The sequence below is a fragment of the Vicugna pacos genome, unplaced genomic scaffold (genome assembly GCF_048564905.1).
Source record: "Vicugna pacos unplaced genomic scaffold, VicPac4 SAC-SAT, whole genome shotgun sequence".
In the NCBI taxonomy this organism is placed as follows: Eukaryota; Metazoa; Chordata; class Mammalia; order Artiodactyla; family Camelidae; genus Vicugna; species Vicugna pacos.
In genome coordinates this window covers 16,396,550-16,540,728 of record NW_027328721.1, presented here as the reverse complement: position 1 = coordinate 16,540,728, position 144,179 = coordinate 16,396,550, and the positions used below count along the sequence as shown (strand labels likewise).

The window sequence follows — 144,179 nt, the reverse complement described above, 5'->3', positions numbered from 1 at the left end:
TTAACTAGAGGCCCTCAGAGCATTTTGATGAATCTTAAAACATGAAGTTGGGTAAAAACAAGAAGAAAAATAAAATGTCATTGTATTATCATTTCTCAATCCCATTTATGCATGTAAACAATGAAGATATGCGAAAAAAATACATTATACTTAAAAGGATACATAATATTCAACATATGTGTGTAGACACATATATTCAATTATTCATGCCCAAAGCATTAGAATATCTCTGTTGGGGGAACTGGGGATATTGAAAGCATGTAGAAAGTAGAATTGGGAAATATGTACTTAATTCTTGTACTACAAGTCTGCAATAGTGAGAGGAAAAACAAAAATACAGCTATTCTAACCTAATGGGTAAAACTTAAATCTTAACCTGTGATACACTGGTTTTATACTTTACCTCCTACAATCCCTTTTCACAATCAAACTATTATTTATATAACAAATAAATGTTAATTTCCTGGATGCTGATGCCCAATATATTGGGTATGTTTTCCTATAATATCAAGATAATAAAGAAACCTAATTCATTGTGCTGTTTTAAAGATTACATGATTTAATATGGGAAAATATTTAGAACAATGTTTGAGACATATTAAAAGCTCAGCAAAATTGCCTTCTTGAAATTTTTGATTGTTTATATATATATATAAACAAAATTTTAAAATAAATAAAAATATATATATACTATACTATGTACAGTATTTAGAATAAATGATATTGCAATGTTATTTCATCATTATTAAGTGATTAGAAATCTGCATTCAGTATTGTTTCACTTACTTCTAAAGCTTACTGATAGTCTCAATTTTGAACTTGGTCTTTGAAAAATTTAAGAGTCTTATAGTTAAATATGACTATATACATAATATATTTAATATATGAAATATTTGTAAATAAATGTATATATACTCATTTAAATAAAACTGTAACTGATTAGATCACAGCAGAAAACCTTAAAGAGACCTGGATTATTTTGAATGCTAATTTCCACATTCACACATCCTCAGAAATTTTGCTTTATTTCTGTGCATTCTGTGATATTTTGGGCATTTTTCTCCTCTGTGAGTCACTTTCACCATTAAGACAGCTTATCTGATGAGTAAAATATACATAGGAGTTCCTAAAATCCCTATGCTACTCCAACCAGTCCAATATTCTATTGTTCTCAAGGAGTTAGACAATGCTTCTTTCCTTGCTGCCTTAGCTAAGTGTTCTCAATGTCGTGTGACCTGGATTAGATTTTGTGGTCATCTCAGAACTGAATTCTGTGGCTAGGAGAATGGGAGTCCTTCACGGAGTTTAAGATTAATCATTCCCATCAAACTCAAGGAGAGAGTGGAATGGGAATGCCATTTCACAAAAGAAAAGCTGAGTGCTCTAGTTAGAATTCTAGGGAGTGAGTCTTAAGTAAAGTACCAACAAATAGAACCTTTAAAATGAATACACAATAGTTCTATACATTCCCTCTAGAGCCTTTTTCTTCTTTTTTTTTATTATAAAGGATTATTCAAGATGTGTATCTCCATTTAATCTGTTTTCCTCATGTTTTTAAAGACTTTCCCAATATATCTAAGTTCTTGGCTTCTCCTTATGACAACATTTCAGATATTGACAAATCCATTGGTTTCATTTTTTAAATATTGTTTGTGGAGTATTTAGAGGCTCTGCTGTAACAGGCAAAAAAAAAAAAGAAGAAGAAGCACATATATTTTCCTGATAAAACATCTGTGCTACAAAGATATTCAATGTTGTATTTCTTTGTTATTCTTTAGCTTTAGACAAACAAAACCAAGTGCATATAGTTTGATGAAGTCTAACTGAAATTATCATGGTCAAGCTAAAGGATATAGGTTGGTTGCATCACCTAACTACATATTCAGTTTTCCCTACAGTGTAAGCATAAAATCACTGATGCTGACACTCAGAAATGGCCTATCAACATGATGCTGGACATGTGCCTGGTAAGGGAACCAGGAAAATTTCAGAGGATGTACTATGCTTTTCTTTAGAGGCATGCAATATATTTGAGGATGCTTTCAGAGAATGTGTATAAAGAAAGAAATGAGTGTAGGGCTTTTCTCTCTCACCTATAGGTGTCAGATTGCAGAAAAAACACAAGCAAAAAACCTCACATTTGGGGGATTGGAAGATTGTTTAGATAAAATAAAATATAACAACATAAATAACCATAATAAATTTATCTCTGACCACTGAATGGCAAGGATTATAGTTTATCCAGGAAACTTGGATTTTTTTCATGATTAGTCTAAGCTGCAAGTGAATATTTTACTTGATGTTGCAACATGTAACATGAAAATCACTAAATCAGGTTGTTTTGCTCCTTTCACAAAGTATTTAATAAATAAAGAAGGTACAAAAATTAGAGGAGCATATCTCAGTACTGCAAATTTTGCTGTTTAAAAATAAAAGTTAGAATATATTAAGGTACAGATTTTAAGCTTTAGGACATAGATTATAAAATTCAAGAGTTAGATACAAACCTTCTACATCCCAGAAACAATATTGTAAGGCAATAAAGTCCATCAGGAAATTTTCTAGAGAATCAAGCACAACAGGCCAGTACATATTGTTAGATTTCAAATAACAGAAGACTCCAACACAATTTGCATTTAACTGTATGTATATTATTTGTATACAAGACATTTAGAGACAGGATATCTTGAAACGTTATTTGTTGACATGCAGTGACATCAACAAAGACCCAGTTCTTCTCATCTTTCTTCTTTGCCATCCTGAGGGTGTTTGATTTGTCCAGCCCTCAGATGAGGCTAATGGCTGATGTACAGGAAGGAAGTTGCTGCATACTGATGTAGCCTAGGTGGGTAAATTCATCCTGCAGTAAAAATGTCTTTTTCTGAAGACAAAGTCATTGAATTTATCTACAACAAAGTCCACAAGCTGGGATTAATAGCCCAGTGGCCTGCATTATCAAAAACTCATGAAAATAGTCCCATAGTGCCTTGCACAGCCAAATAAGCACATGGAAGACCGGCTAGACTAAGAATTTCAATGAGATTTGTGTCCTGAATGGGTGAATTTTTTTTCTGCACCCAGCAGGGATTCCTACAGAATTGAGAATTTTCTTAATAAATCTGAATAAGAATAATAATCTTTCTCATCTAGTGTGATATTGGAGGTCATGAATTTGGTCATTCTTTGATTCCTATGTGTTCAATTCTGCTTTACAAATTTTTTGGTTGGCAAATTTTTGAAGCTGGCTTTACTTGTTTTTGTCTGGGAGTAATTTTTTAAATGTCAAATCTGTAAGAAAATTTTAATCTATTTTGCTGATACAAAATTTTTCTTATTTTCTATGTCTTGATGATTTCATTAGAAATGTAGAAGACTAAGCCTGTGGGTAGGAAAACCCATCTGATTTCAATATGTTTTACTCTTTACATGATACTACGTGAAGGTTTTATTTTATGCATATGGACATTAATACATTAAAAATATTTTTCATCAATATGAATATTTTGATCAACTGTTTTATCTTAAATTACTTTATAGAAAAAAATGAACTGTCATTGATGGTAGTTCTATAGGGTATGTAATTATTGCTATTCATATAATTCATTAGGAGGAAAAGATAACAAATTATTTTAATGAGTCCCCAGACATAGATTTGATTCAATCTACAAACTCATGTATGTTTTTGTGATATATTCAAATTAAATTGTCACTATCTGATATTCTCAGAATTGTTCTTTCTTGTAAAGTAATAAATATAGCACATAGATCAAAACAACTTCTTTACTCAAGTGTTATAGCACTTCCAGGAAATTATTAACACTTCCGGCAAACCTTCTACTTATGATTTTAAAAAACAATATTATTATTTTCCATTCAATATGGTAAACTCAGACATCACTGTATGATGATGTGCAGTAGAACCATGAAAAGCCACTTATCTAAAGAATCTTATTTAAAATATTTCATAATTATTTTATCCAAACAATTGCAGCTATCACTACATAAATGTACAAATGTTTAAAATAGTAAACTCTAGAGTAAACTGCGTGGACTGGAATTCTGGCTCAGGCATATTCTGGATATAATCAAGTAACTTATGGCCTTTATGTGTTAATTTCCTTATCTGTAAAACTAAGGATTAAAATAGTACTTTCCAAATGAGTGATTATGGTTATTGACATTACAATACAGATAAAATGCTCATTGAAGGCATATTATTTTAATTATTAAATACATTTTCTTACCTTGAGTGTATGAATATATATGAAACATAGGATATATATTTGGTCTTTGCTGCCAATTTCTGACACAGAGCTTCTAAATCTCTTGTAACTTCCTGGATGATGAGAATATCTCTTGTTCTAATGAGTAAACTCTTGGTGGCTTTTGGATAGCTTCAGCATCAGAGCTGGTCACCAGAAAGACCAAGCCATTACCAGAAGTTTGGAACTTTCAGCCTCATCCCCTGTTCTCCAGGGAGGAGAGATAGGCCAAAAATTGAGTTAATAATCAATCATTTCTACCTGTATCTCAGCACCTCCCTGTGTCTCAGGGCTGACAGCTTTTCCTTTTCTATGTGAAAAGAAGTGTTTCCTATGTTCTGTGCATTCTCTGAAAGGCATAGAAGGGCTCCTTGTTTCCTTTTTTCTGGACCACTCCTTGTCATCTACTTCTAAGCAAAGATCACTCATGCTATTTAAACTTGAAAAGATTCAGTGCTACTATATTTAAGGTGTTAATAAGAAAGAAAAAAGAGACAAAGATGGAGAGGACAAAAGAGAAATAAGCAAAGAGAAGAAAAGGAAGGAAAGGAAAGGAAGGAAGAAAGAATGATATAGGGAAAATGATAGGCAACAAAAATAACATTTAACATTGTTTTGTTAGCTAAACTATAGAATATAGGATGCAACAGAAACATCAGAATTCTTTGATATGACCCATTAACATCAGATGAGAAAACTGAAGAACTGCTGTGCTTGGTATCCTTGAGTTCATTCATCAGTGCTTATTTAGTGCTAATAAAAGTCAGGCTTTGGTCTAGATGCTAGAACACAGCAGTAAATAAAAGAAAGTCCCTATTCTGGGGATCTTCTTAGCAGAATTAAGATTCTTGTTCTGATTTCCCAATTCCCAAATACTCTGCCTACCTCATTACACCCATGCCCTAGTGAAAGTGACCTCAATGATGGCATGAACCTGGTGTGTATTTTTGGAAGAAGTGGCTACGTTTAGCATTTTAACATGCTAAGAATCTCTGGTCATAAATATAATTATTTAAAACACCAAATTATTAATTAGAAAATTATTTCCATAAAATGTATTCTACTGAATGTGTGCTGGCCTCACTAAAAAATGAATAAGTGACTTGTGGTTGGTAGATAAAAGCAGCAAAGGGATCATTCTTAGAAAGTTACATTATTCTTTGTTTATGTTTCCAGTCTTTTAGTGTGCCAGTTATTCTGGCAAACAAACAAGCAGCCCTTAAATACTGTTACAACACAGAAATCATGCTTAGGAAAAGATAAAGGCTATATTAGAGAGGATTTTAAAATACTTGGAAATATTGCACATGCAAAACAGATAGAGGAGTTGCAGAAAATGCTACATTTTTACTTGTGTTGATTGGCATAGGTAGGGGAATGTAAATTGCTTGGGGTCCATCAAAACACGGCAAGTGACTCAAAGATGCCCCAAGTGACATTGTACAAGCTAGACAATTTGTCACTAGAAACCTCTTTTCATTTTTGAGTGTGTCTTTGTTTGGAATCACATTGTTGATTTGTCACATTTTATAGTGCATTTAGTATGCATTTATGTAAAAAATAAACATTATTCTGCAAAAAATGTTTTCTGAGTATAGATTAAAAAAATGTTTAAGAGCTTTGTAGCAGGAAAGCATAAACTGAACAGTCCTATGTCAGGAAGGTCTACAACCTTCTCCTGCTTTTACCTTCTTTTCTTCCTTATCAGAGTCTCTGTCTTTTCTTTTCACTTTTCACCCCCATGGGGAAATGTCTGTCTCTTTATCAAGGTCAGATTTAAATGTCAGCACATTGTGAGGCTGGTCTCACCTCCAGTTCTGTCTTTCTTTTGTTAATCTCCTCATTTTCTGCAATTCTGAATCGTTCACATTTACTTCCTTTATAGTAGTTTAGAAAAATCAGTCCTGCAGTGTTGATAGGATTAGAGTAATGAGATGAGGAGGCAGGAACACTATTTAAGAGTCTGATTGCATAATCCAAGTAAGAATTGATGCTGACCTGATATAAAGTAATGTGGTGGAGATGAACAGAAAACAATAAGAAAGGTATTAGGTAATATAAAATAAAAATGTGAAATTAAACAAAGTAAAGCACAAAACCAAAAAACAAAATAAAGGCAAAAACAGAAAACCAGATGAAATAAACTAACAAAAAAACCTTGATTCATCAGACTAAAGAAAAACAGTAGAATAATTTGGGTGAATATATAATATATCATCTGAATCAGGAAACAGTTTAGGGTGAAAAGGAACACTATTGATAATTAAATCAAACAAGAAGCTTCTAACTAGAGCAGGGTTGTGAAAACCTGGGCATCTGGTCACCCTGAGGATAATGGAATCATTGCTGAATTATACATTGAAATGTATTTAAATCCTAATCTTAATTAATCACTACTTTTCTGGGAAAATTTTTCAAAATTAGCTAAATGATTTGAGGGTTAGTTTTATCTTGCCAAAATTGGTCTAGATGTACTGAAGAACGGTGGGTGAAAAGGACTAAATCTAAGCATCTAGCTATATTTCTAAGATTGTATGAAAACAAAGAGGATAAAAGCTCTCCTTCCTCTCCCTTCCTTCCCCACCCATCCTCCAACTCCTGAACACAGATAAGCAAACCAGACCTCCTCTGAAGAAGCCAGGTGCTCACCATGATCACATTGTCAAACCATGGGAAGATGTTACTCCTTGCTAACCACATTCTTGAATCAAATGATTAAGTTCCAAAGCTTCAACATCGTGTTTTTACTGATGCTTTCAAAATGTGTATCTCCAATCTCAATATCTCCAATGAATGGAAGACAATATATTTTATGGGGTACTCAACTCAAATTTTTGAAAACTAGCATGTATTTTACACTTAAAAGATATCCAATTCAGATACTAGATTTTCATCAATTACTTGATCTGTATTTGGATTTTATAAAATTTGCAGTTCAGAAAGTAGAGTCACAACCTAAGTTGATCCAAATACAAGGAAAATTTTTCAGTGAGTTGAGTAGCAGCTTTAAATTTAAGTTTAACTTCAGTAGATTAAATAAAATGTAAAATTTTGTCTCTGCTAAGCACCAGAGGCTACCACACAAAACAATGTAGGAAAAACAGGTGTCTCAAAGTTACAGATTCACAAATTGCATGTTTACCCTACCCTCAAATCTGCTTCTCTCCTAGGCTTCCCGACTACAGTACCTGGCACTGTCATTTACCAGTGGGCTAAGGTCAAAAAACTTGAAGTCAGACAACTCTAGGCTATTTCCACCCCTCATATTCAGTGTCCAGGAAATTGTAATATAAATGTAAAAAAAAAAAAACTGACCACCATTCACCACCTCTGCTGTTAAAGCTCAAATATTTATTGATTCTTCTTCTTTCACTTTTAGTGCCTATATGCTATTTCCCAGGCTAACTAATCCTTTTCATCTGAATGTGCTACTTAGTTGCTCAGAGTTCCTCAAAATATTTTCATTACTCATAAAAAACATACTGCAATCAAAAGTCTGACATGATCTGGTCAATTTTCGCTCTGTTGACTCATCCGCCATCTGCAGATCATCCAAGGTGTTTTCCTGATTATGCCCTGACCACAGGAAGCACATCCCACAGTAAGGCTTTACCTTTGCAGACCGCTTTGAAGTTATTTCTCATCTAGTTACTTGGCTAACTCCCTTATCTTCTCATTGAGGCTCTCCTATTTTTTTATTTTATTTCATTTTTTTAATTGAAGTATAGTCAGTTACAATGTATCAGTTTCTGGTGTACAGCATCATGTCCCAGTCATACATATATACATACCTATATTCATTTTCATATTCTTTTCCATTAAAGGTTATTCCAAAATATTGAATATAGTTCCTTGTGCTATATAAAAGAAATCTGTTTTTAATCTATTTCTATATGTAATTGTTGCCATATGCAAATCTCAAACTTCCAAATTTATCCCTTCCTAAACCATTTCCCCCAGTAATCATAAGATTGTTTACTATGTCTGAAAATCTGTGTCTGTTTTGTAGATGAGTCCATTAGTGCCCTCTTTTTCCTTTTTCTTTTCTTTTCTCTCTCTTTTTTTTAGATTCCTCATATGAGTAATATCATATGATATTTTTCTTTCTCTTTCTGGCTTACTTCACTTAGAATGACAATCTCCAGATCCACCCATGTTGCTGAAAATGGTATTGTTTTATTCTTTTTTTTTTAATCAGTGAGTGGCATTCAATTGTATAAATATACCACAACTTCTTTATCCAGTCATCTATCAATGGACATTTAGGTTGCTTCCTTGTCTTGTCTGTTGTATATATTGCTGCTATGAACATTGGGGTGCATGCCTCTATTTCATTAAATAAAAACTCTCTCACCTTTCAAACATTCATTCTATTTTCTCTTAACAAGTTAAACTCTAATTTGTTTTCAGAACTCTTCTTACATGGAGAACTGTCACAGCATAGTGGTTAAGAGTACAGATTTTTTGGAGCCATATTTTCTGGGTTTTACTTTTTAGTAGTTATGTGACCTTGAGCAATTTTACCTTACCACTCTGTGCTCTGGTTTCCATAACCCTAAAAATGAGGCTAATAATAGTACCTTGATAGTGATAATGTTACTTTATCTAAGGGGCTTAAAACAGGGCCTGGCACATGGAAAATACCCAATGTTAAGTTATATATTTATTTGTTATTATTTATTTCTCACATTAGAGTGAAAGATACATGAGAAGGGGCAATTTGTCAGTTTATTTACACAATCTTCCTAGATCCTAGAAAAAATGCCTGGCCTATACATGAATAGAAAGGCCAGAGTTAAATAATATACATACAGATGCAAGAAGACATCAACAAATAATAATAATTAAATAAGATAATGCCCAGAAGAAGTATTCAAACAGGGAATTGGGAGAAGAGAGGATTAAAAAGAAAATCTATCTGTACTGTTTTGAATTAAATTAAATTGTTCTTTTAGTTTCACTGTTTTGTTAGCTCATTTCTGCATCCATCCTTCATTTAATACTTTACATAGGTAAGGCTAACTTGCCTTGGCTTATCAACAGGGAAAATTATGTGACACCCAAGATGCTCCATTTGAAAGCATGCCATGTAATGCAATTAAGAGAGGACCATGTCAGTAAATAGGAACCTGGATTCATTTCTTGACTATACCACCACAAGGGATTGATACTGCTTTGTGTCTCTCATCTTAGTTTTCTCATGAATGGAACTGGATTAAGTAGTTACTATTCACCTTCTAGCTTTCTAATTTATTGCATTTTTGTGGTATGCTCTGACTTTTTCCTGAATGTGTTCTATCTTTGTCCTCTTTCTGTCCTCAATTGGCACCAGTAGAAGGCATCAAAGTAATTTTAATATCATGGTAAACAGAGCATAATTGCAAAAATAAACATAAGGCACAAAATTTTATGCTATATATGTGTACTCACTGATAGTTGAATGTTATGCTATTTGGATTAGCATGGGTAATCATTTCTTATCTTGCCCAACCAAATATGGTAATATGAATTGTTAATTGATTGCATAAAGCACATGAAAATGAAGCAGTAAAAGTAAGTAAAATAGAGAAAAGAAGGGTACCAGATAAAATTACAAATGGACAAAATGAGGGCAAGCAGATTCTATAGCCATCATAATTTATATATTTCCTATGGCTTCAAATTCTTTCTTGTTTCACAAATTAACCAAAACTGCTTTCTAGTGGAATAAGAGAATGGAGAAAATCAACAAATATGTGTAATCCTGAATCTGATTTCCAAATGGGCATCTGAATCAGTGAGGATGTGTTGTCTTCAAGTTGTAGAAAATCTGAATAATTTTGGCTTCTACTGTAGGCACTTGTATGCTTTCCTTTAATAGAGATTTTAGAAAAAGAGAATCTCACAGAGCGTGCTCCAGTGATGGAATGATGGAATCCTTTTCAAGCATTCTGCTGAGTATTCTGGCTACTCCTCCATTCATCAGATGGTGCTGGGGTTTCAGTATCACATCCTCAGTTAACAACATCTGAAAGCAGCAAGGAAGGAGTGTGTAGAGGAGATCTTTCTTACTACTCTCCCTTTTCATCAGGAAGAAATAATGTTCCCTGAAACACCAAGTATTTTCTCTTATGTTCTCTTTGAAGACAATCTCCAGCAAACTAAGCCAATTGGGCTGAATATTGGTCATTCCCTGAGTTTAAGGTGCCATCTGAAAACGCTGATATCCTTATTAAGTTTATTTGTGGTTTTTAACAGATAAGTGGGAAGGAAAGACAGACTGTTGGGTCAAAGTGTGTTTGTTTATTTGTAGTTGTTCTTCCTTTTCACATGTCCTTTAATAGGTAATAGTTCTAAACAAGGTCTATATTATTTTGGGCCTTGTATAAGATTGTTCTTCATTTCTTTAACTTTTATTTTAATATGATTTGCCCCTCAGGCTGAGTATCCCCACCGCCTTCCCAGGAGCAGGAGGTGAAAACATGGAGCCCTTTTTTGGAGTTTTGCTGTAGGATTTTGTATAAGTAAAGTTGATAAACCCACATGGGAACATTTCTGGACCTACTATGTGGTGGTGCACTTAATGCTTTTTAGATTTTTAAGTATCACAACTGCTGACTTCCATTGATCTTCACAAAATGAAAAATAGAAATAAGTTGTGAACAAATCACTCATAAACTCTTTAGCCACAGTTGAATCAATCATTTCCTTGTGATTGCATTTTGGGAAGAGGGTTACAAATAAAGCAAAGTCCCTACTGGGAGAGTTTCAACCACCAAAACAACCAAACAAGTGTTAGATATGACACTGTCTTCTTAAAAAGGAGCCCTTAACATTGGCTAGTATATGAATTTTGTGTGTTAGTGTGTGAGTGTATGTGTGTCTGCATGTGTGTGTATGGACTAAATTATTAAATATCAGGGCTGCTGTAAATTCTTAGGATTAACTTTATTATTAGGAATAAAGAAGGGAAAAACATTTGCCATAATTTTTTGTGTCTTTTATTATAGTATTTTAATAATTTGTCAGAAAACTAAATACCTATATATTTTTATTAATTATATAATTTGTTGTAACTCATAAACAGTAACTATATAATTTATTAAAATAATATTTATAATAACTTATTAGAACATTTTAAGGTGCTCAAATGTTTTATTATTTTGATATAAAACAGAAATTTATGAGAAATTATCGTTAAATATATTAAAAAATCAAATAAGGATAAAAATTAAAAATAAATTCTTAAATGCTAAGTAGTACACAAATTTCATGTTGTCATGGTAACCTAAATATCAGAGATCAACTGGAGTGTCAGACAGAATGGGAGACAGCTTTAATACATTTGTTTTAGAATTTTTGCCTCATGTAGCAATGTTTTATGCATTTAACTGCAATTTCATTCATATATTATCATCTAATGAGTAATATAAATGACTGTCAATGAACCAAATATGTTACTGTAGAAAATATATTTTTAAAAGACGTAAAATCAAAGCTAATATTGTACAAGTACCATAAATGCAGACTTTCTTCTCGTCACACATTAATTAAAATGTTATTAAAATTCTCTCAGTACAATGATTTTCAAACAGAATAACATATATTCAGCTCTTAAAATCATCTTTATATGAGTGTCCTGTTTTCCTGTGGAGTTTCAAGTTAAGTGACCATTTCTTCCCCTTTTGCTGTTGTCAATCATGCACATATTCAAAACATAGAGCTTACACAGTCATTGTCAAATGAAGAGCCAATCCGAAGGAAAACAAAGAAAAATAATTATCGCGGACATCCTTTGAAAGAAGAATCTAAATAGCCAAAACTAATGCCAAGTAAATGCAAGGGGTTTTTTATTATTTTTTTCTCTATCTCATTACTGCTGTGTTTCCTCTGATAGCAAAATTCTTTTCAAAACTGCTATATAATTTTAGTTATATTGAAAAGTCTCCAATTGATTCTAAATACATGAGAATTTAAATCAACCTATCTGAGACAAGCCTTTGTGGGCAGGAAAATGGACATTTCTGCCTCAAGGTCTTGAGGGTTTTTACGAGTGACAAGATGACAAATGCTAAGGTCATTGTCCTGGATGAGCATATCAGTGATTTGATATATGACAATCTGTTTTGAACAACTCGTTTGGGATATTGAGATTGAATGCTATTGCACCTATGTGATTGAAATTTTATTAAATTTTATTCTCCACCCCCCATATTCACAATCAAATAACAGGGGAAATATTAAATCAGTGGTTATAGATTATTTCATTATGTTTCATTGATGGATTTCAGAAAAACACATAATCCTGATATTTATCACAATTAAGTCTCGATAAATACTCTATCCTTGTCACACTTTAGGGAAAAAAATATCAAAGTATTGTGAGAGAAGTTCTTAGTGTTTATGAATACTAGCTTTACAATTGGTAGCCTCCACACCAGTGTTTGTGTTTTAGTGTCAGTCTAGCAGTTGTACGTTCTTAAATAATGTCCTAGGATTTAAATTTCCTAATGTCCAAAATTACTAATTTTTTGGCTTCAATCTCCAAATATGTACTGATGCAGCTCTCATCTTTATTTCCGGATTAAAGAATCTTTGCATTCATCTTAATTTAATGTTGTTAAAATAAAAAGCACGGTGAGTTTTTAGATTTACCAAATTCTCTGTAACTCACAGTTTAAATTTTAGTGGGTCATTTTAGGGTAAAGAATAAGAGACTTTGTTCCATTATAAAGAATATGTTATCAACCATTTAAAATAATAGAAAAATTTTAGTCTTTTCTCTTTAGAGCTTGAACTGAATGTAGGCATTAAGAAATAAAGAAATTGTGGTAACAATAGAAGTTACACATAGAAAAGTAAAGAAAATGATCACTTTTAATTCCTTATTTTAGTGACTTTGATAATGATAATAACATCAAACTATAGTATAAAAGTCTAGATGTTCTAATAATTTAATGTATTTTGTCCTTTTAAGCCTCCCTGATAATTCCATGAGCTAGATTTCATTATTAATCTAATTTTACAATCAAGAAAACAGAAGTAAAGAATTTAAGTTACTTGTGCAAGATCACACTACTTATAAATGACAAACTTACTATTAGAGCCAAAGGAGACCCGACTTTTTACACTAGGTTGATACTTCTTTCTCATAAATTTCAGTCTTCTTTGGTGTCCAAACATCACAAATTTCTCCCTGCTTCTTCTTAGTCTATCCATTGCTTTTATCCTGCTACCTTTTGAATATATATGAACCAGAGTTAAGTTCTAAGATTTTATATTCTCACCTTGTACCTAGGTAACTTGTTAATGTAACTAGAGTAATTTACTTCACAAGGCAGCAATCTTTTGGAGATTAAGACATTTTTACTCCATATTATTCAGTGGCTGCTGGAGGCATCTTGCCAATGATATTAAATCTTAAATGCAATTGAGCTCTGCAGTCATCACATAAGCTAATACAGGCAGACTTCCAAGTTTTCATGCTGTTGGGTGTAAGCCTACTGGGAACCATGTGATAGCTCTGCCCTGCTTTCCATCAAGTAGAATCTCATACAAATCAAACCCTTCTGGCATTACATCCAAGAAAATTTGAAAAGATTTGTATGCAAACATCCTTCCCTTTAATGCATCAAGCTTGTAAATATCTGGTGAACATGTTTGATGGCAAGCTGTTTTCCAAGGCAGGGCAAAGTTCTTCCATGAGGAAAATTCATTTTTCAAAAAAAAAAAAAACATAAAGCAATAAAAAAGATCAACTTATATCACCTTTAACAAATGGAACTAGGGGACTTAAGATTTTTCCTGAATGTTTTTCCTATGATGAATGTGGTTAAATTGTATGTCACATATCTAAGGACAAAATGATGAGTTTTCATTCTTTGATTTACTAAGGCCTCTCATCTACTGCTCTCCAACACACACTCCACTTTCCCCTTCATAGGACAGTAGGGAAGAGAGTTCTGGATTTAGAAATAAGAGATCATGGAATAATAGTCCTATTTAAAAAAAAGATCAACAATCGCTTAGGCTCCTACATATGGATATGTGTAATGCAGTCTTTCTTATATGCATATTGTGTTTTAAAAATAAGATACCACGTGAATAGTTCACACATAAAAAAGGAAGTCCTCTATATAAGTTTACAAATATATATAATGGATATTTTGTATGTTTGCTTGTGGATGTGTGGATGTGAAACTAAGTAAATGTATTCATATATACACATACATATATACACATATACATATATATATTTATATACACACATATACATATATATATATTCAGTGCTGTTCCAGAAGGTAGATTATTACCTACATTTTTCAGACATACTGGAGGTACAAATACACTAATAAACATTTTTCAAAGACATTAATCCATGCATAAAGTCTCTATCAGTTATCTATTTGCTTAGTTTCATCATTTATATTATAGTGGGCCTCATGATGTTAGATATGAATGCAATATGGCCCATTATGTCAGGCCCCAGGTTGTTAAACACTCCCAGTGAGCTGGTAAACTTTTCAGAAAATTGCATTGTCATGATACTTGTCAACCACAAGCAAATATTAAGAACTTACTTCTTCATTGTGCATTGCTAATTGCAGGATAATTAGTTGAAGGCTTTTGTGACTTACAGAAGCAAAGTCCGTGATCTCTCTGGTATCATAGACACAGTTACATAACAGCCTTAGGAAACAGAGATAGGAAATGTTAATTAAAAATGAATATTTGGATAAGTACTAGAACAATATAAAACAGACATCCAGGAAGCTTTTCATATAGAAACACCAGAGAAGAATGCCATAGAGGTTTGAAAGATTTGGGAAAATATTGGTAAAGTGAGCTGGGAATTAGACATATATTTTTAAAGGAGGAAGGGATATTGATTTGGAATTGGATCAAACATCTACCTTCTTTATGTGATTTAAAGGACTTTTCAAACACTTCTTCTTCAATGATTTGTTGAACTTAACAACCACAAAACTAGTTTTCACTAATTCCTGTTAATCCACTGAAGAACTTCATTCTAACTCAACTATCCACATATATATGAGTTTTAAGTTGTTATTAGCTTGTACTAGCAACCATCACCCATAGCTAAATAAATAATTGTACAACTATTTAGATGTCACAATTTACAATATTTTCACTCTTACATTTGAACCTCAATATAATGTGAGTTAAGGAGGACATGGTATATGTTTTTTCAATTTTGCAGATGAGAAAAATGAACATGGCATCTTGAATCAGATATACTCGATTTCAAATTCTGGCTTTGTAACTTATGATCAATTTGCATTTCCATGCATTCTTCAGTATTTTTTAAATAAAATGTTTTGAACAGTTAAATTAAATAGGCGCAGTAAAGCTGTTAGTACAGTCTAACAGATTAAGAAATGGTAGTTATTTTATTTTAAATTTAAAGCTAACATTTTCTCACTCTGTCAAGTTGAATGCTAAATCTCAATCATTCAGGTATTTTAGAATTTTTGTATACTAGACAGTGTATTCATAAATATTCATGATATTTAACTTTTAAACCCTGAGCTGTATGTTTTGGCACATATTCTATTCCCTATGTAATGACAAAGATATGCGAGTCCCTGTCATTAAGTGGAGTTAGGTGAGGCAGAAAGGAGAAATGACACTGATAAATAATTCCAGGCCATTTCTGTGAACCACAGATGTTTACATCAAGCTGATTAATATTTTCATAGTTCACAATAGATTAATTTATTGTGGGTTGCCACCTCCAGCTCTTTTATAAATCAAATTTTTAAAATTGTATTTAATAAATCACTTTCGTTTTCTAAAAATATGTAAAAAATTTAGCTGTCATATTAACATATATTGTGAGTCCACAAAGGAAGATTTTTTGAACTCTAACTCCCATAATACAGAAAGAGATTTCATATATTGAAATACAGACAGCCTTTGAAAACATTTGTACATCATTATTAGATAATAAGTTTAAGGCAGATGTCATGTTTCCATCTTTATCAATCTGATCAAGTTTGTCCAAATATTGGTCAAAAGAGGAATCTGAGTCTATAATCTTATTCCAGTCTCCTGCCCTGACAAAGGTTTAGTTAATTTCTTTAGAGGCTTCTGTTGGAGGTACATATTTCTTGTTAACAATCTTCTTTTGTCTCTCTGTATATTCTCTTCTCTCACATTTTAAGATTATAGTTTTCATATTATCTTTAAAAATATGAGCAGATTATTCAGAATGATTTTGTAATCAACTAAGTTAATTATTCATTCCTGACCCTAACTAGAAGCACATCTATAAACTAAAAATGCTGTTAAATAATTGATTTCCTTTCTTGTTTTAAGCGACTTGTTCAAACTGTGATTGTTAATTTTGCTGGAAATTTCAATTTAATCTCCTCTAAGATAGTATGCAGTTATTTTACTAGTTTCTTCTCTCCCCATCATAAATTTTTAAAACAATTTTCTAAATGTATTATTGATGAACTTTACCTACCTATCTATCTATCCCTTCCCTTCCTCAGGATTTAACTCATTTCTCATCTTCACACTTCTGCTTATTTGTTGTGGACTGAATTGTGTCTTTCTAAAATTCATATGATGTCATATGATGTCCTAACCCCCAATGTAATTGTGGCCATACATAGGACATTTATGAGGTAATTAGTTAAATTAAGTCATTAGGGTAGGACCCTAATCCCACAGGACTTCTGTCTTTATCAAAAGAGAAAAAGATACCGGGTCTCTCTCCATGTACATACAAAAAAGGGGACATATGAAGACACAGAGAGCAGATCATCATCTACAAGGCAGAAAGAGAGGTCTCCCAGAGACCAACGTTTTGGCAACTAGATATCAGACTGCCAACCTCCAGAATGGTATGGAAATAAGTGTGCCTGTTGTTTAAGCCACCCAACATGTGGTATCTTGTTATAGCAGCCTAAGCAGGCTCATCCTAAACCACTAATTTCTACCGCCCTTTCAGATTTCTGTGTAAATATCACCTTTTCCAAAGCCCTTTCTATCACATCCATTTTCATCACACCACATTATTAGACTTGCTGCATTTTGATATGTTCTTGCTCATACTGTTTTGGATTTCTGTCATCTGTGACTGATTTAGAAGCTTCTTAAGTTTAGAGACTGTTTCCCACCAATTAGACATCTTTAAGACCTATCACAGGGAGTGGTGAATGTTAGGCTACAAGAAATGTTTGTTGAAGTGCATTTTTGGAGACATATCAGTACCTGGAAGGCTAGCTACCATAAAGATGTCAAACAATTGTACATGTTCAATTTAACTTGAATTGAAATTCTAAAGACCTTTTTTATGTGGTTCTTCCCTGCAGTGAAGTAAAATATCTACCAATGAGATTATTAATTATATTATGCTATATCAACTCAATAGACATTTAAGTGGCCTCTAAAAGTAATGATTATGAACTCTGTGTAGCATTGTGGAAACATTATAATAAAATGTATGTGAATTGCATGTAACATAATAGAAACATTATAATAAAAAGGAAAAGACAAGAGGTGAAATTGCTCATGAACTATGATTCCAAGTGTTAACAGATAGAAACATGAGAATATTTAGAGAATAATAGTTATAACATGGTGTCAATATGAATATTTTCTCCATTTTCCAAATTTCTGTGTTATTTTCTATTTTCACCATTAAAATATTAAGTTTACTTAAAAAATCAAGGAAACATGTGAGTAGCATAGATAATATGTATTAGAAGAATATGTGTTAAAAAGGTGAGTCTGTTAGCATGGCAGCTGGACTCGTGGGCATGGGCAACCTGGATGGGGTTAAATCTCATATTTAATGCTTACTAGCTTGATGATCTTGAAGAAGTGATTTGCATGGTATGAGACTTCATCTCCTTGTCCTTTGAATGAGAAATGATATTAACATAATGCCCACCAAAGAACTAAGACTGCTGGAGTATCAGGAGTGCTCTTAAATGCCAGCTAATAATTTCCAATACAGTGTAAACTCTGTGAGGCTAAGGACCTGTGAATTCACTACTATAGATTAGTGCCTGGCATTTGGTAATTTTATAATACAACTTTATTTATAGATAAATGAATAAAAGGGTGAATGTAATGAAGCTAATAGAAAAGACTTCATAGAAAGTCTAGGATTTTTGAAGAAAGAAGAGCAGGACTTTATATACATATACGTGCATATCTATCTATAATTACATTATATGCCTGATGTCTAAGCAGATAACTAAATAAACATTTTCTGCTTCCTTAATAGAATTAATCCAATTTCCCTTTAAGTTCTTTCCTGAGTAAAATAGATACTTTTTTCAGAAACTGCTTTAACCCATACCTTGTGGTAATTTACTGTGTCTCTGTTCAGAATGATTTCCTTGTGGTAGGTTAGCTCAGGTTCTAGTAGAATCAGCCATGGTAAATATGTAAAATATAATTACTGTAAGAAAGATGAATAACATTGGTAAGATCATTTAATATTTTTGGAAGAGAAAAAAAGCAGAAACTGCCCAAAGCTTAGAATGCCCCTAGGAAAAAGCTGCATTCCCTGCTTTCAAAATCCTTCTTGCTACTTCTGCTCAGTGACGGCACTGAAATTCACTGATCCCTCTGCACACAGTTTTCTTTTTTCAATCTCAGGTCATATCACATTTACAGTTTACTTTCTTAAAAACATCTGGAGTGCAACCAGTGTATTGATTATCTCTCATATTTAAATTGAAAAATATAATGGACTTGGAAGGGAGTAAACCAAGTGGTGGGCAGTTTTCTCTATCACTTTTTCTGTGTGTAGCACAGCAGATATATCTAAACATTTTCAGGATAAAAGGAGATTCGAGTGAGCCACTCAGTGATGTCATAATAAACTTCCTTCCCACACACACATAGGAGTGTAACGCTGACTTAGACATGTTCCAGGAGATATATCACTCACCCATTCTTTAGGAAACAATTATGAATGGAGTAAGTCAGAGTGTGTCTCCTTGTCCCCTCTCCAGCCCTTATTTATATATTCATACATCTATTGATTCAAAAGGTTAGTCATTCAAATATATATACTATGTATTCATCACACATTTTCTCTATACTAAAGGGCTGTGGAATTTTTGCATTCCAAGAACTTACATTCTAACTGGGAGAGAGACACTCTAAATGAAAGAAAATAAGTAAAGTAATTTCAGAATGCAAAAAATAAAAAAAAGTAAAGAAGAAATAAGGGGGAGAGGTATAGAGTGAGGAAGTTTTCATGGCTACTTTAGAGCTAGCATTCTGAATGGCTTCTCTTAGGGAGTTACAGTTCAAGCTGGGGTGTGACAAATGGACACTCAGCCACAACAGGATATTGGGAGAAGAGAGTGTCAGGCTTAATTTCCAAAGAGGATAGTGGCTTGAGGTTTCTAAAGAATTGAAGAAGGAAAGGAAGGAAGGAAGAGGGGGAGAGAGAGAGAAAGAGAGAAAAAGAGGAGAAAATGTTAGTGGGATTGAAGGAAACAATGACAAGTTTTATGGGGTGGATGTGAAGGAATAATATGGGCTCAATTTGGCCATGAAAAAGTCTTAGGTTTTCTGCTAATTGCAATTGATCTTCAGTGGAGCATTTTCTCTAAGGCAGTGATATTATCTATTAGATAATTTCTAAAAGGTTTTACACACACATACATACACACACACACACACACACACACTACTCCAACATCTTGTGTCTTATGAAAAAGTTGTCTAGACACAGAGATAGGACACCAGGTACTTAAAGAAGTCAGAGAAATGTATCCAAAGGAATCAATGTGAGAACTGAATTGTGAAAGCTTTGAGTTCCAGTCCAGATGAACCAGAGGAAAAAAGCATTTTTTAAGTATTTAAGTATTGGTGAATCAACTGTACACTAACATTTTTAAACTCTTGATTTTGTCAAAAAACAAATATAAACAAGATGCAACTGAAATTTTTTGACATCCCTGAAGTTTTAAACAATCTAGACATATTTGCTTAAAGTTTGAGTAAAGGTTGGGAGGTTGACTTCTCAAGTATCTGCATATATTTTATTTACTTCAAATATAAAAATTTCTTGTATACCAGAAACAGAATAAAAAGTGGTTCCTCAAAAATATGTTGGTGTATATTTGTAAAATATCTACCCTTTATTGGACTATTACACTGTTCTGTACATATTTTAATTTTTCAAGAATTCAGATTTGAGGGGTAGGGTAGAGTTCAGTGGTAGAGTGCATGCCTAGCATGCACGAGGTCCTATGTTCAATCCCGGACCTCCATTAAACAAACAATCCAAAAAAACATACCAAATTACCTTGGCCCCTACTCACCTCAAGAAAAGATTGCACTTAAAAAAAGAAATTCAAAATTTACATTGACACTAACAGGGAACTATTATCATGTTCAATTTCCTGTTGAAGAAAATGAGTTTCAGGGAGGCTTCCCCAGCTCATTTCAGATGGCAAATGTCGGGGTAGGACTAGACCTGAGCTCAAGTCCATCGAATTATTCTGCTGTCCCACACAGTTTAAACCATGGCTACTTTCAAAGCATGCTTGAGTATTCAGCAATAGAATGTGGGTTTTCCTTTACTGTGTGGCTTACTCTGAAAACAATAAAAGCACATAAAACTATGAAAAAGAGGAAAGAAAACATATACTTTTTTTGTTATTTTTTAAACTACTCTATATCATTCTCCTCCTCATCCTCTTTTCTACTGTCCTTTCTTACTTAATGGCTTCAATCTTTCTTATATCCCTTCTTCATGTCCTTTTTCCTACTGTGCTTTATTTCTTTGTGGCATAAGCCTTTATTCTTAGATCTACAGTCTTAGAGTACATTTGTAATATATCTTAACTTTTTAAGAGAAAAATATGTAATATATATATGATCATAGAATAGCAAACTTTATAGGGCTCCTAAATCTATAATTTTATATGAATATTTCGGTCATTTTTAAGCTTATAAGCAAAATCTCCATGTGAAGAGTATGTTTGCAAATACACAGACACCAAATATAAAATCATATAATTTAGAATTTTTATATATTAAAAGCTACAGAAATAAGCCATAAGCAAAGTGCTTATAATTGTTGGCATGGCAGAGAGAAAGTTATGTAGTTTACATAGCCTCGGAGCATCTGTTATCTGAATAAGAACTGAAAACACTCTTTAAAAGATCCTGGGCACATTAATGGAATCATGATTTCCCCTAAAAGTGAATAAACCTATAGATTAATATTACAGGAAACTGTGTAAGAGGATATAGTAAAATATTTATTTAATGTTATTTTAAAAAATTACTTCTATTCTACCACCTGAAGACATTCATGTATCAAGAATTTGACTGGAAAGAACAAAGGAAGAAAAGAAATAAGTAGGAAAAAGGCTTGCAGTCAATTTTCCTAGAAGCAGTACCTCATTCCTGGGCTTGGTGCTTTATAAAATACAATTGTCTATGCCTGCTCTTCAAATAGAATCATTTATAAACGTTGTGCAAATCCATATTATAAATTTCATAGCTTCTGCCAAAATTAAGGATATTTTCTTACTTTGAAAAACACCTCATTTAATTGTTTTAACTGCAAAATTAATGAAATTCAGAACATCTAAGAAAAATTACAAAACAAATGACTAACATATTTTACAGCACCTCCTATTCAAGAGATGGAATCTGCTTCTCAGTTCTGTGAATCTGGGCTTGTCTATGACTTGCTTTGACCTAGAGAACCTGACAGAAGTAGTGGTTATCTTTTTAAGTTGTTAAGTTTCCTGGTGTTTCTTTTATTCAACACAAAATAACTGATACAACACTGATCAACAGGAATTGGACAAAATTATTTCGATAAGTTTTCCTTGACAAATAAAATATCAAGTGAGATCTAGATATTAAGTTCATTATTCATGCCTTCTGCCAGAATGTGGCTTTCTTCACCTGTTAGAAATTCTAGAGACCCTGAGCTGAGGTTGCTTCTTTCTTAGAGAGGATGGATGAGAGTGTACTAGCCTGCTTATTGACCTTGTCCTCTGTCAGCCACCTCTGAAGTTAGCTGCTCATCTAAAGGTGGGATTCTGCACTGTTCCTATTTATTATTTTCTCCAGAGCAGAAACTGTGGACCTATGGTTACATGTGATCACAATCTATGGAAGGACACATCACCATGGTCTTTTAAATAGATATAAAATGTCAACAGGCCTGGCTTATTAACACACACAGGTCCTTAATAAAAGCTTAGGTAAAGATTGATCTTTGAACTTCAAAAAAGAAACAAAGAGCTATTGGAGGTCATCAATGAGAGGATGTGACTTCAGCTGACTCATGAGCTGGACCCACCAATCAGAGGCTCCTCACCCTCTCCTCTGCCCTTGCCATGTACCTTCTGACCACCTCTCCCACAGCTGGAGCTGTTTTCAAGGACACAGCCTTGAGAAAGCAATGTATGATGGAGACAATCTGGAAAGTACATGTGACTGAATCCAGTAAAGGCCTCCAAATAAACTTTTAAGATTCTGGTGGGCAGGTTCAGAAGTCTATTTGTCCCATAGCCACCCAAGACAAACCTCATGTGTAACTTCCCATGCTTATTAAACCTGCCACATACCAGTCTGGAGTGGTTTGCCTCTTTCTTCAAGTCTCTCTTTGCACTCTATGTATGGGGATCAGTTTTTAAACCAACAAGAGCAGCTTCATTTCTCTAATGTGGCTATTAGCAGAAACCATAGATTGAATAAAGCACATCTGGTTATTACCTCCATCTACCTTAGAGGGTGGAGGAAGAGGGCAAGGGATAAAGGGCTCCTGACTTGAGTCCATGATGTTTGTAGAGAGGAGATTGCTCACTGCTTGGTAGTGAGCTCTTAAGTGCAATATCTCAGCTTTACTACTTCATACAAAGGCAGTGATTTTCGTAGGGAATGGGTGACAGCTGCAGCACTGATTCCACCAGGTTTCCAAGGAAGAGAGGCTGAAGGATTATGCTTTTAAGTGGCTAGGTGGGTTGCTCAGAGTTTTTTTTTTTTTTTAAGCAGTAGGTCTCCACCTTGAGTAATTCTCTCCTGGGACATTTGGTAAGATCTGGAAAGATTTTTGATTGTCATACTAGGAGTGAAATGCTATTGCGATTTCATATAAGATGCAGCTAAATGTCATAAAATGTACAAGTCAGCATTCCTCCTCACTGCCCCCCACCACAGACACACACACAAGCACAATCCCATCCAAAATGGCAATAATGCCAAAGTCCAGAAACCCTGGTCTAGAGGAGCCAGGCCTTCCTTACCAGATCAGGAACATGCAGGTGGTTTTTGCTGTCAGTCTTTCAAATTGTGTAATGAAATCCCAATGACACTTCTATAATTGAAACAGAATGGTTGTGCTTAAATTTACACTACTCTATTATAACAAAATAATGTTATCCTATTTAAAATTTACAGGGAACAGATTTCAAATGATTTAGGGAAGAATCTGTTATTCAAAGGGAAAAAAATAGGCCCAGGTTCCAAGTGTGGGATTCCATGAAAAAACTTACATTATACATTTACCATTTACTATAATAAACCCTCCCTTATTATACAATTTTAGTTTTATAAAGAAGCTTTCATGTACCTTGTTATTAACAATAGCCCCAAATCAGTGCTTAAAAAACTCATCTGTTACCCAAGTTGTAAATGAATCATTTCCTTGTGATGTCAGGAATCTTGGGGCCCATAAAAGGAATTTTTTTAGTGTCTATCAGAGTACGCTACAAAACAAATATCATTAAGCATATGGAAAGAAATATAATGTTCTTGCTTTTTGAGAAGACTTAGAAAAAACACTTATTTAATAAGATCCTCACACTGAACTTTATACTAAGTTATGTGTAGCTTAATTGGATTAAATTTAAGCCTTTTTTAAGTTGTAATTTAAATTATGCTTTTATGATAACTTTTTTAAAAATCTATTTATGTGTATTTCTGAAATTTATTTGGATGGGCATTTAATTATATCATATTTACTCCTCTCGTTCTTTCTAAAATAGAATCTAGAATAGATTGAGTATTGTTTATCATCTGAAAGTTAAAACTCAGACTATAGATGATTTTTAGCTCCTTACGCTGTTCATTTTTTCCTCCATTGTGAACTGGGCAAATGCTGTAGTTATTTAGAAATCTTTTCCATTGCCTTCTGGAAAGAGAGAAAAGAAACAGAAATGGGATAGGAGAAATTAGCCTAAAGCATAGACTTTAAGAAGAAATAAATGTGAAAGCTGTTATTGCAGTTTTGCAGTTGGATAACTACTGTATGAAGTGACAGAAAACCAATATTAATAGAAGTTTTATACCATTAAATGCATACTTAATTTTTTTCTTTAAATTCTTGTTTTTGCTTTTGTTACTTACAGATCAAAATTTAAAATGAGTGCTTTTTGTTATTTTTTCTTCTCCATGAAAGTCATTTTGTTAATTAATCCATTTATTACTTTGTTCCTTGATTTTAAGTTGTTTCTGCTTCTTCATTATCTTGATTACATTATCTTATACAGTGACACAAAAAACTGCTGTTACCCCTTTTATTCACTGATTGATAAGGCAGTGAATATAGTTAGCAGAAATTTTGTAAAAACTGAAGTGTCTCATGTATGTGGAAGAATTTAATTTTATTTTTCTTGAATCTATATCCTGACATTGATGCTGTCATTCAAAACTGCTTTAGGCATTGCTTTCTAAATTCTAACATTTATTCAACAAATATTGAATACATATAACACATCAGAATATCCTTAGACAAAGGAATATAATGTATAAAACAAAATATGCTTCCCTCCATGAAGCTTGTATTATAGCATCCTCTATCCTTCTGATTATGGTGTTTCTCTTGATTCTTTCTCAATCTATGCATTCATCTTTTTAACAAATATTTATGGTGTTCTTATGTGCTTGGCTTTGTTCTACATATTTGGTACATAATGGTGAGATGATTACTATCTTTGTGTTTTTTAAATTAGAATGGGGAAATGAATATTATATAATAAAGGCAGACCTGAATACAAAATAATGAGATTTTAAGCACTAAGAAAGAGACAAATTCTCTGTAAGAAAACAATCAGGGTAGCAGATTCTTATATAGAATTTGTAGCCCAGTATTTTCCTTAAAAGAAGTAAATCAACCTGAGAGCTGAGTGAAGAGAAGGATATAGCCATGCCCAAGAATTCAAATTCATGTTTTTCTGATAGAATATCATCACATTTAAGTACTGAGATGGGTAAAAGTCACAGTCTTCAGTACACCAGAGTCCAGTGCAACTGAAATTCAGTGAATAAAAGGAGAGAAAGATATTAGAAGATGCTGGGTGGTGGTCATGATGTTGAAGATCAAGAAGGTGTTTTTTGGAAATGTACTAATCAGGAATTGGTGATATTTTTTATGTGAGGACTAAGGAATACAGAAGTATCAAGCATGACCCCTAAACCTGAGCTTAAGCAGCAAAACAGGGGACATAGTTTATGGAAGGAATGAGATGAGTTTGCAAAATGTGTTAGAGACACCTTTTCTGGCACTAAAGCAGAGATGTCAGACGGAAAGCTGAGTATAGGTCAAACTTCAGAGGAGGTGATCAGATTGAAGTTAGAGGTATAATGAGAGATGTCTTGAGCTGATAGTATAAGTCATAAAAACAGGTTCCCCAAAGAGTGTCTTGAGAAGATACTTCCAGTATAGATTCAATAGTAAGGTTTGAGTAGAGGAATAAAATCTGGGAGCATGCACTAGGAAATGGAGATATGGAAAAAATAGAAAAAGCTTTGACTTCTAGGGGATTAAGGTCAAGCTGAAGAGATAAACAAGTATCTGAATAGTTATATGATAAAGGTATGTACTATCTACTAAGGGAGCACAATGGAAGAAACATTTAACTCTACTGAGGGTAGTTCAGAGGAGAGTTACAGTAGGATAATATGGAGCATTTCTGAAAAATCTTCAAAATAAATAACATGCTAATAGGAAACAGGCAAGAACATTCTGAGTAAAGATTTGAGATTAAAAAAATTTAAAGCATTTGAACAATTGTAAATAGTTCAGCTTAATTACATGGTTATAGCTTGTTTCACAATTCAAGATTTAGTTTAACCTTCACTGATGTACATTTTCACCTTTATTTTACATTCCTGTAGTAATTAACAAATCATATTGCTTTTGCCCTCTCATTGTCTGTATTAATATTTTCTCACCTGACTTGTCTTTAATCTGTACAGTAAAAAGAGGAGCATAATTCCTTCTTATAAGCAAATGCTCATGCAGTTCTATGGAAACATCAAATGGTCTACAAATGTATCATTTTCTAAAAAACTGTATTCTTGTCCCTTTGTCCTTGGCAGAGATGGAGGTAAAACTTTTAATTAGTGTGAAAACCAAAATAACTGTATCCAAAATATTACAACATATCATTCTAACCTATCTGTGATGCCCTGATATAAGTAAAACAATTCAGTGATCTGAAATTAACCTGTAATTATAGTGTTGAGAATTAATCAGTACAATTTAGGTTTCATTAAATTCAAACACACTCAATATTGAATCAATTTATTAAGCTTATTTATTTCCCAGTCCCCAACAGACACAATGATACCAACATATAACAAGTTCAGATATATAAACAGCTTCACTATTCCACATACAGAAGTGAGACTACAACTTCCCAACTAGAATAAGGTACACTCTAAACGCAAATTAAAAGCAAGACAAGACACTCTAAATTGGAGATCTGCTTGCTGTTGGCGAGAATGCTTTGAAATATTGTTCTTGATCTATATGCAAAAGTATAGGGACACACACTTGTCAAAAGAGAATACAAAGTTCAATCTAACCAATCCATCTTGTGCAGATTTTCCCTTCATTCAGTGCAAGTTTAAAATGTATAAATTATTTTGATCAGAAATCATCAATAAAATCTTAATTCAAAACAAATACAACAGAAGTGTCTTGTTCACACAATGCCTGTGTGTCTTTGAAAAAAGAAAACTACCTGGAAGCAATCCTCTCTGTACCTCTCTGCCAATTTTGATTAACAGATTCCCTCATCTTGACTTGGAGCAACTCTCTTAGAACCATAAATTGTGAAAATGAATTGCACATTAAAGTTTCTGGCTCCCGACGACCTTGAGTTTTCCAAATAATGTTTTTCAAGACATTTAACTAAATGCAACTATTGTGCAAGGAGATGGTAGTTGTCAATATGAACACTTCAATAGAGTAGAAGTAGTCATGTTGAATTTTTTGTATTCAATTATTCATTCTATGTTATATGATAACACATAATCTATCAATTATTTGTTAACTATCACAATTAAATTTGTCAGAATTTTTGGTAAAGCCACTACCAAAAACAGCAATGATTAAACATGCTTTTATAAGGATCAAGCAACCAATGCAGTTTAACACATGATCCATTAGAATCTCTCTTATCAAATCCTGGAGTTCTTTGACAGGTGGAAAAATGTAAATACTGTATACATTACAGAAGAGATCTTACAAAATTCTACCAATAAATATCCACAAAACTATTGCATGTCACTGTTAAAATTCAATTTCACTATTCTGTTGAAAAAATTCCATTGGTTACATATCTCATTTAAGTGTTGGAAAGAATACTCAGTGACTTCTAAGAAATGATGGACAATCTGAATTAAATAGCTAATTAACTTAAAATCAAAACTATAAGTTGCATATTTGATAAAAGTAATCTATATGTGTGCTTATCACACTAATATAATGTGGAATAAGATGGCTATAATTGTGGATGACTGGATCTACAGAGGTAGTAAAATGGTCCTGCTAGCTAGTAAGTCTGATTATTAAATTCAGGAAGGAATAAGAAGAAAGTAGGGAAGAGAGGGAGAGAGGAAGATGAGAGGGAGTTAAAGAGAAAAAGAAGGGAAGGAAGGAACGATTTGTAGTCAAACTGTTACATGTCAGGCCCTAAAATAAATTATTTCCTTAATTCTCCAACACTGGCTCTATTGTACCCAGAATTTATTTTAGCTTTTTTTTCCCAAGGTGAAAACATCAAGGTTTAAGAATATTAAATAAACTTCCTGTGAACACATAAATAATGAAGGAAGAAACAGGACTTTAAACTATTGACTTTTTATTATATCTGGACAACAAAAGTTACTTAAACATAGACTGATTAAACAAATATTTACTACTATTTATTTTTATCATTTACCCACTTTCCTGTAACTATGATAATCACCAGCAAAAACTCAGGTTGTAATGTCTCTTTATTTCACCATTGTAACAGTAGAAATAGAAAAAATATTTCCTATACAAAACATTTGATTTTAAGGTATTTTTTACTCAGCATGCTGAAGATAAATTCAATTAATGGTAGTTAAAATTAATCAGCAAGAAATTGAATGGGACAAAGGGCCTAATTGTTCCTTAAAATATTTATTTCACAGTCTGTTCTCGATGTCATTTTTAATGACGTCTTGTTGGGATATCTCTTAATAATAAAAATAGTTACTTTTTTGAGATACACTTTTGAAAGGTTGTGATAATATAATACAAATAGAATTATTCCTGTTTTACTAAACTTGCATAAATGCAAATTCTGAAACACAAGCATAAGGTCAGCTTTGTTTCTCAGTACAAAATTAAACTATACTAAATTAAACTATGCTAAAGGGAAGTGCTTGGCTAAGGGAGTTTGGCCATCTAAATAAATGACCATCATTTATGCAGTTTGCTCATTCCCCTGCAATGATTTTGCATGTTAAATAAAAATTGATATGAGTGAAAGGATATGAAATCTCTACCAACAAATTAGAAAGAAAAAATAACACACTAACTTAAAATATACTTCAGCTACCTGTCATGAGCATATTTTAAAAAGCCTTAATGGAAAGAAGTGCAGTACTTGCCAATATCAGTACTTGCTTCTATAGATGATTCAGCTTATTTGAGTCTTAAAAAGGAATTAGACATATTTGTATCTTCATATCTGAATGTTATGTGGTTTTCCTGTGGGATAAGGTGAATTATTTCCATTTAATAACTTTAGAAACAAAAGATAGGATATTTCCATATTATATTTTAGATGTTGGTATTTAAAATAGCACCTTTGGCCATAGCTTGACCTCATATTTTGTTCCTCCTTATTTTATATTAATCTTAAATCAACATTTGCAAAATTTTGTGCATGGTACTTCTTGTGAATAATTAAAATGGGTCAAACCAAGGAATTGTATTTGACTTCTTTAGGGCAGAAAACGGGGAGAAAAAGTTAAGAAATTCTACCATTTTACTAGAGATTGCTCTGCAAGGCTGACTGCAGGGGACTTTCAACTGCTTACCCATGCAAGGGTTTATCAGTAAACTGACAATTTCAACTGTCTGTATTTACAAGTTCCTGCTATTCAACGTCAATAAACTCACCGACTGAATTCATGCATTTCAGCCACACAGCCAAGCACTGACTGCAACTGCAAGGAATGCCTTTGAAAAATTGAGATCAAAGATTGAAAACTTGCACTTTTAAGTGTAGATCCATTCACATTCTTTAAGACTCTTTAGGGAAGCTCAGCAGTGGACAGTCATATAACTGCTATGCACTTACAGTTGGTGTTATTTTTTAAGAAAATGTATGGCAATTAGAAACCAGAAAAGGGATTGACAAGATGACAAGAGTAGAAGGACACATGGCCCACCCTGTCCCATGAACACACCAAAAATTATATACAAATACAGAACAATTCACACAGAATAACTCCTGAAATTTGACATAATTTCTCTTACTTTGGAAATACAAGGAAAGCCCCACAAAACCAGGTAGAGGAAAAAAAAGAAAGAAAAAGGAAATTGGTGCATGATATTCTTCACAGAAAGAGAGCAGCATAGAAAGAATAGTGCCCTCACCCTGGGAAGCTCCCTCTCCAGCAAGGAGATCCACAGGGACAGAACAGGAGCTTCAGAGGTTCAGAGGAGGCAGCAACAGCTGCTTAGCAGAAAGAACTAAGAGAAACCAGCAGTGAGAGTCACTTTGAATCCTAGCCTAAGATGCATGCCAGTGGGGACAGGCTGGGCTGGGCTGCTGGAACTCAGGCTTACACGGATGAGCCTGGGGAGAGGACTGGGGTTGACTGCACACAGGCAGCCTCAGGAGCCTGGAGTGTGGTGCGGGCTGTGGCTAGAAGAGAGTGCAAATCAATCTGGGTCCCTCCATAGAAAGCACCATTGCATGTGGGATGAGGGGTGCATTGCAACCTTCATAGCTGCCATCTCTACTAGTGCACAGGGTGTTGCTCTGCACCAATGTTGATGAGCATTCTTGTGAGAAGAGAGGCGGGGTTCAGTCACAACCATCTTCTCAGCATGCTCTGGAGCGTTACAACTGCTGGTGCTCGTCTTCTGGGCAGAGGAGGGGCTGAAACATGAACCATTACTCAGGGGCCCTGCAACATCACAGGCAAGACTGTCATTCTAGTCCCAGGCAGAGGTGGTGGATTTGCTCTCCTGGTGCCTTTGTAGAACTGTGCCTCTAAGACAAATGAGTGGAGATTTGGTGCACATTGGGGATGTGTTTGGCATCAACCGTAGGTCTGTGTACCCTGTTTTCGATTTGTGGTTACCCTGTTTTTAATTATGTTAGCCCATTAGTATATCTATTTGCTTTAGAGTGGTAGTCATAAAGGCTCTAACACATCCTATGAAGAATGCAAAAATAATTTACATTTGGTTTCACTGGGGAATTCTACCAAACATACAAAGAAGAACTCCTATTGATCCTTCTCAAACTCTTCCAAAAGATTGAAGAGGAGGGAATACTACCAAACTCATTCTACAAAGACACCATCACCCCAATATCAAAACCACGTAAATATACTACCAAAAAAGAAAATTATAGGCCAATATCATTGATGAACATAGATGCAAAAATCCCTCACAAAATATTAGCAGACTCCAATGACACATAAAAAGATCATACACAATGATCAAGTTGGATTCATCACAGGGATGGTTCAATATACACAAATCAAACAATGTGATACACCACATCAACGAAAGAAAGGACAAAAATCACATGATCATCTCAATATATGCAGAAAAAGCATTTGATAAAATTCAAAAATCATTTATGATAAAAATTCTTACCTAAGTGGGCATAGAAGGAACATATCTCAACATAATGAAAGCTATTTATAACAAACCCACAGCCAGCATAATACTCAACAGTGAAAAGGTGAAAACCTTCCCTCTAAAATCTGGAACAAGACAAAGATGCCCATTCTCATCACTTTTATTCAACAGAGTAGTGGAAGTACTGGCCACAGCAATTAGACAAGAAAAAGAAATAAAAGGAATCTAAATTCAAAGAGAAGAAGTAAAATTGTCACTAAATGTGGATTACATGATACAATATATAGAAAACCTTAAAGGCTCTACACGAAAACTAATAAAGCCAACAAAAAATTTGGCAAGGTAGCAGGATACAAGATTAACATAGACAAGTCAGTTGCATTTCTTCACACTAACAATGAAATATCAGAAAAGGAAAATAAAGAAACAATCTCTTTTAAAATCTCATCCAATTAAAAAAAATTCTTAGGAATAAATCTGACCAAGGAGGGGAATGATTTTTATCAGGAGAACTAGAAAACATTAATTAAGGGAATTAAAGATAACTCAAAGAAATAGAAAGATATCCCATGTTCTTGGATTGGAGGAATTAATATTGTTAAAATGGTCACACTACCAAAAGCAATCATTAAAAGTCCATGAATGATAAACGCAAGAGAGAGTGTGGAGAAAAGGGAGCCCTCACACACTGCTGGTGAGAATGTAGTTTTGTACAGCTATTATGGAAAACAATATGGAGATTCCTTAACAAAAACTAAAAATAAAGTTACAATATTATCCAGCAATCCCACTTCTGGGCATATATCTGGAGATAACTCTAATTCAAAAAGATACATGCACCCCAGTGTTCATAGCAGCACTATATACAGGTAGTCAAGACATGGAAGAAGCCTAAGTGTCCATTGACAGATGGCTGGATAAAGCAACTGTGGAATATTTATACAATGGAAAACCACTCAGCCATAAAAAGAATAAAAGATTGTCATTTGCAGCAATATGGATGGACCTGGAGGTTATCATTCTAAGTGAAGTAAGCCAGAAAGAAAAAAAAAAATTATATGTGATATCACTCATATGTGGAATCTAAAACAAATTAAAAATAAAGACACAAATGAACTTCTTTACAAAGCAGAAATAGACTCACAGACATAGAAAGTAAACATGGTTACTAGGGTGAAAGGAGGTGGGAATGAATAAATTAGGAGTTTGTAGATATATGTACTATTATATATATAATAGATAAGCAACAAGCTTCTTCTCTATAGCACAGGGAAGTATATTCAGTATTTTGTAGCAACCTAAAATGAAAAATAATATGAAAACATATATATGTATGAATACATATATGACAGAAACATTATGCTGTGCACCAGAAATTGACACAACTTTGTAAACTGACTACTTCAGTTGAAAGAAAGAAAGAAAGAAAGAAAGAAAGAAAGAAAGAAAGAAAGAAAGAAAGAAGGAAAGAAAGAAAGAAAGAAAGAAAGAAAGAAAGAAAGAAAGAAAGAAAGAAAGAAAGAAAGAAAGAAAGAAAGAAGGAAAGAAAGAAAGAAGGAAAGAGAGAAAGAAAGAAAGAAACTAAAAAATTTAAAAGGGATAAAGAAGGCCAACAAAAATAATAAACAAAAAGAGGAAAATTGGATTGGATTTTTTCAAAGTACCCCTTTATCTTATTATTTATAATTTAGTCAGTCCTCTATTTAACCATATATCAATTGGTTATTGCCCCTGACCGTCACTGACCTACTTTCTCTCTCTATTGTCCTACTTATTCCAAACATTTCATATAAATGGAATCCAATATATGGCTTTTTGTGTATGACTCCTTTCACTTAGCATAATCAGAACTTCATTCTTTTTATGTCCAAATAATGTTGCATTGTATGGATATACCACATTTTATTTACCCAATTTCTTATTGATAGACTTTGGCTTGTTTTCATTTTGGGGCTATCATGCATATTGATGCTGTGAATATTTGTGTACAAATTTTTGAACGTATTTTTAAAATTTTCTTGGGCATAACAGTGGAGTTGCTGGATCATATGATAATTCTTTCTTTAACTTTTTGAAGAACCAGCTGCCTTACAAATTGGCTTCACTATTTTACATCCCCCCGACTCAAAGCAATGTATGGTGTTTCCAATTACTTCACATTCTTTCCTGTTATTGCTTGTCTTTTTTTTTTTTAATGATAGCTATCCTGGTAGGTGTGAAGTGGTACCTAAAATTGTATTAACTTTCTTAGCATTTACAAACTAAGTGATATACAGGTAGATATGAAACTAGATTCATAGGGACATAATTAGATACATGATAGAAAAAGGTATACAGGAATATCTCAAAGATATTGCATGTTCAATTCCAGACAATTACAATAAAGCACATATCACAGTAAAATGAGCCACATAATTTTTTTGGTTTCCAAGTGCATATAAAATTTATGTTATACTACACTGTAGTCTATTTAGCTTGCAATAGTATTATATCTAAAAAGCAATACACATATCTTAATTAAAAATACTTTAAAATCTGTTAGGCTTCATCTGAGACTTCAGTGAGTCATAATTTTTTTACTGGTGGAGTGTCTTGCCTCGATGCTGGCATATCAGGCTAGCAGTTGCTGAAAGTTGAGATGTCTGGCAATTTCTTAAAATAACAATAAATAATAATTGATAGTGAAACATTGATTGATTCCTCTTTCACTTGAACACTTAAAGGCCACTGTAGGTTTATCAACTCATCTAATTTAAATATTATTGTGTCTCAGGGAATAGTGAGGCCCAAGAAAAGAAAGAGAGAGGGGGGAACAGTCAAGTCAATGGAGCAGTCAGAACACACACATCATCTGTGAATCTGGTTTTCATCTCATGTGGGTGGGGTTCATGGCACCCTGAAACAATTACAGTAGTAACATCAAAGACCACAGGTCACCATAACAAATATAATAACAATGAAATAGTTTGAAATACTGGTAAAATTACCAAAGTGTGACAGAGAGATACAATGTGGAAAAATGGCAGTGATAGACTTCCAGAGACCAGGTTGCCACAAACTTTCAACTTGTAAGGAAAAACTCAATATCTGCAAAGTACCGTTAAGTGAAGCACAATAAAATAAGATATACCTGTATATAGAAACTTCCAAACAAATTATGCAAATTCATGTTTTTTTTCTGAGAATAAGCATAGTCACAAGGTCAGATACTCTTTTGTGAGAGGAATGACACTTTTGGAGTCACCGGCATTGACTGCTTTTTGAAGGATGAACACTATTCACACAGAGTGAGAAGAGAGAGAAAACTCTTCAAATAGAATATTTAAAGTAACATTTTGGGAAGGCAAAGTGTACAGGGTATCATTGTGAAACACAGGGTAGATCTACTTTGCTTGAGCAGACAGTTTTACAATTGAAGAAAATAAACCTGGAAAAACATATAGCCATTACAACTAAAATAAGGCAACATAAATAATTAGAGTAATTACATACTTTCAATATTTTGAAACAATGCAAGATGATGATATGTTTAAGTGGCATCATGAGTGAAACATCATAATTAACATGACTTTGCACTGAAATTTTCATAAGAGTTTCAGAAAGGGATAGTATTTAGATGGGCATAGACACATCCCAGGTTGGTCCAATAGTGGAAGGAACTATTGAGAATTAGATAAGAGATGGACAAAGCTGTGCCTGCTATTCATTTCTCCCCACAAGCCTTGTGCTGTAACATGATATCCCACTGAGGGACCCTAGAGCTAAGGTTGCTTCTGATCTCCATGTATTTCTATTCTTTTGAACCCAATTTGGCTACTAGTTACATTATGTTTATAAAAACAAAGTGTTTTATGTGAGGATATTAATTAGCTATGTCAGCACTGGACTGCACCCTGCAGGTCTACAAGCCCTGTACTTGCCCAGCTTCAAGACCTGAGAAAAAGCCCAGAGTCAGCAACAGAGATAATCAATAGTTTAATGATTAGGGTGATCTTGCACATCTGAAGCAAAGTCCTGGAGCAAAATCCTGCCATGTGTGGGAGCTGGAGGGCAGAACATGATGGCAGTCTTTGCTTCTGGTGGGGAAGGAAAGGTTACCAGTTATAGGGGAGTTGATGTCAGGTTGGCTCATTGGTTACCAGGGTAATCAGCAGAGGGTCATGGCTCTTACCACCCCTATGATAAGCATAGTGGTGAGTTCTGCTCTAAATCTAGAACAGTCATTAGCTGGGGCCTGGGGCAAATATGAAGGAAGATCAGTCATGTGAGTTGTGTGTAGGTGAAGCAGGCACCAGTCAAGCAGGAGATGTATAGAGAGCAGCCATCTTGAGTTGCCTGACCATACAGCCATCATTAGAGGCACATGTTATTTATTGACTGAAAATAAAGAATCATGGAGTAGTGACATCAGAATTCCCATGCTCTCTTAAGGTTATAATTGCTTGTTCTCACTGTATGGGCAGACCTTGCCCCCAAGTTTCTGTTGAAACTCATGTTTCAGGGAAGTGTCTTCCAGAATAATGTTCCTTGTATACAGGAGATGGAACTGCAAATTAAGAGAATGGTTAGGATATTAGAAAACTAGACAAAATGATGACAAAGGGATGGCTATCCATTCAGAGGAGAACATGAGAAAAGAGAGGGGAGAATGGCAATCTGATAGTGGACACTTAACCAACGTCAGAAAACAAACTTTGGGAGGACATTTTACTTTTCAATAGTAGGAGATCACCAATAAGGAAATCATAAAGTTGGCTTGGAATGTGTGCCATCATCCTAAATAGTCTTAAGACATGTGATGTGATATGTCGAGTTCTCTGGTGAGTGGAATGATTAAGCTGTAATGACAGCTCCACAGGGCACAATGTCAGGAACCAGTCCTGTTGCTTTTCTGTTAAGGAGGGCAGTAGGGTGGAGGTGGGATTCCATTTTCAAGTTCTTTCAATATGCTGGTCCTCAAGCCAGCGCATATGTATCTGGGGCAGCTGAAAAGAAGAAGGATGAAGAAGGGCATTGAAACCCTTTAAAATTGTACTCAAAGAACAAGTAACACTTACTTTTATATGTGGCTGACTACAATTTAGTCACTAAATCTAGCTACAAGTCATGCTGGGAAATGTTCCCAGATAAGAACAACTATCATTTCTACCCAGGAAAGGAGCAGCAGACATTGAATGATAGAAAACTGGCAGTCTGGCCCACAACTCCTTTAACAAAGAATCAGTGTAAATCCTCTTATAAGCCTGTAGTTTTATGACTCTCAACCCTTGTCTCACAGAAAAGAAAAGTGAGTTTCAGAATCAAGAGTAAGCATTTGTGTCCTGCCTTCCTCTGCTCTAACGTCACTTGCTCTCAGTAAGTCAGCTGCTCATTCAGAGGAGAAAGTATCAGATGCCAAAAGCAAAATTGATCTATTGTGAAAGAGATGAACTGTGTTCTAAAGAAACTTTAGACACTTCTCAGTCCTCGACACTGAAGGCCTTCAGGATGTTATGAGATTGTTATAATTATTTTTGGTTCCTTTAAGTTTAAGCTTAGAGCATGGGACAGGTAGTTGTATTTTATTTTAAATATATTTGGATGATACTATTCATTGAGTAAATTTTGATCGGACTTAATGCATATGAAGATCTGTGTTAGTCCTGATAATTACTTTAGGAGAGAACAAAATATACATAAAATTGTGATGTGTTACAGACCCCCAGGCACCCATAGTACAATGAGAATATGACAAGTATTTCAACAACCAGCATGAACAGCTTTACCACACATACACATGCCACATATAGAATATGTTATGTTATACATGCTATAACATATATGCTACATATTATGTTATACTATAATGTATTATACTATACACTTTACTGTAGAGGTGAGTAATACATTCTTCCCATTTTCCAGGAGATAAATCCTTAGTAATTTGCATTCAAAGGGAAAGTAGAAGAAGAAATGTTTCCACTTGTTTCGGGAAAGAGACAACATGTAAATATACTCAATCAATAAGGCAAATGAGTTTAGGGTACTTCTGTTTTTATGTGTTCCTCAATACATGTACTTTCTTGTAGAAGTGTACTTGAGCATTTTGATCACTAACATGTACACATCATGAAGATGCTGGGTGAAGATGAGTGTTTCAATAGGAAACTCCATAGCATACTCAACTGGAGATTTCTGCCACTGGCTAGAATGACAGATTCAGTGTAAATGTCTAAGTACAGCACTAAGAAGATTTAAGTTTCCCTTTTGTATGTGAAACACTGAGGTCATGCTCCTTACATGAAGCTTGCTTGCGGGGTAATTGGAGTAGGTGATCAGGGCAATCACACTACCTGTGGATGGCTGGAGGGGATGGTGGGCACAGAATGCTCTGGAATATGACACGATAGATTTCTACTCCTCTTACAATGTGCACCCCCCAAAAAATAAGCTACTTTTTAGTATTTTTATATACATATACATATATATAATATTATAATATATATAGATATATATATAATATATCTCCTTAGATATTTAGTTTAATTCAATTAAACTTTTGGATAAATTATGCAGTCTTATAGTCTGTCAGACAACCTGATGTTACAGGTAAATAGAATATAAATTTAACACTTTTTAATTCACTGTATAGAAAAGAACACTTTAAGATGAGAAAATTCACAATTTCAAAATTTTCATATCAATCTTTAAAGGGCACTATCTGCTTTATTTTGGGGAAGCAAACACCGAGGGCTTTTGTGATTGAAACAACATTGTGGTTTACCATTTTCTCAATGGCATCATAGTCATTACTCACATCTAATTTAATCAATCCATCTTATTAGTGTTTTCTGATTTTAAAAAGGATATAAAATTACATTTTATTGAATTATAAATGTGAGTATAATAGCTATTAATATTTCCTGTGGGTTGATGTCCATGCACCAGAATGCAATTGTACTATTTTATTAAATTCAAAAATATTTCTGTTTTGCTGCCCATTTGGTTTGCACATTCTGTGTCTTGAGTGATGTTCACAAAGTTTTCTTAAGATTTGTTTCTGCCATTGCCACAATACAACACATTTTTATAGTAATACATTCCTTTAGTATTTTAAGACAAAAAGTTGTACTATTTTGGAAAGATGGTTATGTTTCTAACAATACTTCTTATGCTCTGGTAATCATAGGAAGTCAAATTCTGCATTTTCTAAATGTTTATAAAAGCTTTATAGCTAGACAGTATAAAATGATGCTGACAATATAAAAAAATTATACACATATAATATTTTGATAAAAGTGCATTTAGACAACATTATAATATTTAATTTTCATAACACTCTGGTACAGGAATGCTATTATCTACAATTGAAGAGAAGTGAGTCCGAGAGAGGTCAGTAAACATGTTCAAAGTTGCACAGTTTAGATTTCAGATCCAGAACCACACAGTGAATCTTGTGACTCAAAATCTCTTACTCATTCTGCTAGACCATGCTACTTCCAGAAATAGATCCAGGCAGCCCAGGTCTATCTCCACAGAATACTTTCTCAAAAGAAATTTCAAGGTAGGCCAAATTAAATAAAAAAATGAACATCTATCTTTTTCTCATATTTAATTCAAGATCAATCTCCCTCTTCTAACCGTGTCTTTATATTTGGCCTTCACTTCAAATCCAAGTGCCTTTTTAAATGAGTTTAAATTTATTGTCTCTAGTTTATGTTTTAAACTAAGTAAATGATTTTCAACATCAGCCTATACCACCAATTGAAATTGGTTAGAAAAAATGACTTTCCTTGTGATCATATTTTTTAAATTTTGTTTTGATGGGGGAGGTATTTATTTATTTGTTTATCTATCTATCTATTTATCATTTGTTTGTTTGTTTGTGTCTTTAAATGAAGATACTGGGAATTGAATCCAGGATCCTGTGTATACTGAGCATGCACTCTACCACTGAGCAAGAATTTTGTTATAGAATGAACTGTGTCCCTGTATAATTTGTATGTGAAGTCTAAAATTTGGCTGCCTCAGAATGTGACCTTATATGGAATAGAGCTGTTGAAGGTGTGATTAGTGAAGATGAAATCATGCTGGACTAGTGTGGGCCTCTAACCTAATATGACCGGAGTCCCTGTGATAAGGGAATATTAGAGCATGAATACACATGGACACAGGGACAATGCCACGTGAAAATGAAGGTAGAGATTGGGGCAATGCTTCTTCACACCAAGGAATTCTCAGGACTGCCAGAAAACCACCAGAAACTAGGGGAGAAACCCTAGAAGGAATCAGCCCCACTAAAACCTAGATCTCAGACTTTTAGTATCCTAATCAATAAATTGCTGCTTAAGCCACTTAGTTTGTGGTATTTTGCAGGCCTCATCGGTTAATATATAGCCTTTTCTTTTCTTTATCAAATCCACTATTCTTTCCAGGCTTTTTCATCTTTATTATGATTCTTTAAGAGTCTCTAAAAAATTTGAATTTACCATCCCCTATAATGCCTAAAATGCTGGTCTTCTTGAGGATCGTCCTTTATATACAGTTTTAGAATAATATCAAAATCTGTGGTTTAAACTAGTACTCATTTATATACCGAAATTGCATATGCCTTCTAAAATCAGGCACAGATTACCCAACATATCTTAAACTGAATTCACTACACTTGGTGAATTTCCCTATCTTCTTGTCTCTTCCCCACTCTCTCTATTGTTGTAAGTCACTCCTTTGACTCAGTTACTCCAGCAAGAATCTTGAATGAAGGTCAATCTATATTTGTCAACTTCATGTCCTAATTTTAAATAGTACATAAGCCCATCAATTCTATCTCCTTAAAAATTCTTCAATAAATCCAGCTTTTTATAACACTTTACATTCTCTCCTGGTCAACTACAGTACTTTCCTACCTAGCATTTCTGACTTCTGCCTTATGTACTTCCCCCAATTCATTGCTTGAAAGTTGTTCTGTTTAAAGACCCATTCTGTTCTGAAAGATATAACAGAGTGTATTGTGACTTTTTAATTTTATTTTTTATTTAACTCAGGAATAATTGACAAATAAATTGAAATTGTGTTTCTTAATACACATTAATGAGAATAACAGTTTTTAGATGCAGTTCATTTATGCAAAACATCTATCTATTTTTAGCATCTAGGTTTCTTTAATCTTAATGCATTTTGATTTCCATTCTTTGTAATGATGAAACATTGCAGATTTAAATAAATTTACATCAGAGTTTTTATTATCTCTTAAGTTTAAAACACCATAATCAAAGCCTCTTTTTCCCTGTCTACTTCACCTTCAAACCTCCTTCCACTCCCCAAACACATGCATACACACACACACACACACACACACACACACACACACACACACACACACACAAAGTCATCACTCTCTTTTTTTCTCTTTTGTGTCAGCAACATGCCATGGATATAGCAAACATATTTCTTGGTTGGTCTTTTTGTGAGTCTAAATGAGGTTCTTGTGCATCTGTAGGTGATTAAAAGGGAATTTTTGATTTCATGGAAAAGTGGTAAAATGCTTTGGAATGTCTTTTAAAATAGCATTTCTAAACTTGAAGTGGAATTTTGACATTTTGGCATTTAGCATTTTAAGTTTTATCCATTTATTAAGCAATTTTATGTGTTTTTGTCACCTGGCCTTTTCTGTCTTATTCATATATTTCCAGATGGTACAAATTTCTTCCCCAAAGAAAGTTCATAATGGCAAGAATATTAGTTATATTCTTTATTTTGTGTTCTGTAAGGTTTTATTGATCCATACAATTCTAATAGCATCTTTTTTTCTGTTTTGATGGAAATGGGAGAATAAAAAATCATTTGTATCATTATAAGTCAAATACTACTTTCTTTCAATAATGAAATATTTTAAGTAAACTTATCTATTAACAGTTTCTCTTTCTAATTTTTTCTTGTTCATTTCCCCCCATGAATATCCCTAATTTTTAGCACAGTAAGCAAAATTTCCTTGGGTGACTAGTTCTTAGAAATTGTAAAATGCATTTGCTCAGGCAATAAGCACTTTACTATATCAACATATTTCTGCCATGCTTATAAAGTCATTAAGCTTGCACCTTTGGGAAGATTTTAATTAACTACAAAATGTCAATTAATCGATGGAGTAAAATGGGCAAAGGTAACATGGAACAGATTTAGCAATATACAAAAGAGTTGGATATCTTCAGTCTATGCTTGATAGAAAGTTCTAATTTCCCTATCTTGAGAAAAAAGGACACTGGACTTAGACATCTTTTTTCAATTTTGCTGTTAAGGAGATTTGGGCCCAGGAAGGTCACTTAACTGATGGACATCTCTTTTCTCATAAATGAAAGGACAGGACCAGAGTACGTAATTTCTAAAATTCTTTTCAACTGTAATATTTTATTTTTTTGTCAAAATCTATCAGCCTCAGTGATACATGTTGTCAAAGACTAGAGATATAGAGAATGATGATGATGATAATGATGATTTTGATAATGTTTAATATTATTGAGTGCTATATGCCTGCATTTGATTCCCTAATTGTTCTAATAGTGGAATATTACTGCCTTCCATTTTATTAGTGAGAAAATTGAGGAACAGATAATTTAACAGATAATATACCCAATACCATAAAGCCCTATGCCAAAGTCAAATATTTCAAATATTAAGCTTTATGGAAAAATTATTATCAGTGTTCATTAGTATCCTTTCTGTGCACAAGCAAGACTATATTATTTATCCACTTGAAGATAATTGAGGTCATGTAATTAGCTTTGTCCAATGGCCATGAGTCAAATTTACATGTATAAGTTTTGGCACAAAGCATGGAAAACCCAGCAATGGCTCTGCAGGTGCCTCTTTTTCTGAGATGGCCATGAGGAGGCAGTAAGCTCCATATGGTGTTGCTTCAAGATGGTGGTAATTTCCTTGTTCTGAATCACTGAGTTTCTGGTTTTGGAACAGTTCATCTCGCTTCTTATCTGGATACAGACTTTGCTTGAGTAAATTCTAAATCTTTGTTGTTTAATCCACTGAAATTTGGAGATATATATATATGTGTGTGTGTGTGTACACACACACACATACATACACACACACACACACACACACACACACACATGAGTATACCTAGCCTATATACAAAATCAGGACATTTTTATCCTCAATGAAATTTAAGAGCATGAAACTTTGAAAGTTTTCCATGTTATCAATTATACCAGTATTTTCTGATATAACCAGCCACCTGGCAGTTAGCATTGGGTACCATGAAAACATTCTTAAGCATGAATTATTCTCTCCTGCTAGATTATCTCCTTTTTTCTCACTTCTTTCTCTCTTGAAACCTCTTATTCTTGCTCCCAAATTCTTTTTGAGTAAATACATACCCTAACAAATCCTCTTTTTTTTTTTTTGGAAATATTTTTTCTTTCAAGATTGAGATATAGTAAGAAATATTTGATTTTCAATACTGACATTTAATAACAGTGTGATCTCATCAAAGTTATGTCTCAGTCATATTCAATCTGAAAATGAAAAAAAATATGAGTATTATGTAAAAAAGGGTTAGATATGTGATAGCACTTCCCCAAATTGTGTGTATTGCTGGGGTCATAAATTTCTAAAAGGGAGAATTGGAGGATCAGAGAAAAGACGATATCCAACCCTTTGAAATAAAGCAGTTTGGGCTGCCCAAGTGGGTCTGCAAAGGTGGAAAAGATTATGGAAAGCTGCTGTCTCCAATAATCTGTTGGGTCTCAGTGGCTCTTGGTCAGCAAGATTTTCATTTGGGAAGATGATGTGGGTGTGGAGAGAAAGATAGCAAGAACTAGCTAGAATCCACATGTATCTGTTTGTTTGTTACTCGTACCTCTAAAATAACAGATTTCAGATGAGCTGCTTTATTTTCCCCTTCCAAAATTTGTAAAAAGAATTTCTTATTTGGGCCAGTTAACAAAGTATCATACAGGATAGGGGATTCTTGTAAACTATTCTAGCTTAGCCAAGATGAGAGTGCAAAAAATTGCTGCAAGTCAATTAATTTTCCTATACTTTAATTTCTTTATTTCTAAAATGTTTGATTTTGCTTCAGCAACTCAGTGTCATAGTTGTTGGAATCACATGTGAATATACACTGAAAATTAGGATAGTGATAAAAATTATTGTTGTTTCCAAAGTAATTGTGACAAAATATTTTAAAACGATTTGCCTAAACACATCAATCTGTGAAAATAAATATTTAATACATTTTAAAAATAGAAGCCTCTTGAAACAGTGTGGGCTTAACTTGTCTTGTGTATATCTGCTTGTTCTATAGTCTATGATTGTAGATTTCAAATTTTTACAGTGCAGGACACAAAATTTACATAAAAAATTCAATAATCATTTGTTAACTAAATCCTTACTTTTAACTTCTAAGATAATATATTAATAATTTAATATTCATGACACATACAAAGAGGTGGATAGCTTACATATTCTATTACATGGAATTCTGAAGTTCATGTACTACCAAGAAAAATATAAATATAGATTTGAATCTTATGTAACTGCTGCTCTGATAAAATTAGTTGGAAGAAAATTCAGTACTTTGAATTTTAAATAGTTATTATTTTTAATAGTTATTTACTTCAATTTTAGCTAGTGAACAGTGGAAACCAGCACACATTTAAGCCAGTAATTTCTACTTCTAGCCAGAAACACATAGGAACTGTGTATAAATAAATGCAAATGCCATTAATATATAGATTTCTAAAGTTCTACTATATTTTTCTTGGAAATGAAGAGAAATTTCAAAATTATCTTTCTTAATCCTATCATTTGATAGATAAAATAGAAAATTACCCAAAGTAAGAAAAATTATATAGATCATAAATAAACTTTTTGTATAATTTACTGAACTATTCATGTGCCTGTTTTATTTTATTATTGTTTTTTGTAATACAACTGACTACTTACACCAACCACTGTGGTATATATTTTACCAATTGTGCACATATTTCTATGATTCATTCATACAAATGTTGATTATGGTGTGTTCCAAATTCATTTGGGTTTGCAAACCTTATCATAACTAAGACAACTGAGGAATTAGAAATTCATTTTAAACAAAAATCAAAGGAGAATTTGCAAGAGACTATCCCAATCAAACCTATGGCCCTATTGCAGAAAACAGATTTTAAACAAATCTGGGCTAGGCCTTGTTATGTACACGGTATATAGACTGAGGTTCAAACCACAGTGCCTGATGTTGGGAGTATGTGGTCTTATTAAGATAGTGAAAGACATGTAGTCAGTAGTTACAGAGCAGTGCAAGTGTTTGACAATGACTGTTTCATAGGAGAGGCAGTGAAGGATTCATTTCTGTGTTTTCATCAGAGACATAGAGTTCAAAACAATGACTTTGGTCCTAAACTTAGGAGATTTTATACTACAATAAATAGTAGTAAGGAGGGTGTGTGGATATATTGTGTTCTGTATGTGGGGGCACACACACACATGCCTGTTGTGGGCAAAGATAATGTGTATTTTGCAGGGTTAGCTCATTTAGCCAATACTAAAAAAAAAGGGGGTGGACAATAGATCCCAAGTGACTTTGTGATTTTTTACTACTAATAATTATAAAGAAAAACACTGGCAAGATAAGTAAAAAGTACAGAATTTTTCTAGTTTTTTATTATTTTTTATTTTTTTATTTTCTTTTTTTAACATTTTTATTGATTTATAATCATTTTACAATGTTGTGTCAAATTCCAGTGTTCAGCACAATTTTTCAGTCAAAAATGGACATATACACACTCATTGTCACATTTTTTTCTCTGTGAGTTATCATAACATTTTGTGTATATTTCCATGTGCTATAGAGTGTAATCTTGTTTATCTATTCTACAATTTTAAAATCCCAGTCTACCCTTCCCACCCTCCACCCCCCTGGTAACCACAAGTCTGTATTCTCTGTCTGTGAGTCTACTTCTGTCCTGTTTGGTGCAGCCACTATGGAAAACAGTGTGGAGATTCCTCAAAAGACTAGGAATAGACTTACCATATGACCCAGGAATCCCACTTCTGGGCTTGTATCCAGAAGGAAATCTACTTCAGGATGACATCTGCACCCCAATGTTCATAGCAGCACTATTTACAAAAGCCAAAACATGGAAACAGCCTAAATGTCCATCAACAGGTGACTGGATAAAGAAGATGTGGTATATTTATACAATGGAATTCTATTCAGCCATAAAAACTGACAACATAATGCCATTTGCAGCAACATAGATGCTCCTGGAGAATGTCATTCTTAGTGAAGTATGCCAGAAAGAGAAAGAAAAATACCATATGAGATCACTCATACGTGGAATCTAAATCACAAAAACAAAAACAAAGAATTTTTCTAGTTTTTAAATTCAAAGTTTGTTTATTCTTTCAAGCAACTGTTATACTTACTGAAGGGGAATAACAGTTCCTGCCTTTTACAGTGAAGGAATAAAGAGTATTCATGATGTTACTTTTCATTAAAATATAAAATTTTCCATCCTAAGGTCCTAGAGAATGAGTTATTCTACCCTGATCAAAAATGGTCCTCTGGGCATTGACTCATATGGGGTAATTTAATGGAATTTCACATTCTGTAATCGAGACTATATGTTCATCTAATGATGCCAAGCATATTTTAAAAACCCCTCAATGCTGAAGTTTCAGTCTCCTGCCATGATTGTTCATATCTCTCAGTTGATTAATGAATCTAAATGACAATGCAAATCAAAGTCAATTTTCATATTGTGTTTACACCATTAGTGAAAATCTAATTAAATATCTAATAATTAATGCAACTCCTTCCAGGAGAGTTAATACATCAGAGAATGTCAACGGGGAATATCCAGTGGGAATATTACCTTCATTGTTGTGTTTCATATTGTGAATTGAGTGAATTATACTGTATATTGTATTTTATATGCATATTTTTTAAAAACTGCGTGGGCAAGACAATCCAGTTCTTGGTACAATAATGTAACTTTCTTTTAGTTGGACATTATTATATTGATAACATGTCTATGTGTCTGACACCAGGTCACCCAGCCAGCTAGCCAGTAAACATTTAGAGAGTGCCTAATACGTGACCAGCACTGTCTTAAATGTCAGTGATATAGAAAGTGTTAATATAGAGTCCTTTTTCTAAAAAAGATCTTTTTTAAAATTACTAACCATTACAATTAAGCTTCTAATTTTCAGTGGGGAACTTTTGAGTGGAGGTCAGGGAAGGTTATGGTGCATATTAGAATATCCTTTGCCATTATATTTCCACATGAGGAGTATTTATCTTCTCCTACTTTTGGGCTTGAACTTGTAACCTGCTTTGGCCCTTAGGCTATCAGCAGATATGATGTGATGCAAGCCAAGGCTTGAAATGTGCCTATGCACTGGGCTTTCTCTCTTGTACTCTACCTCTACCATGAAGACATGCTGAGTAGGCTGATTGGTTTCAAACAAATCAAAGGCACTTAAGATTAGACCTGAACTGAACCCATGTCCTAGAACTAAACAAAAGTGAGGGCATCAGAGGTCTCAGCAGAGCTGGCCTAGTGGGTCAGCAGTTTGAGTTAGAACCCCAGCTGAACAATTAGTCAGTGCATAAGAATATTTATCTTTATCAGCCTCTAAGTTATGGGATGTTTTGTTGCAGACCCATAGCTGACAGACACAAATGAATCTGTGTTTTACAGTGATTGCAATATCAGATATGTTTTTCTTTTTAGATCTTCTATTTAAAAATATTTACAGGAGTATAAATATGTGTTCCCTGTTTTAAGGAAACAGAGGCTTCATCATTATTTAACTATAATTTAAGAACCAAGCAACAAAGGCAGAAACAGTGAAAACATCAATGGTATAAATGTAATAATATGAATGATTATATTCTACCAAATGTATCCATGACAATTTCTTAAGTGATCATCAAAGTATAGGCAAATTATTCTCCTCAGAAGGCCCTGTAAGCTCCCTGTGTAGTTAACCAGTTTACATAAACATGGAAGACAGTGATGGAGTTGCTTCTTGATTTAAAAAAAAAGTTGTGTCAGTGTGTTTAGGTAATTTTTTAGAGTTGTGTTTGTGTTTGATCTGAGTTGGCTCAAAAAATGACAAATAGGCAATGTAAATATAAAAATTCAAGGCCACTAAGAGAAAGAAATATATGCTAGACTTAAAGCCATTAATATGTAACTGTTAACTCCTTAAAATAAAGCACACTCTTATTTTATATTATACACCTCTAGTCCTTAGAGCTATGTCTTTCATGATTTTGGTATATCATGTATGAGCAATAAATAGTATTACGTGATTAAAACAATGATCACACATAAATATATTACTAATGAAAATTTAAATGTTTAGGGACCTTTGTATTGTTAGTCCTTGTATAATGTACTAAATTTACTAAAACAACCTTTTCATGTACATATGTACATTAATAATAGAAAGTCATTTGGCATAAATTAACTGTGTATTTTCAGTGATTATGGTCATACCTCAAATCTCTGGAAGTAGTTATTTGGTACACTATGACATCGACCCCCTTAAAATTAGATTAAATTTTTAGTAACTATAAAATCTCTGACAAGAATATGCTCCTTCCAGCATATTATATATAAATATAAAATTAAAAGAAGGATGTACCCTCCTGTGAGAAAAGCAAATGTAAATATCCAGTTATGTGGATTAGGTGAAGCAAGGACCTAGCGTTCACTTTGCATAGTTTTATAGTGGGCGTTTTTTCACCATGAATCTTTCATCACAGGTTGACTAAATGTTACTTGTTCATAACTCACAATTTAAATAGTTTGAGCTCAGGTACCCCTTATGAAAAAAGTGAGATTCAGCATTGCATATTTAATTCTTAAAGCGTAAACTGTCTCATATTTACTATCACACAAAATAACAGAACAAAAATAAGTAAATACAGTAGAAAAATATGAATCTGTAGGCAAAATTGACCTGTAAAAATAAATGGGATTATTCCAACAATGCAAATTAGTTTGCCTGTATACAATAAATTAATGTATTATGGCACATTAATAGATTACAAAACTACAAGGGGAAAAGCAATTGATCATTTCAGAAGATGCAGAGAAAGTACGTGATTAAAGTCCAATACTATTCCTGATAAAAAGCTCTTAGAAAACAAGAAATGAAAGAACTTCTTTATTCTGACAAAGAATATCTGGAAAAAAAAAACACCCAAAGTAAACTATTGTGATTAATACAAAAAAGGTAAAAACATTAAATTCAAAATTAGAAACAAGATAACAATATCCTCTATGACCTCTTCCATTCATCATTGTAAGGGAGGTACATAAGAACTTAGTAAGAAACAGAATCAAATGTATTATTTACTAGAATCTGAAAGAAATAATCTAAACTGTTTATGTTTAAAAAAATAAATATAAAAGGTAGTTTTCAGGGACTAAATATCAGGTGTATTTCTATGCCTAGAAACAAAATGTTAGAAATACAATAAACAGATACAATTTTAACCACAGAAAATATGAAGAAAAGGAATTCACCAAGTAAATGTCTTGTGAGCCATCAGAAAAAAAATATGACTGTGTGGAAATGCATTAAAGATACAAAAGTAAATGGAGAAATATAGCTTCTTCATGAATATGGAAAGCCTATATTTTAACCATATAAAATCTTACCAAAGTGATTCACAGATTTAATCTCTATGATTAAATGCTGGCAGAGGTTTGAATGGTACTCAACAAACTTACTCTAAAATTTATATGGAAAAAGACACAGCCAATGATAGTCAAGTTATTCTTGAAGAAATTTAGGTGAGTGTAAATTCCAGCCATAAATATTAGACAGTAACACTTAGCAGAAAAGTTAGAAAAACACTTACCCAAACTTGAAACTTTAAGTTTAAACTTTAAACTTTAAGTACAAGAGATGTGGTGTTGGGGCAAGGAATAGCGACTTTATTTGGAAAGCTGGCAGACTGAGAGGATGGCTGAATAATGTCTTGGAGAACCATCCAGGTCCAGTCACAATACAGGCTTCTTTTATACAAAACAAAAACAAAAACAAACAACAACAACAAACAAATAAAAAACAAGGGAAGGTGTATGGTAGGTTGTTGCAAACATCTTGCTGTAGAAATTCTTTGTTCTTGCAGCTGTCCATGAGGGGCAGTTCATGGTGTCCCTGTAAACCTCCAAAAAACAAATGTTATTCTCTATTCTACAGCTTGTTATCTTTATGTGAGTGCAAAGCTAGCAAGATCAAGCCTAGGAAACAGGGCACAGTGGTCAAAGCTAAAGGAACAGATCTAATATAGAGTCAGATTTTTTCTCCTCTATTACATTAACTTCAGAAAATTATAATATCCTTATAAATTAAAGGTTTCAACACACAAACTCTAGCAATTTCTTTCCTAAGTTATCTTCAACCTTCTGCCTGTGTTCAGTGTGCACCAAGATAAATATACAAGTATGTTTATAACATCATTGCTTATAGTAATCAAACATCGTAAATAACTCAAACATCCACTTTTTGGAAAATGGATTAATGGAGTAATTTTTAAGTTGCATTCTAAAAATTTCAGTTTTATAAAAATTAATAATTCTAAAAATAAAATTTGCAGTAAAGAGAATGTTTCAGGGGAAATTGAACAACAATATAACATTTAATAAATATAAATGGCAACTTAAACTAAATGATATCATTTTATTGATATATAAGTGTGTTCAAGAAATTATAAAGAAAAGCAGGAGAATGCATTTTAAAATCTCAGGATACTCCGTAGTGAAGAAAGAGAGGTAAATAGGATAAAATAAAAGCACATTAAGGGCTTTAATAATAAAGTACATGTTTTAGTTAATTTCAAAAAGAAGGTTGATAAATTTCAGTTAGCCAGACAATTAGCCATTTTTGTTGTTTAAATTTTATCTTACTTATTTTTATGAAAATAGTACAACTTTAGCATCATGAAATTTGTGGACACTTCCTTTCTGACTTACTATATAGTTATTTTTTGTCATTTTTATATGTACATTTAAAAATATATATTCTGTGAGGTGTACAAATTGTTAGACAAAGGTTGGAAACTCTATAAGAAAGTCCTCCCTGTTCTTTTTTGTCTAATTAATCTAGAAATCTTCAAGGGATTAGTTGGTTTTTATTATTGTAAATCTTCTCACTTTAATTTTGAGTTTCTCAGTATCCAGACATTCTTTTTTTGTCAGTCTACCCTATATCTACATATGTGAGAGGACCAAGACCCTGATGCAACAATCATTCTTCCCAGAGAAAGCCCATGTCCTGGGATCTATAGGACCCAGCAGCATATATAAATATATACTTATCTACACTGGCACATTATAATCACTCATAATTACCTTTGGACTCACTCTTGGTGTTGAATACTCTATGTGTCTGGACAAGTGTACAATGGTATTTATCCACTGTTACAGTACCACACACAATTGTTTCACTGCCCTAAAAATCCTCTACGCTTTACCTAATCAATCTTCCCTTTCTCATAACACTTAGCAACTTTTCATCTTTTTATTATCTCCATAGTATTGTTTTTTCCAGAATATCATGAGGTTGGAATCATATAATACATAGCCTTTGTAGATTGGCTTCTTTCACTTATCATTATACATTTAAGGATCTATATTATCTTTTTATGGCTTAATAGCTCATTTATTTTCAGCACTGAATAATAATCCATTGTCTGATTGTTCTATGGTTTATCCATTCTCCTACTGAAGGATATTTTTGTTGCTTCCATGTTTTGATAATTACAAACAAATCTGATGTAAATATCCTTGTGTAGGTTCTCATGTGGACATAGTTTTCAGCTCCTTTAGGTAAACTGTAAAGAGTAGACTTGAAGGATTTTATGGTAAGAGCACATTTAGTTTTGTAAAAAACTGCCAAACTACTTTCCAAACTGTTTTAATCATTTTGTATTTCCATCAGCAATAAGTAAGAGTTCCTGTTGCTCTACATCTTGGCAGGATGTTTGGTGTTGTCAGTGTTCTACATTTGGTTAGTCTAATAGGTATGTAGTAGTATCTTCTTGTTTTAATTTGTAGTTTCCTAATGGCATACAATGCTGAACATATTTTCGTATGTTTGTTATCTGTCATCATCCTTGGTGAGGTATCTGCTCAGGTAATTTGCTCATTTTTTAAATCAGGTTGTTTAATGTTCTATTGTTGAGCTTTTTAGAATTCTTTGTATATTTTGGCTAATAGCCTTTTATCAGATATAACTTTTGAATATGCATCCTCCCAATCTGTGGCGTCTTATCATTCTTTTGACAATGTCTTTTGCAAAGAAAACAAATTGTAATTTTTTTTAAAGTTCAGCTTAGAAATTATTCCTTTCATTGATCATGCCTTTGATGGTATATCAAAAAGTAAAGTGAACAAAGTCAAAATATGGACTAGATAATCCTTTAAATAGCAGAAACTAATTTCCAAAGATGGAGCAAAATACCATAATGAACTTATAATATAAAAAACAGTTAACATGACTATTTTCTTGATATAAAGTAGAAAATATATATAAAAATATATAATTAGAAAAAATTTAACTATCCTTGTGTAGGATAGAATAATAACTATCAGAAAATAACAATAAACAGGTTGTTTTTTATATAATATTGGCAAAACTGGATTAAAAGACAGCTTCTTGAAATGTATGTTTTGTAGAAAAGTCATCCTGAATTTTAAAATCTAGAAAAGGCCAAAATATTATACAAGTATGAAATAAATGAAATTATCTTCAGTGGTATAATGAATGAGGTGTTTAATGCCTGAAAAACACATCTGAAGGAAAAACAAAAGAAAGTCACTCAAAAAAAAGAAAATTAATGAACAAAGTTATATGTGGAAAACAAAATAAAGTCATAAATAAATTAGTCAATAATACATATGGATAAGCCTAAATTAAGTCAATTTCCCTATTAAAAGACATTAAAATGCATAAATTCTCAGATATTTGGGGGGAATCTCTAGGATATTTGCAAGAGGAACACTTAAACATGCTGCAAAAATTATTGAAAATAAAAATATAGAAAAAGAAACACCAGAAAGAAATACCTATTACTATAAAATGTAGTTATATCAGTTTTAGTTTTAAGCAACATAAATGAGCAAGGGTAAATATATTGGAAATGTCATGTTTTATTTCTCAGTTTGGGTGGTAGAGTAATGGATAAATATTTTATAATCATAACCTGTATGTATCAAATGTTTCATAATTTAGAAATGCAAATAAAAAATATAATCAAATCTTACTGTAATGTAACAAATAAAGAATTAAACATTCTTTTTTGTATGTAATTCCTGGGTATTATGTGTGTGTATATTATATATATGTATATTTTTGTCCTAGAATCAAATTATGCACACAATTTTGCTTTATGAACATTAGACATTCTATATTGAGAATCCCTGATTGTTTTCAAAGACTGTAAATATAATTATTAATAACAAAGTAACATTTTATTTGTGAAAACCATAAGAAATATAATTACTCAGCTTTACTGATGTTGTTACATTGTTTTTAATGCTTCACACTGTAATTTTTCTATTAAAATAACCATTCTAATATCTCTTTATTTATACATTTGAAATGATTTTAACTTTGTAATTAAATTATTAAAAATCTTTAGTGAATAATATAGATTATGAAATATAGAAACAGAAAAAATATTACTCACAAGCCCATAATTAACTAAATTTAATCTTTGATATAGAGACTTCCAGAATGCTATCATTAAAAATATACTCATTATTTTAATTATAAATTTTGCACAGAAATTTTAAAATGTTTTACATATCCAAGAAGTCATTAACTCTGTTTTCCTTTTCTTCTTTTTCCCCACTACTTATACCTGATAGGGATCAGTCTTGAAGGGATCATCAAGAGGACATGACTACTGGAATGTGTTTCGCTTGCCTTCCCTGCAGAAGTCCCACCAAGTACTCAGCCTTGCGACAGTAATGTGCTTGTTGCCGAGACCATCGGACAGTATTTTAAGGCTTCTATATAAACTTTTAAGATTCTGGTGGGGTTGCAGGGAGACTCTTGTGGCTGCTCAAGACAAGTCTCATAATTAAGTTATCTTGCTGATAAAACCTGCTGCCCACTAAGCTGCAGGGCTCTGCTTCTTTCTATGGTCTCCTTCCCGTCTGTGTTGGACCAGTTCATGGATCATTAAGCAGACTGGGCTGAAGTACATCCTCCAGAAATTCTCTCTGTGAAGATGTCTGGGTGTAAATTTTTTTTCATCCTTTTTATTTCTAGAAGTATATTTGGTTATTACTCTCACAACTGCTAATTTGTCCAGATGCATAGTTTTAAGCTTAGAGTGATTTATCTTCCTTTCATCATGCTGAAAATGTCTCTCCTTACACAGATTCATTATCATGGTGGCCCAGTTTTTTTTTTTATTTCAATTTGAAATTATATAGGCAGAGGTATCTTTTCACCAATTGTTACATCAATGTTTTGAACTATTTTAATATACATGCTGTTTACTAAAATAAAATTGTATAACATGAGAGTTGTGGATTAAGTTTTATTTGGGGCAAAATGAGGACTATAATCTAGGAGACAGCACCTCAGATGGCTCTGAGGACCTTTTCTGAAGAGGCAGGGGGAAATTCAATATTATATATGTAATTTTAGTGAAGGGGATTACATGCAATCAAACACACATTGAGTTCTTTTGCCAGTTATGAGGAGCAGACGTCACCATTAATGAATTTTGTGCTCTTCTAGATATAAGGAGATGCAAGAATTGGGGCTTATAAAATCTTCTCCTGAAAACATCTATCTGAAGCTCTATTTTGTCAGTTTTCCCACAGCACAAAGTGCTCCATTCCTGATCTCCACTGTGAACTTTTAGGGAGTGTTGGAGGTCAGCGGCTACAGTGGCTTGTGATTGGTTATAGTACCAAGCAGAGGTAGATGGCAAATGTTATAAACGATTATTCCCCTTAACATTTTTATTTGAATCATTTTTTGCTTACTTTTTTCTCCATTATAATTTTATATTATACTTAAAATATAAAGACTTATGATTGATAAAAATTCACTGTTAAATCTTTTATTTGTAAATATTAGAAAAGAAAGTTATTTTTGCTATCTCAACTTTTTTATAATATTCTTTTAATTGTATCTGTGTTATTAACCATATAATAATCAATAATGCAAATTGATATAAAGTAACATGCATTTACAAAATCAAACAAGTTAGACGGAAGTATCATTTTAAGAATTACTTTTATTTATTGGCATTTATTTTGAAATATTTTCAAAATAGACGTGATCCTTATTTTGTCTACCTGTAGATTCAATACCCTTTAACATAGCATTTATATAATCATATCGTACTTCTTAAATTTTAAAAAATGTATCCTTTTCTTAGTATTTATATTTATTTTTTAGGATAAATATATAGTTACCATTCCTTCTGATTCTTTGAATGTCTTGGTATTACTTTGGCTTAACTACAAACATAACAACATTAGTGGTAACACAATTATAGAATTATAATATTTTTTCTTAAAGCTTTATAGCTATTTCCATAATATTTGGTGGCTAGTCAGTCTTTAATAGAAGAAGACAAGGCTATTCTTTGTTTTCTCTATAGAAGTAATTTTGTTTTTTGTTTTTTTTCTGGTCCACTTTTAAATTTAACATTTTGAAATAGATATAGATATATATCTATTTTGCATTATAATTAAGCTTTAAACATGGTATATTCTTTTACTTATCTTGATATGCCTATTTCCCTGCCCTGGGAACAAATCTGGATATCCAACAGTTTGGCACATTTTCTTGGTTGTTCTCTGATTGCTTAGAGTCAGGTCATACCCATGCTTTAGCTACTGCACTGGATGACTGAATTTCTAATGCTATTTCCGTCTTTTGAGCTGCAGTTTCATTAAATTTATGTATTATTTATTGTAGAAGCAAATAAAAGCTTATATTTGTAGGTAAATGGCATAAGTTTTAGTGGAATGTGGAGGTCACAATACAAATGTTTAGTTGATATAGATCTTTACTCTAAATAATGATGAAATTTTTTGATGTTAAGTTGCCTTCCTGCTTTCCTTCCCTCTTCTTTTCTTTCTTTTTGATTGGTATTTTTGGCTCTAAAATTTATTTTTTTTGGCAAAATCTTATTTGAATTGATACAGAGATGAAGGATACATACACACACATAAATGTCTATATAAGCTCTGCTAAATAATCATAAAATCTGTTTCTCGAATCAATTCAAAATATTTTAAGAATGCTGCTTTCCTTGAATTAAACTTAATTCTTCTCACTTATTTATTAAGCAGCATTCCTTTGTCATGCACTGACTACAGCCTTGTTCTTCCACTAAGTAATTGTGTTTTATAAATTTGCAAGCAACCAGAGTGATTTCAGAATTTGTTAAAGATTTACAAAAAATTGACATGATCTTAACCGCATGCTGCTATTGCCAATATGCCCGTTAGAGTGATGATTTTACTAAAAGCAATGTCTAACTCCTTCACATTCCTACAATAATGGCCTTATTATTATACTACAAAAGATGACATCTTCAAATAAAAATGTCTAACTCTATAACAATATTCCATGAATTCACTTATTACACAATATTAACAAACTACTTAAAGAATGAATCAAAACCATATAAGATATTATTTCACATGTATTGGAAAAAATAATACGATGAAGTAAATTAAATCTAATAGTGTTAAAATATTCAAAGCCTTTCTAATGATAAAAACTTTAAATATAAAATATTCTACTTCAAAAATGCTTTCAGAGATGTTATAAATGGTGAGAGGATTATATATCATATATAGTTTTCTGTTTATGAATTTGATTATAGCAATGGAACAGTGTAGTATTAAATTTAAAAAAATGCATATCATTTGAAGATATAAATTAACCTCAAATTTGGGTTGTAAATAATTTTATATTTAGCTTTCAGTTTTCTTTATGCGTTTTTATATAATTTCAGGAAAATAATTATCATATACAAATGTACAGATCTGAGTTTTTATCTAATATGTCTCAATCTCAAGAGTTCTAAAACCCCTCCATTTCCTTCTTTCCTTCCTTCCTCTTTCCTTCCTTGGTATAAAAGTTAATTGTTGGCAATATTTTATCAGAACTTATAATGTGAATGAAGGATGAAAGATATATACATATATACACACACACATATAGTGATGATCCAACTTGGAATAAATATTTCCATATTTCTATGAAAAAATATGAATGAATTTAACTATAGTATGTAATTCCTTAACATTTTTCATAATATACAGTATATGTACTTACAACTTCATACAGTGAACTTAATTGTTGAATATCAACCTTCATGCATGGAAGAGTTTTTATGTTATTATAAAGTATACTTTAATAATTGTGATAAAGGAGAATTACATGGTGTTAAGGAATTATGTTAATGTAATGGGCTTTATGAATTCACAAATTAGCTGAGCAATGAGAGTGATTGGAATTAGATAGGCAAATCCCTTGAGGGGAGTAGGGGATTGATCTGTAAAAGATTATTTCTAAGAGTGAGAATAGCATGTGCATGCCCCTGTAGCATGAGGGAACATAGTTAAGTACGAGGATTGTCAGAAGTATATCTATGATAATGATCCTGAAGGTGAACAAGGAGTGATTTGATGCTACTAACAAGGGTAAGGCCAAATATGTAACAGTCAACATATTATAGCAGGCTGTCCGGCGAGCCGGCCCTCCGCCCGCGCCGTGGGGTGGGCAAGCGCCCCGCAGGAGTCTCGGGCTCCCAGCCCACTGCCCGGCCTCCCTGCCACATGCTATGCGTCATCCGGGGACGCCCCTCGCCAAGAGAGACCCTCAATCACAAGTCACCCGCCCTCCCCACCCTCCTCGCCGTGCCTTGCAACCCCGCCCCCGAACTGCCCTCCCGATCCCCGTGCAGTACCCCCCGTCCATCGCCGGGAAGAACGGCAGTAACTCCAGCAGCCGTGGCGGCTCTTTGAGCCCAAGGGGCGAGCGAGGCAGCCATTGGCGGAAGCCTCTGCCTCCGGCTGTGAATCCCGCGGACCGGCCTCGCCCCACCGGCCTAGTGTGGCAGGACGCAGGGACGCGGGGACTGTCTGAACGGCTCCAAGATGGCCGCGCGCTTGGGGTCCGCAACTGCTGGCGGCCCCGAACCCGTTCACTGCCACCGCTGCTGACCAGAGACGCCGGTCGGATCGGCGACTCCGGGGGCTGTCCCCGCGTGGCGGGAGGCCGCCATGGCGACCCTGGAAAAGATGGTGAAGGCCTTCGAGTCCCTCAAGTCCTTCCAGCAGCCGCCGCCGCCGCCTCAGCCCCCTCAGCCGGCACCGCAGCCGCCGCCGCCTCGGACCCCTCAGCCGGCACCGCAGCCGCCGAAACCCCAGCCCCCTCACCCGGCACCGCAGCCGCCACCGCTTCAGCCGGTACCGGCGCCGATGCCGCCTCAGCAGGCACGGCAGCCGACGCCGTCTCAGGCCCTTCAGCCGGCATCGCAGCCGCCGCCGCCTCGGCCCCCTCAGCCGGAACAGCCGCCTCAGCCGGTAACGCCGCCGATGCCGCCTCAGCCCCTTCAGCCGGCACCGCAGCCTCTACCGCCACCGCCGCCCGCCCAGCCCCCTCAGCTGGTACCGAAGCCGCCGCCGCTTCAGCCGGTACCGCCGCCGATGCCGCCTCGGCCCCCTCAGCCGGAACAGCCGCCTCAGCCGGCACCGCAGCCTCTACCGCCACCGCCGCCCGCCCAGGCCCCTCAGCCGGCACCGCAAACGCCGCCGCTTCAGCCCCTTCAGCCGGCACCGCAGCCGCCGCCGCCTCGGCCCCCTCAGCCGGAACAGCCGCCTCAGCCGGTACCGCCGCCGATGCCGCCTCAGCCCCTTCAGCCGGCACCGCAGCCTCTACCGCCACCGCCGCCCGCCCAGCCCCCTCAGCTGGCACCGCAGCCGCCGCCGCTTCAGCCGGTACCGCCGCCGATGCCGCCTCAGCCCCTTCAGCCGGCACCGCAGCCGCCGCCGCCTCGGCCCCCTCAGCCGGAACAGCCGCCTCAGCCGGTAACGCCGCCGATGCCGCCTCAGCCCCTTCAGCCGGCACCGCAGCCTCTACCGCCACCGCCGCCCGCCCAGGCCCCTCAGCCGGCACCGCAGCCGCCGAACCTCCAGCCCCCTCACCCGGCACCGCAGGCGCCACCGCTTCAGCCGGTACCGGCGCCGATGCCGCCTCAGCAGGCACGGCCGCCGCCTCCGTCTCAGCCCCTTCAGCCGGCATCGCAGCCTCTACCGCCACCGCCGCCCGCCCAGCCCCCTCAGCCAGCACCGCAGCCGCTGACCCCCCAGCCCCCTCAGCCGGCACCGCAGCCGCCGCCGCCTCGGCCCCTTCAGCCGGCACCGCACCCTCTACCGCCACCGCCTACCGCCCAGCCCCCTCAGCCGGCACCGCCGCCCGCCCAGCCCCCTCAGCCGGCACCGCCGCCCGCCCAGCCCCCTCAGCTGGCACCGCAGCCGCCGCCGCTTCAGCCGGTACCGCCGCCGATGCCGCCTCAGCCCCCTCAGCCCCCTCAGCCGGCACCGCAGCCGCCGCCGCCGCCTTGGCCCCCTCAGCCGGTACCTCCACTGCTGCCGCCTCAGCCCCTTCAGCCGGCACCGCCGCCTCAACCGCCACCGCCGCCCGCCCAGCTGTGGGTCAGGAGCCGCTGCACAGACGGTGAGTCCCTGCGGGCCCCTCCCCAGCCCTGCGCGGGTCTCCGTCCCTCCCTCGGCCTCCCACGAAGGCCCCGAAGCGGTCCGGGCCCCACGCCTCTGCTTTCCCGGCTGCGAAACTCGGGAAGGAACAGGGCTGTGTTGTGATCGGGGGCCGCGCGTCCTGTTCGGCTTCCTCTGAGCCACTCCCCACCCCTCTCCTCCTCTGGGCCAGTTGTAACATTTTGTCTTCCCTTTTCAACTGACGGTTTAAAACAGTGTTTCAGATAACTGTCAAAACACTGTACATGCAAAATACTAGGTTAACTTAAGGGAAGGAGTAGGAGAGAAGGGGGAAAGGAGCGAAGTTCACCGGTCACTTCTGCGGGGTAGGGTTAAGTGGTCACAGTGGTGAACGCGTAACTGCTACATGGCCCAGTGCGCTTACCATCATAGTCGTTACCGTTACTAACCCCAGACAGTTCTGGTATTAAGGAGGCATGACCACAGAACATGTGCTCATTGAGCTTAATTTTACACAAACAGTAAGTTTTCCACGGAATCAAGACAGGCAGTAAACGCCAGCTGCAGAGGACAGCTTGTGCAGGGCTGGGAAAGAGCATGGCATGATCAGAACTTTAGTTTGACTGGCTTGAAATGTAGAGGGAAAGGGAAACTTCACACTGATGAATCAGAGAGGAGATAGCTGTTTTTTATTAAACTAAAATGGTTGAATGAGCCTTGTTGATTAATGATTTGCCTTATCAATTTGAATTTGGATTCTGCAAGTATTTTATAAGTTCTGTAAGAAGCTTGTTTTAAAATTTCAGAACTCTTAAGGTATTAGAAGTTCAGTTTTATTTTATAAGAATTTTTAAAAAGTGTTTATTTAACTCAATTAGAACAGAGTTCCTTTAACATAGGAGACTTTATTATCTCATGTATTAATACCCTCTAGAGGTACACAATGAAAAATGTGATTTATAAACAGATACATACAGACACAAGGAAAACAGAGCATGTAGCTTCAGTAACAGTTTAAGAGAAAAGTCAGAAACAGAAATCTTCCCTGGTCAAAATACCAAAAAAAGCACCTGGGGCTTATATCCCTTAATTGATTTGAGCTCTAAATGGACAAATACACATTTTTTTTAAAAAAAAATTGCTAAGAACAAGATTCTTTTTCATGTTGAGTAATAATTTTGGAGTTTAAATAAATACCAACAATAGAGCTATGAGGGAGGAAAAATATAAAATACTGATTTTTTTATTTGATTTCACCGTAAGGTGCATTCTTAAATACATAGGAGACAACTGTCATGATTTGCACAACTCGCTTGCAAATAGTTCAACAGTATTAACAATGATTGAATTTAGGTGGTGGGCATATGGGAATTTATCATCTTATTAAACAGTTTTCTGTACTTCTGAGACTTATAATAAAACATTGGAAGGAACCTGTTAGACATAATGCTCTATGTGAAGTAATTTGTTCCCTTTGTGAAATTCTAGGAAGGTTAAAATGCATGTTCATAACTTCAAGAAAGTCACAAGCATTTATGATGTAATCAGAACTACCTGAGGATCTGTGAAACTTGGTGAGTTGGTGAATTTTTTAAAATGTCTTAAAACATTTTGTTTTTACAAAGATTACAGGAGTAAGAGAAGGTAAATCTTAATCAACTCTTAATATTTTTTTCCTGGTTGATGTGATATAATTAAATGTGGGGAAAAAAAGGTAAATTCTAAAAGGAGACAGTACCTTGATGGTTTTCTATGGAGGAAACTCAAGCAGGAGGAAGTTTAATTTAAAAACATAAATTACTGCTCTTTATAATACATTCTAAGTTGTCATTCTTTTGAATGCCTTCCTTTCCAGACAGATGTGTTATTCTGGGAGATCATCAGGACTTCTGGGTATTTGGAGGTATTGACCTAACCAGTGGAACTGCTGATTTATAAGAAGTTGTCCAGAATTTTGGAAAACTGATTAGTAGAGGTAAATAATGTTTCCATGGCAAGTGATGACAGAAAGTGACTTCAGTGAATTTTCCTTTGTTTTTAGGCAGATGTACCTAACCATGTATGTTAACAATGATTTCAAGCTGGAGACTGAGAAGAACTGCCATTTTTGCCAGCTGGGATGCAGAAAAATTTGGACTTCTGGGTTCCACAAATGGGCTGAGGTAACTAAGACAGTAAACATATCTTCTTGGTCAACATGTATCTCAGGGTAATCACAGATGTTTTCCATTACCTGATACTGTTTTAAATTGGATAAAAACAAGAAAATTTAAGAAATAGAGTTTGTTTTTGCTTTTACATCAGTTTGGCAAAACAGAACAACCTCTTAATTACTAAGCACAAACCAATTTTTTCATTATTTTTAAAATATTTTAGTTTCTATTTATATTGGTTTTGTGATAAGTAAGTAAAATCTGTAAGCTCAGAAAATAGTCAAACCTAGGAAACTACTTCTGACAAGTGAATTAGCCTATTGAAAATCTGATTTAGATCCTTGGCATTAATTTTCAAGTTTTTACAGTTTCCTTGGATTTCTTCTATCTAGGAAAACAACATGCTCTTTTTAGATGACTATACTCTGATTATAGTCTCTCCTTTATGGATTCAACACTAAATTGTAACCATAGGTATATTTTACCATTTACAAAAGTGCCTGGTTGGGAAGTGTAATACAATGATTTTGTAAATTGAATTACTCTAAAATTTCAAGGATTTATTTTTAATTCAATTATGATTAATTTTCATTTGTCACTGGCTCTTAATGCTTTATTTTAAAGTGTCTCTCATAGACCCCCTTCTTTCATCTTCTTCCCTTATGCTCTCTGTCCAGTAACTCTAAGTTCTTACATGTTCAAGGTAGGCTTGTGTATTTTTTTAAAGGCAGGCGCACCAAAAAGCACTTTCCTGTGACTATCCTCTGTTTTGTTCATTTATGAGTCCAAATTTTATAGAATTGATTTAAAGAATGTCATATCTTTCTTATTATTATGAATGGTTTTTAAAATGCTTTCCTTCTGACTCATTTCTGCATACTTTAAAATAATAATATGAATCAAATAAGTATGGGAATAAAATCACATTTACTTGTATCACATTTGATTCCATTTATATGGCAAAGTCTTATTATTATGTTGTTGTTATGAACATGCATTTCATAATACACTTATTTAGATGAATCACAGCTTATTCATTAAGGTCATTTACTTTTAGAAATATGTAATTTCTTGTGAACACATGTATATAGAAATACATGTGTCTTTTTATAATTTAAGCAGCTTAAAATACAGATAAAATAAATCCAAGATACAAGATAATATGCCTTGCATTAATTTAAATTCATGTGAGTTAAAAGACAATTTGAATATTGTTTCCCATTTTCTACTAGCTTCTTGATCATATTCAGCAGCACATTTACCTTTACATATAATTAAGGAATCTTTTTTATTTCTACTGTAGCTCTGTCATAATGGATACTCTGCCGCAGAATCAGCTGTCATCTATCCCATGTGGTCAAGCGCAGAGGTGAGAATTCTCATTTGTGGGATGACCACTCACAGCTTTAAATGTTTTTACTGTAACTGCTTTTATAAGGTAGCAAGCTAGAGAGAGAGAGAGAAACAGAGAGAAGAAAAGAGTTCTCTCTGCATATTCCCATGTTGTGTGATGGCATTAGTCTTCTTCTGCTGTATTTTTCTAGAATGTGTGTGCGTGTGTGCATGTATGTGTGAGAAATGTCTTGTCTTTGTCCTAATAGCCACTCTTCTCTCCCTCGAGTTTTTTTCTCTATCCTCCCCTCCTATATTTTTCTTTTTCATCAATATCTTCTCTTTCAAAAAATTCTTGATAAATCAAATTTCCAACTTCCTCACTTTTAATGTGGTAAAGTTACTTGGATCCCCAACATCAAGAGATCTCATACTTTAATGTCTGTAAGGATTTCCAGAGACACCTTTTAAAAATACAGATTTCCAGGCCTTACTTTGAGCAGTCCTCTTCCAGTAGATCCAGGGTGAGGCTGAGCATCTCCGAGCCTTCCCCCTTCATATTATGGTGCAGGGGATCAGGGGCAGTTTTCCTCTGGGTCTCCCTGCTGTTGCTATTAACAGTGGCTACAGCATCACTAATGTTTTTCTTTCTTGTTTTAATTGCATTAATATTATCAACCAGTTAATAGCATTTTCTTAAATTTATGGTCAAAAGCATAGGTGTTTGATTTATAATGGTATCTGCAAACCACTCTTTTACTGAATTAATTTGTTTTGCTTGTATTTCCAAAATTGTAAATGCTGTGAGTTAAGTGACTGCTTTGCTTCAACTACAGGAGAATGTGAAAACACTCCAGGAGAGAGAGGTTGCATATATCAATGCAGACTCATACACAGAAGGTAAATTTTATTTCAGATTGTCATTAAATAGTATACCAGTATTTAAGTCTATCAACTCCAACTCATAAACTAGGATTATCCTCTTTCTATGAGATGCCTCAATAATAACTCCATTTCTCCATTTTACCAGAGAGAACATTATTATGATTCAAATGAATCAATATGATTCATAACTAAGCTATTGATCCTAATTTCTTTAGTATATTTACCATTTGCCTATCTTGGATTACTACTTAAAACTTTAGTACTTTTGACATTCTTCCTGTGGAGCTATTTTTAAAAGTTGGGCTAAAATATTTCATACAGAAATAGTTCCTGTATGTATTGGAACAACTCTGAAATAAGCACCCACTACAAACTTCCTTTTGACCCTGACATGTGGCATGTGCATCTGTAGGCTTTCATCGTATTATGGTTATTTCTAGGTAAGTGTCACAGGACACATGTTAGTTACTGACATGCTCTAGTCTAAAGTCTTCATATTGAATTGAATAAATGAATAAAAACATGATTATGGCCTTACCACTTCCTTTGCCAAAGACCCCTAGGTACTGCTGCCGTAATGAGCAATGACCCTTACTTTTACTGCAGGAGCTGCAGCCTTAGCAGCAGAGTCCGCCTCTGCAGTCTCCTATCCTGAGTGTGTGCTGCAGCCTCTCTGGCTCCTGAAGAGTTATTTCCACCTTGTGTTTTAGTTTTAGCCAGACTGTCTGCCTGTCTATTTATCTCCCTACCTATCTGTCTATTCTAAAATTTTATTTATTTCTTTTTACTGAAGTACATTTGATTTGTAATATTAGTTTCAGGTGTACAGCAAAGTTACTCAGTTATATACATATACATATACATATACATATACATATACATATACATATACATATACATATACATATACATTGTTTTTAGATTCTTTTCCATTATAGGTTATTATAAGATACTGAATATAATTCCCTGTACTATACAGTAGGTCCTTGTTGGTTATCTGTTTCATATATAATAGTGTATATCTGTTAATCCTGAACTCCTAACATATCTCTTCCCTTCCCCCTTTCCCCTTGGGTAACCATAGTTTCTTTTCTATGTCATGAGTCTATTTCTGGTTTGTAAATAAGTTCATTTGTATCATTTTTTTGTTTGTTTACATTCCACATATAAGTGATAGAATGTGATATTTGCCTTTCTCTGTCTGACATACTTCACTGAATATGATAATCTGTAAGGTCCACCCTATTTTTAATTCTCCAGGAATGATGCCTTGAATTTGAAATCTGTTATATATTGTTTATAATTAGAAAATAAAGTTAGAATTAAATACAGGTTTGTAGTCCATTTGGAGGTATTAAAATTCTCTCTTATTTATTTTGCAGGCAATTATACTCTCAGAGTTGACTGTACACCCCTTCTTTTCCAGTTGGTATATAAACTGACAGAAGAGGTATGTAAATAGATCTGTTGTAATGATTTCTGATGAGTAGATAAATCAATAACTTTTGTTTTCTAAATTACTAATATTTAAACTGGTGACAGACATAGCTGATTTGTATAAACAAGAAATCAGAACGAGCTTTAATACACTACTTATGTGACATAACTATGAGAACAGTAGTGCTAGTCTCTGTTCTAATAATAGTTCCTAATAATTGTATACATTTGTTAAAATGTGCAGGGTCTATTGTTTCATGGGGCAGAGTCTCTTTGATATAACAGAAAGAATACTGAGCTGGGTTGGGGAAGCCTTGGCTGTGAAGATTGCCTTGGCTATTCATTCATTCATTCATTTATTCATTCAGGAAGTATTTATTGTGTGGTTACTATGTATCAGGTCCTATGAAAGGAACTCTAGCAGCAAAAGTGATAAAAGGACAAGGTTACTGAATCCAAATACTTTGTAATCTAGAGAGGCCACAGACCTGTAAATGAGGACTCATGCTTCACTTGAATATTGGATACTATATACAGTGGAGGACAGTTGCAGAAGAGAGAAGTTAAAATCCTAGGGTAGCTGGTGAGGTTGGAAAGCATTAGAAGGTGTTTAGAGAAGGATTAGTGGTTAGGCTGTAAAATGGAAGGATGTGAAAGTGGGGAGAATGTTTCTCCTCAGAGGACACAGGACCTAATAAAGATGTGGATGTGTGAAAGAACATTTCCTGACCTCTGGGTAATGCAATATAACCTCAATGTAAGGTGTTGGTGAAAAAGCTGGTAAGAAACGGGGCCTGACACATAGGCCTAAATGTTCATAAATCTGGTGATGGTGAAATTAAAGAATCTTTAACAAGGTTGTACATTATCATTTTTATTCATTAGAAAAATTACTCTGTATCAGTGCAGTGAATACGTTAAGCTGTAGTAAGTCTAAAAGCAAAATGGAAATAATTCCACATACTTATTTAGTACACAGGAATTTATAAATACTAGTTATTGATGTAAAAAGTACTCTGAAAATGCTACTGCACTCTGAATCTCTAAAAATTATGTGATCTACTCATTGAGTATATGTGTGCTTCATTTAAATAACCCCCATTATAGAATTTAACTGTAGAAATGTTTCTTTCAAGTAGGTATCACTTAGATGACAGTGGGAAGTAGATGTCACATCTCTGTGGTCCTGTTTCCCAATCGCCCTTCATCTTGCCCTGTCCTTTTCACTGTTAGTGTCTTTAACATCTCATCCTCCCAAGTGAGCATCCTCCCATGCCCATCACAACGCCCACCATACTGGGAAGCTTAGGTCCTTGATCCTTTTATTGAAATGTCCCATAAAAACATCTAAAAGCACGCTGAAAAGACAGCCCTTGTTGGGGAATCCTTCTCATGAGATACATTTACTCTCTGTCCTACAGAGGAGGCTCCTGCCTTTATAGGAGGGGTAGTAAGAATTTTAGGGCCAAGAAGGAGAAGCTTAGGTCTATCCCCTTTGTACATTTATTTAATAAGTATTAAATGTGTAAGTGGTTACCATAGTGACAGGATAAATCAAACACAGTTTCTGCTATTAGTGTGTTACCTGTGTAGCCAGGAGAGACTATGATCAAGAATTTTCAAATCCAAGATAGAGATTAAAATCACCAAAGGGTATACAGATAAAAGTGTGGGAAGCAAAAAATAAGTATCTTAGTTTATTATTTTACATGTTGGAATTAAACAGCCTGCTTAATGGGAAATTGCAAATTTTTTCCCATTCTAAAGCCTCCTTTACATTAATTTGAATTTAATTTTCATGCCACTTTAGATACAATATATTTGACTTTCAGAGTTTTTGTTTTAGGTAGTTTTTTAACAGTTTAACTGGGAAATTAAAATGTGTATTTAGAAGTTACATTATCAGGATGAACTAATTAATTGTCCAGAAGAGAAGAGTGAGATTTTATAATCTTGTTTGATTTGATTGTCAGTGGAAGAATCAGACATCATTCATCTGGAGAAATGCTATTGGCTGCTGAGGGCTCAATCCTGAACTGGATGATTTGATTTAGAGACATTTGGCCCATTGGCTTCACCACCAATTCGTCCATCTCTGAGTGAAGGTGGGAATCCTTCTATTTTCTACAAATGTTCTTTGCTAAACACCTGAGCCTTGTTCCACCTTTGGAGCCTTGTGTAAGTCGGTTTACCTTTCTGCACTTGAATATTCTCATATATAAAATCAGTTTGACCAAGACAATCATTATGAAAGTGTGCTCCAGTGTGGTGCCTCAGCATCTGGTGCAGGGTCAGGGTGGTGGACACTGAATAGGCAAAGCTCTAGCTTCCACACATGACCCCACCTCTTCCTCAGCTGAGGAGTGTCTATTGTATTTCTTTTATATAGAAGAAGGTTCCACTGCTGTATACTTCCCCCACCCTTAAAAAATTAAGAAACCACTAGACCATCTCTAAGGTCCCCACTTAGCTCTAAACTTTTCACTACTATATATATATATATATATATATATTTTAAATGAGGTTTACAAGGAGCAGTTGTGGGTGATAATCACAAAAACTGTATTTGAAATCTGAAAGCTTGGGTTCTTCTTCTGATTCAGACCTTTTTAAAAAAAATTTCTTACTTTTAGCAAGTCATTTAACTACTTCTTAGCTTCAATTTTCTGCTCTTTGAGGGCACAGAATTAGATTCTTGAAATAGACTGTATTCTTCAGGTTTCTAGTGTGTTTTAGAAATATTTATTTGTTAGGGGAGCTAGAACAGACAGGGTTTCCACTTCAGCAGTGCAGTTATGTTTTTACCTTTTTATAATTAGAGATTGAGAAATCATTTCATTTGAAAATAAAATGATTCCATTTATTTTTTAGGAAAAGTTTAAAAACCACAGGATTAGATTATAAATTGCCCTTTATTTCTGAAATTTAATATATTTAGTTATACAGATTAAGTGGTACAATGAAGACTGCAGTACAGAATTTCTGTCTCTTATAATATAGTGTGTTAGTTTTCTTTGCTTCATGAAGGAGCTGTATGAATCTCATTAATAACAACACAGTATATCCTTGATAGAGTTCAACTTTTCTTCTTCTTTTTTCCTTTTTCTTCTTAGTCTTTCCAAATTAGGATAATTGTGGTCTCTGACATTTTTCCAGTTAAATTTTTAAAATACATTTTTATTTTTTACATTCTACAATCACTTTTGACTTTTGGAATTAATATAAGATAGAGACAGGTATGCAGACAAAACCAAACACTAAATGATAGTATTTTCTTCTAGGAAGTTAAATGTTGGTTATAATTATGCCAGGGGGTGGGGGAAAAACTTCCTAAGACAGTGGAAACTACTGATAACTTTTAAAAACTAAATCAGTTTATGCGAGTCATGCCTCCTTTCATAGGCATGTCATTATTAACAGAAAGTTTGTTGGCTGTGATTTATTCTGTCTGTGTTCCTATTTTACAGGTTTATTTAATGCTTTTGGTGAAAATCATGACAGCCACATAGATTTTAAGGAGATATCCTGTGGGCTATCAGCTTGTTGCAGAGGACCTCTGGCTGAAAGACAGAAATGTAAGTGTGTTAAACATCACAAAATTTGGAAGCTATACAGAGAAAAAAATTAGCATCCATTCATGTAAAAAATCATCTGATTAAGGCTTGAATTTTCATCCCTTTTGCAAATAGCAATCTCTTGCTAAGGTTTTACTGAAGTCAGTGTAAAGGTTCAATCATCTATTCTTTTTTACTGTGGAGTAATTTAAGATCTTTGTTATTAATAATGGTTGATTTTCCAGATAAATGTACAATTCATGATAAATGAACTACATCAGTCATGATGTGTTTGAAAATGTTAAGCATATAGAAAATATTTTCTGGTAGTCTATATAGAAAATTTGTCTTGCTTAACTTGAATTTCAACTTATTTTCTATCACTGTGTATATTGATATTTTATTAGCAAAATTAAATTTATGATAAAACAATTTTATTAAATACTAAATTTATCTTTTAAACCTATCTAAAATATTATGGCATAATTTATAAGCATATTACATTCCTAAATCTTAACCATATTTGTTTAGGAAAATGCAGCAGTTTACATTTAATTGGAACCTAATTCTTACATATTCACTAGGGTCATTATCTCTGCATCTTTCTAAAATACAGCTTCACAAATACTGCATATTTTGGGTATGATACTTAATAGTTCAATATTCTTTAGTAATGTTGTACTGTGATGCACTCAGTTAACTTAATAGCATAATTATTACATGGGTGTGTGAAGTAGATAATTATTTAATCTTAAAAATTTAGATTTCTTTTATCTTCCCTGATAGTATACCATTACTCTAACCTGGCTTTGTGATAGATTATTTGTTCACATTAAAGTTCTGGTATTAAAGAGGCTGAAGTCTTTGTTTCTCAATTGAGGTTGTTGTCTTAAATTTTTTTTTAATTTATTTTTTGCCAGTGGACTAGTGGAAGTTAACCAAATAGACTAACTAGCAATTTTGCTGATATTGATGTTAATTAGCAAAGTGCTGATATTTTGGATTTTTAGCTTGTTGTATATAAACTTCATTGAAGAATTGAAATTGTTCTTAGGCAAAAATATTGGGTGCACATTAATTACATTGGAGAGGCAAAATCTTTATACAGTCATCTCTCATTATCTGCTGAGGATTGGTTCTGAGACCCCCTCAGATACCAAGTCCATGGATGCTCATGTCCTTATGTAAAATGGCATAGTATTTGCATATAATCTATGCACATCCTCTTGTATACTTTAAATCATCTCTAGATTACTTTTAGTACCTAATACAATGTAATTATTTGTAAATACAATGTAAATGATATGTGAATAGTTGTCAGTGCATAGCAAATTCAAGTTTTGCTTTTGAGAACTTTCTGGGAAAATTAATATATATATATATATATATATATATGTATATATATACATATATACTTTTGATCTATTGTTTATACCTGTGAATGCAGAACCAATGGATACGGGGAGCTGACTGTACCAGCTTTTTGTTGATTCTTAATGTAGATGGAATATTTTCAGCATTGTAAGAATCAACTCTGAAGTGATCAGTTATAAATATTAGAAATTAATTTAAAAGCTTGAATTACCTTCTCAAAATCTGTGAGATATTGTATAGTAACTTGGCCCTTCTTTTTCAGTTTGCAAGAAATTTAACTTTAGATTTAGATGAAGGATAGAGTTCTCTAAGCTGGCTAATTATATAAGGAGAGAGACTTGTGAAGTGTACAGGAATTCCTACAAGTTCAAAGGACTTTAATGACACAATCTCCTCCAAATAAGAACTTAATCCAGAATGTAGTTGTTTGAGGAACTAAGTAATTTCACTAGGGCAGGTTGTAATAAAATGTATTATACTTCAGAATATAAAAGTAATTTTCCTCCATAAGAGTTTCTTTTCTTTAGTTTGCTTCAAGGTATTTGATGTTGATGGTGATGGAGTTCTCTGTAGGGTTGAACTGAGAGACACGTGGTTGCACAGAGGTCTGGAAGGACAACTGCACCGATGATACCCTGGTAAAGTCTGATTGTATACATCTTCTTGCATGTAAACTTCCAACAGGAACATAGAGTGAAGAATTTTTTAAAAGAGGTTGAGAAAAAGATTTCTTACTACTTCTAGGTTCTATATTATGCTACTCAAAATATTCATAGCCAAAGATGCAAAATTGGGAAGAGAATTTACCTTAGAAAATTTAATAAACTGAATGTATTATGTAAAAAAAAAATGAAACCACTGGAAAATTGTCATAAATTTTTAAGGTAAACAAGCAATCTATTTCTGGAATTAAAAAAAAACAAAACTTGACCGAAAAAATATTTTATACTTCAGCTACTGTCTAATAAAAATGATACCTTCTCTTTCCTAACTACTGATTTGGGTTTCTGGTTTTAAAGGAATTACTTGTGGATCTATCCAACATTGTAGAGACACATAGAATGCACATGACACCACAAAGGTGAGTCTAGCAGAGACTAATTTATTATTTTCTAAAAATACATTATATTCTGAATTGGTATACATACGTTACATATACATACTTGAATCTCTTCTGCATCATCCCTGCTAAATGCTTATTTGGACCTGTGGTTACAATAACTCCAAGTTGTCCCTAAGGAAAGCCCATTCGACCTTTAAACAACTCCATTAAGTGTTATTTACATAAAAACATTATATTTTATAAGCAAGGCATTTTGTAAAAATTAAGTAGAGACAGCCCTTGCCATCTGTAGTTTATAATCTTTACTTCTCCCAGTTTAATACATTATGGTAAGACAAAACTTATATTGAGCAAAAGAAGCCACAATAAAAGAACACATTGTACAATTTAATTTATATGAAGTTCTAGAACAGAGACAGAACTAATGTTAATAAGTGTTACAATAGTGATTTTGGAGATGGGTGAGTTAACTGAGAAGGAGCATAGGATATCTGGGATGATGGAAATTATTTTTCATCTCAATCTGGGTGGTGTATATAGTTTTTAAATTTTTTTTTCAATAATATTGGTGAGGGTCTGTCCTAAGTTCTTTAATAGCAGCCAGAATAAGTGTATAATAGCAGAAACAAGCATGTACTTTACAAAGAATAAAGCCTTGAATTTTTTTAGTTTCAAAACATTTATTAAAGATATTATAATAGGTTTGCCTTAATGTCTATGTATCCCTGTGAAACTGAAGATAATCCATATATGTGAGACACATATGAGTTAATTTGACCCTTTCTATTCAAATGTTGACATGTACCAAGTTGCAAATGGTAGGATGTAGACCATAGTGGCCTTACACAGGCTTAGAAAAATAAGTAACATTTTTTTCAATCACAAATCCAGAAGAAATCATCATAGTCTTATTAACTGACACTCAATAGAAATAAATAATAGAAATGAATTTTTCAGGGCTTGATCTTTGTTTGGCAATTCAGATAACCGTCTTCATTTGCTTTTCTGCCCAAAACTAAGGTAGCCATTTCTATTTGGTATATATGAAAACAGAAACACAGGAAAGTTTCTATTAGGAAATACCTTATGTAGAGATACAATTTCCATCGCCTTTCTTCTGGGTGTTTGATAAGTATGGAGGTTATCATTGCTGTCTATTTTTATATAAGACCGAGTTTCTTCTTATGGCTGTACTTTTGAACATTAAAAAAAAAGATCATTTAGCTGCTCCATCTCCGTGTAACCATAATAATGAAATGGTAAAAATTTAGAATAGATTTTGGACCTTTCAACCAAACCTATTACCCATATTCACTGGTGACTAGACGGTGACAATATTACCCATTATTTTGTACCATTACATTGGTGTTAATATACTTCAATGGAAGTTGCATCATGAAAGCCATTAATTACCATCACAGTGCTTTAAAATCTTTTCTTGTAATAAATGGTAATATATATTGAATGAATACATGAATATCATTAATAGTAAATATTATTAAATATCTTTAAATAATAAATCATTAGATAATAAAAATATAATTAAGTAATAAACGCTAAGAACATTATTATTCATCTAGGATTGTTAAGGTGATTGTTCAAAACATGAAGTAAGAAGCATTTGGTTATATTTTTGCCTGCCAAGAAATATTGTCTACTGTATATAAATGTAATTTTTGGTACACTTTGACACCAAAAAAAAAAAAATACTGTTTTACTCAACTTGTGAAAGTAATGTTACATTTTATTTTGAGGAAATGTTAATATAGATACTCGTTTATTATATATATTTAGTTCTTTTAAATCTCTTAAGAAGTCTAATAATATTGCCAGATGTTTTAAAGATCTTAGAAAATTGTTAGGGTCAAAGGGCATAATCCAAAGAGTTTGGAAAAATGCTTTCAAAGTTAGTAAATAGTCCTTTTTCTCTACCCAGAACCTTTTGTGGGTTCTGTTAGTAAACTTCACCTTGAACCAGAAGATACTGTGAGTTATTTCCCAGGTCTTACTGGAGGAAGATTTTTGGTGATAAATTGCCCACGTTATGAGTGACTACTTCAGAGTTTGGTTACTTTTGAACTTATTCTTGCTGGCCTACTTTCGGATGAATACACAGCATCTACATTAAATCATTAGTTTTCTTTCAGACAAATGACCATTGCAAGTTTAATAAAACAAATTTAATTCAAATAATATAAGAAAATGAAGATTTAAGATATTCTTAAATATTGTTTCTCTTTCAGAATGGCCATCTTAACTCTAGAAGAATATCAGATCTGGAGTGTGAAAAATGTTCTTGCCAATGAGTTTTTGAATCTACTTTTCCAGGTATGTTTAAGGTAAATGACAGAGACCGAGGGCAGTGGTACCAGTAGTTCTACATCTTTTCCATTATGTAGTAGTTAGACAACTAGACTACAAAACCATATATTGTCAAAAGAACTGCATTAACCTGTACACCACCAGCAGATGGTAAGTTAGAGCGTGCGTGCTTCTTAGAGTCACAATGTGCATGATAGGAAAGTAGAGTATAGCTGATAATGTTTATCTTAATAACTCATGATAGAGCAGATTGTAGACACATAGAAAAGCATTTAAAATGTAAAAGCCATTATAATTTGCTATTTTTCTTTACTTTTTTTTTAAGACCCTCCCTAACAAGTAAGGCAGTGTGGACAGAGACATAGATCATAAGTTGGCAGCTGTAAATTTTTCACAAAGTATACCATCTTTCCAGTTAGGAGGTTATTTTAGATGCAGAGCTGTTTCTTAATTTTCTTTCTTTCTTTCTTTTTTTCTTTTTTGTAATTTAATTCTTTAGAAGGTCCAATAAAGATTGAAGGAGAAAGGAGGAAAGAAAAGCTGTCAGGGGTGAATATGAAATCATAAAACTTGCCAGATTTTAAGTATTTTTCCAGTTAAAGTAGTTCTCTTTGCTCCAATTTAAAGAAACAACTTATAGTTTCCCATTTTTCATAATTCTTCAAAAATATATGTTGATTTAATAGTATTTTACAGGGGGGAGGGGTGTGAGTAGGGACAGACTGGAAGTTCAAGATTTGTAAATACTGACAGGTATATATAGAATAGATAAACAAGCTTATACTGTATAGCACAGGGAAATATATTCAAGAATTTGTAGTAGCTCATGGTGAAAAAATATGAAAACAAATATACGTATATTCATAAAGGACTGAAAAATTGTGCTGTACACCAGAAATTGACACAACATTGTAAATGGACTATAACTCAGTTAAAAAATAAAAGATATAACTGTTAGAACACTATAAAAAAAAGTAGTATTTTAGATTTTTTTTTATTTTATTCTCCTTTTCTTATAAAAGCACCCCTATGAAGATCAATAAGGCTTGATATCTTCATATCTATCATGATCCTCCATTGTGAATACAGAGTAACCTGCCTGTGGCACAGCTATGTTAGAATAAATGAAAATTGAACTCTTCCTGACAGCTAATATCTAATGTATATTTAAAGCATATGAAATCTGATAAGCCTGTGATGCCCATTTAAATCAATCAGTTGCTCCACTGTCAGTTATCTGCCAGGATCTAAGTTGATATGTCTTTATAAAATATAAATACATATAAAAATAATATAAACCTACTATAAACAGAAATGACTTGGTTAGTAATATGAAAATTGAGCAGCTATTTTTATCTCATTTAAAATGATACCCTCAATTACTTTAAGTTATCATTAATTATATAGATATTTTGACCACTGAAGTTTGTGTCTGAGTCATGTTGCAGCTCTTACATAGCAAAGCATTTTGAACTTTTATATTGCCTTTCCTATTTTCTCATGCTTATCAGGGACTTGCATAGGCACTATTTTTTCTATGACTCTATAAACAGATGTATGCCTGAAATTTTCTTTTGTGTCTCAGGGTTTCTAGCATTATATTACTGACAGATTTTTTATTGGTTAGCAATCTAATTTTTTTCTTGGTATATATAGTCCTTTCAGTCCTTTCAAATATATATATATATATATATATATATGTAGTCAGTTTTCAATTTTGTGTCAATTTCTGGTGTGTAGCACAATGCTTCAGTCATACATGAACATACATATATTCATTTTCATACTCTTTTTCACCATAAGTTACTACAAAACATTATTGGATATAGTTCCCTGTGCTATACAGTATGAACTTGTTTATAAATTGGGAGTTTGAGATTTCCAGGTACTAAATATTAACATTACATTTTATGATGCTCATTTTATCCCATATTCAGACATGCTTTTAAAACTTTATTTTCACTTAATATATAAGCAAGCAGGCTTACTCTAAATTGTTTTATTTTCTGTCTTTTTCTAAAATAGAATTAGCTAATAAATTCAGTGATAAAAGCTTGAATTATACTTTTATTTTATTTGCCAAGATCCCACTCCTGGCTGACCATTTTGGGTATTTAAGTATAAAGTAAGTTAATGTCAGTAGAATTAGGAAACCATTCCTGTGGTAATATTATTTTCAGTCCTTTCAAATAAACTCAGTGCCCAATATTTTGCAGAGGAAGCATTCTAAACATGACCAGGATCTTCTATCTTATACGTTTGTCAGAAAGTATCAAATGTTAAACAGTTTGATAAACAGAATAGTGCACCACACTGACCCCTACCTATATCCATGTTCTAATCCTGAAATCTGTGAATATGTTATTTTACATGGCAAAGGGTATTTTGCAGATGTATCAGGTTAAGGACTCTGAGACAGGGAGATTAGCCTGGATTATCTACATGGGCCTAGTCTAACAACAGGAGTCCTTAAAAATTGAAAATCTTTCCCAGATGTGGTCAGAAAGATATGACTTTGGAAGAAGGATTAGAAAGCTGTAAAGCTGTTAGCTTTGAAGATAGAGGAAGGGTCATGGGTAAAGAAATGTGGGTGAACACTAGAAGCCGGAAAAGACAAGGAAATATATTCTTCCTTTGACTTACAGAAGGGCATACAGCCCTGCTGACATCTTGATTTTTAGCCAAGTGATACCTGTTCCTGACTTGACCTACAGAATCATAAAATAATAAGTTTGTGTTGCTTTAAGCTGCAAAATTTGTGATAATTTGTAACAGCAGTGATAAAAATAAGTATAGGGGAGGTAATCCAAATTTATGGATTGGAGGGTTCAACATTTTAAAGATGTCAGTTCCCCTTCAACTGATTCAAAGATTTATATGTGCACATCAAAATCCCCAAAACTTAATTGTTGTTACTGTTTCTTTGTAGAACTTGACAAGCTGATTCTAAATACATAGAGAAGCTTGAAGAGCCAACAATAGCCAAGCTGATATTAAAGAACAATGTTAAAGAACTTATTATAAAACAATATTAAGTCTATGTGATAACTACCTAAAGTTAGACATATAGACCAATGGAACAGTATTGAATTAAACCCTATACCATACATGAACAGTAATTTTAGATAGATTATAAATCTAATAAATTTGAAACAAAAAGCAAAGCATCTGGGGGAGGGTAAAGCTCAGGTGGAATGTGTGCTTAGCATGCATAAGGTCTTGGGTTCAACTCACAGTACCTCCATTAAAATAAATAACCTAATCCTCCACCAAAATAAAGCATCTAGAAAATAGTGTAGGAGATATTTTAATGACTTTGAAGCGGCAAAGAGTTCTTAAACAGGACACAGCACTAAACATAAAAGAAGAGTTTTAAGTTGGACTTCAGTAAAATTAAGAATTATTTTTATCAAGAGATACCATTAAGAAAGTGAAAAGCCACATGGTGCGAAAATATATTTGCTATATCTATATCCACGAAAAGACTTGTATCTAGGGCATATAGAGAACAAAAACCAGTGGAGAAAAAGGCAAAACCTCAATATTAAAATGTGCAAAAAAATTGAACAGGTGCTTCACACACAAAAAGAAAAATCCAAATAAGCTATGAAAAGTGGCTGAGCTCTTTAGTAATAATAAAAATACGTACTAAAACCACACTTGGAACACCATTAGACATCCACTAGAATAGTTAGTTGTTAAGTGATATGAAGCATTGGTGAGGGTAACATGCAATGGGGACTCTTACACATGGCCAGTGGGAATATAAATTCTTACAAATAATTTGAAAGTAGGCTTTTTTGAATGAAAGTTATATATGTATATGTGTGTGTGTGTATATATGTACACACACACACATATACATACATACAAACACACACTCCCTGTGTACCCTTCAGAAGCTTCTACATCAGAGCACAAAAGGACATCCAGAAAATTCTCATAATCACTATTTGTTATAGCCCCAAATAGAAAATGACCCAAACACCTGTCAACAATAAATACATAACCATAAGTGGTGGCACATGCATACAAGTTGTATACTTTAAAGCAATAAAAATAAATATACTAGTTTACAGAAAACACTAGTGGATGAATCTTACATAATGTTGAGTGGAATGTACGGGACTAAAAATTTCAAAAGCAAAAAAACCAATCCATGGTGGCTGAATTTAGGATGGTGAATCCATCAAAGGGGTGCCATAGTATCTGGGAAGAAACCCAAAGTGGAACAGCAATGTTCTGTTTCTTGACTGGATGAAGGTTACATAGATGTGTTTACTTTGTGAAAAATCACTGAGCTGTATACTTAAGATATGTTCACATGTAAGCATGTATATTATATTTGCATTTTTTAAAAAAAATGTTTGCTTGCAAAAAAAGATATCCAAAGCCTAAGTATTTATCAGTAGGAGAATGGATAAAACAAATGATAGTATATTCAAACAATGGAATAAATTCAACAATAAAAAAGAATCAACTACTGATACAAGGATGAACCTCAAAAGCCTAATTTATACATTTCATTGTCAGGTAAATTTTAACTCAGAAGGTAAACAAAACTATAAGCAGGCATGTGCCCTAGGGGGAGGGGTGCTGAAGCCTTTGTCTCCTCAGACCTGTGCCATTACTGGCACATCTCGCAAGAAGAGAGGCAGGGCTCAGCCACAGCTACCATCTCCTCCTGTGCATATTGCCAGGGCGGGGGCAGGGCTGAGACCTGAATCTGCACGTGGGGGCCCCACAACCTTTTAGGCAGGACTGAGACTTGTTTATAGCCTGAGGCAGAGAGGATTTTTCTACCCTGACACCTCAGAGAACTTGTGCCGCCAAGGGAAACAAGGAGCTCAGATTTGGCACAGAGCGTAGGCGGGGCTGTTCCGTGGTCTTCCCTGAGCCCACCTACAGACCGCCTACCCGAGGCAGAGCAGGCAGCTGCACAGAGCAGCGGAGCGACCAGCACCAGGAGAGGGCAGGTGGGCAGCCACCCACCTTCCTGGCAGGAACACAGCACCTGACCACAGTGCTGGGACAGGGTGTGATCTGCCCACCTGCTTCCCCCTAAGCACAGCATCTGACTGTGGCATCAGGAGGGGGAGTGACCTGCCCACCCACTGGATAAGAGTTCAGCTCCTGACCTAGTGTTAGGAGGGGGCACAATCTGCTGGCCAACAGCCACTGAGAGCAGCACAGATGAGGGTGCCAACAGAAGGCCTATGAAACAGCAAGCTGAGTTCATGAAGCAGGGCAAAGACACAAAGACCTCTCGATAAAATCATTAAGGGCACACCATCTCCAGGATAAGTAGGTAACTGCTACTCCTTAAGCCACGGTGCCAGAGAGATATGAGCAATGTGAAGAAGCAGAGAAACCACTCCCAATGAAAAGATCAAGAGAAATCCCCTGAAAGCATGAACAAAGAAATAGACATTGATGGTCTATTAAATCAAGATTTCAAAAAAGAGTGATCAAAGTACTGAAGGAACTAAAAGAAATAGTGTTTAGGTATATAAAATGTATCAAAAATGAAATAGAAACTATAAAGAAGAACTAGGTAGGATTAGTAAACTCATTGGCTGAGATGAGAGCTGACCTAAAGGCTGTGCAAAGCAGACAAGAAAATACAGAAGAATAAATAAGTGACCTAGAAGACAGGACAACAGAAAGCACCCAATCAGAACAGCTGAGAGAAAAACAAATGAAAAACAAAACAATATACGGGACCTATGGGGTAATATAAACTGTGCCATTGTATGCATAATAGGAGTTCCAGAAGGGGAAAAAGAACAAAGCGGATTGAAAAGGTATGGGAAGGACTCATGACTGAAAATTTCCCAAACCTAAAGAAGGAATCATATCCAAGCACAGGAGGCTCAGAGGGTCCCAAGCAGGAAGAACCGAAACAGACCCACACCAAGGCATATCCTAATCAAGATAGCCAGATTCAAGGATAAAGAAATGATCCTAAAGGTAGCAAGAGAAAAACAAAGAGTGAGTTACAAGGGAACCCCCATAAGGTTTTCAGCTGATTTTTCTACACTATTTACAACAGCTAAGACATGGAAACAGCCTAAAATGTCCATCAAAAGATGACTGGATAAAGATGTGGGATATTTATATGATGGGATACTATTCAGCCACAAAAACTGACTACATAACGCCATTTGCAGAGATATGGATGCTCCTGAAGAATGTTATTCATGGTGGAGCAGTACAGAAAGAGAAAGAGAAATACCATGTGAGATCACTCATGTGTGGAATCTTAAATATATGCAAGATCTTGTGGTAACTCACAGCAAAAAAAAAAAGTGACAATGAATATATGTACGTTCATGTATAACTGAAAAATTGTGCTCTACACTGGAATTTGTCATAACATTGTAAAATGACTATTACTCAATAAAAAATGTTTAAAAATAAATAAAATAAAATATAACCTTTAAAATACTGTATAATGAGAGGTGTGATGTTCTAGTATCTGTTCTAAGAAGTACGTTAGACACACATAAGAATAGCCAATGGTCAGAAAGATCACATGTTATCAGCTACCACCCCATGCAAATTAATGACATTTAGCAGATATTCATATATGTGTGTAAATATAGAAAATAGGTATTAGTCTATATGTAAATCAAATCAAATATTATATTATAATCTAATGTAAAATCATATCAGCAAAAGCACTGTGCTGACATAAGTGTCTTGGTGTAAACAGATTACAATTTTTTATTGAGTTGTCATAATGGGATAATATTGTGAACCAAGTGGAAATTGTAAAATAAAGTTATCCAAAAAAAAAAAAAATCCTGACTACATGAAAAGATGCAGTTACTATAAGGCCTTTCCCATTATTTACTATCAGTGTCAGAAAGTCTTGGAATAAGTTAGGAGAATTAAAAACTCTAACAAGACACAAGAATGCACTCTCTGTTAAAGAAAATAAACGAAAAGAAAAAAACAAATGAATAGACAATTAAGGTCCTACAGATAAAAATACCAATTTTTATGGGAAATAGCCTTAAAATAAAAAATAAGGAGATTATATTCTAATTTCACCTTTTGAATTAAGATATACAAAATTTAGCTGAATACCTTCGTATTTTGCACTTATGAAGAAAAAAATGTATTTGCAATGAAAAAGCAGCCATTACCCTGCCTTTTGAGTATTCTAAAGTTTTAGGTCTGAATATATTTCATCTTAAATGATCTTAAGCACTATGCAGTGGTTGGTGTTTTAAAAATACCACTGTGTGTGGAACTTTTAAAGTGCTTCAAAAAATTTATATTTTTGTAATAATTTAGCAATGGCCTGGATATTATTTTTAAGAAGACAACTCACCATGGAATACTGCAAGATTTTTTCAATGAGTTTATATTCACACATGTTTAAGATTGTCACTGTATTATGAGAAAATGTCAACCGTGGCAGTATTTTGACTTGAAAATGAGATAAGCTGAGAAGCATATTTTAAGTATAAACTAAATGATTGCATTCCTTTAAAGACAAGAAAGTAAAAGCATGATAAACTCTGACTTTGACACACTTAAAATATAAAAATTAACATAATGTAATTTTACACACTTCTCTTTAACTCTCAGTACTTTCTCAGCCCCTTTCCCATTACACCCGCGTCCCCGCTCCTGACCTTTGGTGTACACACCTCCGTTCACACGGAGAAAGGGGGGACCCGGGCGGTGAGGACCAGGGGCGCGGACACCCCCGCGGCCCCGATGGACACGGACACTCACACCCGCATCCCCGCTCCTGACCCGCGGTGTACACACCTCCGATCACACGGGGGAAGGGGGGACCCGGGCGGTGAGGACCAGGGGCGCGGACACCCCAGCGGCCCCGATGGACACGGACACTCACCCGCTCCCGGCGGGCGAGGAGAATAGTCGAAGCGGGCCCGCCAGCGCACCCGTCCCCTCCTGCCCTGCTGGCCGGGGCCCCAGCTCGGTCAGGTCCACACACACCCCGGCAGGAAGCGGGCTCAGGCCGTGGGAAACCGGCGTAACTTCAGACAGAGAGCGGGGAGCATCCTCCCGCAGACACGCAGGCAGCGCTGTCCCGGAGCCTCCTTGGCGCCGCCCTCTCAGCCCTGAGGAAAGCAAGCTCCGCCCCCAGGGTAGACGCTGGCTGCTGACGCGGACTGCGCATGCGCACCGCCACCTAAGACACGCTGGCTTCGTTCGCCCCCTGTAGGTCCTCGAGGGCGGTGCAGGATACTCGGAACTCACTGTAGAACACATGACCCCTCCCAGCCATGATGCTAAATCAATGGAAATCTCAGTGCCCTGGCCTCTTTTTTAATGGCACTGGTGATGCTCTCATCCAGCCATGCCTGCTCTCTTGCCTGGCACATGCCTCAGTCCTTGGAATCCCGCCTGAATCAGATTCTGTTCTGGAGGAAGGACAGGTGCAGAAGAATCTCAAAATTCCAGACTTAGAAGATGACCAGGAACCCAAACTCAACTCTGTCAACTCCCTGGGGTCCCCTGAGGAGTGTGGTTTTCTCAGAACCATCTGCCCTGTGTCAGGAGCAGACCAAGCCTCAGGTAGCTTAGAGAGGCTATCATGCAGCACATGCTTTGGATGGTTCTCAGTTCTGACCTGCATGATCTTGAGACCCTTTTGTAACTCCTAACACTCTGTTTTCTCATACCTATAGTGATGGTTATTGATGACTGAGTTAAACCTCTTACAATGCTGAGGTGCTATTGTTCCTTGGATAACAGAATATTTTGAAGGGATCAACTGTTTATCACTTCCCCCTAATGAAGTATGTTTTTAAAACTAGAAATATTTCAGGGGGCACTCAGGTCCTCCTCTTGCACCAGTTCCTGAGGTGTTGGCAGTTTCTGCTCTGAGCTCCAGATCCTGATCCTGCCGGTGGTCTATGGTGATGCCAGTGTGTACATGCTCTTCCTTTTGCACCGGTGTGGAAAGGAGACAGCCCTTCCCCTACATGAGGCTGCAACACGCTGACACTCAAAGCAGGCACAATGAAGAACCAGCTAGAGTCCCCGGTACCAGCTGTCCCAGGTAGAAACGTCACCTTCACCACAGTGTTCCTGTGCTCCTATCAGGCCTTCACTATTCCCAGCAGGCCATGCATGAGCAGTGTGACAGTGTGACACCTGCACAGCATGGTGGTGATGATCCCACCTTATCTGTTTCTTTTTGGAATGTCCCCACACCTCTCTGAGCTTCACTTTGCTCTTCTCATAGGCAGAGTTGTACAGGCATGAACCTCACAGGGTTATGGTAGGTAGTCACGGTAGCTGCTCACCCAGTGGCAGGCTCTGCCGAGAGGGCTGCTGGGAGTGCTGTGTGTCTTCACACTTGTCCTTCACTCTCCCCAGTGAAAACACTCTTGGCCTTATCCTTCCCTCGTCTGCGGCCTTTCTGTGCTTGCAAAAGAACATGGAAACTATCTGCAAAGAAGTTTTGAGGTTCTGTCCATCTGGTCCAGGAAATGCTGACTCTCCGTGATGTGCTGTTGGGTGGGCTCTCATGGGAGGGGCTTGGGCAGGACTTCCCTTTGCAATAAGCTGCCCCACCCAGGCCTTTCCATGATCCAGACTCCTGGGACCAGGGTGCAAATCCCCAGCTCCGCACTTGTCAACCATGTGACCTGGGCAACTTTCTCAAACCCAAGCTTTGTCCACCCACGGTTAGCAGAGATGGGGGATAACAGGATGTCCCGCACAGAGTGTCTGTGCAGATTAAGTGAGGTAGAACAGACAGAACAGTGGTGGGGCCTGGCCCATTGGTTGACAGAAGGGAGCTCACCATGTGCAGCAAGTTCCACGGGTCACCCAGCAATCTGCCCAGAGGCTTAGCCACTCCATCGCTATCATGCATCTGAAGTCCACTTAACCACATGGGAGAGAAACAAACACATATTCTGAGTGTAGCTACCACAGGGAAAATTGCATCTGAGCGGGGAGTAATACCAGAGGGTGATCAGGATGGAGGAAGATGCCCCCTGGGTTTGAGCAGACTGGAGCTGCCCTCCAGAGCCTGGGGTTAGTGAGGATGGGCTTGTAGAAATGCCCCTCTCCTTTACCCATCAATGCTGGGTCCTGCGGGTACTGAGTCCCACAATCGGTGTGCTGCTTGGGTCCTCAGCACAGAGAAAAACCCAGGGGTTCCCACAAGGCTTCGGCCACATCCTCTGCTTCCTGAACTCCCACTCTGGTGACCCCACCTGGGATGCAGAGATGAGGTGAGGCAGGGACCTGTGCTGTCAACATCACTGCTCTACCCTGGGAATCTGGCACACAGTAGGTGCTTGGTAAGACATTGTTGAATGAACAGCAATACTGGGCCAAGTTTCTGTGGGTGTCTGTGCCCCCAGATCAGGGAACCCTCAGGGCCCACCTCACAAGTGACATGAAAATAATAATCCCACCAGGAGCAATAACAGTTCCTCAGAATAAATGGGCTTTTCCAAGCACTCTCCACCTGTTGCAAAGGCCTCCAAGCAGGGAAGTGGGCTGTCAGGGGCAGCACTGCACTCTCCACTGTAACAAGGAGAAAGCCAAGGGCCACAGAGAGGAGTGCCTTTCCAGTGTCACTGCTCACTTTCCCACCTTTTGGGAGACCAGGAGGCTTTTCTACTACATTCTGGCTCTGAAGCCCCAATACTGTGTGGACATGCCTCCCTCCCCGGAGCAAGGAACCACTAAGTGACCTGTCACTTGTCACCAAGCAGACAGGCTCATTCCAGCTCATTGTGCCACCAGCAGGTTGTGCTAGAAGCAGAATCCTCTGGGAGACATCACACTCTCCCAAGCTGGAAACAGGTGAACAGCTCACAGGTTTCCTGAAGAGGATGGTCACATGGCCTTGATCTGGCCGATCAGCATTTTCCATCCTCCCTGGCCACTGTGATTGGCTCAAGGCTGGGCACCAGCCCAATCAGGCTCCACGGAGGTCAGGCCTAGTTGCTGGAATCCTGGGAGCAGAGAAGTTCTATTTCAGTTGGGAGTTGAGGGGTGGTGATGTCAGCCTGTGGCAGTTGGTGACTATCTTGCTTTATAAAGGCAGAGCCATGTGAAGATGACACCAGTGGCAGAGCCCAGAGGTGGGGAAGGATGACTTTTGTTGATGTCACTGAGCACCAGGTACAGACCTGCCTGAAGCTATCTCCCTGTGGACGTCTCAGTTAGGTAAGTCATTCTCTCCTGCCCTGTTTGCTTCTTAAAGCCACTTTGGTTTTCTGTCACTGGTTTTAAGAAAAAGTTTGACTATTCCTTCAAGCTGGCTAAATGGAGACCCTGGAACTGCAACAGTGAGGTAACAATGTGGCAACAATGGCAAATAGACTCCAGAGGCCTCTGTTCAAACAGGGGATTGTAAATGACAAGGGAGAGTACACATGGCCTCAGTGAACAGATTTGCTACTGGTAGCTCCCAGTTCCTGGATATTAGAGTGCATGCACTCAGCCAAGTCTCAGCTCTGCTGTCACACCTGCTAACCCACAACTCTCCTCTCCCACCTGCCAGGCCTAGGGGGGGCTGGACACCCCCGGGCACCTGAAACAGCCCAGGGCTTTGTGTAGTAATTTACACAGGCTGCCCCCAGTTCTGAGGGTGAGGGTGACTGGGTTCCAGTTTACAGAGAAAACAGACTAGACGTTCTCACTGGTGAGATGTGGGGGTGGGACCCCAATCTACCATCTGACCTATGACTTCGGAGTGGACAGCCTCCCCACCCTCAGCCAGGATGCTTGCTAAGCCTCGGGGCTCAGGAGTCCTGTTCCCTCCATCACCCCTCCTGGAGGTGAGAGTGGGGGGCTCTTCTCTATACAACATTCACCCCTGCAGGGGCACACGTGTGACCTCACAGTCTGTCATCCCTTCCTTATTACCTGGACCTCCTTGATGTGTGAGCACTGCAGATCATGGGTGCACACGTGGGCAGGTGCACCATGACTGAGAGGACAGCACTCCAATTTAAGCCCCCTCCATGCTCAGATGATTACATCCTGGAATTGAGGGGTTCCCAGGGGTCAGGTGGCCAATTCTGGCCTTAGGGGCAAATTCTTATCACCCAGGGGGCTAATTTTTAAATTAAATTACACATTTACAATTCAATAGTCAAGCCCCTTTCTAGGCAGCCTTGTAGCCTCTCAGCTTTTACCCCTCGCTGTGACCATGTTCTAAGCTTCAAATTGAGTGCCATTATGGACATGAACATGTCCCTGTCATGTGTCACCTTCACAGTAAGCGGCCACCCCAAACTCCCCTCCCTTCCCCTTGTCGATATCTCCACACAGGGAGTAGGGTCCTTTTGATGCAGTTGTGCAAATGTGCGAGCTAAGGGTTTAGAATGTCCAGGCTAGGAGGGGTCTTCTCCACATGGCAGGGCAGGTGGGCTGGCAGGGGGTGATGGTTCACTTGTAAAACCTCAGCTGGTTTCAGGCTGTGACCACAGACTGGCAGCCAAGGGCTCAGCTGGTGCAGAGTAAGCGGATTAAATGTGTTCACCCAGACGCCTTGGGAGTGGCAGCCCTGGAGTACGACTACAAGTGAGGAAGGTGGAGGGTCCCCAGTGCCTGGACCTCCAACTTCTAAAAATCAGGACTGAGATGTGGCTTTGAAATCAGAACACTGGAATTCAAAGCTTCCCCCACCACTTTGTCAATAATTCAGAGCAAATCAGCCTCAGTTTTCTCACGTGTAAAATGAGAACTTTGAAGCCTCTCCCTCTGAGGGTGTGGAGGGAAGTAAATGCGGTGACAGCAGAGCACAGGAGCTGTCTGGGCTGAGCCTGCATACAGGCAGGCCTTTGTTGCTGCCATGACCACTGTCTTCCAGGGCAGGGTCTGCACTCGTTCCCTGTGAAGGTCCAGACAGTAAACATTCTAGGCTTTGAGGGACCTACAGTCTCTGTCACAACTACCACCCTCTGCTGTTGGAGGGCAAAGGCAGCTCCTGCAGTAGGTAGTCCAGGCTCGCACCCCCGCTTCCTGACATAAGTATTCCTGAGATACAATTTTCACATAACTTTGTTGGCTTTAGGTGTGCAGCATAATGACTTCTTACATGTGCATATTGTGAAATGATCAGTTCATTAACTTTACTTGACGTCTGTCATCACCCATAGTGACACACTATTTTCCTTGTGATGAGAAATTTTAAGAGGTACTCTCTTAACTAACAAATGCACAACGCAGTGCTGTTAACTACAGTCACCTTGCAGTACATTATGTCCCCAGGACTTGTTTATCTTCTAACTGGAAGTTTGTACATTTTGATTATCTTCCCGAATTTCAATCACCCCCTGACTCACCTCTGGCAACCACCAACCTGATCTCTGTTCCTATGTGTTTCGGTTTATTTTGTAGATTCCACATATAAATGAGATCATAGGTATTTGTCTTTCTGTCTTATTTATTTCACTTAGCATAATACCCTGAAGGTCCACCCAAGTTGTCACAAATGGCAGTATTTCACTTTTTTAATGTCTGAATAAGATTCCATTTTATATACATATATATGCATCACGTTTTCTGTACCCATTCATCTGCTGATGGACACTTAGGTTGTTTACATATCTTGGTTATTGTGAATAATGATACAGTGAACATGAGGGTGCAGTTGTCTCATTGACATAGTGATTTCATTTCCTTTGGATATATTTCCTGCAGTGGACTTGCTGGATCATATGGAAGTTCTAATTTTAAATTTTGGGGGAGCCTTCTTACTCTTTTCCCGAGTGATAGCACCAATTTACATTCCCACCAACATTGCACAAGTTTCCCTTTACTTCACACCACCACCATCACTTGTTATCTCTTGTATTTTGATGACACCCACCCTGACAGGTGAGAGGGGGTATCTCATTGTGGTTTTGATTTGCATTTCCCTGATGGTGAGTGATGTTGAGCACCTTTTCATGTACCTGATAGACATCTGTGTGCCTTCTTTGGGAAAATGTCTATTCAGTTCCTCTGCCCACTTTTTAAATCAGATTGCTTGTTTTTTGCTGTTGAATTGTAAGAGTTTTTTATATGTTTTGGGTGTTAACCCCTTATCAGATATATAGTCTGAAAGTACTTTCTCCCCTTCTGTCTGTTATCCTACCCTCTGCTTTCTGGATGACAGGGGTCCAGGCACTTGGGAATCTCTGCTTCTCACGTGTTTCCAATGGTGGGTGGGTGAGGGCTGTGTTCTGATAAAAGTGTGCACAACCGTGGGTCACTACCCCTTAGTTTAGAGGGGGGCTCTGAAGAGTGCAGTGTGGGCAGGGATGTTTCCCTGAAGTCATCATTTGGATGGTCATGTGCTCTGGAACTCACATCATCTAGCCCGGGTGTGATGGGGCAATTTGCAAAGGGAGGACCTTGTAGCTAAGACACTGACCAGGTGATCTTGTGTCTTGTTGGAAGGACCTGGAGTTTGTGTGGAACAGGGACTCCTCCAGGTCACAAGGCTCAGTTCAGACTTCTGGGATGCAGAGACCTGCTCAGAGCCACTGTCACTGAGGAGGGAAGGGCCTCAGGCAGGAGGGAGGAGTTGCTGGATTTCACTTGCCCTGTTTGTCAAGTTTCAGCTCTGGTGATGTGTGGAACATGGGCTTAGCTTTGGGAATGTAAGAGGAGAGGTTCCTGGGGAAGGGCTGGCTTTTTCCTCTGATTGAGGTCCTACTGTGTGCCAATCACAGCAGTCCTCTGAGTCAGGGCTGGAAAGCCAGGCACAGAGAGGTCAGGGAATTTCCAAGTCACACAACATTAGGGGCATCATTAGGGTCTGATGCAGACCTGACGCCCAGCCCACATTCTCTCTCCTTTCTCAGGACCATCATGATCCCGCATGTCAGAATCACCCAGAGAGGCCCAGGTATGGGCACTGGGACCTTTCCTGCCTAACATGCCAGGAGCCTTAAGAGGGACGACAAGACACTTCCTGAGTCCATGATGCCCAGAGGCTGCTCTTAGCAAGAGGCTCAGCACACACTCCTGGATGAATCCTAGCTCTGTCCTGAGTCACTCTGTCCTCCCTGCCTCAGTTCTTCTGCCCACATGGGGCTGCAAACAGCAGCCACTTCACAAGGGTCTATGGAACCTCCAGGATCCTGGAAGCAGCGCCCTCACACAGGGAGCACGGTCTCCTTAACTTTTCCTCACCTCTTTGCTGGATGTAGAGTCCCAGAGGGGCACTGGCTTGTCCCAATTCTCACCCCAGATCAGGGTCCAGCAGGGGGTGGTGTCCAGGCTGGACTCTGTCCTCTGCCCCTTTTGGGGACCCTCATTCATTGCACCTTGGCTGCCTGGACACTGTCTTCCAGGGGCCACTCTGTGCCTCCCACACCTACCTAGCATCCACCCACCCTGGGTTACTCCAGGGCCCTCTGGCCCTTGGCCACACACCTACTCCGTGTTGAGTGGAAATGAGGTGACCGACATGCTGGGCCTCCTGGACAGTCTGGAGGAGCCCGATATCCCCAACCTGCCCACCACACCAGGTGCCCAAGATGGGGAGAGGGTGTGCCTCCATTCATACTCTGATTTGCTCAGATTCTCAGCACCTACTTTGCTGGGTGGATATGGGGGCAGAGGTATGATGTAAAAGCAGGAGACATGGACAGCAGACCATGAGAAGGGGGCTAGCCCAGGCTGGTCTCATAACCCCCTTAGATTTGACTTTATCATCTTTAAAGTGGGACAGACTCTTGTGAGGTGAGCAGGATCCTGACCCATAGCCAGGCACTGTCCTACACACCTTAGAGAAGCTTACTGACTCCTCATGAAAATCTGTGGGGCAGGGACAGGCATTATCACCCATTTCTGCAGAAGTAACTGAGGCGCAGAGAGAACAGCTGAGGTGACCACCCCAGATTACAGAGCCCAGGTCATCTGGTTCCAGTGTCCAGGCTCATGGTAAGTGCCCATTCTGGGTTTTCCTCCTCCCTTCATCCTCCACTGGGACCCATGGCCGCAGCCTCATCTCAGTGTGATTGTTCATGGGGAGCAGGGTGGTTGCACTGAGGGCCCGTTTCTCTGAGGACTGCTTTCCCAGAAGGCTCAAGGGGTTGACTGTATTCACTACTGGACACCCAGGTCTGGGCCCAGGCCAGCCACACTGCAAAGCCTGAATCAGTGATTGTTGAGTGAATACCTGAACCTCTGCGTGTATCTGCATGTTGCCCCCATTTCCTCATCTCCACAGCTGGCTACCCGGCCAAAACGTTGTGTAATCAGGCCTGGGCCAGGGACAGTCAAGGGGACCAGAGCTGCTCAGCTGGGGACAGGAAGCCTCAGGGGCCCTGTGGCTGTCCCAAGCACCTCCTGGGGCAATTCACAGGGAGGCCCAGACAGCTTCCAGGAACAGCAATCAGGTCCCAATCCCAGTGGTATAGGGTAGGTCTTGAGGGGTGTTCCTGAGACTGACTTTGTGTATGAAGGGGGCCTGGGGGTCAGGCTGCTTTCAACGTCCATTCCAGGCCCACACCCCTGCTGGCAGCATGGAGCTAGTCATAAAGGACACAGGTCGTGGGGCCAAGGCTATAGCAGGGCTCTGCTCCCTCTCTGTGGCTCAGTGTCCTCATCTGTAACAGAGAACTAGTAACAGGGCCATGGGAGGGCTCACTGAGACCCTCCTCTGTGGCTTTGGTTGGACACTGCCCTCTCTCTGCTCAGTGCCCTTCTCTGTAATAGAGAACTAGTAACATTTTTCTTAGCCCGTTTTGGCCCCATTTTTCTGAGTCTCTTTCTACATTGGGCCCAGGGCTTTCACAGAGATCACAGACTTGGGATGTAATCAGAGTGTGGTCACAGCCCTAGTGGTCTCAATTGAGGCCAGAGGAGCTTCAGGGGGGGTGGGAATCCAGAACTGCTTCATGGAGGAGGTAAGATCTGAGCTGTGTCCCCAAGGATGAGCTGTCATCTAGCTGAGGCCTGGCATTGAGCAGGACCCATGTACATGGTTAATGAGGGTGTGAATGAATGGATGGGCACCCCTCTAACAGAGAGTGAGGGGGGAGTCCCCTAGGCCAAAGCAGGAAACACAGGGCACCCTGGGGGAGCAGAGGGCGGGGCTGCAGTGTGATGCCTGCCTCACCCTTTATGGGTGTCTTGCCACCACTTTAGCGTGTGTTCTGGTGGATTTAGAGCCCTTTCCTCTCCTCTGCTAAAGTATCCTGCTCTTCATTCCCAGCAACATCTGCCTGTGTCACCTCAGTGTCCCCAAGTGGACCTGGACCTGTCTTGTGGGAGATTGTGAAGAGGGATTTGGTGTGCATCCCAAGAATGAAGTGGGAGGGAGAGGATAATAGGGACCTCCATAGGGGATCATGGGCTGGGAGACATCGGAGGGGTGGGGAAGGCAGAGCCTCAGAGCTGTAGGATCCTGCTAGTGGTGGCTCCTTCACGAGGGGCTTCACAGGAAGGAAGCAAACATGGGGTAAAGGCAGAGCTCAGTTTGGGGCTTGCTAACATGGAACAGCTCATCACAGAGATGTCCAGAGGAGCTGGATGTAGGGAACGAAGATGCCACTGATGTCAGGGTCAAAGCCTGAGACCCAGATGTGGTGGGGCGGTGGTGCAGGGGAAGGGGCTTGAGGATATCAAGATGTTCATTCATTGGGGTCCTCAGGGTGGGGACCTTCATGTTCATTTCATAGCCACCTGGTGCCTGACAGAGTTAGGCTTAGGGAGGTCACTGAGTAGACACGTGCCGATAACCTAGATTCTCCTCTTTCCACATAAAGTCCCTGGTGTGAAGCCAGCAAGCACTCTTCAGAGTCATACACCCTCACCCATGGGCTCTCTGTGTGCCTAGAGCCCAGTGGCCCCTTACCTCCCACTCCCCACTGCAGGACCCTTTGCACACCTGCATTTCCACAAGCTATAAAACATCTTCTCTTGCTGTGTGTTTACCCTATGAAACCTCATTGCCCCAGGAAGAGAGAACTCACATCCTTCCTTTATTAAATTGGTAAAGCCTTTTGTTCAGAGAAGCCCCTGACAGATCTCACAACCAACAAGGTACCTGTGCATGAATTGATCATGCAGCCCCCTCCTCCTTGTGTGCACAGCACCCCCCCAATAACAGACCCCACACACTCAACATTGGCTCTCGTGTAGGCACCTCTTGCCTGTGTGGCCTGATGTTGCCTATAGCAGTGTCCCTATTGAACTTTCCTAAACCCTTCTCAGACGCTGGTAATTCTTTACCAACCCAAGTAACTAGCCTGCCATTGTGCCCACAACACCTGAAACAGAGTTGACTAAATTATGCAGACTGATGTTGCAGGTTAATTTGCTATAAAGGTGAAATCAAGGTTTACAAATGAAAGCAACATACATACTCAAGGCAGGACTAAGAACTCACACGGATAACTAAGACCCTCCACATACATCCCACTTTGCCCTTAGGGCCTTTGGGATGGCTGCTCTTTCAGCCAGGCTCTCTCTCCCCCTGCTTCTTAAACACCTCCAGGAATCTGCTCAAATGTCCTCCCTGACCTTATTTTTCTCCATGGAACATATCACCTCCGGACATTGTATATATTTTACTTAATTTTCTCTGTGTCCCCCACCAGGCTGTCTGCTGCATGAGGATGGAGACCTGACTGCTTCACTACCTGCTGTGCCCGGTATCTGGAACCCACCCAACACAGTAGGACCTCAGAGATTGTGTGACGGGTGTGTGATCACTGTAGGCCACAGACAAAAGCCTTCCCAGCAGTCATGGTAAGAGTCATTCATACTCTACTTACTGAGCCCTACTGTGTGCTGGTTACTGACCTGGGTGGGAGGCATGCAGTGGATTAGACACAGTGAGCACACACAGCATGTTAGGAGGGACCTGTGCTCTGGAGAGCACATAAGGCTGGGGGAAGTCAGGAGTGCAGGAGTGGAGGAGAAGAGGGCCAGGTGGAGACAGTGGTGCCAGAGGAGACAGAGAGGTGGGGCCCAGGTCGTGTAGGGCTTTATGGCTCCTGTGAGGGCTTTTCCTCAGGGCAGCGGAACCATGGCTGGGTACGGAGCAGGGGCCCGTGTCCTGAATGCTATGCAGGAAATGGAGCAGGTGTCTGCTGGGGAGATGTGCTTGGAGGAGGCTGTCCCTGTAGACTGTGCAGGCAGAGAAGGCTCCTCTGAGGAGGTGACATCTGAGCTGAGCCCTTGTATGGACCGTGTTTCCACCTTCTGTAGACTGGATGCTTTCATCTGCCCTGCAGCCCTGTGCAGGACACACCCTGTTCTCAGTCACCTGGACTTGGCCTCCTGCCTCCCTTGTGGGCCCTCCCACCCCAGAAGGAGTCCTTCTAGATCTAACTCACTACCTCCTCCACTGGACTTGGACTCACACTGAGCCACTGTCCACCTGCCCAACTCACCCAGAGTCAAGTCCAGAAACTTGGGGGAGCCCCTCCACCACAGAGCCCATGAACTTACTCAAATGGCCAGTCCTCAGCCTGCTCACATGCCTCACACTCCCCTCCTGCAGAAACCCTGTGACAGATCATGTCCACAGCACCCTGCTCCTCCGATCCTGACCCCAGGCTTTCCCATGGGGTGTGACCCCGCATGGGTTGCAGTCCCCTCCTCCAGTCTGGTGAGTAGAAACTAACTTTTCTTTTTTCTTTTGTTAATATATTTATTTTTTTAATTTTTATTTTATTGAGTTATAGTCAGTTTGCATTGTTGTGTCAATTTCCAGCATAGAACATAATTTTGTCAATTGTGTTTACTCTTTCAAGAAACCATCTCTTGGCTTGATTTTTTTCAAATGTTTCTTATATCTCTATTTTATTTATTTCCTCCCTGATCTTTATTATTTCCTTCCTTCTGCTTACTTTTGTTATTTTTGCTCTTCTTTTTCTAATTCTTTTAGGTGGTAAGTTTGATTGTTTATTGCAGTTGTTCCTCGTTTTTGAGGTAGACCTGATTCTCTCGTTATAAACTTCCCTCTAAACACTGCCTTTTCTGGATCCCATAGGTTCTGTATGGTTGTGTTTTCATCATCATTTGTCTGAATGTGTTTTTTATTTCTTCTTTGATTTCATCATCCACCCATTTTTTTTTAAAGTAGTATGTTGTTTAACCTCCATACTGTCATTTATTTCTCCTTTATTTTTCTGTAGTTCATTTCTAGTTTCATGGTATTGTGGTCAGAAAAAGTTGCTTCAAATATTTTCTATCTTCTTCAAATTGTTAATACTTCTTTTGTGACAAAGTATATTATCTATCCTAGAAAATGTGGTATGTGCACTTGAGAAGAATGTATGTTCTATTTTAGGGAAATATAATGTTCTGAAAATATTACCCAAGACAAATTGTTCTATTGTATCATTTAATTTCTATGTTGTCTTATTAATTTTATGTATGGAATATCTGTCCAGTGATGTTAATGGATTGTTAAAGTCTTCTACTGTGATTGTGTTCCGATCAAATTTTCCCTTTTTATCTGTTAGTATTTTCTTGTTATCTGTTATGTATTTAGGTGCTCCTATGTTGTGTTCATATATGTTAATGAGTGAAATATCTTCATCTATGACTCCTGTAATCATTATAAAATGTCCTTCTTAATCTTTCTTTATAATCTTTGTTTTAAAGTCTATTTTATTTGAAATCACTGTTGATATTCCTGCTTTCTGGTCATTTCCATTTGTGTGGAATATCTTTTTCAATCCTCTCACTTTCAATCTATGTGTGTCCTTCTCCCTAACGTGGGTCTCTTCTATACAGCGTATTGTAGATACTTGCTTTATTATCCACTCTGCACTCTATGTCCTTTGATTAAAGCATTTAGTCCACTGACATTTATATTAATTATTGATAGAAATGTGTTTATTACACTTTGAACTTTGTTTTGCAGTTCATTTTGTATTTCCTCTTTGTTCCTTACTTTTTCTTTTTGTGGTTTGATAATTTTCCTTTTTATTATCTTGGTGTCTTTTTAGTTTTGTGACTCTATTGTAACTTTTTGGCTTGTGGTTAACCTACTTTGTACATATATTAACCCATTACTATATCTGTTTGTTTTAAACAGATAGTAATATAAGCTCAAACCCATCCTACCAAGAACAAAAAAGAGAGAGAGACAGAGAGAAAGAGAGAGAGAGAGAAACCTGTATATTTTCTTGCTCGCCTCTCCCACCCTTAATGATTTAGATGCCCTCTTTTATGATTTCATGTTTATTCTGTTGTAATTCATTGTAGCAATCACCTTTCCAATTATGGTTTTCTCCTTTTTGTAGCATCCTGCTTCTTTTCTATTTAGAGTAGGTCTTTCAATATTTCCTTTAGCATAGGTTTAGTGTTGCTAACTTCTTTTAGTTTTTGCTTGTCTGTGAAGTTCTTTATCTCTCCTTCTATTCTAAAGGATACCCTTGCTGGATAAAGTATCCTAGGCTGCATCATTTTTTCATTCAGGACTTTGAATATACCTTGCTTCTCCCTTCTGGCCTTTACTGTTTTTGTAGAGAAATCAGCTGAAAGTCTTATGGGGGTTCCCTTGTATCTCATTCTTTGTTTTTCTCTTGCTGCCTTTAGAATCATTTCCCATTCTCAACCCTGGTCATCCTGATTGTAATATGTCTTGGTGTGGGTCTGTTTGGGTCCTCCTTGTTTGGGACGCTCTGTGTTTCCTGTACTTGGATATCTGATTCCTTCTTTAGGTTTGGGAAATTTTCAGTCATGATTCCTTCAAATATCTTTTCAATCTCCTTTGTTCTTTCTTCTCCTTCTGAGACCCCCATTATGAGTAGGTTGGCATGCTTTATGTTATTCCATAGGTCCCTTATATTGCTTTCATTGGTTTTTATTTGTTGTCTCTCAGCTGTTTTGTTGTCCTGTCTTCTAAGTCACATATTCATTCCTCTCAATTATCCAGCCTACATTTTACATCCTTTACCTCAACTCTCATCTCAGCAAATGAGTTTTCCAATTTTCACTGGCTCCTCTTTAGAGTTTCAATTTCGTTATTTGACATATTCTCTGTCTCTATACACAATCTCTTTTAGTTTCTTCAGTACTTTGATCACTCCTTTTTTGAAATCATCTAGTAGACTATCAATGTCTATTTCATTGATTGTACTTTCAGGGGGTTTATCTTGTTCTCTTAATTGAGACAGGTTGCTCTGCTTTTTTATCTTGCTTATATCTCTCTGGCACTATGGCTTATGGAGTATCAATTATCTACTGTGGTCTTTTAAGAGTTTACTTATTTATATAAAATGGATGCAGAAATAAAACTAAGCACAAAGAAATTAGTTTTAAAAGCAGTATAATCAATAACAGAAGAACATATTGAAACAAGATAACAATTGAGTTGGGATGAATTTTTAAAATATTAAAGGAAGAAAAAATATTTGACAACAGAGTATAATCACAACAGAAGAAAAAAACAAGGATAAAAATGAAATTAGACAAATTGAAAGATAATAATAAAAGTATTTTAAAAGAAAATTTTAAAAGGGATTAAAAATAGAAATATAAAAATTATTTAAGAAGTAACATTTAAAAAGTAAAAGAAAATGGAACAGAAAAAGAAAAGAGTATGTTCCCGTGGAGACTGTGTGCCCTTAGTAATTTTATCAAGAGGTCCTTCTTAAATATGTGTGGTTACCAAGTCTTACTTCTGTGCCTTTTGTCTGTTATCCCTTTTGTTAATGATGTGGCCATTAACCTGTTAACCAGAGCCTACCCTGGCTATTGAATGGGGACTCCTCTTTGTTTTGTGGTTGTCACAGCTCCTGCCCTTGCCTTGCTTCATGAACTCAGCTCGTTGTTTCCAGAGACCCTCTGGTCACACCCTTGGTCTGTGCTGCTCCCAGTGCCTGTAGGTAGACATGTCACATCTCCTCCCAGTGCTGCATCTTGGTGCTGCACTCCTGCATGGTAGGTGGGCAGGTTGTGCCCCTTCCCAATGCCGTGTCCAGGTGCAGCAGTCCTCCACAATAGTTGGGTTGGTTGCTCCCATATTCAGTGCAACTCCCCACTCCACATCTGTTCCACACTCTGTGGGTGGGCTTGAGGCAAATGGCCACACCAGCCCTAGTCCCTGCTCTTTGCCAGAACTTTGCTCCTTGTTCATTTGTCTTAGAGGTGTGAGTTTGTAGAGGCACCAGGACAGAAACTTCCTATATGTGTGGGGATGTAAACAAGTCTCAGTCCCACCTATGAGGTTGCAGAACTGCCAGGTACATATTCAGGTTTCAACCCCATGTCTGCCTGGGTGGGTATGATGGCTGTGGCTGAGCCTCATCTCTCTTATTCTGAGAAATCACCAGTTATGTTGCCATAAGTCAGCAGAAACAAAGGACGAAACACCCCTTCCCTCAGGCAAGCCAGCAATATTGCTTTGCTTTATTTTTTTTCTTATTTTATGGGAGGCCCAGGCTGTTCTGACCTGTATACAATCCAAGCAGATGTCCACAGCACACTGCAGTCCCCCAGGGTTACCTATGTACAGTCATCCAGAGTCTGCCTGGATCCAGCAGCCTGTCCCTTCCCATCCCTGATTCACTTCTAGGTTTGGGGGTTGTTGTCACACTTTGTGCCCATTTAACTTAATTCTGTCAGTCAAGGGTGGTTCTGTACACATCTGGGCCTCAGAGGTTCCCTGTCCATCCTGCTGACCTCTCCGTTGGAAAGAGGGAGACCCAGTCAACCAGCACTATCCCTCCTTTGCTGCTCCCTCTTCAAAGGACCAACCCCAAGCCATTTTGCATTTTCTTCCTTCTTTTTTCCTTTTCTCCTACCAGATTGGTGGCACATTTTGTCTTTTGAAGATGGCAATGTTTTATCAAAGTTCAGCAGATGTCCTGAGTGGATGGGTGTGTCTGTGAATGTCAGTCTTGGTGAATTTATTGGAGAGGATAAGATACAAGCATCCTTCTACTCCACTATCTTGGCCTTTCTGCAAGAATATACACTCTTAATAATTTTGTCATAAGGTTATTTTTAACTATGGGTGGTTGCCATGTCTTCCTTCCACGCCTTTTGCCTGTTATCCCCTTTGTTGGTGGTGTGGCTGGTGTTCTGGTGGCCTGAATCTGCCCTGGCTATTGAGCAGGAGCTCCTTTTTTTCCTGTGGTTGTCACACTCCTGCCCATAACCTGCTGTGAAAACTCCACTTGCTGGTTCCAGAGGCCGTCTAGTCGTGCCCCTGGTCTGTGTCCCAGCATCTGTAAATGGGTGGTCTGCACCCCCCACCAGATGCCTGGTCCCAGGACCACACTTGTGCAAGGTAGTTGGCAGGTAGCTCCCCTGCCGCATTAGGTCCATGCTTTGTAGGTGGACTCAGAGGAAACAGCTGCACTAGCCCTCACCCCTGCTCTGTTCCAGAACACTGCTTCTTGTGCATTTGTCTTAGAAGAGTCAACTCAGAGAGGCATCGGTGTGTAATGGTCCCTTCTTCTTGGGACTGTAAACAAATCTCATTCCCACCTATGAGATTGTGGAGCCCCTAGGTAGGGATTTGGGTTTTGACCCCTCCTCTACCTGGGAACCATGCACCAGAAAATATAGTGGCTATGGCTGAGCCTTGACTCTCTTCTCCCAAGAAGTCTCCAATAATGTCACTGTGGGTCTGCGGACACAAAGGCTATGGCTACCCTTCCTCCCAGGGCACACCAGCAGTGTTTTCTGCCTTTTTTTTTTGTATTTTATGGGGGACCCAGGCTATTCTGAATACTCTCCCAGCCATGGCACACAGAACATTGCAGTCCCCCAAGTTTTCCTCTGTAGAGTCAGCCCAAGTCCTCTGCTCAACTCAGACAGCCTGTCCCATCCCACACCTGCTGGTTCGCATCTAGGGCTGGGGATCGTTGGGACCCTTTGTGCCCCATTAACTTATTTCTGTCAGTCAAAGTCTATTCTATACAGATCTGAGCCTGTGAGGTTCCATCTCCATCCTGCTGAACTGGCCAATGGAGTTGGAGAGACCCAGTGTATTAATGCTATTCCTCCTTTGCAGCTCCCTCCCCATTGGAATGGTCCAGAACTATTTTCCTTTTTCTTCTTTTCTCCTGTTCTCCCACCAGATTTGTGGAAAATTTTATCTTTTGAAGAAGTCAATATTCTGTCAAAGTTCAGCAGGTGTTCTGGGTGGTGGGTGTGTCTGTGGATGTCACTCTTGGTGAATTTGTGGGAGAGGGTGAGCTCTGAGCATCCTTTTTACTCCACCATCTTTCCTCCTCCTTCACTCTTTTTCTTTTGATTGGAACATTTAGTCCATTGACATTTATAGTAGCTATTTTATAGATGTGGGTTTATTGCCATTTTGAAATTTGTTTTCCAGTTGATTTTGGTAATTATTTGTTTCTTTCTTTTAATTATTTTTATTTTTGTGGTTTGATAAATTCCTTTTCTATTAGCTTGGTTTCTTTTTGGGTTTTATGACTCTAATATATACTTCTGATTTGTGGTTACCTTGTCATTCAAGTATGGTAACCCCTTACTTCATCTGTTTGGTTTTAGTTGATAGTCATGTGGGCTCAAGTGCATCCTAAAAAGAAAGAAGACAAAGAGAAAAAAGGAAAAAAAAGAGAAAAAAATATATATTCTCTTGCTCTCCTCTTCCACCTTTCATGATTTTGCTATTCTCTCTTTCTTGTTTGCCTTCTTGTTTTCTTTATTGACTTACTGACTTATTTATATCCTCATGTTTTCCCTTGCAACTCACTGTATTTATCGCATTTCCAATTATGGTTTCTTAATTTCTATAGCTTCCTGTTTATTTTTTATTTAGATTAGAACTTTCAAATTGTTTTTTAGCATAGATTTAGTACTGCTGAATTCTTTTAGTTTTTGCTTGTCTGTGAAAATCTTTCTCTCTTTCTGTTCTAAAGGATAGTCTTTCTAGATAGAATATCCTAGTTTGCAGCCTTTTTCTTATTCAGGACTTTGAATACATCTTGCCACTCCCTTCTGGCCAGAAGATTTTAGGTAGTGAAATCAGCTGAATGCTTATGGGACTCCCTTGTAACAAACACTTTGTTTTTCTCTCACTGCCTTTAGAATATTTTATTTTACTTTAACCATTTTAACTATAGTATGTCTTGGTGTAGGTCTGTTTGGTTTCTCCTTGTTTGGGACCCTCTGTGCCTCCTGTACTTGGATAATTCTTTCCTTCTTAAGGTTTGGAAAGTTTTCAGTCATGATTTCTTTAACTATCTTTTCAATCCCACTTTCTCTTTCTTCTCCTTCTGGGACTCACCATTATGCATAGGCTGGCACACTTTATATTATCTTGCTTTAATTGGTTTTTATTGACTTTTCTGTCTGCTGTTCTTTTTGGGTTATTTCTTTTATCTTGTCTCCTAAGTCATTTATTCATTCCTCTGCATTATCTAGTCTTCTTTTGATTGCCTGTAGTTGAATTTTCTATTTTTAACTAGCTCTTCTTTATAGTTTAAATTTTCTTTTTAAAGTTTTCTGTCTCTATTGATAGTCTCTTTTAGTTCTTTCAGTGAGTTGATCATTTCCTTTTTGAAATCTAGTAGACTATCAAAGTCTATTTTACTGATTGTTCTTTCAGGGGATTTCTCTTGTTCTTTTAATTGAAAGTGGTTCCTCGGCTTCTTTATTTTACTTATATTTCTCTGGCTCTATGTATTTCTTTTAGACCCGTTTCTGAGCTGTGATATGTAGTAGGCAGGGTTGGAGCAATTCAGTTGTGAAGAAGAATAGGCAGAAGATGTTCACTGGGGAGTTCTCTCTGTGGTGTTGCCTGTCACTTGTTATGCAGACTTACAAAGTACTATTTGTTGATGTTGGCTTTATCCCTGCCTTAGCTATGGGAATGTCAGCCACCTACTCTGGTGCCCCTCAGGTTCTGAGCCCCAGGAAACATCAGTGCAGATCCAGCAGTGTCAGTCCCTTGGACCTGCCTTAGCAAGTGTGCAGTCACACACATGAATTTGTGGTCCACTACAGGTTCACCTCAAACCCCAATCCCGCACCCACATATGGAACCATACACCACCCTGTTGTAAATACCCTCACTGGCCACCCTTCTTGAGTCAGAACTCCACTCACTGCTTGTAAGTCTCAGAGGTGTGGATCCACAAAGTGACCAGATACAGCAAATCTACCCTCTCTGCCTGGGGCTGTAAACAAATCTCAGTCCTGCCTGTGAAGTTGCAATGGCACAGGGTATGGAGTCAACATTCAGCTCTGCCTTTGTGCAGCAGTGTTGGCTATCACCAAGCCCCATTTCTCTTCTCATGAGAACACACCAACAATGGAGCCAAGTGGAGAAAGTGACTTTGGCACAGCTGTGTTTCATTCCTCCCCCATTATACCAACATTGGTGCTTTTTTATGAGAGTTTCAGTCTGTTCTGTTCCACACACACACACACAGCCAGAGCTCACACTGCCCTCTAGTTTCCTGAGGCTGCCTCTCTGCAGTGTGACCCAGCCCTCTGCCTGGGCTCTTCACTGACTCCAGTAGCCAGTTCTGGCTCATCCCTGCTAGCTCATGTCTAGGGCTGGTCATCACAGGGACCCTCTGTGTCAGTTTTCCCCAGGTCTGCCTGCCATGCAGTTGCCACTGTCTCCTCCAAACCTTGGAAGCTCTGCTTCTTTCCTAGCTGATCTCCCAGCTAGAGAGGTTGTGTCCCAGTGTGAGTGTGCCTTTCTTCCTATGCTACTCTTTCCCTGCAGGATCAGTTCTGCACTGAATTTTTCTTTTCTCTTTTTACTCCTTGCCATATTTTGTGAGTATCTTCCTGTATTTCAAAATAAGAGACACTCTACCAGAGTTCAGGAGGTTTCTGTGCAATTCAATGTTTTTGTAGATGTAATTCTTTGCGTATTTGTGGGAGAGGTCAAGCTGTGAGTCTGTCTACTCTGCCATTTTGGCTCCTTCAAATTTTAAAATAGGGCTAGGTCTTTCTTAATTACTCTTAACAAGCTGTTGTAGTTTTCAGCGTACATGTCTTGTAATTTTTCCTTGCCTCTATTGGATGCTGATTCAGAACATACACAACCTTCTGGAGAAACCTGTCCCACCCTGCCATTTACTGCCAAATAGCTGGCCTGTGTCTGAGTCACCAAAAGGTTTTGTTCTTTATCTGATTCTTAATTCTTTAGAATTTATCATTTTACTCTCATAAATGCTGATTGTACTTGTAACAAATATTTTAAAATAAAAATAATAAACTTTATTCTATAGGTGAAATATGAATGAATCTCAAGTAACATATGCTTTTAATACCTTAGAATTAGTAAAGCAACATAGATACATTATAAACGCTTGAAATGTTGCCTAAAGGAAAAGTGCAGAGATTTGCAAATCCCACTCCCAGAAGTGACCGTCATTAATGGTTTGGTGACCATCTCTCAGTCTCTATCTCTCTCATTCTCTCTGCCTCTGTCTCTCACACACCACAAGATTCATTTACATCTATGATGATTTGACACATATGTGGTCATAGAGATGGCATCTTGGATGTAGATGATGGATTAACAGGCATCCAAACTGAGGGCTTCCTTGACATCAGGTAAAGACCTAGCACTCATTTTTCCAGCTGCACAATAATCATTCCTCCATCTGAACCAGAACTGATGAATCCTACCCCCTCTCCATGAACATTAGTGTTGCTTCCATTTCCCTAGTAGTTTAAACAGGACTGTGATGAACATCCTTGAAAAGACATCTTTGAAAAATTGTGCAAGAATTTTAGTATGATCAACGGTAAGCATTAGCACTGCTCGAAAAGTGGTGCACTTGTGGATCTGTGATGCATCCTGCATACTGTTCTCCCAGAGAGGATAGTCTGCTCACTCTTCCCTCCAGGGGATCTACTGTGGCCTCTGTCTCCTCATGTTGTCACTAGAGCTGGTTGTCACCAGGCTAAAGGCCTGCCAGTGTGATATTGACCAATGCTGTCTCCGAAGTGTGAACATCTTGCATTCTCACTTGCGAGGTCGAGCATCTCTAATATACACTGGCCACCTGCATTGCCTCTTGTTGGAATTGCATGTGTTTGTTCTGTTTCTGTTTAGAACACAGTGTTTCAAGATATTTTTGGACCACAGGGATGTGAAACCTTTCTCTGACTTTAGGTTATGAAAAATGATATTTCCATGTTGTGGTTTGTCTTTCATGGATTTTGATTATTATTATTATTTTTTATTTTGTTAGGTTATGTTTTGCCACAGGAAGAGCTAAGCATCTCCCTCCTGGCTCTGGTTTCACACAAAGAATAGCAGTGCCTATCTCGAGATTATGCACATAGTTACTAAAAATATTCATTTTGTACATCTCATCTTTAATCCACCTGTATTTCCCTTTGAAATAACCAAAATGCTACTTCAAGTGAAAAAAAAACACCAATCCCTTGTTAAAATATGAGAGCAGACACAAACAGCCATCTTTTGTATGATTTCATTGATAGGGAACATCCAGTGTAGGGAAAGACACACAGAGAGAAAGAGGATTAGAGCTTGTCAGGGGTTGGGGGAGGGAGAAAAGAGAATGTGTGCTTTAGATACGGGGTTTTATTTTGAGGAAAGAAACAGTCTGAAACTAGACAGTGACGATGGTTACACAGCATTGTGAATGCACTTACTGCTCCTGAATTGCACAATTTAAAATGGAAAAAACATCTAAATTTCATTATGGTAAGCTTAAAACATAAAAATAGATGGTACTCTAAATGACATGAAAGAAAACAAGGAAATGACAGAAAAAAGAAACAAAAATGATGCCAGGAGAAGGGACGTAAAGTTCGGGTCTGGGAGTGGGTTGATTCTTAGAATTAGATGACAGTGTTGGTGGTTGCAGAGACATCTCAGCCTGTAGGGGTGGTGATGCCTGAATTGGCTCTGGGCCTCATAGAAGTATGTGTGTTGGTGCAGGAGGAGCTACAAAATCAGGCTCAGGGTCTCCCTGCAGGACTGGTAATGTAACCTGGCTCTAGGTCACCTGTAGGGCTAGTCCTACAGTCTGCAGAGCTGGTGGGATGTGACACGGTCCTGTGTGTATTGCAGGTGCAGGCTCGGGTTCCCCAGCAGGGTTGTTAGAATGGGACACAGTCCTGGGTCTCCTGAAGGAGCCATCTCAGGATCTCATGCAAGACCAGGCTCAGGGTATCCTTGTAAGGCTTGTGGAATGAGACCCCATCATTTATCTCCTGCAGCAGCAGATTCAGGGTGTCCCTGCAAGGTTTTGCAATTTCACCCTGCTCTATAACTCCTGCAGGAGCAGGCTTGGACTGTCCCTGCTGGGTTATTGGAATATGACCCATCTCTGATTCTCTTTCAGAAGCAGGCTCAGGGTCCCCCTACAGGGCTAGTCAATTTTGTTCCAGTCTTAGGTCCTTTGCAGGTGCAGTACTGGGGTCTCCCTTCAGGGCTGGTGAAATGTGACTCAGCTGTTGGTCTCTTGCAGAAACAGGAAGAGTTTCTCCCTGCAAGCCTTGTGGAATGAGACCCAGTGCTGGGTCTCCTACAGGAGCATGCTCGGGGTCTACATGCAGGGCTAGTGGAATTGGACCTGGCTAATGGTGTCCCTGCAGTGCTGCTGGAATTGTTGCAATTCTTGGGTGTCTTGAAGGTGTAGGCTCTAAGTCTCCCTGCATTGCTAGTGAAATGTGACCCAGTTGTGGTTCTCCTGAAGGGACAGACTCAGGGTTTCCCTGCAGGGCTGGTGGATGGGACATAGTCCTGGGTCTCCTGGAGGAGCAGGCTCATGTTGCAACATGACGAATCTCAGGTTCTCCTGCAGGAGTAGGCTTGGGGCCTTCCTGAAGGGCTAGTGGAATTGGACATGGCTCATGGTCTCCCTGCAGTGCCATTGGAATTGGTCCAATTCTTGGGTCTTTTGAAGGTGTAGGTTGCAGGCTGATAAATTACCTGTAGGGCTGGTGGAATGTGACATGGCTCTTAGTCTAATGCTAGAGCTGATTCAGGGTCTTTCCACAGGGTTGGTAGAATTGGTCCCAGGCCTGGGTCTCCTGCATGTGCAGGCTCTGGTATCCCTGTAGGGCTTGTGGAATGTGACTGGGTTTCTGTTTCCTGCAGGGGCAGGCTCAGAGTCTCCTTGCAGTGTTGCTGGAATGGCACATGGTTCTGAGTTTCCTGCAACAGCAGGCTTATGTCCTTCCTGCATGGCTAGTTGAATATGACTCAGACCTTGGTCACTTGCAGGAGCAGGCTAGTTTTCTCACTGCTGGGATGGTGGAATCAGACCCTGTCCTGAGTCTTCTGCAGAAGCAGCTCCAGGTCTTCCTGCAGGGCTGTTGGAACATGACCCATCACTGGTTCTGCTTCAGGAGTAGGCACAGAGTCTCCTTGCAAGGATAGTGTAATTGGTCCCAGCTCAGGGATCACTACAGGGCTGATTAAATGTGTCCTGGCTCTGTGGTTCCTGCAAGTGTAGATTCTGTGTCTCCCTTCAGGGTTGGTTTAGTGGGACCCATTCCTGGGTCTCCATGTAGTAGTAGGCTCAGAGTCTCCCTGCAGGGCTGGTGGAATGGGCCCCTTCTCTAGGTCACCTGCCAGAACAGATTTGGACTCTGCCTTCAGGTTGGTGGAATTGGGCCTGTTCTTGCATCTCCTGCAGGAGCAGGCCTTGGGTCTTCCTGGAAGAATACTGTAATATGACCCATCTCTGGTTCTCTTGCAGGAGAAGCTCATGGTCTCCCTAGAAGGTTAGCAGAATTTGTCCCATTCCTTGGTCCAAGGCTCAGGGTATCCCTGCAAGGTTGGTGGGATGGGACCTAGTCCTGTGTCTCCTGCAGTAGCAGGTTCTGTTCTCTTTGCAGGGCTGGTGGAATGTGACTCCACCCTGTGGTTCTTTTGCAGATGCAGGCTCAGGGACCCCACCAGAACTGATGGCTCTTAGTCTCCTATGGGAGCAGGTGAGGGATTCCCTGGAGAGCTGTTGGAATTGGTCCCAGTCCTGGGTCTCTTACAATTGCAGGCTCAGTGTCTCCCTGGAGGGTTTGTTGAATATGACTTGGCTGTGGGTATGCTGCAGGAGCAAGCTCAGTGTTTCCATACAGGGTTGGTGGAATGGGATCTAGTTCTGGCTCTCCTGCAGGAGGAGGCTGGGGTTCTCCCTGGAGAGGCTGATGGAATTGGACTGGGATGTCTGTCTCCTGCAGGAGCAAGCCTATGGATTACCTGCAGAGCTGGTAGAATGTCACACAACTCTTGTTCTTCTGCAGGAGCTGGCTCATATTCTCTGTGAATGGCTTGGTCTCCCCCAGGAGCAGGTTTGTAGTCTCACTACAGGGCTGGTGTTATGTGACCCGCACTGTGTTTTCTGCAGATACAGTCTTAGTGTTTGACTGCAGGTTTGGTGGAATGGGACTAAGTTCTGGGTTTCCTGGAGTAGCAGGCTCACGGTCTCCCTTCTGGGGTATTGGAATGTGACCCAGTCATGTGTTTCCTGCCGAAGTGGCCTCAGGATATCCCTGCAGGGCTGTTGGAATTGTACCTCACTGTGTATCACCTGCAGGATAAGGTTTGTGCTCTCCCAGCAAGGCTGGCGTATTTGGACCTATTCCTGGGTCTCCTGCAGAAGCAGGCTTTCAGTCTTCCTGCAGGGCTTCTGGAATATGACATATCTCTAATTTTCCTGCAGGATCAGGCTTGTGGGTCACCCAGCAAGGCTAGTGGAATTGGACCCACTTCAAGGTCTTAGTGCATGATTGATGGAATGGGACCCAGTCCTGGGTCTCCTGCAGGAATTGGCTCAGAGTCTTCCTGCAGGACTGGTGAAATTGGACCAATTCCTGAGTCTCCTGCAGGAGGAGGCCCTGCATCTTCCTGGAGGGATGGTGGAAAATGACAGAGATCTGTTTCTCCTGCAGAAACAGGCTCAAGGTCTCCCTACAAGGCTAGTGTAATTGGACACATTCCTGGATCCATTGCAAGTGAAGGCATGATGGTCTTCCTACGCAGCTGGTGGAATGTGATTCGGCTCTCAGTCTCCTGCAGGAGTAGGCTTAGGGTCTCCTTGAAAGATTGGTGAAATGGGACACAGTGCTGAGTCTCCTGCAGTAGCAGGCTCAGGTTCTCCCTACAGTATTGGTAAAATTGGACCTGGATCTAATTCTCCTGCAGTAGCACACTGAGGGTATACCTGCATGGCTGGTTTAGTGTGAAGGAACAGCAAGTCTTAATACATTGGCCCACTCCTGGGAAAAGGATAAACAGGGCTTGGTGCATGGTCTCTTGTATTGTCTGAAAAAGCCCCTTGAGATGTGTTGATTCTGATGACCTCTTCCAAGAACTTGAACACTTTTAGAATCTGCCCATTCATCTTGTTTAGACTGAAGGAATCTGCCTTTCATCAGTTCTTGGAATAGAGATCAACACAAAAGGAAAGAGGGAAGAAAAAAATACCAATCTATCTGTTGAGAAATCAGCTGAAGACATTAAAAAGTTCTCTTGCAATACACTTGTTTCTATTTTGGTGCAATTAGAATCATTTCCTTATTATCAATTTTTGCCATTTAAATTAGAATATATATTGTCGTAGGCCTACTGGGGTTCGTTATGCTTGGACGCTCTGTGCTTGTTGTGTTGAGATAGCCGGTTCTATATTTGGTTTAAGAAAATTTCAGTCTGATTTCTTCAAATACCTTTTCAAACCATTTGTCTTTATTCTTTTCCATGTGGGATCCCTATGAGTCATACACTGGTATGTTTTCTCTTATCCCAGATTTCATTTGCATTGCTTGCATTGGTTTTCACTAGCTTTTCTATGTCGTGTTCTGACTGAGTGATTGCGGTTATCCTGTTTTCTAAGCCATTTATTTGTTCCTGTGCATTATCTAGTCCGATTTGGACTGTCTTTAGCTTAGCTATTCTCACCATTGAGTTTTCTGATTATATTTGGCTCATCTAAAGTGTTTCTCTTTCCATTTATACTAGCCTGCATTTGTATTCATAGACTCAAGATTTCCTTCAATGTTTTTATGTCCTCCCTTTTCAAGTCATGTTCTATTAAATTTTGGGGGTCTAATACATTGGATGTTCTTTCAGGAGACTCCTGTTTTTTGAAAATTTGGAATAGTTCTTTTAACTTTATTATATCTCTCTATTGCTATGGGTTAAGGACTATCAGTTATCTATTATAGACTTGAACAGCTTTTGTAAGTGAAATCATTTCTGTGCACATTTAGTTTTAATACTGTGAGGATTGTTTTTGGTATGTAATGATGCCATGCATTCCTTCTGTGTCTGTTGCCTGTTATATCTATGATTGCTACTGCGGTTTTTGTTGTGGTGAATATAACCTATTCTAGTAAAGTTAGCAGAGTGTCATTTTGGTTAAATGTTTATCATAGCTCTGACAGTGCTGGGACTACTAATTTTTGCTGGAATAGAGGTTTCCAAATGGTTTCTGGGCTGCAGGCTGGATATGTGGAGAGGGAATTGTTCCAATACACACTCATGAAAGTGCATTCGTCCTCACTGTTGCCACGGAAAAGTCAAAATTTTATAGTGGGTTCCCTCAGGTTCTCTGCAAACAAAAATAAAAGTGGAAACAAATCTAATGATGTCACGCATTAGAACCTGCTGAAACAATCCTGCAGTGCCACAATTGGGTCCTTAGTGTAGTACTGGGTCAGCACCACAACTATAGTTTCATTAGCATGTGGTAGGCAAGGTTGATGGAAAGGCTTCAAATTCTCCTATTTTTCATCAGATCTCTGCTCCAAGAACTTTTGTCAATAAGGCATGGGAACTCAAAGGCAAGCATGGAGCATTTCAAAAACCTCTGCTTTGGACAATAAGAAATTTCAATCCTGCCTATGAAAGTTGCAGATCTTTTGGCTATAGAATCTTATTTCAACACTAAATTGCCCTGGATTCTAGAAACCAGATAAAGATGGCTCTGATTGAGACCATTTCTCCTTTATGGAGAAAATGAGCAATTATACTGTGGATGTGAAAAGACTGTGACAAAGTCCCTGGGTTACTAAGCTAATCCACAACACATATGCCAGCAGATTTAATATTAAGAGAGGACCCAGGCAGATCTGTTCTCTAGATAGTACCAACCACAGCCCAAAACAATCTCCAAACCCCTGGGAATAAATTTGTGACATCAGCCACACCCCTAACACACAGATTCCACAGGCACTCCTAGCTCAAAACTGGCAGATGCAGTCTTGGTCTGGGAATCAATTGCAGAGAAATTTTGTGATTATTGCTTTCAGTTATGTCAATCAAACGTCCACTATGCACTCTTTTAACCCTCTGCGCATCGTCTTCCATCTTAAATGACCTGTCCACTTTAGAGTGTGCATCCCAGTAAAACACAGTTTCCCCTTTACTGTTCCTTCACCAAAGGTCAGGACCTGTACTGATTTCCAATCTCTACTTTGCCTTCTACTCTTTCCAGGTTATGTGAGAATTCTTTCTGACTTTTGAAGTAAGAGGTGTTTGGCCATTATTCAGCAGGGATCCTGAGCCAAGGGCCGGGAGAGTGGATGTTTATCTTGCTGTATATATGGGAGAGAGTGAGCGAAGTTTGCACTGGTACTCTGCCAGTTTGGCATAGATAAATTAACACAATTTAGACATAACTCACAGACACTTGATCCTTGTTTAGATATTTTTCTCTATATCAATTGTGGAAGGATGTTTTCGAAGATTCCAAGTCTGACAATGTGTACATACCTCCATTGCAGACTTTCAAATAGTTAACAGAATTGAATTACATACTATGGGAAGTGTATCAAAATAAAGATAATTTTAGAAATATACTAAATCTAACTACAAGACAGAGTTGCCATATTTAGGTATCAGCTTGAAATACCCAAATAAGAAAAATACACAGAAAATATAAATTAGCAGCCAAAAGTCATGAAGGAGGCAGGTCAACACTTTTCTCTTGGTGCTTCCAACACTAAGAAAAAAAATGAAATAATTCTTAGAATCATTAACAACCACAACCATGGGTTTCCATTGTTCATGTGGTGCCCTTTCCTAATAATGGCACATACTGGTCAATGTTGGCGATTCAAGGGGCAACATTACTATTTAGGAAAGCACAAAGAAATCCAAACAATGTATTTTTATATAGGCTTGGTTTCAATAGCACTTAGAGACATTATAGATACGAGAACACTGCAAAAGTTTTGCTAGGCTATTGAGAATCATGTGCTCTTCTATGAAAGATGAGAATGTTTAATCATCCAATTATGTTGAGAAACACAATTAAACCTGACAAATATGGCAACCACATATTTGCACCCGGTACATGCCTGAAGGGAAAAATGGTCCACAAAAAATGTGTCACTACATATCTATGCCAACAATTACACTTCATTTCAATAACAGAATTATAATAGTTACAAATACTATTTTGAAAAACTGAGGATAAATAAATATTCAAATTCAGGCAAAGAATCCACTCACTTACAAAACACCGTTCACACCAAAGTAGATATAACCCCAGCATGATCTGAACCTGGGGGAGGGTCATCATTTCACAGTGTGAGCTAAGAATTCAAACCAACCTATTTTAGTCCAGAGTAGTTGACCATGGAGGAGTTCACTGTTGTGCACAGAATGTGAAGGTGGAGGAACTCTGAATCTAGGAGGGTCTTCCTGTGCTCCTACTGGCTTCAATGCAGTTCAAGGGCTGATTCTCTGAAATGTAAAACTGAGTGAAGGGGAGGGAAAAGCAAGTGCTTGAGAGCAAGGAACAACCCTGGGAAAAGGCTTAGCAGGGCTTGGTGCTTGGTCGTCTGAGTGGTTTGTAAATGCCCCGTGGAACGTTTGGAATTTCAAGACATCTTCGAAGAACATGAGAGCTTCTATCATTTCTATCTTCTCTTATGTTTTGGATGGAAGAAATCTTGGACACGTACTTGGAGCAGAGAAATAAGTACCTTCCTCAAGTGCACGTTCACATTCCACATGTTAATGACAGTATCAACGAGGCTCAATATGTCCATGAATGTCTTCCAAGCTTGGTATTCTCTACAGCTGTTTCCATGCCAGTAATATTCATTGTAGCAAAACAAATCTCATCAATGAGATCGCATCTCTCCTCAATCCGTGCAGATATCTTTTCTGCCAGATTCACTTCGTGTCTCCTATAAAGTCAAATTCTAAAGGATTGGGCAATTCTGAAAGTACCTCGGAGAATCACCAGTGAGATGATGACAGGCATTCCTTCCACTGTCTGCTCTTAAAGTTTCTGAAACTGACCCGTGAACACAGGCCATAGGGCAGCAACAGTATCTCGAACTTACACAGCTTCCCGGACCAAAGACTTAAGCCAAGCTCCACAGAGGGAGGCAGACCCTCCATCACACTGATCCACCCACAGAACTCTGCCCGGTTACCTAGGATCCACCAGCCACAACAAGCCTCGCGGTACACAACAATATTCCACCTGGAATCCAACAGATAACTGCCATCCCCAATGGCTGCTGCATCGTGTCAGTGTTGGGGGAGGGGCTGCATCCGACGAGAGGTTCCTAATGTAAATGTGATTCTACCCACTAGCATCCCATGGGCCTTTCTTCTTCCCTCTTTCTTTGGTCCAGATCTGTATGCACAGTACCAACGGAGGGAAGTGTGTCCATTTTCAGTTAATGGTTTCACACGTCTTTAAACTTTCTAACAATTCACAGCACACAGAGACCCAATAAAGGAAACTTATGTTCCTATAATATCCGTACACCCGGAACACATATCCGTCGGTTGATTTCTGCTGAAACACCCGCACTCTCAGGACATGGATCCATTTGTTTCATGGGGGCTGAAATTCCTAGAAATGAAACCAACCCCAATGTGCACTTTACTGTCTGTCTTTTTTGCCCTTAGTACACTATTGCAGAGCTAATTGTTTTTGTTATAGGCTTATGCCATTTCTTCTCTACGTAGGGAAGAATATGGCATTCATTCATCCTGTTGGAAGACTTGCAAGTCTATATCACGGACTAGGACTCTATTTTCTTCCAAATCGGCATTTGGGTTAGGTCACGATATGCTCTTAAGAATCAATATTTACGAATATGAATGCACGCCTCTGATTTCCAAATACAAGTGTGTTGAGTACATGCAAGCCGCTATACTGGGTCGATGCGTGCTGAATGATCCTTGACATCACCTTGAGTATTTTCTTTTGAATAATCATGGTTCCTTTGGTATATGTCAGCCAACCATACACAGTTGGTGCTTGTTTGTTTGTTTGTTTGAATCTTTGTTGGTCTGCATACCGTTAGTTTTGCAAAAACATCAGGCCATGAATTTCTCGGTTCGCTTCAGAGAGTCATATAAGCTGATTCACTTAAGATAGTGCTTCCAATCACCAATGATTTCCTGCTTCCCTCTCCCAACATAAGGGTTTTGATGTCCTCCTTACATTCTTCTTGTTTCTTCTTTGCTACTCATGCTCTTCTTGCATTTCCAATAAAGGTCTCTTCTTTCCACTTCACCTTGCTGATTTTTTATTCAGGGTAGTTTTCTCAACCATTTTTGTAGGATAAGATTTGAATTGCTGAATTCTTTTACGATTTGCCGGTCTGTGGAATTCTCCAGATTTGCCGATATTAGAAATGGTGGTCATGTGTCATAGGCTACCCTAGATGGCAGCATTTTCCCATTCAGGATGTGAATTATGTCCTGGCACTCCTCACTGTCCTGCAATATTGCTGCCGAGATATCAGCTGAAACCTCTCTGGAGGTTCCATTGTGACTATGTTGTTTCCTCCAGGTGCATTTTAAATCAATGGGATATTCGTGAACTTTGTTGATTTGAATCATACCGCTGCTGGAAGGTCTATAGGGATTCCACCTACTTTGGACGCTGTGTACTTCCTGAATTTGCATAGATGACTCTTTCTTGGCTTTCAGCAAGTTTCAGTCTGATATTCCAACAGATAAGTTCTCAGACATTTTTTGTTTTTTATCTCTTGCTTTTCCATCTGGGACTCTAATGAATTCTAGTCTTTCATGCCCTGTCTTAACCCAGGATTCAACACCAATGTTTTCATTGGTTTGCACTTGCTGTCCTATGTCTGCTTCTGACCGAGGGATTTCTGTTCCCCTGTCTTCACAGTCATTCACGCGTCCCCCTGCATTATCTAGTCTGCTAAGGACTGAATTTTAGCCCTGATATATTCACATCCATTGAGTTTTCTGATATACTTTGGCTCGTCTTCAGACATTATCTTCCCCCTTTTCTGGTAATATGCCTTTTGTGATTCTGAGACTCTGTTGTTCCTCAGTGATTTCCTGACCTCCATTTTCAACACTTGGTCTGGATAGCGTTTTGCAGTCTAGTTGTTTGAAAGCTTATCTTTTGGGCCTTTAATATCTTTGGAACTGGAAATGGTACATATTGCTTATTTTACTGTACTTCTTCAACTCTACTGATCACGTAATATCAGGTATATAATGTAGTCTTCTAGGGCTTTGTTAAGTGAAAATTTTAGACACTTGTCTCTACGCAATTCCATGGGATTTCTGTGAGGACAATTTCTCCTAGACATTGATGCCATATTCTGTTCCTGTGTGTGTTGTCTGGTCTATCTCCAATTGCTGGTGTTGCCTTTGTTGTGATGAACACCCCATACTATTTCGATTAGGATAACCTCATTTTGATTACGCTTATCTCACAAATCTGAAAGAGCACAGGACACATCCTCTGGTGGAAATGGAGCTTCTAAAGGTTCTCAGCTCTGCATTCTACTCTATGTTATTTTGGAGTGTTTCCAGAAGAGCAGAGTGTGAGTGCGCTTGTGCTTTTTAGTGCCACGGGAATGTCCCACTGAAACCAGTTCTTCCAAGAGCTTCTCTGTCTACAGAAACACCAGTGGAAGCATATCTATGGATGTCACACATCAGGGCCTGCTGGAATGATCCCGCAGCCCGAACTTGGTGTCCTCGCTGCCGAACCGTGCCGGTGCCATCCAAAATGTAGCATCCGCTTTTGAGAGATAAACTGAAGGACATCCTTCCTCTTCTCACACTGTGGTCTTGGACCGCACTTCCTTGTCCTCTCATCCTTGTGGCACGGGTGCACGAAGGCAACCACAGAGCTGTTGCACATCCTGTGCCTCAAACCAAACCATAATCACAGCCCAGGTTATGAATGTAGCAGATCCTAAGGCTTTTCATTCTGAATTCAAACCCAAGGCACCCTGGATCCCTCAGACCCGATGCACAATATCTCTGATTCAGCCCCACACATGCTCTATTGGCAAAATGCCAAATTGGTCTCTGGTCCTGCAGATGCACTGGGTGTGGCCATGGGACATATCGATAATTTCAACTGCGCGCACCAGGGTGGTTGCTTGCTCATTGGGGTCACAGGTCGGTTTGCTCTCTTGATAGGACCCACCACATCCCACAACGCACTCCAGATCCCTGAGACTCAGCGTGTGCCATCATCCGTAGCCCTATCCCTCCCTGAACGCTGCCTCTGCTACCTCAAATTTGGCAGCTCGGATCTTGGTCTCAGAATCAACTGTGGGGATATTTTGCACTGGAGTCTTTGAGTTCTGTCAGCCAAGCATCTGCTGTGCACTCTTCTAACACTCAGCGCATCACCTTCAGTCCCATGTCTCCTGTCCGCTTGAGAGTGTGCGTCCAAGTTAAAGAGAGTTTCACCTTTACTGCTCCATCAACAGGGCTCAGAACATGCACTGCTATCCATTCCCTGCTTTTCCTTCTCCTGCTTCCAGGTGTTCTGAGGCCTCATCCTGTCTTTGGAAGTAACAGACCTCTCTTCGGCAAGTGTCCTGTGCCAAGGGCTGGGTGAGTGGATGTTTCCATTGCTGTGTTCATGGGAGCGAGTGAGCGCAGGTTGCACTGCTTCTCTGTCAACTGGGCATCGATGAATCAACACTTTCCAGATACATTTCACAGAAATGTGATTTTTTTTTATCTCTTTGTTTCTATACAGCCGTGGTGGGAGGGATTGTCCGAAGACTCCAGTTTTGACATTGTGTTGATATCTCATTTGCAGTCTTTAAAAATTTAATAGAATTTATAGAAATGTTTTGGGAGTTATACGAAAATGAAGTTAGTTTCTGAAACATACTAAATCGACCTAGAAGCCAGACTTGTCAATTTCGGTAACATTTTGTCAGCTCTAAGGAAAACATAGACAGATAGAATGCAAAGTAGCAGTCCGAACTGTTAAAGGGGTCATGTCAGCTCTTTACTGTTGAAGCCTCCGAAACCAACAGGAACCATGAAATAACTAATGGAAACATGAAATAACCCCCAAGCTTGGATTCACTTGTGCATGTGGTGCCCTTTACTCCCGATGACACCTACTGGTCAATGTTGGCATTTCAAAGTGTAACATCCCTCTCAAGGAAAATACAAGAGGAAACGAACTAAATATATACATTTAGCTTTGAATCCAAAGAACCTAGAGGCATTATAGCTATGAGAACCCTGCTGCAGCTATGCTTGGCTACTGAGAACCAGGTGTTCTTCTATCAGTGATGAGAACGCTTAATCATCCGATCATGTTGGGTAAAGCACTTGAATGCAACCAAGTCTGCACCCCCATGATAGATTGCCCCCGGGGGCTTGACTCAATTGAAAGACGGTCCACATAAGCGGTGTCTTTCATGTCTTTGGCGACTTTTACAGTTCAGCTCACTATATGACTTCTAATATTTACCTAGACTGTCTTGAAAAACGGAGGCCTAATACAGATTCAAGTTCAGTCAAAGATTCCCCTCACTTACCACACTCCCTTCACCCCAGAGAAGACATAAACCCAGCATTTGCTGAATCTAGCGGAAGGCCATCGTTTCTTTGTGGGAGCTAAGTATTCAATACCTATCTATTTCATACGAGAGCATTTGACCTTTATGGGGTTCCCTGTTGTTCACAGAGGATGAAGCTAGAGGAACTCTGATTCTAGGAGGGACTTGCTCTTCTCTTACTGGCTTCATTGCAGCTCAGGTACTGATCCCTCAAAATGGATGCCTGAGTGGAGGGGAGGGAAGAGCAAGTGGTTGATAGCTAGGCCCAAACCTGGGAAAAGGCTTACCTGGGCTTGGTGCACTTTGATCTGAATGGCTTGGAATTGCCCCTTGGGTCGTGTGGATTATCTGACCTCTTTCAAGAACATGAGCGTTTTTATCATCTCTGCCATCTCTTCTCTTTAGACGTCAGGGATCTTGGACCCGTTCTTGGAGCAGAGAATTGAGGAACTTCCTCCAGTCCACGGTGGCCCTCCGTAGGTTTCTGCTAGTATCAGCGAGGTTCAATATGTCTTATGAATGCCTTTCAAGCCTGCTATACTCTACAGCTGTCTCCAGGCCAGTATTCTCTATTGTAGCAGAACATCTCTCATCAATGTGTTCGCATCTCTCCTCAATCCGTGCAGCCATGTTTTCGGCCAGCTTCTCTTCGTGTCTCCCATAAAGTCGACTTCAACAGGACTGGGCAAGTCTGAAAGGACCTCGGAGCCTCTCCAGTAAGCTGAAGACAGGCAGATCTTCCACTGTCTGCCCTTTCAGGTTCTGGAAACTGACCCGTGAACTCAGGTCTTTGGGCAGCAGCAGTATCTCGAACTGACACAGCTTCCCGGACCAAAGACCTAAGCCAAGCTCCACAGAGGGCGGCAGCCCCTCCATCGCACTCATCCACCCACAGAACTCTGCCCGGTTACCTAGGATCCACCAGCCACAACAAGCCTCGCGGTACACACCAACATTCCACCTGGAATCCAACGGCTAACTGCCATCCCCAATGGCTGCTGCATCTTGTCAGTGTTGGGGGAGGGGCTGCATCCGACGAGAGGTTCCTAAGGTAAATGTGATTCTACCCACTAGCGTCCCATGGGCCTTTGTTCTTCCCTCTTTCCTTTTGCTCAGATCTGTATGCACTGTAGCAACGGAGGGAAGTGTGTCCATTTTCAGTTGAATGTTTCACACGTCTTTAAACTTTCTAACAGTTCACAGTACACAGAGACCCACTAAGGGAAACTATTGTTCCTGTAATATGGGCACACCCGCAATACATAGCCGTCGGTTGATTTCTGCTGAAACACCCGCATGCACGGGACATCTATCCATTTGTTTCAAGGGGGCTGAAATTCCTAGGAATGATACAATCCCCAATGTGCACTTTACTGCCTGCCTCTTTTGATCTTAGTACACTTTTGCGGAGCTACTTTTCCTTGTTATAGGCTTGTGCCATTTCTTCTCGACGTAGTGTAGAAGATGGCATTCATTCATCCTGTTGGAAGACTTGCAAGTCTATATCACGGACTAGGAATCCATTGGATTCCAAATCGGCATTTGGGTTAGGTCACGATATGCTCATATGAATCAATATTTACGAATATAAATGCACGCCTCTGATTTCCGAATACAGGTGTGCTGAGTACATTCAAGCCGCGATACTGGGTCGATGCGTACTGAATGATCCTTGACATCACCTTGAGTAATTTCTTTTGAATATTCATGTTACCCTACCCTTTTTGTGTTGTTTGTTTGTTTGATTCTTTCTTGGTCTGCTTCTCGTTTGCTTTGCAAACACGTCAGGCCATGCATCTCTCCGTTTGCTTCCAACAGAGAGTCATATAAGCTGACTCCCTTAAGATAGTGCTTCCAATCCCCTATGATTTCCTGCTTCCCTCTCCCATCTTTAGGGTTTTGATGTCCTCCTTGCTTTCTTCTTGTTTCTTCTTTTCCACTCATGCTCTTCTTGCATTTCCAATAAGGGTTTTCTTCTTTCCATTTCATCTTGCTGCTTATCCCTTCAGGGGAGAATTCTCAACCTTTCTTTTAGGATAAGTTTCGAACTGCTGAATTCTTTTAAGATTTGCAGGTCTGTGGCATTCTCTAGCTCTGCTGTTATTAGAAATGGTGGTCATGTGGCATAGGCTACCCTAGATGGCAGCATTTTGCCATTCAAGCTATGGTCTATGTCCTGGCACTCCTCCCTGTCCTGCAATATTGCTGCTGAGATAGCAGCTGAAACCCCTCTGGAGGTTCTCTTGTGACTATGTTGCTTTCCTCCAGGCGCATTTTAAATCACTGGGATGCTCATGAACTTTGTTGATTTGGATCATACAGCTGCTGCTAAGTCTATTGGGATTCCACCTCTTTTGGACGCTGTGTACTTCCTGAATTCGCCTAGATGATTCTATCTTGGCTTTCAGCAAGTTTCAGTCTGATTTTTCTACACATAACTTTTCAAACATTGTTTGTTTCTTTATCTCTTGCTTTTCCATCTGGGACTCTTTCGAATTTTAGTCTTTCATGCCTTGTCTTCAACCAGGATTCAACAGCAATGTTTTCATTGGTTTGCACTTGCTTTAATATGTGTGCTTCTGACCGAGCGATTTCTGTTCCCCTGTCTTCAAAGTCTTTCACGCGTCCCTCTGCAATATCTCGTCTGCTTAGGACGGAATGTTAGCCCTGATATTTTCTCATCCACTGAGTTTTCTGAGATTATTTGGCTCGTCTTTAGGCTTTCTCTTCCCCTTTTCTGGTATTCTGCCTTTTGTGATTCTGAGACATTGTTGTTCTTCAGTGTTTCCCTCACCTCCATTTTCAATACTTGCTCTGGAGAGCGTTTTGCAGTCTAGTTGTCTGAAAGCTTATCTTTAGGGCCTTCAATCTCTTTGGAACTGAAAATGGTACTTCCTTTTCCTTTTACTGTATTTCTTCACCTCTACTGGTCAGGTAATTTCAGGTATCTAATGTAGACTTCTAGGGCTTGGTTAAGTGAAAACTTTAGACCCTTGGCTCTACAAAATTGCATGGGATTTCTGTGAGGACAAATTTTCTTAGACATTGATACCATGTCCTGTTCCTGTGTGTGTTGTCTGGTCTATCTCCAATTGCTGGTGTTGCCTTTGTTGTGATGAACACCCCATCCTATTTCGATTAGGATAACCTCATTTTGATTACACTTCTCTCACAAATCTGAAAGAGCACAGGACACTTCCTCTGGTGGAAATGGAGCTTCTAACGGTTCTCAGCTCTGCATTCTACTCTATGTTATTTTGGAGTGTTTCCAGAAGAGCAGAGTGTGAGTGCGCTTGTGCTTTGTAGTGCCACGGGAATGTCCCACTGAAACCAGTTCTTCCAAGAGCTTCTCTGTCTACAGAAACACCAGTGGAAGCATATCTATGGATGTCACACATCAGGGCCTGCTGGAATGATCCCGCAGCCCGAACTTGGTGTCCTCGCTGCCGAACCGTGCCGGTGCCATCCAAAATGTAGCATCCACTTTTGAGAGATAAACTGAAGGACATCCTTCCTCTTCTCACGCTGTGGTCTTGGACCACACTTCCTTGTCCTCTCATCTTTGTGGCACGGGTGCACGAAGGCAACCACAGAGCTGTTGCACATCCTGTGCCTCAAACCAAACCATAATCACAGCCCAGGTTATGAATGTAGCAGATCCTAAGGCTTTTCATTCTGAATTCAAACCCAAGGCCCCCTGGATCCCTCAGACCCGATGCACAATATATCTGATTCAGCCCCACACATGCTCTATTGGCAAAATGCCAAATTGGTCTCTGGTCCTGCAGATGCACTGGGTGTGGCCATGGGACATATCGATAATTTCAACTGCGCGCACCAGGGTGGTTGCTTGCTCATTGGGGTCACAGGTCGGTTTGCTCTCTTGATAGGACCCACCACATCCCACAACGCACTCCAGATCCCTGAGACTCAGCGTGTGCCATCATCCGTAGCCCTATCCCTCCCTGAACGCTGCCTCTGCTACCTCAAATTTGGCAGCTCGGATCTTGGTCTCAGAATCAACTGTGGGGATATTTTGCACTGGAGTCTTTGAGTTCTGTCAGCCAAGCATCTGCTGTGCACTCTTCTAACACTCAGCGCATCACCTTCAGTCCCATGTCTCCTGTCCGCTTGAGAGTGTGCGTCCAAGTTAAAGAGAGTTTCACCTTTACTGCTCCATCAACAGGGCTCAGAACATGCACTGCTATCCATTCCCTGCTTTTCCTTCTCCTGCTTCCAGGTGTTCTGAGGCCTCATCCTGTCTTTGGAAGTAACAGACCTCTCTTCGGCAAGTGTCCTGTGCCAAGGGCTGGGTGAGTGGATGTTTCCATTGCTGTGTTCATGGGAGCGAGTGAGCGCAGGTTGCACTGCTTCTCTGTCAACTGGGCATCGATGAATCAACACTTTCCAGATACATTTCACAGAAATGTGATTTTTTTTTATCTCTTTGTTTCTATACAGCCGTGGTGGGAGGGATTGTCCGAAGACTCCAGTTTTGACATTGTGTTGATATCTCATTTGCAGTCTTTAAAAATTTAATAGAATTTATAGAAATGTTTTGGGAGTTATACGAAAATGAAGTTAGTTTCTGAAACATACTAAATCGACCTAGAAGCCAGACTTGTCAATTTCGGTAACATTTTGTCAGCTCTAAGGAAAACATAGACAGATAGAATGCAAAGTAGCAGTCCGAACTGTTAAAGGGGTCATGTCAGCTCTTTACTGTTGAAGCCTCCGAAACCAACAGGAACCATGAAATAACTAATGGAAACATGAAATAACCCCCAAGCTTGGATTCACTTGTGCATGTGGTGCCCTTTACTCCCGATGACACCTACTGGTCAATGTTGGCATTTCAAGGTGTAACATCCCTCTCAAGGAAAATACAAGAGGAAACGAACTAAATATATACATTTAGCTTTGAATCCAAAGAACCTAGAGGCATTATAGCTATGAGAACCCTGCTGCAGCTATGCTTGGCTACTGAGAACCAGGTGTTCTTCTATCAGTGATGAGAACGCTTAATCATCCGATCATGTTGGGTAAAGCACTTGAATGCAACCAAGTCTGCACCCCCATGATAGATTGCCCCCGGGGGCTTGACTCAATTGAAAGACGGTCCACATAAGCGGTGTCTTTCATGTCTTTGGCGACTTTTACAGTTCAGCTCACTATATGACTTCTAATATTTACCTAGACTGTCTTGAAAAACGGAGGCCTAATACAGATTCAAGTTCAGTCAAAGATTCCCCTCACTTACCACACTCCCTTCACCCCAGAGAAGACATAAACCCAGCATTTGCTGAATCTAGCGGAAGGCCATCGTTTCTTTGTGGGAGCTAAGTATTCAATACCTATCTATTTCATACGAGAGCATTTGACCTTTATGGGGTTCCCTGTTGTTCACAGAGGATGAAGCTAGAGGAACTCTGATTCTAGGAGGGACTTGCTCTTCTCTTACTGGCTTCATTGCAGCTCAGGTACTGATCCCTCAAAATGGATGCCTGAGTGGAGGGGAGGGAAGAGCAAGTGCTTGATAGCTAGGCCCAAACCTGGGAAAAGGCTTACCTGGGCTTGGTGCACTTTGATCTGAATGGCTTGGAATTGCCCCTTGGGTCGTGTGGATTATCTGACCTCTTTCAAGAACATGAGCGTTTTTATCATCTCTGCCATCTCTTCTCTTTAGACGTCAGGGATCTTGGACCCGTTCTTGGAGCAGAGAATTGAGGAACTTCCTCCAGTCCACGGTGGCCCTCCGTAGGTTTCTGCTAGTATCAGCGAGGTTCAATATGTCTTATGAATGCCTTTCAAGCCTGCTATACTCTACAGCTGTCTCCAGGCCAGTATTCTCTATTGTAGCAGAACATCTCTCATCAATGTGTTCGCATCTCTCCTCAATCCGTGCAGCCATGTTTTCGGCCAGCTTCTCTTCGTGTCTCCCATAAAGTCGACTTCAACAGGACTGGGCAAGTCTGAAAGGACCTCGGAGCCTCTCCAGTAAGCTGAAGACAGGCAGATCTTCCACTGTCTGCCCTTTCAGGTTCTGGAAACTGACCCGTGAACTCAGGTCTTTGGGCAGCAGCAGTATCTCGAACTGACACAGCTTCCCGGACCAAAGACCTAAGCCAAGCTCCACAGAGGGCGGCAGCCCCTCCATCGCACTGATCCACCCACAGAACTCTGCCCGGTTACCTAGGATCCACCAGCCACAACAAGCCTCGCGGTACACACCAACATTCCACCTGGAATCCAACGGCTAACTGCCATCCCCAATGGCTGCTGCATCTTGTCAGTGTTGGGGGAGGGGCTGCATCCGACGAGAGGTTCCTAAGGTAAATATGATTCTACCCACTAGCGTCCCATGGGCCTTTCTTCTTCCCTCTTTCCTTTTGTTCAGATCTGTATGCACTGTAGCAACGGAGGGAAGTGTGTCCATTTTCAGTTGAATGTTTCACACGTCTTTAAACTTTCTAACAGTTCACAGTACACAGAGACCCACTAAGGGAAACTATTGTTCCTGTAATATGGGCACACCCGCAATACATAGCCGTCGGTTGATTTCTGCTGAAACACCCGCATGCACGGGACATCTATCCATTTGTTTCAAGGGGGCTGAAATTCCTAGGAATGATACAATCCCCAATGTGCACTTTACTGCCTGTCTCTTTTGATCTTAGTACACTTTTGCGGAGCTACATTTCCTTGTTATAGGCTTGTGCCATTTCTTCTCGACGTAGTGTAGAAGATGGCATTCATTCATCCTGTTGGAAGACTTGCAAGTCTATATCACGGACTAGGAATCCATTGGATTCCAAATCGGCATTTGGGTTAGGTCACGATATGCTCATATGAATCAATATTTACGAATATAAATGCACGCCTCTGATTTCCGAATACAGGTGTGCTGAGTACATTCAAGCCGCGATACTGGGTCGATGCGTACTGAATGATCCTTGACATCACCTTGAGTAATTTCTTTTGAATATTCATGTTACCCTACCCTTTTTGTGTTGTTTGTTTGTTTGATTCTTTCTTGGTCTGCTTCTCGTTTGCTTTGCAAACACGTCAGGCCATGCATCTCTCCGTTTGCTTCCAACAGAGAGTCATATAAGCTGACTCCCTTAAGATAGTGCTTCAAATCCCCTATGATTTCCTGCTTCCCTCTCCCATCTTTAGGGTTTTGATGTCCTCCTTGCTTTCTTCTTGTTTCTTCTTTTCCACTCATGCTCTTCTTGCATTTCCAATAAGGGTTTTCTTCTTTCCATTTCATCTTGCTGCTTATCCCTTCAGGGGAGAATTCTCAACCTTTCTTTTAGGATAAGTTTCGAACTGCTGAATTCTTTTAAGATTTGCAGGTCTGTGGCATTCTCTAGCTCTGCTGTTATTAGAAATGGTGGTCATGTGGCATAGGCTACCCTAGATGGCAGCATTTTGCCATTCAAGCTATGGTCTATGTCCTGGCACTCCTCCCTGTCCTGCAATATTGCTGCTGAGATAGCAGCTGAAACCCCTCTGGAGGTTCTCTTGTGACTATGTTGCTTTCCTCCAGGCGCATTTTAAATCACTGGGATGCTCATGAACTTTGTTGATTTGGATCATACAGCTGCTGCTAAGTCTATTGGGATTCCACCTCTTTTGGACGCTGTGTACTTCCTGAATTCGCCTAGATGATTCTATCTTGGCTTTCAGCAAGTTTCAGTCTGATTTTTCTACACATAACTTTTCAAACATTGTTTGTTTCTTTATCTCTTGCTTTTCCATCTGGGACTCTTTCGAATTTTAGTCTTTCATGCCTTGTCTTCAACCAGGATTCAACAGCAATGTTTTCATTGGTTTGCACTTGCTTTAATATGTGTGCTTCTGACCGAGCGATTTCTGTTCCCCTGTCTTCAAAGTCTTTCACGCGTCCCTCTGCAATATCTCGTCTGCTTAGGACGGAATGTTAGCCCTGATATTTTCTCATCCACTGAGTTTTCTGAGATTATTTGGCTCGTCTTTAGGCTTTCTCTTCCCCTTTTCTGGTATTCTGCCTTTTGTGATTCTGAGACATTGTTGTTCTTCAGTGTTTCCCTCACCTCCATTTTCAATACTTGCTCTGGAGAGCGTTTTGCAGTCTAGTTGTCTGAAAGCTTATCTTTAGGGCCTTCAATCTCTTTGGAACTGAAAATGGTACTTCCTTTTCCTTTTACTGTATTTCTTCACCTCTACTGGTCAGGTAATTTCAGGTATCTAATGTAGACTTCTAGGGCTTGGTTAAGTGAAAACTTTAGACCCTTGGCTCTACAAAATTGCATGGGATTTCTGTGAGGACAAATTTTCTTAGACATTGATACCATGTCCTGTTCCTGTGTGTGTTGTCTGGTCTATCTCCAATTGCTGGTGTTGCCTTTGTTGTGATGAACACCCCATCCTATTTCGATTAGGATAACCTCATTTTGATTACACTTCTCTCACAAATCTGAAAGAGCACAGGACACTTCCTCTGGTGGAAATGGAGCTTCTAACGGTTCTCAGCTCTGCATTCTACTCTATGTTATTTTGGAGTGTTTCCAGAAGAGCAGAGTGTGAGTGCGCTTGTGCTTTGTAGTGCCACGGGAATGTCCCACTGAAACCAGTTCTTCCAAGAGCTTCTCTGTCTACAGAAACACCAGTGGAAGCATATCTATGGATGTCACACATCAGGGCCTGCTGGAATGATCCCGCAGCCCGAACTTGGTGTCCTCGCTGCCGAACCGTGCCGGTGCCATCCAAAATGTAGCATCCACTTTTGAGAGATAAACTGAAGGACATCCTTCCTCTTCTCACGCTGTGGTCTTGGACCACACTTCCTTGTCCTCTCATCTTTGTGGCACGGGTGCACGAAGGCAACCACAGAGCTGTTGCACATCCTGTGCCTCAAACCAAACCATAATCAAAGCCCAGGTTATGAATGTAGCAGATCCTAAGGCTTTTCATTCTGAATTCAAACCCAAGGCACCCTGGATCCCTCAGACCCGATGCACAATATCTCTGATTCATCCCCACACATGCTCTATTGGCAAAATGCCAAATTGGTCTCTGGTCCTGCAGATGCACTGGGTGTGGCCATGGGACATATCGATAATTTCAACTGCGCGCTCCAGGGTGGTTGCTTGCTCATTGGGGTCCCAGGTCGGTTTGCTCTCTTGATAGGACCCACCACATCCCACAACGCACTCCAGATCCCTGAGACTCAGCGTGTGCCACCATCCGTAGCCCTATCCCTCCCTGAACGCTGCCTCTGCTACCTCAAATTTGGCAGCTCGGATCTTGGTCTCAGAATCAACTGTGGGGATATTTTGCACTGGAGTCTTTGAGTTCTGTCAGCCAAGCATCTGCTGTGCACTCTTCTAACACTCAGCGCATCACCTTCAGTCCCATGTCTCCTGTCCGCTTGAGAGTGTGCGTCCAAGTTAAAGAGAGTTTCACCTTTACTGCTCCATCAACAGGGCTCAGAACATGCACTGCTATCCATTCCCTGCTTTTCCTTCTCCTGCTTCCAGGTGTTCTGAGGCCTCATCCTGTCTTTGGAAGTAACAGACCTCTCTTCGGCAAGTGTCCTGTGCCAAGGGCTGGGTGAGTGGATGTTTCCATTGCTGTGTTCATGGGAGCGAGTGAGCGCAGGTTGCACTGCTTCTCTGTCAACTGGGCATCGATGAATCAACACTTTCCAGATACATTTCACAGAAATGTGATTTTTTTTTATCTCTTTGTTTCTATACAGCCGTGGTGGGAGGGATTGTTCGAAGACTCCAGTTTTGACATTGTGTTGATATCTCATTTGCAGTCTTTAAAAATTTAATAGAATTTATAGAAATGTTTTGGGAGTTATACGAAAATGAAGTTAGTTTCTGAAACATACTAAATCGACCTAGAAGCCAGACTTGTCAATTTCGGTAACATTTTGTCAGCTCTAAGGAAAACATAGACAGATAGAATGCAAAGTAGCAGTCCGAACTGTTAAAGGGGTCATGTCAGCTCTTTACTGTTGAAGCCTCCGAAACCAACAGGAACCATGAAATAACTAATGGAAACATGAAATAACCCCCAAGCTTGGATTCACTTGTGCATGTGGTGCCCTTTACTCCCGATGACACCTACTGGTCAATGTTGGCATTTCAAGGTGTAACATCCCTCTCAAGGAAAATACAAGAGGAAACGAACTAAATATATACATTTAGCTTTGAATCCAAAGAACCTAGAGGCATTATAGCTATGAGAACCCTGCTGCAGCTATGCTAGGCTACTGAGAACCAGGTGTTCTTCTATCAGTGATGAGAACGCTTAATCATCCGATCATGTTGGGTAAAGCACTTGAATGCAACCAAGTCTGCACCCCCATGATAGATTGCCCCCGGGGGTTTGACTCAATTGAAAGACGGTCCACATAAACTGTGTCTTTCATGTCATTGGCGACTTTTACAGTTCCGTTCACTATCTGACTTCTAATATTTACCTAGACTGTCTTGAAAAACGGAGGCCTAATACAGATTCAAGTTCAGTCAAAGATTCCCCTCACTTACCACACTCCCTTCACCCCAGAGAAGACATAAACCCAGCATTTGCTGAATCTAGCGGAAGGCCATCGTTTCTTTGTGGGAGCTAAGTATTCAATTCCTATCTATTTCATACGAGAGTATTTGACCTTTATGGGGTTCCCTGTTGTTCACAGAGGATGAAGCTAGAGGAACTCTGATTCTAGGAGGGGCTTGCTCTTCTCTTACTGGCTTCATTGCAGCTCAGGTACTGATCCCTCAAAATGGATGCCTGAGTGGAGGGGAGGGAAGAGCAAGTGGTTTATAGCTAGGCCCAAACCTGGGAAAAGGCTTACCTGGGCTTGGTGCACTTTGATCTGAATGGCTTTGAATTGCCCCTTGGGTCGTGTGGATTATCTGACCTCTTTCAAGAACATGAGCGTTTTTATCATCTCTGCCAACTCTTCTCTTTAGACGTCAGGGATCTTGGACCCGTTCTTGGAGCAGAGAATTGAGGAACTTCCTCCAGTCCACGGTGGCCCTCCGTAGGTTTCTGCTAGTATCAGCGAGGTTCAATATGTCTCATGAATGCCTTTCGAGCCTGCTATCCTCTACAGCTGTCTCCAGGCCAGTATTCTCTATTGTAGCAGAACATCTCTCATCAATGTGTTCGCATCTCTCCTCAATCCGTGCAGCCATGTTTTCGGCCAGCTTCTCTTCGTGTCTCCCATAAAGTCGACTTCAACAGGACTGGGCAAGTCTGAAAGGACCTCGGAGCCTCTCCAGTAAGCTGAAGACAGGCAGATCTTCCACTGTCTGCCCTTTCAGGTTCTGGAAACTGACCCGTGAACTCAGGTCTTTGGGCAGCAGCAGTATCTCGAACTGACACAGCATCCCGGACCAAAGACCTAAGCCAAGCTCCACAGAGGGCGGCAGCCCCTCCATCGCACTCATCCACCCACAGAACTCTGCCCGGTTACCTAGGATCCACCAGCCACAACAAGCCTCACGGTACACACCAACATTCCACCTGGAATCCAACGGCTAACTGCCATCCCCAATGGCTGCTGCATCTTGTCAGTGTTGGGGGAGGGGCTGCATCCGACGAGAGGTTCCTAAGGTAAATGTGATTCTACCCACTAGCGTCCCATGGGCCTTTCTTCTTCCCTCTTTCCTTTTGTTCAGATCTGTATGCACTGTAGCAACGGAGGGAAGTGTGTCCATTTTCAGTTGAATGTTTCACACGTCTTTAAACTTTCTAACAGTTCACAGTACACAGAGACCCACTAAGGGAAACTATTGTTCCTGTAATATGGGCACACCCGCAATACATAGCCGTCGGTTGATTTCTGCTGAAACACCCGCATGCACGGGACATCTATCCATTTGTTTCAAGGGGGCTGAAATTCCTAGGAATGATACAATCCCCAATGTGCACTTTACTGCCTGTCTCTTTTGATCTTAGTACACTTTTGCGGAGCTACTTTTCCTTGTTATAGGCTTGTGCCATTTCTTCTCGACGTAGTGTAGAAGATGGCATTCATTCATCCTGTTGGAAGACTTGCAAGTCTATATCACGGACTAGGAATCCATTGGATTCCAAATCGGCATTTGGGTTAGGTCACGATATGCTCATATGAATCAATATTTACGAATATAAATGCACGCCTCTGATTTCCGAATACAGGTGTGCTGAGTACATTCAAGCCGCGATACTGGGTCGATGCGTACTGAATGATCCTTGACATCACCTTGAGTAATTTCTTTTGAATATTCATGTTACCCTACCCTTTTTGTGTTGTTTGTTTGTTTGATTCTTTCTTGGTCTGCTTCTCGTTTGCTTTGCAAACACGTCAGGCCATGCATCTCTCCGTTTGCTTCCAACAGAGAGTCATATAAGCTGTCTCCCATAAGATAGTGCTTCCAATCCCCTATGATTTCCTGCTTCCCTCTCCCATCTTTAGGGTTTTGATGTCCTCCTTGCTTTCTTCTTGTTTCTTCTTTTCCACTCATGCTCTTCTTGCATTTCCAATAAGGGTTTTCTTCTTTCCATTTCATCTTGCTGCTTATCCCTTCAGGGGAGAATTCTCAACCTTTCTTTTAGGATAAGTTTCGAACTGCTGAATTCTTTTAAGATTTGCAGGTCTGTGGCATTCTCTAGCTCTGCTGTTATTAGAAATGGTGGTCATGTGGCATAGGCTACCCTAGATGGCAGCATTTTGCCATTCAAGCTATGGTCTATGTCCTGGCACTCCTCCCTGTCCTGCAATATTGCTGCTGAGATAGCAGCTGAAACCCCTCTGGAGGTTCTCTTGTGACTATGTTGCTTTCCTCCAGGCACATTTTAAATCACTGGGATGCTCATGAACTTTGTTGATTTGGATCATACAGCTGCTGCTAAGTCTATTGGGATTCCACCTCTTTTGGACGCTGTGTACTTCCTGAATTCGCCTAGATGATTCTATCTTGGCTTTCAGCAAGTTTCAGTCTGATTTTTCTACACATAACTTTTCAAACATTGTTTGTTTCTTTATCTCTTGCTTTTCCATCTGGGACTCTTTCGAATTTTAGTCTTTCATGCCTTGTCTTCAACCAGGATTCAACAGCAATGTTTTCATTGGTTTGCACTTGCTTTAATATGTGTGCTTCTGACCGAGCGATTTCTGTTCCCCTGTCTTCAAAGTCTTTCACGCGTCCCTCTGCAATATCTCGTCTGCTTAGGACGGAATGTTAGCCCTGATATTTTCTCATCCACTGAGTTTTCTGAGATTATTTGGCTCGTCTTTAGGCTTTCTCTTCCCCTTTTCTGGTATTCTGCCTTTTGTGATTCTGAGACACTCTTGTTCTTCAGTGTTTCCCTCACCTCCATTTTCAATACTTGCTCTGGAGAGCGTTTTGCAGTCTAGTTGTCTGAAAGCTTATCTTTAGGGCCTTCAATCTCTTTGGAACTGAAAATGGTACTTCCTTTTCCTTTTACTGTATTTCTTCACCTCTACTGGTCAGGTAATTTCAGGTATCTAATGTAGACTTCTAGGGCTTGGTTAAGTGAAAAGTTTAGACCCTTGGCTCTACAAAATTGCATGGGATTTCTGTGAGGACAAATTTTCTTAGACATTGATGCCATGTCCTGTTCCTGTGTGTGTTGTCTGGTCTATCTCCAATTGCTGGTGTTGCCTTTGTTGTGATGAACACCCCATCCTATTTCGATTAGGATAACCACATTTTGATTACGCTTCTCTCACAAATCTGAAAGAGCACAGGACACTTCCTCTGGTGGAAATGGAGCTTCTAACGGTTCTCAGCTCTGCATTCTACTCTATGTTATTTTGGAGTGTTTCCAGAAGAGCAGAGTGTGAGTGCGCTTGTGCTTTGTAGTGCCACGGGAATGTCCCACTGAAACCAGTTCTTCCAAGAGCTTCTCTGTCTACAGAAACACCAGTGGAAGCATATCTATGGATGTCACACATCAGGGCCTGCTGGAATGATCCCGCAGCCCGAACTTGGTGTCCTCGCTGCCGAACCATGCCGGTGCCATCCAAAATGTAGCATCCGCTTTTGAGAGATAAACTGAAGGACATCCTTCTCGTCTCACGCTGTGGTCTTGGACCACACTTCCTTGTCCTCTCATCCTTGTGGCACGGGTGCACGAAGGCAACCACAGAGCTGTTGCACATCCTGTGCCTCAAACCAAACAATAATCACAGCCCAGGTTATGAATGTAGTAGATCCTAAGGCTTTTCATTCTGAATTCAAACACAAGGCCCCCTGGATCCCTCAGACCCGATGCACAATATCTCTGATTCAGCCCCACACATGCTCTATTGGCAAAATGCCAAATTGGTCTCTGGTCCTGCAGATGCACTGGGTGTGGCCATGGGACATATCGATAATTTCAACTGCGCGTGCCAGGGTGGTTGCTTGCTCATTGGGGTCCCAGGTCGGTTTGCTCTCTTGATAGGACCCACCACATCCCACAACGCACTCCAGATCCCTGAGACTCAGCGTGTGCCACCATCCGTAGCCCTATCCCTCCCTGAACGCTGCCTCTGCTACCTCAAATTTGGCAGCTCGGATCTTGGTCTCAGAATCAACTGTGGGGATATTTTGCACTGGAGTCTTTGAGTTCTGTCAGCCAAGCATCTGCTGTGCACTCTTCTAACACTCAGCGCATCACCTTCAGTCCCATGTCTCCTGTCCGCTTGAGAGTGTGCGTCCAAGTTAAAGAGAGTTTCACCTTTACTGCTCCATCAACAGGGCTCAGAACATGCACTGCTATCCATTCCCTGCTTTTCCTTCTCCTGCTTCCAGGTGTTCTGAGGCCTCATCCTGTCTTTGGAAGTAACAGACCTCTCTTCGGCAAGTGTCCTGTGCCAAGGGCTGGGTGAGTGGATGTTTCCATTGCTGTGTTCATGGGAGCGAGTGAGCGCAGGTTGCACTGCTTCTCTGTCAACTGGGCATCGATGAATCAACACTTTCCAGATACATTTCACAGAAATGTGATTTTTTTTATCTCTTTGTTTCTATACAGCCGTGGTGGGAGGGATTGTCCGAAGACTCCAGTTTTGACATTGTGTTGATATCTCATTTGCAGTCTTTAAAAATTTAATAGAATTTATAGAAATGTTTTGGGAGTTATACGAAAATGAAGTTAGTTTCTGAAACATACTAAATCGACCTAGAAGCCAGACTTGTCAATTTCGGTAACATTTTGTCAGCTCTAAGGAAAACATAGACAGATAGAATGCAAAGTAGCAGTCCGAACTGTTAAAGGGGTCATGTCAGCTCTTTACTGTTGAAGCCTCCGAAACCAACAGGAACCATGAAATAACTAATGGAAACATGAAATAACCCCCAAGCTTGGATTCACTTGTGCATGTGGTGCCCTTTACTCCCGATGACACCTACTGGTCAATGTTGGCATTTCAAGGTGTAACATCCCTCTCAAGGAAAATACAAGAGGAAACGAACTAAATATATACATTTAGCTTTGAATCCAAAGAACCTAGAGGCATTATAGCTATGAGAACCCTGCTGCAGCTATGCTAGGCTACTGAGAACCAGGTGTTCTTCTATCAGTGATGAGAACGCTTAATCATCCGATCATGTTGGGTAAAGCACTTGAATGCAACCAAGTCTGCACCCCCATGATAGATTGCCCCCGGGGGTTTGACTCAATTGAAAGACGGTCCACATAAACTGTGTCTTTCATGTCATTGGCGACTTTTACATTTCCGTTCACTATCTGACTTCTAATATTTACCTAGACTGTCTTGAAAAACGGAGGCCTAATACAGATTCAAGTTCAGTCAAAGATTCCCCTCACTTACCACACTCCCTTCACCCCAGAGAAGACATAAACCCAGCATTTGCTGAATCTAGCGGAAGGCCATCGTTTCTTTGTGGGAGCTAAGTATTCAATTCCTATCTATTTCATACGAGAGCATTTGACCTTTATGGGGTTCCCTGTTGTTCACAGAGGATGAAGCTAGAGGAACTCTGATTCTAGGAGGGGCTTGCTCTTCTCTTACTGGCTTCATTGCAGCTCAGGTACTGATCCCTCAAAATGGATGCCTGAGTGGAGGGGAGGAAAGAGCAAGTGCTTGATAGCTAGGCCCAAACCTGGGAAAAGGCTTACCTGGGCTTGGTGCACTTTGATCTGAATGGCTTGGAATTGCCCCTTGGGTCGTGTGGATTATCTGACCTCTTTCAAGAACATGAGCGTTTTTATCATCTCTGCCATCTCTTCTCTTTAGACGTCAGGGATCTTGGACCCGTTCTTGGAGCAGAGAATTGAGGAACTTCCTCCAGTCCACGGTGGCCCTCCGTAGGTTTCTGCTAGTATCAGCGAGGTTCAATATGTCTCATGAATGCCTTTCGAGCCTGCTATCCTCTACAGCTGTCTCCAGGCCAGTATTCTCTATTGTAGCAGAACATCTCTCATCAATGTGTTCGCATCTCTCCTCAATCCGTGCAGCCATGTTTTCGGCCAGCTTCTCTTCGTGTCTCCCATAAAGTCGACTTCAACAGGACTGGGCAAGTCTGAAAGGACCTCGGAGCCTCTCCAGTAAGCTGAAGACAGGCAGATCTTCCACTGTCTGCCCTTTCAGGTTCTGGAAACTGACCCGTGAACTCAGGTCTTTGGGCAGCAGCAGTATCTCGAACTGACACAGCTTCCCGGACCAAAGACCTAAGCCAAGCTCCACAGAGGGCGGCAGCCCCTCCATCGCACTGATCCACCCACAGAACTCTGCCCGGTTACCTAGGATCCACCAGCCACAACAAGCCTCGCGGTACACACCAACATTCCACCTGGAATCCAACGGCTAACTGCCATCCACAATGGCTGCTGCATCTTGTCAGTGTTGGGGGAGGGGCTGCATCCGACGAGAGGTTCCTAAGGTAAATGTGATTCTACCCACTAGCGTCCCATGGGCCTTTGTTCTTCCCTCTTTCCTTTTGTTCAGATCTGTATGCACTGTAGCAACGGAGGGAAGTGTGTCCATTTTCAGTTGAATGTTTCACACGTCTTTAAACTTTCTAACAGTTCACAGTACACAGAGACCCACTAAGGGAAACTATTGTTCCTGTAATATGGGCACACCCGCAATACATAGCCGTCGGTTGATTTCTGCTGAAACACCCGCATTCACGGGACGTCTATCCATTTGTTTCAAGGGGGCTGAAATTCCTAGGAATGATACAATCCCCAATGTGCACTTTACTGCCTGTCTCTTTTGATCTTAGTACACTTTTGCGGAGCTACTTTTCCTTGTTATAGGCTTGTGCCATTTCTTCTCGACGTAGTGTAGTAGATGGCATTCATTCATCCTGTTGGAAGACTTGCAAGTCTATATCACGGACTAGGAATCCATTGGATTCCAAATCAGCATTTGTGTTAGGTCACGATATGCTCATATGAATCAATATTTACGAATATAAATGCATGCCTCTGATTTCCGGATACAGGTGTTCTGAGTACACTCAAGCCGCGATACTGGGTCGATGCTTACTGAATGATCCTTGACATCACCTTGAGTAATTTCTTTTGAATATTCATGTTACCCTACCCTTTTTGTGTTGTTTGTTTGTTTGATTCTTTCTTGGTCTGCTTCTCGTTTGTTTCGCAAACACGTCAGGCCATGCATCTCTCCGTTTGCTTCCAACAGAGAGTCATATAAGCTGACTCCCTTAAGATAGTGCTTCCAATCCCCTATGATTTCCTGCTTCCCTCTCCCATCTTTAGGGTTTTGATGTCCTCCTTGCCTTCTTCTTGTTTCTTCTTTTCCACTCATGCTCTTCTTGCATTTCCAATAAGGGTTTTCTTCTTTCCATTTCATCTTGCTGCTTATCCCTTCAGGGGAGAATTCTCAACCTTTCTTTTAGGATAAGTTTCGAACTGCTGAATTCTTTTAAGATTTGCAGGTCTGTGGCATTCTCTAGCTCTGCTGTTATTAGAAATGGTGGTCATGTGGCATAGCCTACCCTAGATGGCAGCATTTTGCCATTCAAGCTATGGTCTATGTCCTGGCACTCCTCCCTGTCCTGCAATATTGCTGCTGAGATAGCAGCTGAAACCCCTCTGGAGGTTCTCTTGTGACTATGTTGCTTTCCTCCAGGCGCATTTTAAATCACTGGGATGCTCATGAACTTTGTTGATTTGGATCATACAGCTGCTGCTAAGTCTATTGGGATTCCACCTCTTTTGGACGCTGTGTACTTCCTGAATTCGCCTAGATGATTCTATCTTGGCTTTCAGCAAGTTTCAGTCTGATTCTTCTACACATAACTTTTCAAACATTGTTTGTTTCTTTATCTCTTGCTTTTCCATCTGGGACTCTTTCGAATTTTAGTCTTTCATGCCTTGTCTTCAACCAGGACTCAACAGCAATGTTTTCATTGGTTTGCACTTGCTTTAATATGTGTGCTTCTGACCGAGCGATTTCTGTTCCCCTGTCTTCAAAGTCTTTCACGCGTCCCTCTGCAATATCTCGTCTGCTTAGGACGGAATGTTAGCCCTGATATTTTCTCATCCACTGAGTTTTCTGAGATTATTTGGCTCGTCTTTAGGCTTTCTCTTCCCCTTTTCTGGTATTCTGCCTTTTGTGATTCTGAGACACTGTTGTTCTTCAGTGTTTCCCTCACCTCCATTTTCAATACTTGCTCTGGAGAGCGTTTTGCAGTCTAGTTGTCTGAAAACTTATCTTTAGGGCCTTCAATCTCTTTGGAACTGAAAATGGTACTTCCTTTTCCTTTTACTGTATTTCTTCGACTCTACTGGTCAGGTAATTTCAGGTATCTAATGTAGACTTCTAGGGCTTGTTTAAGTGAAAAATTTAGACTCTTGGCTCTACACAATTGCATGGGATTTCTGTGAGGACAAATTTTCTTAGACATTGATGCCATGTCCTGTTCCTGTGTGTGTTGTCTGGTCTATCTCCAATTGCTGGTGTTGCCTTTGTTGTGATTAACACCCCATACTATTTCGATTAGGATAACCTCACTTTGATTACGCTTATCTCACAAATCTGAAAGAGCACAGGACACTTCCTATGGTGGAAAAGGAGCTTCTAAAGGTTCTCAGCTCTGTATTCTACTCTATGATATTTTGGAGTGTTTCCAGAAGAGCAGAGTGTGAGTGCGCTTGTGCTTTGTAGTGCCACGGGAATGTCCCACTGAAACCAGTTCTTCCAAGAACTTCTCTGTCTACAGAAACACCAGTGGAAGCATATCTATGGATGTCACACATCAGGGCCTGCTGGAATGATCCCGCAGCCCGAACTTGGTGTCATCGCTGCCGAATCGTGCCGGTGCCATCCAAAATGTCGCATCCGCTTTTGAGAGATAAACTGAAGGACATCCTTCCTCTTCTCACGCTGTGGTCTTGGACCACACTTCCTTGTCCTCTCATCCTTGTGTCACGGGTGCACGAAGGCAACCACAGAGCTGTTGCACATCCTGTGCCTCAAACCAAACCATAATCACAGCCCAGGTTATGAATGTAGCAGATCCTAAGGCTTTTCATTCTGAATTCAAACCCAAGGCCCCCTGGATCCCTCAGACCCGATGCACAATATCTCTGATTCAACCCCACACATGCTCTATTCGCAAAATGCCAAATTGGTCTCTGGTCCTGCAGATGCACTGGGGGTGGCCATGGGACATATCGATAATTTCAACTGCCCACGGCAGGGTGGTTGCTTGCTCATTGGGGTCCCAGGTCGGTTTGCTCTCTTGATAGGACCCACCACATCCCACAAAGCACTCCAGATCCCTGAGACTCAGCGTGTGCCACCATCCGTAGCCCTATCCCTCCCTGAACGCTGCCTCTGCTACCTCAAATTTGGCAGCTCGGATCTTGGTCTCAGAATCAACTGTGGGGATATTTTGCACTGGAGTCTTTGAGTTCTGTCAGCCAAGCATCTGCTGTGCACTCTTCTAACACTCAGCGCATCACCTTCAGTCCCATGTCTCCTGTCCGCTTGAGAGTGTGCGTCCAAGTTAAAGAGAGTTTCACCTTTACTGCTCCATCAACAGGGCTCAGACCATGCACTGGTATCCATTCCCTGCTTTTCCTTCTCCTGCTTCCAGGTGTTCTGAGGCCTCATCCTGTCTTTGGAAGTAACAGACCTCTCTTCGGCAAGTGTCCTGTGCCAAGGGCTGGGTGAGTGGATGTTTCCATTGCTGTGTTCATGGGAGCGAGTGAGCGCAGGTTGCACTGCTTCTCTGTCAACTGGGCATCGATGAATCAACACTTTCCAGATACATTTCACAGAAATGTGATTTTTTTTTATCTCTTTGTTTCTATACAGCCGTGGTGGGAGGGATTGTCCGAAGACTCCAGTTTTGACATTGTGTTGATATCTCATTTGCAGTCTTTAAAAATTTAATAGAATTTATAGAAATGTTTTGGGAGTTACACGAAAATGAAGTTAGTTTCTGAAACATACTAAATCGACCTAGAAGCCAGACTTGTCAATTTCGGTAACATTTTGTCAGCTCTAAGGAAAACATAGACAGATAGAATGCAAAGTAGCAGTCCGAACTGTTAAAGGGGTCATGTCAGCTCTTTACTGTTGAAGCCTCTGAAACCAACAGGAACCATGAAATAACTAATGGAAACATGAAATAACCCCCAAGCTTGGATTCACTTGTGCATGTGGTGCCCTTTACTCCCGATGACACCTACTGGTCAATGTTGGCATTTCAAGGTGTAACATCCCTCTCAAGGAAAATACAAGAGGAAACGAACTAAATATATATATTTAGCTTTGAATCCAAAGAACCTAGAGGCATTATAGCTATGAGAACCCTGCTGCAGCTATGCTAGGCTACTGAGAACCAGGTGTTCTTCTATCAGTGATGAGAACGCTTAATCATCCGATCATGTTGGGTAAAGCACTTGAATGCAACCAAGTCTGCACCCCCATGATAGATTGCCCCCGGGGGCTTGACTCAATTGATAGACGGTCCACATAAGCTGTGTCTTTCATGTCATTGGCAACTTTTACAGTTCCGTTCACTATCTGACTTCTAGTATTTACATAGACTGTCTTGAAACACGGAGGCCTAATACAGATTCAAGTTCAGTCAAAGATTCCCCTCACTTACCACACTCCCTTCACCCCAGAGAAGACATAAACCCAGCATTTGCTGAATCTAGCAGAAGGCTATCGTTTCTTTGTGTGAGCTAAGTATTCAATTCCTATCTATTTCATACGAGAGCATTTGACCTTTATGGGGTTCCCTGTTGTTCACAGAGGATGAAGCTAGAGGAACTCTGATTCTAGGAGGGGCTTGCTCTTCTCTTACTGGCTTCATTGCAGCTCAGGTACTGATCCCTCAAAATGGATGCCTGAGTGGAGGGGAGGGAAGAGCAAGTGCTTGATAGCTAGGCCCAAACCTGGGAAAAGGCTTACCTGGGCTTGGTGCACTTTGATCTGAATGGCTTGGAATTGCCCCTTGGGTCGTGTGGATTATCTGACCTCTTTCAAGAACATGAGCGTTTTTATCATCTCTGCCATCTCTTCTCTTTAGACGTCACGGATCTTGGACCCGTTCTTGTAGCAGAGAATTGAGGAACTTCCTCCAGTCCACGGTGGCCCTCCGTAGGTTTCTGCTAGTATCAGCGAGGTTCAATATGTCTCATGAATGCCTTTCGAGCCTGCAATCCTCTACAGCTGTCTCCAGGCCAGTATTCTCTATTGTAGCAGAACATCTCTCATCAATGTGTTCGCATCTCTCCTCAATCCGTGCAGCCACGTTTTCGGCCAGCTTCTCTTCGTGTCTCCCATAAAGTCAACTTCAACAGGATTGGGCAAGTCTGAAAGGACCTCGGAGCATCTCCAGTAAGCTGAAGACAGGCAGATCTTCCACTGTCTGCCCTTTCAGGTTCTGGAAACTGACCCGTGAACTCAGGTCTTTGGGCAGCAGCAGTATCTCGAACTGACACAGCATCCCGGACCAAAGACCTAAGCCAAGCTCCACAGAGGGCGGCAGCCCCTCCATCGCACTCATCCACCCACAGAACTCTGCCCGGTTACCTAGGATCCACCAGCCACAACAAGCCTCGCGGTACACACCAACATTCCACCTGGAATCCAACGGCTAACTGCCATCCCCAATGGCTGCTGCATCTTGTCAGTGTTGGGGGAGGGGCTGCATCCGACGAGAGGTTCCTAAGGTAAATGTGATTCTACCCACTAGCGTCCCATGGGCCTTTCTTCTTCCCTCTTTCCTTTTGTTCAGATCTGTATGCACTGTAGCAACGGAGGGAAGTGTGTCCATTTTCAGTTGAATGTTTCACACGTCTTTAAACTTTCTAACAGTTCACAGTACACAGAGACCCACTAAGGGTAACTATTGTTCCTGTAATATGGGCACACCCGCAATACATAGCCGTCGGTTGATTTCTGCTGAAACACCCGCATGCACGGGACATCTATCCATTTGTTTCAAGGGGGCTGAAATTCCTAGGAATGATACAATCCCCAATGTGCACTTTACTGCCTGTCTCTTTTGATCTTAGTACACTTTTGCGGAGCTACTTTTCCTTGTTATAGGCTTGTGCCATTTCTTCTCGACGTAGTGTAGAAGATGGCATTCATTCATCCTGTTGGAAGACTTGCAAGTCTATATCACGGACTAGGAATCCATTGGATTACAAATCGGCATGTGGGTTAGGTCACGATATGCTCATATGAATCAATATTTACGAATATAAATGCACGCCTCTGATTTCCGAATACAGGTGTGCTGAGTACATTCAAGCCGCGATACTGGGTCGATGCGTACTGAATGATCCTTGACATCACCTTGAGTAATTTCTTTTGAATATTCATGTTACCCTACCCTTTTTGTGTTGTTTGTTTGTTTGATTCTTTCTTGGTCTGCTTCTCGTTTGCTTTGCAAACACGTCAGGCCATGCATCTCTCCGTTTGCTTCCAACAGAGAGTCATATAAGCTGACTCCCTTAAGATAGTGCTTCCAATCCCCTATGATTTCCTGCTTCCCTCTCCCATCTTTAGGGTTTTGATGTCCTCCTTGCCTTCTTCTTGTTTCTTCTTTTCCACTCATGCTCTTCTTGCATTTCCAATAAGGGTTTTCTTCTTTCCATTTCATCTTGCTGCTTATCCCTTCAGGGGAGAATTCTCAACCTTTCTTTTAGGATAAGTTTCGAACTGCTGAATTCTTTTAAGATTTGCAGGTCTGTGGCATTCTCTAGCTCTGCTGTTATTAGAAATGGTGGTCATGTGGCATAGGCTACCCTAGATGGCAGCATTTTGCCATTCAAGCTATGGTCTATGTCCTGGCACTCCTCCCTGTCCTGCAATATTGCTGCTGAGATAGCAGCTGAAACCCCTCTGGAGGTTCTCTTGTGACTATGTTGCTTTCCTCCAGGCGCATTTTAAATCACTGGGATGCTCATGAACTTTGTTGATTTGGATCATACAGCTGCTGCTAAGTCTATTGGGATTCCACCTCTTTTGGACGCTGTGTACTTCCTGAATTCGCCTAGATGATTCTATCTTGGCTTTCAGCAAGTTTCAGTCTGATTTTTCTACACATAACTTTTCAAACATTGTTTGTTTCTTTATCTCTTGCTTTTCCATCTGGGACTCTTTCGAATTTTAGTCTTTCATGCCTTGTCTTCAACCAGGATTCAACAGCAATGTTTTCATTGGTTTGCACTTGCTTTAATATGTGTGCTTTTGACCGAGGGATTTATGTTCCCCTGTCTTCAAAGTCTTTCACGCGTCCTTCTGCAATACCTCGTCTGCTTAGGACGGAATGTTAGCCCTGATATTTTCTCATCCACTGAGTTTTCTGAGATTATTTGGCTCGTCTTTAGACTTTCTCTTCCCCTTTTCTGGTATTCTGCCTTTTGTGATTCTGAGACACTCTTGTTCTTCAGTGTTTCCCTCACCTCCATTTTCAATACTTGCTCTGGAGAGCGTTTTGCAGTCTAGTTGTCTGAAAGCTTATCTTTAGGGCCTTCAATCTCTTTGGAACTGAAAATGGTACTTCCTTTTCCTTTTACTGTATTTCTTCTACTCTACTGGTCAGGTAATTTCAGGTATCTAATGTAGACTTCTAGGGCTTGGTTAAGTGAAAACTTTAGACTCTTGGCTCTACACAATTGCATGGGATTTCTGTGAGGACAAATTTTCTTAGACATTGATGCCATGTCCTGTTCCTGTGTGTGTTGTCTTGTCTATCTCCAATTGCTGGTGTTGCCTTTGTTGTGATGAACCCACCATACTATTTCGATTAGGATAACCTCATTTTGATTACGCTTATCTCACAAATCTGAAAGAGCACAGGACACTTCCTCTGGTGGAAATGGAGCTTCTAAAGGTTCTCAGCTCTGCATTCTACTCTATGTTATTTGGAGTGTTTCCAGAAGAGCAGAGTGTGAGTGCGCTTGTGCTTTGTAGTGCCACGGGAATGTCCCACTGAAACCAGTTCTTCCAAGAGCTTCTCTGTCTACAGAAACACCAGTGGAAGCATATCTATGGATGTCACACATCAGGGCCTGCTGGAATGATCCCGCAGCCCGAACTTGGTGTCCTCGCTGCCGAACCGTGCCGGTGCCATACAAAATGTAGCATCCGCTTTTGAGAGATTAACTGAAGGACATCCTTCCTCTTCTCACGCTGTGGTCTTGGACCACACTTCCTTGTCCTCTCATCCTTGTGGCACGGGTGCACGAAGGCAACCACAGAGCTGTTGCACATCCTGTGCCTCAATCCAAACCATAATCACAGCCCAGGTTATGAATGTAGCGGATCCTAAGGCTTTTCATTCTGAATTCAAACCCAAGGACCCCTGGATCCCTCAGACCCGATGCACAATATCTCTGATTCAGCCCCACACATGCTCTATTGGCAAAATGCCAAATTGGTCTCTGGTCCTGCAGATGCACTGGGTGTGGCCATGGGACATATCGATAATTTCAACTGCGCGCGCCAGGTTGGTTGCTTGCTCATTGGGGTCCCAGGTCGGTTTGCTCTCTTGATAGGACCCACCACATCCCACAACGCACTCCAGATCCCTGAGACTCAGCGTGTGCCACCATCCGTAGCCCTATCCCTCCCTGAACGCTGCCTCTGCTACCTCAAATTTGGCAGCTCGGATCTTGGTCTCAGAATCAACTGTGGGGATATTTTGCACTGGATTCTTTGAGTTCTGTCAGCCAAGCATCTGCTGTGCACTCTTCTAACACTCAGCGCATCACCTTCAGTCCCATGTCTCCTGTCCGCTTGAGAGTGTGCGTCCAAGTTAAAGAGAGTTTCACCTTTACTGCTCCATCAACAGGGCTCAGTCCATGCACTGGTATCCATTCCCTGCTTTTCCTTCTCCTGCTTCCAGGTGTTCTGAGGCCTCATCCTGTCTTTGGAAGTAACAGACCTCTCTTCGGCAAGTGTCCTGTGCCAAGGGCTGGGTGAGTGGATGTTTCCATTGCTGTGTTCATGGGAGCGAGTGAGCGCAGGTTGCACTGCTTCTCTGTCAACTGGGCATCGATGAATCAACACTTTCCAGATACATTTCACAGAAATGTGATTTTTTTTTATCTCTTTGTTTCTATACAGCCGTGGTGGGAGGGATTGTCCGAAGACTCCAGTTTTGACATTGTGTTGATATCTCATTTGCAGTCTTCAAAAATTTAATAGAATTTATAGAAATGTTTTGGGAGTTATACGAAAATGAAGTTAGTTTCTGAAACATACTAAATCGACCTAGAAGCCAGACTTGTCAATTTCGGTAACATTTTGTCAGCTCTAAGGAGAACATAGTCATATACAATGCAAACTAGCAGTCCGAACTGTTAAAGGGTTCATGTCAACTCTTTACTGTTGAAGCCTCCGAAACCAACAGGAACCATGAAATAACTAATGGAAACATGAAATAACCCCCAAGCTTGGATTCCCTTGTGCATGTGGTGCCCTTTACTCCCGATGACACCTACTGGTCAATGTTGGCATTTCAAGTTGTAACATCCCTCTCAAGGAAAATACAAGAGGAAACGAACTAAATATATACATTTAGCTTTGAATCCAAAGAACCTAGAGGCATTATAGCTATGAGAACCCTGCTGCAGCTATGCTAGGCTACTGAGAACCAGGTGTTCTTCTATCAGTGATGAGAACGCTTAATCATCCGATCATGTTGGGTAAAGCACTTGAATGCAACCAAGTCTGCACCCCCATGATAGATTGCCCCCGGGGGCTTGACTCAATTGAAAGACGGTCCACATAAGCTGTGTCTTTCATGTCATTGGCGACTTTTACAGTTCAGCTCAGTATCTGACTTCTTATATTTACCTAGACTGTCTTGAAAAATGGAGGCCTAATACAGATTCAAGTTCAGTCAAAGATTCCCCTCACTTACCACACTCCCTTCACCCCAGAGAAGACATAATCCCAGCATTTGCTGAATCAAGCGGAAGGCCATCGTTTCTTTGTGGGAGCTAAGTATTCAATTCCTATCTATTTCATACGAGAGCATTTGACCTTTATGGGGTTCCCTGTTGTTCACAGAGGATGAAGCTAGAGGAACTCTGATTCTAGGAGGGGCTTGCTCTTCTCTTACTGGCTTCATTGCAGCTCAGGTACTGATCCCTCAAAATGGATGCCTGAGTGGAGGGGAGGGAAGAGCAAGTGCTTGATAGCTAGGCCCAAACCTGGGAAAAGGCTTACCTGGGCTTGGTGCACTTTGATCTGAATGGCTTGGAATTGCCCCTTGGGTCGTGTGGATTATCTGACCTCTTTCAAGAACATGAGCGTTTTTATCATCTCTGCCATCTCTTCTCTTTAGATGTCAGGGATCTTGGACCCGTTCTTGGAGCAGAGAATTGAGGAACTTCCTCCAGTCCACGGTGGCCCTCCGTATGTTTCTGCTAGTATCAGCGAGGTTCAATATGTCTCATGAATGCCTTTCGAGCCTGCTATCCTCTACAGCTGTCTCCAGGCCAGTATTCTCTATTGTAGCAGAACATCTCTCATCAATGTGTTCGCATCTCTCCTCAATCCGAGCAGCCATGTTTTCGGCCAGCTTCTCTTCGTGTCTCCCATAAAGTCGATTTCAACAGGACTGGGCAAGTCTGAAAGGACGTCGGAGCCTCTCCAGTAAGCTGAAGACAGGCAGATCTTCCACTGTCTGCCCTTTCAGGTTCTGGAAACAGACCCGTGAACTCAGGTCTTTGGGCAGCAGCAGTATCTCGAACTGACACAGCTTCCCGGACCAAAGACATAAGCCAAGCTCCACAGAGGGCGGCAGCCCCTCCATCGCACTGATCCACCCACAGCACTCTGCCCGGTTACCTAGGATCCACCAGCCACAACAAGCCTCGCGGTACACACCAACATTCCACCTGGAATCCAACGGCTAACTGCCATCCCCAATGGCTGCTGCATCTTGTCAGTGTTGGGGGAGGGGCTGCATCCGACGAGAGGTTCCTAAGGTAAATGTGATTCTACCAACTAGCGTCCCATGGGCCTTTCTTCTTCCCTCTTTCCTTTTGTTCAGATCTGTATGCACTGTAGCAACGGAGGGAAGTGTGTCCATTTTCAGTTGAATGTTTCACACGTCTTTAAACTTTCTAACAGTTCACAGTACACAGAGACCCACTAAGGGTAACTATTGTTCCTGTAATATGGGCACACCTGCAATACATAGCCGTCGGTTGATTTCTGCTGAAACACCCGCATTCACGGGACATCTATCCATTTGTTTCAAGGGGGCTGAAATTCCTAGGAATGATACAATCCCCAATGTGCACTTTACTGCCTGTCTCTTTTGATCTTAGTACATTTTGCGGAGCTACTTTTCCTTGTTATAGGCTTGTGCCATTTCTTCTCGACGTAGTGTAGAATATGGCATTCATTCATCCTGTTGGAAGACTTGCAATTCTATATCACGGGCTAGGAATCCAATGGTTTCCAAATCGGATTTGTGTTAGGTCACGATATGCTCATATGAATCAATATTTACGAATATAAATGCATGCCTCTGATTTCCGGATACAGGTGTTCTGAGTACACTCAAGCCGCGATACTGGGTCGATGCTTACTGAATGATCCTTGACATCACCTTGAGTAATTTCTTTTGAATATTCATGTTACCCTACCCTTTTTGTGTTGTTTGTTTGTTTGATTCTTTCTTGGTCTGCTTCTCGTTTGTTTCGCAAACACGTCAGGCCATGCATCTCTCCGTTTGCTTCCAACAGAGAGTCATATAAGCTGACTCCCTTAAGATAGTGCTTCCAATCCCCTATGATTTCCTGCTTCCCTCTCCCATCTTTAGGGTTTTGATGTCCTCCTTGCCTTCTTCTTGTTTCTTCTTTTCCACTCATGCTCTTCTTGCATTTCCAATAAGGGTTTTCTTCTTTCCATTTCATCTTGCTGCTTATCCCTTCAGGGGAGAATTCTCAACCTTTCTTTTAGGATAAGTTTCGAACTGCTGAATTCTTTTAAGATTTGCAGGTCTGTGGCATTCTCTAGCTCTGCTGTTATTAGAAATGGTGGTCATGTGGCATAGGCTACCCTAGATGGCAGCATTTTGCCATTCAAGCTATGGTCTATGTCCTGGCACTCCTCCCTGTCCTGCAATATTGCTGCTGAGATAGCAGCTGAAACCCCTCTGGAGGTTCTCTTGTGACTATGTTGCTTTCCTCCAGGCGCATTTTAAATCACTGGGATGCTCATGAACTTTGTTGATTTGGATCATACAGCTGCTGCTAAGTCTATTGGGATTCCACCTCTTTTGGACGCTGTGTACTTCCTGAATTCGCCTAGATGATTCTATCTTGGCTTTCAGCAAGTTTCAGTCTGATTTTTCTACACATAACTTTTCAAACATTGTTTGTTTCTTTATCTCTTGCTTTTCCATCTGGGACTCTTTCGAATTTTAGTCTTTCATGCCTTGTCTTCAACCAGGATTCAACAGCAATGTTTTCGTTGGTTTGCACTTGCTTTCGTATGTGTGCTTCTGACCGAGGGATTTGTGTTCCCCTGTCTTCAAAGTCATTCACGCGTCCCTCTGCAATATCTCGTCTGCTTAGGACGGAATGTTAGCCCTGATATTTTCTCATCCACTGAGTTTTCTGAGATTATTTGGCTCGTCTTTAGGCTTTCTCTTCCCCTTTTCTGGTATTCTGCCTTTTGTGATTCTGAGACACTGTTGTTCTTCAGTGTTTCCCTCACCTCCATTTTCAATACTTGCTCTGGAGAGCGTTTTGCAGTCTAGTTGTCTGAAAGCTTATCTTTAGGGCCTTCAATCTCTTTGGAACTGAAAAT

At 39.3% G+C, this 144,179-nt stretch overlaps 1 protein-coding gene across 2 annotated transcripts; it reads left to right on the top strand.

Annotated features, from left to right (window-relative positions):
• The first annotated feature begins 58,860 nt into the window (after window positions 1-58,860).
• Window positions 58,861-115,535, top strand: LOC140692112 (uncharacterized). Of its 2 annotated transcripts, XM_072956904.1 has the most exons (19): window positions 58,861-59,097; window positions 60,585-60,670; window positions 60,952-60,999; window positions 61,138-61,258; window positions 62,553-62,618; window positions 63,418-63,481; window positions 64,849-64,916; window positions 66,877-67,008; window positions 68,371-68,478; window positions 70,359-70,469; window positions 70,851-70,912; window positions 73,138-73,222; window positions 82,018-82,262; window positions 84,269-84,394; window positions 88,027-88,070; window positions 89,024-89,110; window positions 91,774-91,924; window positions 92,682-92,789; window positions 115,298-115,535. In XM_072956904.1, the coding sequence occupies exons 3-8, from the start codon at window positions 60,956-60,958 to the stop codon at window positions 66,922-66,924; spliced, it is 411 nt and encodes a 136-aa protein (XP_072813005.1). In that variant the 5' UTR covers window positions 58,861-59,097; window positions 60,585-60,670; window positions 60,952-60,955; the 3' UTR covers window positions 66,925-67,008; window positions 68,371-68,478; window positions 70,359-70,469; window positions 70,851-70,912; window positions 73,138-73,222; window positions 82,018-82,262; window positions 84,269-84,394; window positions 88,027-88,070; window positions 89,024-89,110; window positions 91,774-91,924; window positions 92,682-92,789; window positions 115,298-115,535. The 2 variants fall into 2 exon arrangements, with proteins under 2 accessions (XP_072813005.1, XP_072813004.1); XM_072956903.1 differs by lacking the exons at window positions 58,861-59,097; window positions 60,585-60,670; window positions 82,018-82,262; ... (4 more) ...; window positions 92,682-92,789; window positions 115,298-115,535 and adding an exon at window positions 76,146-76,312 and having other exon boundaries at window positions 60,929-61,258.
• Window positions 115,536-144,179: the final 28,644 nt, after the last annotated feature.

Excerpts from the sequence above, each read along its gene's own strand:
- LOC140692112 (XM_072956903.1), top strand. The coding sequence starts at position 61,079 with ATGTTTCCATGGCAAGTGATGACAGAAAGTGACTTCAGTGAATTTTCC. Across the intron at positions 61,259-62,552 it reads GGTTCCACAAATGGGCTGAG|CTCTGTCATAATGGATACTC; the intron begins GTAACTAAGACA and ends TTTCTACTGTAG. Across the intron at positions 64,917-66,876 it reads TATATAAACTGACAGAAGAG|TGGAAGAATCAGACATCATT; the intron begins GTATGTAAATAG and ends TTTGATTGTCAG.